The sequence below is a fragment of the Cornus florida genome, unplaced genomic scaffold (genome assembly GCF_030987335.1).
Source record: "Cornus florida cultivar Cherokee Brave unplaced genomic scaffold, ASM3098733v1 CherokeeBrave_3.0.0_Hap2_Chr11, whole genome shotgun sequence".
NCBI classification, from domain to species: Eukaryota; Viridiplantae; Streptophyta; class Magnoliopsida; order Cornales; family Cornaceae; genus Cornus; species Cornus florida.
In genome coordinates this window covers 87,985,639-88,129,817 of record NW_026775581.1, presented here as the reverse complement: position 1 = coordinate 88,129,817, position 144,179 = coordinate 87,985,639, and the positions used below count along the sequence as shown (strand labels likewise).

Here is a 144,179-nt window from a genome sequence, read left to right as displayed (position 1 = left end):
ATTATTGTAGGTTCATTCAAAGTTCTCGAAGATAGTGGGACCCACTCACTCACCTAACTAAGAAAAGGGTACGATTCGTGCGGGATGAACACTTCAGAAAGCTTTTGATGAGTTGAAAAGCAAGTTGACTTTTGTACCGGTTTTGTCTACTCCACAGTGCGGGATAGAGTATTTTGTCTACACAGATGCCTCTTCGTAAGGTCTTGGGTGTGTTTTGATGTAGGAGGAACGACCAATTTCGTATGGATCTTGTAAGCTTGAGCCTCACGAGCTTAATTATCCAACACATGCATTGGAGTTGGCAGCTGTGGTCTTTGCCTTATGCATTAGGAGGCAGTATCTGTTAGGAGAGTCCTTCAGATTGTTTAGTAATCACAAGAGTCTGCAGTATTTGTTCACTCAGCGGGAGCTGAATATGAGACAGCGCAGATGGTTAGAGTTTGAGAAAGACTATCATTTCTCTATACAGTATCATCCAGGGAAAGCAAATGTAATGGCAGATACACTCAGTCGCCGACCCTATGCGAGTCTTTCTGCTTTGTTCACTACTGAATGGAATGCTTTGAGGACAGTTGATGAGTTGTCTGATACTTTTATGGCTTGCATGGCAGTTACACCTTCTATCATTCACAAGGTCTTGAAGGCACAACTTACGGATCAGCAATATATTAACAAAGTTGCAGAGATAGCTTCTAGGGAGGTTCCATTTTACGATATATATTGGGACTGATGGAGGTTTAAGGTACAAAAGACGTTTAGTAGTACCTTCTGCTGACAATTTAAAGAAGGATATGATAACTGAGACTAGTCATTCTGAGTTCTCTGTTCATCTAGGAGGAGACAAGATGTATCAAGATATGAAGTAGTAGTTTTGGTAGGCAGGTATGAAAAAGGATGTTGCTATTTTTGTCTCTCGGTTTAGTACTTGTCAGATGGTCAAGATTGATCATCAGAGTCTGCCAGGAGCTTTACAGTCATTACCTATACCAGAGTGGAAGTGGGAGATCATTTCTATGGATTTTGTGGAGGGATTGCCTAATTCATTCAAGGATCACAATTCCATTTGGGTTATCATTGATAGGTTGACTAAATTAACTCATTTCTTGCTTATCTGCACTGACTTTACTATGGAATAATTGGCGCGACTTTACATTATAGAGATTGTAAAGTTACATGGCATTCCGTTATCTATTATATCGGACAGGGATTCGAGCTTTGTGTCAGGATTTTGGAAGAGTTTTCAACAGGTTTTGGGTACAGAGTTGCATCTTAGTACTGCTTATCATCCTTAGACTGATGGACAGACCGAGAGGGTTAATCAGATCATGAAGGATATGCTTCGTTCTTGTGTTCTTGACTTCAAAGGCCGTTGGGAAGACTATTTGCCACTTGTGGAGTTTGTGTATAATAATAGCTTCCAAAAGACTATTGGTATGGCACAATTTGAGACATTATATGGCCAACCATGTCGATCTCCTGTTTGTTGGATGGAGGTTAGAGAGAGCAGATTTTTGGGTCCTGAGTTCATTAAGGATACCTCCGAAAAGATTGCTCTTATTAGGGATCGCATGCGTATTGCCCAGAGTAGGCAGAAGAGTTATGCAGATCATTGTATTCGTGCATTGAAGTTTCAGGTTAGAGATCAGGTTTTACTCAAAGTGTCTCCTATAAAAGGAGTAATGCGCTTTGGGAAGAAAGGGAAGTTATCACCGCGATTTGTCAGTCCATTCATGATTACGGATCGAGTTGGAGTTGTTGCTTATAGGTTGGCACTCCCGAATCATTTGGATTGTGTGCACAATGTGTTTCGTAAATCTATGTTGCGGAAATTTTTGCGAGATGAGATCGGTATCAGTATATCGATGTTGGGGAGATTGAGTTGCAATCGGATGCAATATATTTAGAGCCACCGTGTCGTATTGTCGACTGTCGGGATCAGATTCTTCGCAACATGGTTATACCTTTGGTGCATGTTCAGTGGAGTCATCACAATGAGGTTGAGTCTACTTGGGAACGGGAGGATGTCATTCGTTCGCAGTTTCCTAAAATACTGGAAGAAGGTAAGAGCGAATTTCTAGGATGGAATTCTTTTTGTTAGGGGGGAATAATGTAATACCCCTAATTTTAAAAGGATAGCCTTGGTATTTTCTTTTATGATTTTATTGCAATTTTGCATTCTTTATGTGTTTATTTGGATATTTGCTTAATTGTTTTAATTGTTGTTATTTAATTGAGTTAATTGTCTTATTTATTTTATTTAATTGAATTATTTATTTTAATTGTTTGATGTTTTAAATTTGATTATTTTTTTTCTTTAATGTACGCTTATATGGAAATTTAATTAGTTGTTTTCATTAATAATAATATTAGGGTTTTGTAATTTTTTACGGGATAGCCGACTTGTTAATTCTATTAGTTTTCTTTTCTTTTCCTTCTCGTAGTATAATAAGAATTAGGTTAAAGTAATTTAGCCTATAAATATAACAGTATACGTCGGTCTAGGGTTGGAAAACCCAATTTACATACAGAAAGACTTGAGAGGAAAACAGAGAGAGACTTAAAAGGAAAACAGAGAGGACTAAGGAGGAAAGAAAAAGGTTGATTGTGGGTTAGAACCGGAGCAGTAGGAGGCTTGAAAGTAATCGGAACTCGCCGGAAAAATCTAGGAAGATGGCTTTGAGATTCTAATTCAAAATCTCATAAACAAGTTTTATATCTAACTCTCTCCCTTATGCTTCATGTTCTTTACATGCCTAAACAATTCTAGGAGTAATTGAATTTTTAAACCGACCTTTCATACCTGTTGAAATTGATTAAGACAATATGTATGTTAACGTTATTATAATTGCTTAATTTTAATTTTTCTTGCATGCATGCTTATTTTAATTAATGTTATCAAAGCATAAAGGGTTAAATATTTTCTAGAACACACTGGGACTTAATTAGTACTGACCAGTAAGAAACTTGGAATAGAGGAACGGAGGATTTGGAAGTCGCCGGAGGCGAAGCATGTGTGGGAAACAGGAGGAGTCGGCTCCCTTTTGAAGGGAGCAGGCTCCCCTAGGCAAAGAGGCAACTCCCCATGGTGGGGAGCCGGCTCTACACCATTGGGAGGCGGCTCCCTTGAGTAGGGAGCCGACTCCTTGTAGAAAAGAGGCAGCTCCTTTGTTTTTTTATTTTCTTTTTGGATTTCAGCGAGTATTTGGCTACTGTGCTTAGATTTTGAAATTCTAGGTTCAGTTAGAAGCTATACTGGGGGTTTTTAGTGATGTCTAAAGCTTTACTAAAACTCAAGAGGGCATGGTAATACATAATAAACCACAAGGAATTAGTATATGGAGCAATATGAAATTCTTAAGTAAATTTGTATATTGATCTTGGATGCGGATGATTCAATTTGCTTACATCTAAATTAGCAATTGATTTGTGTTTGGTATGGTTTAAGCATGTCATAGTGGTAGAAAATAAACATGTATATATATATATATATATATATATATATATTTCAATTATGCTTATTATGGTTTAATTGATGTTTACATATATCATCTGTAATGTCAATCATTAGATTCTGTGGAGTATCAAGTAAGCATATTAGTTTACAAAATTCTATCATGTTTTGTATAGAATAATTGATGTTTACATTTATTATTTAGATTATCAATTATTGAATTTATGGACTTATGCACCGGAATGGGACGGTGGCATACTAGGGATGGTTTAGCTTAAAACGTTAAGTCGTTCCTACTCTAGAATAAGAGAATGGATTATAAAATTAAATCCTACTTATATTTAAGTCAAATCAACTAAATAAGTTGAGTGACTAACTGGATTATTTGTTACTTGTATTTAAGTTAGATCAGCTGAACAAGTTGAATGATTAACTGAATTTTTTATGGATAGATAGGATAGGATTTTTATGTATATGATTATGGTACCACGATATGAGCTTGAGTCTCAGGATCGATGGTTAGGGAGCGTATATGTATTGGGATGCATAACTAGCTATGATAGGTAGCGGTGTACCCTGTTAGGCTTAGGTACACATGCCCACTTCGGGTGCGTTTGCATGTTGCCTCTATTCAGGTTGAGACCCCTTCATAATCCAGTGAGAGTCCCTTAGTATGGATATATATATGTACGGACTATATAACTATTGTTGAGTTATTTAGGATGTACATGCGTATCGGTTCTCTGTTTAGATTGTAGTAATATAAAACTTGCTCATGGGCCTGACCCACTATCATTTTTTAGGTGTTCGTCAGTTCCAGGAGTAGAGCTTGTTCGTGCTGAGCAAAGACTATCACTCACTCTTCCGACGACGTAGGATTTCTGTTCATGGTTTAGCTTTGGATTTCATTTTAGTTGTTTACATTTCAGTTTGGGATTTTATTGGGGTCCACTAGAGATAGATTTCCGAGTTATTTAAATGTTGGAGATTTTGGAAAGTTTAGGGATGTTATAAGTTTTATTTCGAGAATTTTATTAATTAGATTCTTTCAACTTTATTATTTAATTATTATTATTCTTTTGTATTTTGTATTCATTTAAATATTAATTGTTTGGTATCCCTCGGATCTGTACTCGAACTTGATCACCCGTGGCTCTAGAATCGAGAGGTATCACAAAAAGGATGTCATACGTTGATACTGTGTAAAATCTTGGCCAAGTATGGTGGTGAAATGGTTGAGGAATTCATTCTTCATATCATCCCTATGTAATTGAGTGCCACAAGAAATGAAAATTGATTGGACTTTCCTTCAGTTAGCTTTTGAACCAAAACTCCTCATGAAGAAAGAAGTGTTTTGGTCACCCTCCTTGAGCCAGTACACTTGTGCTTTTTGTTTATAAAATAATTTTTCTATAAGTGAGAGTTTAGTGAACTTGGAAGAGAGCTCTTTTTATTTAATCTAAGTAGGTCATCATTTGGGTTAAGGTCCAAGCTTCTTTGGCAGAGTGAAAGGTCCTCTCTGCAGGCTGCAACTCTTACTGAGATGTCACTGAAGGCTGTTCTATTTAATTGCTTAAGGGGCTGTTTAAGTGCTTTCAACTTCTGAACCAGTATAAACATTCTAGAACCATGAACCATTCTCTGCCATTCATGTGGGACAATGTGTAAAAATGAGGGGTCCAGGGTTCAAAAATTAAAAAACCTAAATGGGATGTTTCTTTTAAGAGTAAGCTCCCCAAACCTAATCACCATTGGAGAGTGGTCAGAGATGCCCTGTGGAAGAAATTCACATCCAGCTTATGGGAAAAGGGATATGAAGGTGTAATTAACCAGGACCCTATCCAGCTTTCTTGTAATATTAGCACAACCATAAATTCTATTTTACCAAGTATGAAACACCCCAATGAATCTCATGTCTTCAAGTCCATTTCTATCCAAACATTCCTTGAAGTCTTGCATTCTAGTTGTCTATCTAAGAGCTCCTCCAAAAGAGTTATTCGCATAGAGCAAGATATTGAAGTCTCCCATCAAAATCCATGGCTCACTTGAAAGATATAAATAATTGAGTGCTCTCCACAGAGCTTTCTTATTTGTTGAGGTATTAGCAACATATACAAATGAAGCCAATATTCTCTTATTAAGATCAATAAGCTCAATGTCATAATTAATTACCTGACCATGCTCCATTGTACTGATCATTGAGATTTGAGGATCTTATAAAACCCAAAAGCTTCCTAAAACTGAGGAAAGGTAATTGCATCTAATTTGCCACTGTGGGGCAATAAACTGATGGATGGACTGCATATTGGTACTACAAACTTTGGTTTCCAAGATTGCAATGAGACTAAGCTTTGATTCTCTAATGAGACATCTAACCTCTATTTATTTGAGGGTAGAGTTAAGCCCTCTTATGTTCCATGCTACCTAATTCATTTGGAGAAGGATGAGAGGTTACAAACACCTCTAAACCCCTTCAACGAAACACTGTTGGCCACTGGTTTTGTTGGGCCTTTTGTAATCTTGGAATGTTTGGCATGTGATAGTTTTCTAGGTTTCATCAATTTATCCATAATGGGGATATTTTCAGTGTCTTGGTGGTTCTGGGAAGAGATCTTATCTAAAGAGGAAGCTATGTCCTATGAGTAATCCTGTCCTTCATTGCAATCATCATGTGGAAAGGCAGCAAATGAATTGGTGACCATAATTCCTGAAGAGGGTGTAATTGCAAAACTGTGGGGTTTTGGATTATAAGGTGAGAGATCAATGACCAAGTTAATAGCTTTCATCATTCCACTCTGGGGTGAAGATGAGGGATTCACATATTGCTTAGGTGAGTTATGATGGACATCTAGCAACTATGCCTTAGAATTGTTTCAGCTACCAATGATGGGTTAGGGTTTGGCTCTAAAGCCAATTGAGGTATAATGCTTATGTTCTTTGGCCTTTGAGAATTCGGGTTATAAGGCAATTCTTGCGGAGGTACTATTGTGGAACCATTAATTGGAGTAGTGCTTCCATTTTGTACAACAAGAATAGGTTAAGGAGAGACGGGGAGAGTAAGGTTTGAAAGCAATGTCACAATTTGGGGGTTTGAAGTTGAGGCTTCCAATTGTTTGCTGTAGTTAGAATTTGGGAAAGGGTTAGGGATTGACAATGGCTTTTACCTCTCTTTCTTGTAAGCCATTCATGTGAGCTGGGAGGTATAGGATTACTTTGGACAGTGATGGGCTGAGAAACAGCAATTTCACTACATAGATCATTAGAGTGCCCAAAGGATAAGCAATGAGAACAGATAGCAGGAATCCATGGGTATTGGACTTTCATAGTGGTGGTATCCCCATATTTGAGGGTTACAGGGAAGGATTTAGGGAGTGAAGAGTGTGGAAAAATCTCAACACATACTCTAGCTAGCATAGTTAATTCTACTACTTTCTTGCATGGTGGAGTCAACAAGGATATGTTTCCTTACAGCACTAGCAAGATAACTGAGCCCCATAAGAGACTAGAGCTCAAAGGGGACATTAAACAACTTTATCCAAATTGAAAAGGATTTCATAGCATCCAAGTGAGGTTGTGAAGAAGGATTATGATTCTAAAGTCTAAGAAAGACAACCTTACCAGCAAGAAACCACTGCTCCCCAGAAAGAATTGAAATACAACTATTAATAGAATCAAATTTAAAATAGAAGGTTCATTTAGAATTGGTAACAACATTCCTTAAACCTCTGGAGTCCCAAAGCTTGTGAGCTTGATCTGAGATAATCTTGTAAGGCATTCTTCTCTTGAATGATCCCACCAAGCAAGATTCCTAATACTTAAAGCCATTGCTCCTAACCTCATCTGGTGGATTCACAACGAGTAAGTCGTTTTTGGTTGTTATGTCAAAAAATAAGATCATTTTGACTGAGAAATGGGACAGTGCACCATTAGAGCGTAATTGGTAAAATATAACATTTTGACACTATAACTCCCCTCAAAATATTACTTTACCAGGAAAAAATAGTATTTTACATTGGAGATGCCGAAGTCATTTCTTATGGATCCTGTTTAGAAATATAACAGAAACAAGACAATGGTGGATCCAACAATTTTGTTAAGGGGGCACCATTAAAGAATAATAAATTTTAAAAAGTTCAAAAATAATAATTATTATTATTATTATTTTTTTTTTTACAAAATAACAAATACAAAACTTTACTTTTAGATCATCTCTCCTCTCCAAGTTGGCTTGGTTGCAGGGAGCTCGAGCCACGCCTAGGACCGGACTAGTCTGCCGGTGGCTTTCGATTGTCACGTTTATAATTTTTTTCAATGAATTTTATATTAAGAGTAATATTTTCGTATAAAATTGAAGAAAAAAATTGTGCATATATAAGTAACACAGTTATGCAAAATAAAACAAATTCAAATGTGTGCATGTATTTTAATGTCTCGCAATGAATACTATTAAGAATTTTCTAATAAGTCAAACTAGTAGGACTCAACAAACCAAAAAAGTCCTTACTTTCAATAATTAACAAATAATGAATGAAAATTGTTTTTGTATCTAAAACTTGAACTATTTTCAATTAGGTTCTCTAAATCAAAACTTACTCGATAATTAGATTGAACCAAATAAATAAGTAAATTGTGCGCTTTACAATGAAAAATGTTTTACTTCATGAATTTAGATTTGTGATTTTATATCGAATTAGGTGGCTACTTATTTTTCAGATTATTTGGCTATTTTATGTGTTTAAAAATGTACAGCAGCGCTACACATCTCGAATTTTAATTCAAATTTAATCTTGAATCTGATCAACGTGACAATAACTAAAAAGACATTTGTGTCCTCCATTTTAATACATATTACATTTTATTCTTTTATGGATTTTTGTGTTTCATATTCTAAGCAAACTAAACTAATTGCAAATTGAAGGCAAATGTGAGAATGAACAATTACACTAAGTTTCTCTCTCTAATTTATTTTTCTCTACTAATATTTTTCATTTTATATATATATTCTCTTCTACGCTCTCTCAATTTCTCTATATTTTTGTTGGGTATCTCTTTAAAATTTAACCGTACTAAAAAAATACCAAATCAAAATACAATTATAAAAAGTTTTAAGTGAATTATGTAAATTAGGGTTCTTATTCACGAAAAAGAGGTCACTTATTCATTGTAAAAAAAAAAAAATTATAGCTTCTAGTTTTAATAATTTTAATATTTAATAGAAAGGGTTTCCCAAACGAAAATATATACCAAAGAATTGAATTCAAGTTATTGAGTTATATTAGGGTTTAGATTCCATAATGATAAGTTTTATTATTTTTTTCTTTCTTTCCTATATTAAGATCTTTCATATATTACAATAATAATAATAATAATAATAATAATAATAAATAAATAAATACTTTTAAAACACACAAAGCAGCCACCTAATTCGAGATAAAATCTCAAATCTAAATAAGTATAGCATAGCATTTTCTGTTTTAAAAGCAATTTCTTTTAAATAAGAAATTAATACTTTATTTTGACTTCCACTAAACCCATTCTTCGGCAGTTGAAAAGTGACTTTGAGTGTGAAAGAATTGGTCTAACATGTTTGCCAGAAAGAAAATACTAAGAGTGTCATTGAGTATACAATCAAATCTAATAGGAGGTTAAAATAATAAACACTAAACAATTTACTCATGTGTAATTTACCCAAATTACCTCAAAAGAGCCAAGTATAATTTACCATAACATGTACAAACTTAAAAAAAATTGAATAATACTATTATGAGAATCTTTTAAGTATGAATTTTCTTTATTTAATCACGAGTTTGAGACAAATTTTATTTTTTAAAATATATAAAATTAAATAAATTATTTAATACATCTTTCCATTCATTAATTATAACTATATGAGGGCTCTCAAGTGATCAAGTATCACTATGCTTCTACTACAAGAATTAAGCATGCTTCTTCAAGAATTAAGAATTGATGGTGCGTGGCTGACCATCAAAAACAAGAGGGCCCATGAAAGGAGTAGGCAATGATCAAAAAATTAAAAAAAGTGATAAACCTCTCCTCAAGAAAGCATTAAATCTTTTAAAGCTGCTTACAATCACATATGATCAATGCTTGCTTGAGGAGGGGTTTATCACTTTTTTTCACCAATAATCTTTCAAACATATTGCTTTGAAACAGAAGGAAAAATAAAAGTGGTACGGACATGCTTTTGATGTTTGAATGCCACAGGTCTCTCTATGGGAGTTCTCAATTTAGCATCAGTTATACCGCAGGTGAGATTTTGTCAGTAGTATATATATATATACTAGGAAAAGACACGTGCGATGTGTAATACCCCTAATTTAAAAGGGATAAAAATTGGAACTTAAATGTTATTTTATGTGCATTTTTATTTTGTGGCTAAGTGTTTATGTGTCAAATTATTTATTTGTGTTTATTATTTGATTTATTTGAATTATTTGCTTTAATTGAATTAATTGCATTATAGTGATTTAATTGAAATTGTTTGTTTGCATTTATTGACTTATTGGAATTCTTATGTGAATTAAACTACGTGAGTTTTTAAATATATTAAGTTATTTTTACTTACAAGTTTTGGGACGTCATCTGGTGTAGCCGACATAGAATTTAATCGTAGGCTTTATTATGGGCCGACTAGGATTAAGTTTAAGGTTTTGTCTCTATTATGACAAGGATTAGGGTTTTGGTATTAAGCCTATAAATATACCAATATGCTTTAAGCTTAGGGTTTATGATATATCACATAGCATACACGTAGAGTTGTTCTGTAAAAACAGAGGGTAGAGGAATAGAGCATTGTAAGGATTGTCAAGGAGGAAATCAGAGAGGACCAAGGGAGAGTTATGGTGGATTAAAACAAAACCATGGGAGGCTTGAAGGTGGTCAGTGTTTACAGGAAATTAGGAAGACGGCGACAAAGTTTTGAGACCAAAACTGCAGGCCAGTTCTTCTCTTTCTCCTTCCCTTTGGCTTGTGTTCTGTGCACCTAGATAGTCTCTAGGGTTTAATTGAACTTTAATTGGAAATTATATGTTTAGTACATGTTATATCAATGATCTGTAGGTGTTGATATCAATTTTGTAAAACAAAATTTATGCATGCTTTCGTTTCAGCATTCTGTTCTTAAAGTATGTTAAGTTAGTTGCAATTTTGGCCTCTATAATTGTTTCCAACTACTGTAGATAGGCCATTGGAATGATACTAGGTATTTATAAGACTAGTAAGTTCAGTATTTAAGAGAAACAGAGGAACTGGAATGACCGGAGGTGGAGCAGATAGGCTGAAACGGAGCAGAACGGGGACGGAGGCTCTCAAAGGAGGTAAGAGCCGGCTCCATGGATGTGGGAGCCGGCTCCCACACTTAAAGAGCCGGCTCTAAGACCTATAGAGCCGGCTCCAGGCTCAAAAGAGCCTGCTCTTTAAAACTTAGAGCAGGCTCTCTTTAATAGTGAATGTTCTGTAAACTTTTCTACGAACTGTTTGTTACTTTGGAGCATGGGAATGTTTCTGTTGATTCTGGGGTTTCACAGAAAGATTAGAAGGTTGATTTTGGGTGTTATTAAGACCTTGAATTAATTAAATTTGATAAGGCTCCTAAGTTCAGTAGAATTGTTGTTGAAAAATAGTTTTAGTTTTGTTCTTAACACATGTTAATTCGGTAGCAAATTTAATTTCTGTAGTTGATTTTAATTGTTGTTTTCAAATCATTGGGATGATCTTTGGTATTAATAAGACCTTTAGGATTAGTTTTTGAAATCAATTGAATGGTATAAAAAAGGCCGGAGAAGAAGCAGAACGGTCGAAAACGGAGAAGTAACTGAACTGAGGCTCATAGGGGAAGAGAGACGGCTCCATGGAGGGAGGAGCCGCCTCCCCTATGAGTAGAGCCTGCTCTAGAGGAAGTAGAGTAGGCTCTACCTTTAAAAGAGGCTGCTCTACCTCTAAAAGAGCCTGCTCTTTTAGGATTAGAGTAGGCTCCCTTCATTTTGCCTAATCAGTTAATATTTTTACGAACTTTTTGCTACTGTTTGGGTACTTGGGGTTCTTGAAAAATTCTAGAACTTTAATGGGGGATTAAATAATTAATTTAACATGTAATTAAGATCTTAAATTGTATAAACTATCCTCTTTGTAATAATGGAATTAACAGTGCGCTAATTAACAATTTTGCGTACGATTAACGGCTGGAAGGAAATAAATTGTTTAATTTTAATTTGACAATTTAAGGTGTTATATATGTTCTAAATTAAATTTTAGATGCATGAGGGAGTCTTTTAATTAATAAATTGGACTCGTAGTATAGTTTGTGGCTGGGTGCTTAAACAACAAAACAATATACAAGTATGCAACCTAGCTTGCTATTGACGGATAAAAGGAACTGAATTGCTAGAATTAATTTTTAGCAAATTCTTGGATAATATTATGATTTTAAATCTTATTTGAATGCATGATAGAATAGTTGATTTATTAAAACTAATTTATTCATGCTTTGGATGCTTGCTGATAAATCGTTAAATAATACATAGTTTAACTTTTGGATTTAAATTGCTGAAATAATAAATATTCTTCTGCAATTGTTTGGAATGATTTCGGATTGTAAATTACTAACATGTATTTATATGTTGTAATTTACATGATTTTGGATTTTAAATTGCTGAAACTTAAAGCACTTTTTTGCAAGGATATGGATATTTGGTTTTGGACTATAAATTACGTGCTTAGTATTTATATGTTGTAATTTATATGGATATGGAGGATTGTATGCACCGGTATGGGACGGTGGCATACTAGGTATGGTTTAACTCAAAACGCTAATTCCTACCTTATGGATTTTAATTGGTGAACATTTTTATCTGTTTTATCAATTATATGGATTTTGTGGATTGTATGCACCGGTATGGGACGGTGTCATACTAGGGACAGACTGATTCAAAATACTCAGTCCTACCTATTTTGGAATAAGGGTATGAATTATAAAAACATAATTCTCCTTATATTTAAGTCTGTGCAGTTGAATAAGCTGAACGACTTACTAGATCTCTTATATAAGTCTGTGCGGCTGAATAAGCTGAACGACTTATTGGATTTCTTATGGATGGATATGAACTGATTTTAAATATATGGTTATGGTACCATGAGATGACCTTGAGTCTCAGACTCGTCGGTTAGGGTGCGTATATGCAATGGATGCGTAGCCGGCTATAGTAGGTTAAGGTGTACCATGTTAGGTCTAGGTACTCATGCCCACCTTTGGGTGCGTTTTCGCATGTTACCTTCTATTTAGGTTGAAGCCCCTACTGTAGTTCAGTGAATGTCCCTTAGTGTGGATATATATATATATGTATGGACTAGATAGCTATTGTTGAGATATCTAGGGTGTATCTGCGTATCGGGTCACAGTTTGGATTGCAGTTAGAGAAGAATTTGCATGTGGGCCTGACCCACTCTTATTTTTACAGGTGTCCGTTAGTTCCAGCCTTAGAGCTGGATCGTGCTGAGCAAATACAGGCATTCACTCCACCAATGCTGTAGGATTTTGTTTCATGTTTTAGGCTTTGGTTTTTTTTTTTTTCAGTCATTTGAGTTCAGTGGGATATTTTAGGGGTCCACTAGATGGATTCCCGAGTTGAATAATTTGGAGAACGATTTGTATTCGTGAAGGATCAGTTGTAACAGTATAGTTTTATTTATCAATAAAATTTTATTCTGAGGTTTCAGTTTTTTGATTATCATTGTAGTTTCTTTTCCGCAATTTATTTATTCCTGTTTTTTTAATTGTATTCTGTGTTCGTTAACTGCTAATTGGTTTGACATCCTCGGGTAATCGGGCGTGGGACTGGACAACCCGCATCCGGAGATCCGGGGGGATCACACGATACACGTGATAAATATTTTATAACTTATAAAATTTTTATCTTCATATTGGTTAATAAAAATTTATTTTATATTAATAAATAAATACTGAAATATTTTGAAATTGGTGATATAGTTTAAGTTTCGTAAATTAATAAATTCTTTAATGTTTTTATATTAATACTGAAATATGTATATTTTATTTTTTATTAAATAATAATTTTTTATTTTAATAGTGAAATATTTGAGTTTTGCAAAGTAAGAAATTTTTTTAGGTAATTTGAATTTTATTAAGTAATTTGTAATTTGAATTTTATTAGATAATTTGAAATTTAGTATAATTTTTAATTTACAACAGAAATTCAATTATATTAATTTTTAATTAAATTTTAAAATAAAAATTCAATTATACTAATTATACATTAGATTGAAATTGATATAAAAATTTATTATATGGAGTTTGTGGTTTTTGGAAGACCCTAGGTTATATTTTATTTTCTTTAAATATGTAATTTGTGGTTGAATTTTATAGAAATTATTTTATTTTATTTAGATATATCTTTGTAAAATTAGATTTTCTTTTATTAAAAAACTCATAAAAAATAGATAAATACAAGGGTTATATACTTATATGTGATAGAGTTCTCCTTTTGTATTAATTAATAATTATTTTTTATATTAAAAAATAAATAATGAATGTTCAAATTCTTTAACATTTATATTTTATTTATATGTATTATTATATTATTATATATTTTCTTTAAATATATCCTTGTCTAATGTGATAAAGTTATAGAAATTGTTTTATTTTCTTTAAATATAACCTTATTTAATTAGATTTTTTATTTTATTAGAAAACACATAATAAATAGATAAATACAGGTTATATATGATAGAGTTTTAAAGAAAACAAAATACTTAATTTGTGGTAAAGTTTTGGTAATTTGTGTTAGAATTTTATGAAAACTATTTAAATATATTCTTATCTAATGTGGTAGAGTTTCATTACAAATAAAATAGGTAATTTGTGGTACAATTTTATATAAATTACTTATTTTCTTTAAATATATACATCCTTGTCTAATTAGATATTTTTTTATTAAAAAACTCATAATAAAAGATAATTAGTGGTAGAGTTTTAGAAAAATTATTTTATTTTTTATACCAATTATTAAATATTTTTTATATTAATAATTCTTGTCTAGTTATATTATATTTTATTAAAAAATTCATAATAAATACATAAATAAGTAATATTTATTAAAATTTTATATAAACTCTTTTAAAAATATATTTCATTTTCTTTAAATATATCATTGTCTAATTAGATTTCTTTCATAAAAAAACTCACAATAAATAGATAAAAACAAGTTATATGTGATAGAGTTTTAAAGAAAAAAAAAATAGATAACTTGTGGTAGAGTTTTATAGAAATTATTATATTTTCTGGAAATCTATTTATAATAAATAAATAAATTGGTAATTTGTATTACAGTTTAATAGAAATTCTTTAAAAAATACTTTTTATATCAATTAATAAATATTTTTTTATATTAATAATTCTTGGTTAATTAGATTTAATTTTATTAAAAAACTCATAATGAATAGATAAATAGGTAATTTGTGTTAGAGTTTTATAGAAACTCTTTTCAAAGTTCTTTTTATATTAATTAATAAATATTATTTTATCTTAATAATGCTTGTCTAATTAGATTTTCTTCTATTAAAAAAACTCGTAATAAATAGATAAATAGGTAATTTGTGATATAGTTTTATAAAAACTCTTTCCACATTTAATAAATATTTTTTAAATAAATAAATAAATACTGAAACTTTAGATTTACTTTTATTAAAAAATTCATAATAATAAATAGATAAATAGGTTAATTTGAATTTTATTAGGTAGATTTTAGAGTTTTATTAAGTTTTTTTTTTCTTTTATTTATTTTTTTTTATAAAAACTCTTTTCATATCAATTAATAAATATTTTTTATATAAATAAATAAATACTGAAATACTGAAATTCTTTGCACATTTAATATTTTATTTTCTTTAAATATATCCTTGTCTAATTAAATTTAATTTTTTTAAGAAACTCATAATAAAAGTTAATTTGTGGTAGAGTTTTAGAAAAATTATTTTATATTATATATCAGTTAATAAGTATTTTTTATATTAATAATTCTTGTCTAATTTAATTTACTTTTATTAAAAAAATTCATAATAATAAATAGATAAATAGGTTAATTTAAATTTTATTAAATAGATTTGGAGTTTGATAGAGTTTTTTTTTTTTTTTTTAAAAAAAAAAAAAATACTTCTCATATCAATTAATAATTTTATTTTTTTATAAATAGATACTTATATACTGAAACTCTTTGCACATTTAATACTAGTATAGATAAAATCTTTTTTATATTAATTAATAAATATTTTTTTTATATAATTAAATAAATACTTAAACACTTTGGTAGAACTTCTGTATTTTACTCTGAAAATTAGATTTTCTTTTAATAAAAAATTATAATTTTTAAACACTTCTTACATGTTTTTTATATAATTAATTCTTATATAAAAATTATTTTCTTTTATATATCAATTAATAAATATTTTTTATATTCATAATTCTTGTCTAATTAGATTTATTTTATTAAAAAATTGATAATAATAAATAGATAAATAGGTTAATTTAAAATTTATTATGTAGATTTTAGTGTTTTATCATTTTATTTAATAAATATTTTTTAAAAATAAATAAATAGATACTGAAACTTTTTACACATCTAATAATAGTATAGATAAAAATTTTTTTATATCAATTAATAAATATTTTTTTATATAAATAAATAAATATTGAAATACTCAAACTCTTTAACAGAGTTTCTGTATTTTACCCTGGAATTCAATTATTTTTATATCAATTAATAAATATTTTTTTATATAAATAAATAAATACTAAAACTCTTTGGCAGAACTTCTGTATTTTACTCTGAAATTCTAAATTTCTAAAATTCTCAATTTCTGTACCCCTTCCTCCTTCCTCCTTCCTCCATGCCTTTATTTATAAGTTTCTTGGATGAATAGGATAATGACATGTATCCTTTTCGGATAATGACATAATCATAACTGGGCCGGACCAGTTATATTGTGATAATTATCCATAAAAAATAACTAACAATAAGAGTTTTATATAGAATATGATTGATTTTATTAGGTAATTTTTAGATTTTTATAAAAACTATAATTATCCATAAAAAAAAATTAAAAATAAAAGTTTTATATATAATGTGATTGGTTTTATTAAGTAAATTAGATTTTCTTTTATTAAAAAACTTGTAATAAATAAATAAATAGGTAATTGTGTTAGAGTTTAATATAAACTCTTTTAAAAACTCTTTTTATATCAATTAATAAATATTTTTTATTTTAATAATTCTTGTCTAATTAGATTTATTTTTAGTAAAAAAAACTCAAAATAAATAGTTAAATAGGTAATTTGTGTTTTAAAAACTCTTTAAAAACCTCATTTTGTATCAGTTAATAAATAATTTTTTATATTAATAATACTTGTCTAATTAGGTTTCCTTTTATTAAAAAACTCATGATAAATTGGTAATTTGTGTTAGAGTTTTATACAAATTCTTTAAATATATCTTTGTTGATAGCATTTTATTGATAATAAAATAGGTAATTTGTAATAAAGTTTTATTGAAATTATTTTATTTTTAAAAAATATATACTTGTCTAATAAGTTTTAATTTTATTAAGATACTCATAATAAAAGCTAATTTGTGGTAGAGTTTTATAAAAATTATTTTATTTTATATATCAATTAATAAATATTTTATATATTAATAAATCTTGTCTAATTAGATTTTCATTTATTAAAAAACTTGTAATAAATAAATAAATAGGTAATTGTGTTAAAGTTTAATATAAACTCTTTTAAAAACTCTTTTTATATCAATTAATAAATATTTTTTATTTTAATAATTCTTGTCTAATTAGATTTTCTTTTAGTAAAAAAAATTCAAAATAAATAGTTAAATAGGTAATTTGTGTTTTAAAAACTCTTTAAAAACCTCCTTTTGTATCAGTTAATAAATAATTTTTTATATTAATAATACTTGTCTAATTAGGTTTCCTTTTATTAAAAAACTCATGATAAATTGGTAATTTGTGTTAGAGTTTTATACAAACTTTTTAAATATATCTTTGTTGATAGAGTTTTATTGATAATAAAATAGGTAATTTGTAATAGAGTTTTATTGAAATTATTTTATTTTCTTTAAATATATACTTGTCTAATAAGTTTTAATTTTATTAAGATACTCATAATAAAAGCTAATTTGTGGTAGAGTTTTATAAAAATTATTTTATTTTATATATCAATTAATAAATATTTTTTATATTAATAAATCTTGTCTAATTAGATTTTCTTTTATTAAAAATGGATAATAATAAATAGATAAATAGGTTAATTTAAATTTTATTATGTAGATTTTACTGTTTTATAGATTTTTGTTTTTGTTTTAGTAAAAACTCTTTTCATATCATTTAACAAATATTTTTTTTTATATAAATAAATAATGAAACTCTTTACACATCTAATAATAATATAGATAAAATTCTTTTTATATTAATTAATAAATATTTTTTTATATAAATAAATAAATACTGAAAACTCTTGACAGAGCTTTTGTATTTTACTCTGAAATTCAACTCAATTAATAAATAAATAAATACTGAAACTCTTTAGCAGAGCTTCTGTATTTTACTCTGAAATTCTGGATTTCTAGAATTATCAATTTCTGTACCCCTTCCTCCTTCCTCCTTCCTCCTTCCTCCATGTCTCTATTTATAGGCTTCTTAGATGAATAGGATGATGACACGTGTCCTTTTATGATAATGACATAATCATAATTGGGCCGGGCCGGGCCGGTTATATTGTGATAATTATCTATAAAAAATAACTAAAAATAAAAGTTTTATATAGAATGTGATTGATTTTATTAGGTAATTTTTAGAGTTTTATAGAAACTATAATTATCCATAAAAAATAACTAAAAATAAGAGTTTTATATAGAATGTGATTGATTTTATTAGGTAATTTTTAAAGTTTTATAGAAACTTCTTTTACAAAAACTATTTTTATATGCATTAATAAATATTTTTTTATATAAATAAATAAATACTGAAATACTGAAACACTGAAACACTTTGCACATTTAATAATAGTATAGATATAGATATACATGTAAGGCTGTCATATTGTCTAGCACCATAATCTGCAATATATACTTCGTTTTCTATATGTATATCTCATTCTTCTTGTATGGGTTTGATTGTATGAATTGCTTAACTTTTTTTAAAAAATAATAATAATAATTAAAAAAAATTATCATTGATTGGTATAATATGGGTTATTAGAGATGATTGCAATATAGACTAATATGGTTAGTTAAAATTTGTACACAGATGATTGTGCCGGTAACGAGTGGACCATGGGATGCCCTATATATTCGGAGGAGGCAATTTATCGGCAATTGTTGTTGGAGCCATTGCAGCCGCAGTAAGCGGTAAGCGTGCTTCCATCTCCGCCACCATCTTGATAATCTGTCAAGAAAAATATTTAATAGTCTGATTCGGTTGCTCTTTCACTTATGCTCAACTGCCAAATGTTTTCAAGAACTTCATTAAAATGCATGTTCGAGATGTGGAGTCTAGTTTCTGTCACGCCTCCTCTGATATCAAATCAGTCTAAAATCTACTAAGAAATTATTCAATAAACTAAGTGTGTTTGATAAATGCAATTTAATTAACACTTACACAAGCATATATATATATATATATATAGTTTAGAATTATAACTTAAAATTCAAGTATTGAAAAAATAAAATTTAACTCTTGAAATTGTTAGTATTTAATTTTTGCACTTAAATCGTCTTCATCCTCGATCACCACCACAAAGTTGACCATCGTGAATGGCATGACAAAAGAATGTGTATGTTAAGATATGTGATAAAGATAGGGGAATTTAGCAAAAAGAAAAAGATAGTGAAACCAAGGAATGAAAAAATAAAAAAATAAAAAATTGATTCTTTCCGTCTGACAATAATAGAATATTTCTCTTATTTTGCTTAAAATTCGGAAGTTTATAAATTCACACCTTCGAGTTTCACTAGTTATCCATGTCTATCTTCAAATCGTTGCTTTAAGTGTATATTTCTTCGCAATAGAACCCGTTCTAATTGGTACGTACGTTCTCATTTTACTCATCTTTTGATGAGAGACTTGAAATGTTTATTGGTTTTTTTATAGTGTTGCTAGAATAATATATATAGTCCACCATATGTAATGATTGTTAACATTTGCATGCACAAAGAGGATGAAAGTTTTGACCTTTTTTTTTTCTACCCTGTTCTTCTTGTTTTATTTATTATTTGACTCCTGTGATTGATTTGAAATTCGATTCAGTTCTACTAATATTTAACACAAAGTATTAGGAGTATTAATTACTTTTTTTTTACTTTTTATTAACATACTATCCAATAACATATTATACTAATTAATTAAATTAATGTATCATGCATGCACTTGATCTCCTACTATATATATAGGCCAGGATGAGGTTGAAGGTAGTTGCTGAAACAGGAGACATCAATGCCTTTTATTCTTTGTTTCGACAATGTAAAGATATCAATGCCTTGTATTCATCTCAAAAGTCCTCACAGTCAGACCACGACGACAAACAATTTCGACTTGCTGATACTCCTCTACACGTAGCTGCATCAATGGGGCATACGCATTTCGCAGTTGAAATGATTAGGTTGATGCCATCATTTGGTAGAAAGCTAAATCCAGATGGCTTCAGCCCTTTGCATCTAGCACTGCGAAATGGGCATGCCGAGACAGTGATAAGGCTCATAAATATTGACAGCGACCTCATCCGTGTCCAAGGCAAGGAGGGAATCACTCCTTTACATTACGTAGCCGAAAAAAACGATTTCAGTCTTTTGGCTGAATTTCTATGCGCTTGTCCAGCATCCGTTCAAGATTTGAATGTCCGAGGCGAGACCGCCGTGTTGCGGTCAGAAACCGCAGTTTGGAAGCTTTTCGAGTCCTTTTCAAATGGGCTAATAAGGTCGATGATGAACTGGTGCTAAAATGGAAGACGAGGATGGAAACACAGCGTTGCACGTTGCAGCGTACACTAACCAACTTGAGGCATGCATTCTAGCTAGCCCCCTCGATCCCTCTCTCTCTCAATTATATATAATTTGTAAAATGAAATTAACTAATTTATATTATATTTGATCAGGTTGTGAAAATGTTGCTCAACATTGTGGGTAGAGAAGTAAATGAGAAGAATATGCTTGGTTTGACGGCTCATGATTTAAGTAGCGATGGAGAGATCAGAAAAATGTTAGCGAGAGCTTCAAGGTCCTGCAATCCTAATTCAACTACTGATCTGGCAACATTTATAACAACCAAAGGGCTCCCTAATTTATGTAATATTAAAAGATTGAAGTCTAACGATATTCGAAACACTGTACTAGTGGTAGCTACTCTTGTTGCAACAGCCACCTACCAAGTTTCAGTGACACCCCCCACTGGAATATTCATGGCCGACGGCGGCAAGAAATTAACTGTGTCCGAAATTTATTACTATATAGTCTTTTGTTTATTAACTCCACAGCATTTGCAGCCTCAACTGAGCTTATTTTTCTCACCCTCGAAATTGGCCTACACTTTTTGGTGCTCCGACTATCCCTTTTTTCCCTTATCTTGAGCTATATACTCACTGTGCTCTCCACAACACCGAAAACTCCGGCTGCTTATGTTACAGTCCCGTTTCCATTCCTTGCATATATTGTGAGCACATATGTTAACTGTCGTGAGATGATCATCTTCACCAGGATGCCCATTGGCAGGTACAACCCTTCTCACTACTTCCAGCTGCGACACAAATTATTGGTGGCTGGGATGCCATATACTCACTCCGATGCTTTATCTTCCACCAAATCCTAAATTTTAATTTTCTTTCTGGTTAATTAATTAATTGTTGTAATTTTTTCTTTTTACTGGCTTGTTTTGTTTGAGAGTGGGTGTTAATTGTTGTAATTCGATCTCACTGTAGTCTTTGTCGGGGAAGATTCCAACTCTCCAACTTTTACTATAGAAACAGAGGAGATGGAAAAGCCTTGGTGGTGTGTTTATGTAATTGTTAATTTGCAATTAAACAATTTGTTAGTGTGCTTGATATATTCTAATTACAACTCGTGTGTGTGTATATACTTTTCTTTTCTTGCTTGAACTATATATATATATATATATATATATATATATATATATATATATATATCATGTATATACTCATTATCAAATTGCGGACGTCCAACTCAAATTAAGCGCAGCACAATTTATTCTTTTTGGTTGCCTCAACTAATTTGGGTAATTATGCTAATTTAAATCCTTGTTCTTTTCTTTTTCAGTTTTCCTATTTCGGGTAAATCAATATGAAATGACCATAGTATACGTGATTATTTAAGGTCCCGAACAATAAATGGAGACTTAGGTACAGTGATATGCGAATTTGAGATATGATAATATTGATGCATGTAAATGGAATTAAATCAATTATTAAATTGTAAGTTTAATCTTATAAATTGTTCACCACAGAAGACTAAAGGTTTAGTATAAAAGGAGATTGTAAGATCCTTTGAATTGCTGGAAAAATATATTATCAGCATGCTATGTTTCTGATTCTGATGAAATAAATGATTAAATTAAGGTTTTAAATAACTTATAAGTTATTCATGTGATTTAATAACATAAAATTATATGTTATTTGTTGTTATGATATGATATGATTTTAATCAATTGCATATATGTATTTTATGATCTTGAACATGATATATGTGTGTGTGTGTTTGGGTTATTTGAGAACCATTATTAGGGTGTGATTCTATGTCATGTCATTGTCAGGATATGGATGACATGTCATTGTTAGGATATGGCTATTATATATTTTATATATTTTTCCAACCTATTGTTAGGATATGGGTATGGTTACTGTTTGGATACTATTGTTAGAATATGATTAAATGTATCTTTAATGATATTATGTGTAATATGATACAAGCTTAAGGTCTTGTGATCAATGGTTAGGATAAAGGCGTATATTGCCAGTTCAGATAGGTAACTGGATTTAGGGATGTGTGTGCCCCGGTAGAAGGAGAACTCGTGACCACCTTTGTGTGCGATTTGCATGAGATACTCACTATAACACGGTTGAGTCTGCCTTAGTCCAGTGAGAGTCTTTAGTGTGTATACTTATATGTATGGACTATGTAGCTATTGCATGAGATAGCTATAAATGTGTAGTTTCTTTAGGTCTCCGTTTGGGTTGTCGTAGAAAGGAGTTGTTGTAGGTTTTGACCCACCATTGTTATATTTTTCAGGTCCTCGTCAGTAGCAGGATTATCAGTTGTTCGTGCAAACCAGAGACTTGGCATCATCACTTTTCCAGTGTCATCGACGTATGATTTTACCTTCTGAATACTATTTAAGTTTATTGGACATTTATTTATTATCAGTTATGGGATTTTATTAGGGGTCCATATTTAAAGATTCCCAAATTGTATTCTTTTGGAGAAATTATTCTATGGAGATTTTTTTTTTTTTTTTCTATCCTCGAGGATTAATGGATTTTATTTAGAGGAGATTATTTATTTATTTATTTATTGGTTTCCATTCAGCATTATTTTTTTCTTTATTTATTTATCTTTTTGTATTCTGCATTCGATTTAAAATATTAATTGTTTGATATCGCCCTCAGTCTCGTGCGCGGACTTAATCAACCTGTGTTCCGGAATCGAGGGGTATCACACACTATTCCTGACTTGAGAAATAATGTGGTGTGAAGGGGATGACTGGTTCTGAATGCCCTTGCATTCCTTTCCATCCAGATAAAATAGATAGCTGCTGACCATGGAAGTTTATGAACCAGAAAATCTGATAAACTCCAATGTATTGAACACCATTGAACCAAATCCGACCAACAATTAGGTAGTATGTAAAATCCAACCAACTCTTGGATAAACTTCCATATGTGAGCAATGAACTTACATTTAAAGAATAAATGGTCAATGGATTCCCAATCTAAGTGACAAAGATAAAAACAGCTAGTACAGTGCTTGTGAAACATTGGTTTGGCATCAAGAGTGTACAATCTACCCCTAACAGCTAACCATATGTGATACCCCTCGATTCTAAAGCCACGGGTGATCAAGTCCAAACACAGATCTGAGGGACATCAAACAATTAATATATAATTAAGCACGGAATACAAATCGAATTAATAAGAAATAAATAATAAAGCAGAAAAGAATTCAAATTAAAAATCCTCAAAATAAAACTGTTAAAATCCATTAATCCAAAACCTCCAAAGTAACTCCATTAATTAACAATTCGAGAATCCTTCAAGTGGACCCCTAATAAAATCCCAAACTAGAAAGGAAAAAACTGTAATCAAAATCCAAAGCTAAATAAATAAGTAGTCCTACGTAGTCGGAGGAATGAATGTCTGTATCTGCTCTGCACGACCAAGTTCTAACCCTGCATCTGACGAGCACCTGAAAATAAGAGAGTGGGTTAGGCCCACATGCAAGTCCTATCCTACTACGATCCATACAGAAACCTGATACGCAGATACATTTTAGATAACTCAACAATATTTAGAGTAGTCTATATATGTATATTTACACACTATAGGACGCTCACTAGTCCAATAAGTCTGTCTCAGCCTGAGTAGAGATACTATGCAAATCGCACATAATGTGGTCATGTGTACCTAGACCTACCAGGGAATAACACCTATGTCCAGTTATCCATCCCAGGTGATATACGCATCCTAACCATGGTCCTGAGACTCAAGCTCATACCATGGCACCATAATGATATATATATATAGAGTCCATATACTCCTAATACAAAATATCATCCATCTGGTATAGTGGCTTGATATATGTATAACAATCCATCTAGAAACCAAAGTAGGTCATTCAATTCTTTATTGATAGGACACAAATATGAGTAGGACTTAACCTTCGAGATTAATCCATACCTCACTCTAGATTAGGTAGGACTTAATGTTTGAATTAATCCTTACCTAGTATGCCACGGTCCCATACCGGTGCATACAATCCTCTAGCCAACATAGTTGACAAAACAGTAATAAACATTCATCAACCATACTCCAAAATAAGCATAAGTATAGTGTAATACCCCTAATTTTAAAAGGATAGTCTCGGCATTTATTTATTATTTTTATTGTATTTTTGCGTGATTATTTGGTTTAATTATTTTTATTTATTAATTTTATTTAATTGTTTACCTATGTGACATGTATTTAATTGGCATTTATTGTTTAAGTGTTTTAATTGTTTAATTATGAATTTTATTTTCATTAATTGTTTCTTATTTTCTTTAATTGGGTTGTGTATTTAATTATATGTGTATTTTCTGTAATTGGATTAGTTGGTCATTCTAATGTGTAAATTGGTTTATTTAAATATTTTAATTAAATTAAATTATAGATTAAATTAGTATCAGTTACTGTATTAAAATAAATTACTAACTGGTCTAATTTTAAACAGTAGGGTTCCCTAAGAGGTTACGCATATGTAGCCGAGTATCTTATAACCTAGATTGCTATATGGGCCGACTGACTAGAGTTTTACATTAGGGCTCTGGCTTTAATTAAATAAAGCTTAGGGTTTAGGATTTTTACGCCTATTTATACATAGTTGTATCTGTATTAAGGGTTGGAAAACCCCTACTCACGTAACATAGAGACAGAGAGTTACAGAGTGAGGCTTTGAGAGAGCAGAGTAAGTTTGTGAGGTTTCCAACCGAGGCTTCAAGATTTGGCTTAGGAAAAGGGAAGAACAGAAGTAATAGGAGGCTAGACAGCGTTGCAGTGGTTGCCGGAAGTTAGGACGACGGCGACAAGTTTTGAGTCTAAAACTACAGGCAAGTTCTTCCCTTCCTTCTTCCATCTGGCTTGTGTTCTGTGCACCTAGATAATCTCTAGGGTTTAATTAATTATTAAATCAGAACTTAAATGCTTACCATATAAAATATTGATGATCTCTACGTGTTAAAATAAATTCTGTTAAATGTTTGCAAGTCTTGTTTCAGTTCTCTGTTTAAGCATGTTTTGTTGTTAGCAATTTTAGTTTCTGTAATTATTTTTAACCTCTGTAAATAAATCATGGGAATGATTATGGGGTGTTATAGGACTCTAGAGATCAGTAGTGAAGAGGAACATAGGGGTTGGACTAGAATTGTTATTGCAAAATAGTTGCAGATTTGTTCCTAACGCGTGTTAGTTCCGTAGCCAATTTAACCTCTGTAATTGATTCTAATGGTTGTTATCAAACCTTTGGGATGCTCATGGGTGTTAATAAGATGCTTAAAATCTATTTTAGAAACCAACAGAGTGGTAGGAATTGATCAGAGAAGGAGCAGATGGACTGAAACGAAGCAGCGAGGACAGAGGCTATCAAAAGAGGTGAGAGCCGGCTCCATGGATGTGGGAGCCGGCTCCCACAACAAGTAGAGCCGGCTCTAAGGACTCCTAGAGCTGGCTCTAGGCTGAAAGAGCCTGCTCCCAAAATTTGGAGCAGGCTCCCTTTGCAATATACGATTAATTTTTATTTATTTTTTTAGTTTTTAAGGCACTGTTTGGTATTCTGGACACTGTTTGAGCCTTGGGATGATTCTAATGGATTGTGGGGACTTTTCAGAGGATTTAATTACTTTATTCTAAGTGTGATTAAACTAGTTGATGCATGGTTTAAGTCTCTAAGATAAAGGATAAAACAGTATAAAAGTGTATGACTTAGTGCACTGTTATCGGATGGGACGAAATAAATTGTTTAGGTTAATTTAGCAATTTGTTGGACTATAATGGGATTATAGAATTTGTTCTAAATGCATGATAGAGTCATTGATATATTGGATTGGGTCTATGCATGCTTTGGATGCTAGTTGTGTAAACTATTAAATTGTTTCTCGCAATTACATGGTTTAATTCTGGGATTTAAATTGCTGAAATCTTAAATACTTTTCTGCAATTATTTGGATGGTGGTTTTGGACTGTAAATTACTTGTTCATTATGTATACATTGTAATTTACCTGGATATGGAGGATTGTATGCACCGGTATGGGATGGTGACATACTGGTGACGGTTTAGCTCCAAACACCTAAACCTAACCTAACGAATTTAAGGAATGGATTTATAAATGTTGAATCCTAATTTTGGTTAAGACATGTCAATTACAACTAAGTTGAGTGGCTTCTTGGATTAATGGATGGAGGTTAAGTCACATCAACTGAATAAGTTGAGTGACTAACCAGTTGGTTTGTTGTATGTCAGTTTATTAAATATTTGAACTACATACCCTGGATTTGGATGGATGTTATATATATGTTTATGGTACCACGAGCTGAGCTTGAGTCTCAGACTCGTTGGTTAGGGTGCGTATATGCGGTGGATGCGTAGCTGGTTATAATAGGTTGAGGTGTACCCTGTTAGGTCTAGGTACTCATGCCCACCTTTGGGTGCGTATTCGCATGTTGCCTTCTATTCAGGTTGAGACCCCTATTATAGACTAGTGAATGTCCCTTAGTGTGGATATATTTATACGTATGGATTAGATAGATATTGTGAGGTGTCTACGGTGTATCTGCATATCGGGTCATTGTATGGATTGCAGTTAGATTAGAACTTGCTCGTGGGTCTGACTCACTCCTTTATTATTCTTTTCAGGTACAGGATGGTTCTAGCCTTAGAGCTTGATTGTGCTTGTCAAGGACAGTCTCACATTCATCTGATTACGTAGGATTTTCTCGATGTTTCTAGCATTTTCTATTTTAAATTTTCAGTTTCAGTTGAACTTTTGGTTAGGGGTCCACCAGTGGATTCCCAAGTTGTAACCTTGAAGTTTTGGGAGGATTGGAGTTTTATTATTTCAGTTATGCATGGAGGGTTTTGTAATTAATGTTTCTTTCAGTTTTGTTCCATTTTTATTATTTTATTTTGTCATCTGTGTTCGCTTTAAAATACTTTAATTGTTTGATATTCCCTCGGGTTTGGGCCTGGGCCTGATCAACCCTTGTCTCGGATCCGAGGGGTATCACATACAGTCTAACATGTGTATGACCAAATTATGCATCCAATATAGGATTTAGAAATCATATTCCAGTCCTTCAAATTGATAGAGTAAGGCTAAGAAATTAACTCCTCCAAACAGTACCATAACTGATGCAATATAGAATAGCTTTAAACATCAGTTAATCACATCTAAGCATACATATTTTTTTTTTAGATAAACAACTATATGCTTATAACACAACTGAGACATGATTAACAATTTTTAGATCATGCAGAGAAACCAAATTGCTAACACAGTAGGCAATATAAGTTAATTATCCAACCTTCCACATACAGGTTCATTGTTTAACCTTATGTTATTTCAGTCATCAATATCTTAATATAAACATGTTTCCCAGTAGTTTTTACATCTCTGTAACAGTTATATACTTCATCCACAGCCCCTGAAAGAAGCCCCTTACAGGCCAAACCGAACCCAAAACCACGAAAAACCAAAGACAGAAGAGGGAGCCGCCTCCCCTAAACAAGGGAGCCGGCTCTCCCCTTGGTGGAGCCGGCTCCACCCTTGTAGGAGCTAGCTCTACCCCTTGTAGAGCCAACTCCACCCTTGTGGTGAGCTGGCTCTCCTCCTCTGAGAGCCGTAACACCTAACTTGTTCATCTTCTTCGCCTCCTGCGAAGTTCAGAGCCTCTGTACTGTTTTTGTTACTTGTTCTAGGGTTCAATCTTAGTCCCAGATTAATCCTAAACCATTAATATACAACCATGGTATGAATTGAACACAACTTTTGAAAACAACGGTAGCAGGAATTTAATTAGAAAATTTAAGCAACTCATAACAGATTAATTCAGTGAAATTAAATACTATTTAAACATGCATAAAAGATATGTTTTAGCATTAGTTTAATCCCTGGAGCCTACCTAGGCATGCACAGATCACAAGTTTAAGGGAAAGAGTATAACAGAGACTTGCCTTCAGTTTCAGTTTTGAAACTCTAAACCACCGTCTTTAAGTTTTTCGTCAACGTCCTAGACTGCCGTTCTACACCTCCAGTGCTCTTGGTTCAACCCAGAAACAAACCCGTTCCTTCGTCCTTGAACCTCTTTGTTAATCTCTCAAGTTCACTCTCTGTTTCTCTCTGTCTCTCAATACGTGAATAGGGTTTATTTGTAACCCTATGTAGACGTATCATATTGTATTTATAGCCTTCACTTAAAACAAAACCTAATTCTAATTCTACTCCAACTATAAGTCGGCTACAACGTGAATCATAAAAGAAAAATAAAACCCTAATTTACAATTAACACTTTTAACTTATTCAAATAATTAAACAATTACAATAATTCAATTAAAGTCAAATAATGAAAAAAAAAAAAAATTAAAGTCAAATAATGAAAAAAAAAAAAATTAAAGTCAAATAATGAAAAAAAAAAAAAGAATTAAATTAATTAATTCAAATAACCAAGCAACAAAACAATTAAATAATAAAAAAAAATGCAACAAAATACTTAATTAAAATACTAGGACTATCCTTTTAAAATTAGGAGTATTACATTCTTCCCCCCTAACAAAAGGAATTCCGTCCTCGAAATTCGCTCTTACCTTCTTCTAATATTTCAGGAAATTGTGAGCGAATTACATCCTCCCATTCCCAAGTAGACTCAGCCTCATTGTGATGACTCTACTGAACATGTACCAAAGGAATAACCTTATTACAAATGATTTGATCCCGACGGTCGACAATACGACACGGTGGCTCCAAATAAGTTGCATCCGGCTGCAACTCAATCTCCCCAACATTGATATGCTGATACCGATCTTCATCTCGCAGAAATTTCTACAACATGGAAACATGAAACACGTTGTGTACGCGATCCAAATTATCTGGAAGTGCCAACCGATAAGCGACAGCTCCAACTCGATCCGTAATCATAAATGGACTGAAAAATCGTGGTGACAACTTCCCTTTTTGCCTAAAGCGTATTACTCCTTTCATAGGAGACACTTTGAGCAGAACCTGATCCCCAACCTGAAACTCCAAATCACGAATGCGAAGATCGGCATAACTCTTCTGCCTACTCTGGGCAATGCGCATGCAATCCCGAATAAGAGCAATTTTCTCAAAAGTATCCTTAATGAACTTTAGACCCAAGAACCTGCTCTCTCCAACCTCTATCCAACAAACAGGTGATCGACATGATCGACCATACAATGCCTCAAATGGTGCCATCCCAATTGTCTTTTGGAAACTATTGTTATATGCAAACTCCACAAGTGGTAAATAATCCTCCCAGTAGCCCTTAAAATCAAGAACACATGACTAAAACATATCCTCCATGATCTGATTAATCCTCTCAGTCTGTCCATCAGTCTGAGGATGATAAGCAGTGCTAAGATACAACTCTGTACCCAAAGCTTGCTGAAAACTCTTCCAGAATCCTGGCATAAAGCTCGAATCCCTATCCGATATAATAGACAACGGAATTCCATGCAGCTTTACAATCTCTGTAATGTAAAGTCTCACCAACTGCTCTGAAATGAAGTCAGTGCGAATAGGCAAGAAATGAGCTGATTTCGTCAATCTGTCCATGATGACCCAAATGGAATTGTGATCCTTGAAGGAATTAGGTAATCCCTCCATAAAATCCATAGAAATACTCTCCCATTTCCACTCCAGTATCGGTAGTAGCTGTAAAGCTCCTAGCGGCCGCTGATGATCAATCTTGACCATCTGAGAAATACTGCATCGAGAGACAAAAAGAGCAATGTCCTTTTTCATACCTACCCATCAAAACTGCCGCTTCATATCCTGATACATCTTATCCCCTCCTGGATGAACAGAAAACTCAGAATGGTGAGTCTCCGTCATCACATCATTCCTCAAATCATCAGCAGAAGGTACTACTACTATCTTTTGTACCCTAAACCTCCATCAACCCCAACATAGTAAAATGGAACCTCCCCAGAAGTTATCTCTGCAATTTTGTCAATGCACTGCTGATCCTTAAGTTGTGTCTATAAAACCTTGTGAATAATAGAGTGTGTAACAACTACCATGCAAGCCATAAAAGCATCCGACAATTCATCTACCGTCTTCAAAGCATTCCACTCAGTATTGAATAGAGCAAAAAGACTACCAATAGGTCGGCGACTGAGTGTATCGGCCACCATATTTACTTTCCCTGGATGGTACTGGATAGAGAATTGATAATCTTTCACAAACTCTAACCATCGGCGTTGTCTCATATTCAGCTCCCGCTGAGTGAACAAATACTCCAGACTCTTGTGATCGCTAAATAATCTGAAGGACTCACCCTACAGATAATGCCTCAAGATACGTAAGGCAAAGATCACAGCTGCCAACTCCAAATCATGTGTTGGATAATTAAGCTCAAGAGGCTTAAGCTTACGAGATCCATACAAAATCGGTCACTCCTCCTGTATCAAAACACATCCAAGACCCTACAAAGAAGCATCTATGTAGATAAGATACTCTATCCCGCTCTGTGGGGTAGACAAAACCGGTGCAGAAGTTAACTTAGTCTTCAGCTAATCAAAAGTTTTCTGACAATGTTCATCCCACACGAACCATACACCCTTTTTAGTCAGATGAGTGAGTGCTACAACTATCTTAGAGAACCCCTAGATGAACAGTCGATAATATCCTGCCAATCCGAGGAAACTCCGAATCTCGGTAGGTAAAGTAGGCTGTCCCCATTCAACCATTGCTGAAACCTTGGCTAGATTTATCGCTATTCCCCTTTCTGACACTACGTGACCCAGAAACTTCACTTCCCGTTGCCAAAAGTCATACTGTACACACAAATTTTGTAAGTCTGCAAATGGAAACAAAATGTGGAGCAAATATAATATTTTTATTAATTTGGAAAATTTGAGTACAATCTTCTGTAATAATATTCTTTACAAAGAAGACAGTCATCTGATTCGCTTTCCTTTTTTTTATGTTGGATCCAAGGCTGTTGGAGCTTGATCTTGAATCGTGTTGTTAACAATTTTCTTCAAGTATTTGTAGTTGAAGAAAATCACCGATAATTTCTGATCGAGGGCTGACGAAGCTTGATCTCGGACAGTGTCGTGTGGTGATTCATCAAACTTGTCGAATCATGGAGAAAGAATGGCACGATTTTGATGTGTTTATTGTCCTTTGTTGAATTTGAGGAAGAACGGCATGTATTAGGATATGTTTGCTGTTCTTCGTCTTCAGAGAGGAGAGAATTTGTTGAATTTGGTGAAGAACGGCACGACTTTGGATGTGCTTGGTATTCTTCACCTTCAAGTTTGCCCTCGGGATTTCTGGCCCTCTGGATTTCTGATTCTCTCAATTTCTGAACCTTCTGGATTTCTGGACTCTGAATTTCTGAATTTTTGTCCCCATTCTCCCCTCCTCCAGGCCTCTATTTATAGGCTTCTTGGGTTGACAGGATGATGACACGTGTCATCTCCTGATAAGGATAAAATTATAATTGGACCGGGTCGGTTATATTATGATAATTATCCTTAAAAATAATTATTCCAAATATATTTTATTAGGAATAATTATCTTTTTATTTAACCATCTGGGCTGGGCTAATTAAATAATTTAAGTGGACCAAACTTGGGCCAATTAAATAACTTAGTTAAAACATTAGGCCCATATTTAATGGGTCCATTTGTTAACACCAAAGCCCACTAAAATTTTAGTGTCTACACACACTTCTCGAACTTGGCATATTACTGGTGCTCAAGAAGCGTCTGCAAGACTATGCGAAGATGTCTAGCATAATCGTCCTCTAACTTAGAATAGATCAAGATATCATCAATGAAGACAATAACAAACTGATCTAAATAAGCCCTGAAGGCTCTGTTCATCAAGTCCATGAAAACTGCTGGTGCGTTCGTCAACCCAAATGGCATGACATGAAACTCATAAGGACCACATCTCGTGAGAAACACTATCCTTGGAACATCCTGCTCTCTAACCTGAAGTTGATGATAGCCAGACTGCAAATCAATCTTAGAGAAGTACGTAGCTCCCTTCAACTGATCAAAAAGATCATCAATCCTAGGTAACAGATACTTGTTACGAATCGTAACCTTGTTCAACTCCCTGTAATCTATACATAGCGGAAGTGATCCGTCCTTCTTATTTATAAACAGAACTGGTGCTCCCCAGGGTGAAGTACTCTTGCGAATAAAACCCTGGCTGAGTAATTGCTGAATCTGATCCCTCAGCTTTCGCATTTTCACTAGTGCCATCTTATACGGTGCCCTAGTAATAGACGTAGTGCCCAGAGCTAAGTCAATCACAAAATCTATCTCACCACTAGGCGGCAACCCTGGAATCTCCTGAAATACATCCGGAAAGTCCTGTACAATTGGTATGCTATCCAATCATACAGTAGTCTCCTCCTCCGTTTCCTCCTCCATATGGAACAAATAAGTACTAGTGCCCCCGTTTGGATGTGGCATAGCGACGACGTACATATCTGATAAGTACACAAAACCTATTATTTTATGCACCAAAATAAGGTTTTAATTAGACTTTTATATTATTTAAATATTCTTATATGTTTGCTTTATGTTTTGTAGGTATTAATGCATAAATGAGAAGAAAATAAACAAAAAAATGGAAAATAAATGAGGAGAGAGAAAGAAGAAGAGAGAAAGAAGAAAAGAAAAGAAGATAAGAAGAAAATAAAAACAAAAATGAAATGATGTGCACGTGAAGAAGAGAGAAATGAGGAGAGAGAGAGAGAAGAAAAGAAAAAGAAGAAAAGAAAATAAAGGAAAGAAAAGTCAACAAGAAAAGTGAAAGGTGAAGTAGATATAAAAGTGGTTGATGCATAATGGATTGATACAGAAGTGGGCAGTGGTCAGAGTAAGGTGTAGTTAGGTGGAGTGAAGGAAATGAAGAAGCAGTTTGGGCCATCATCACAGCCTACAAGTGGGTGTTTTCCTTTGCCTATAAAAGGCACACTTCGAAGGCAAATGAGAGTGGAGAATTAAAGATAGAAAATAGACAGTTAGAAATTGTTATAGTTTTTGAAAGTTTAATTTCTTGTGTAATTTTCTTTAAAGCTTTATTTAATTTAATGCAAGTTATTTCCACAAGTTTCATTCTCATTTAATTTCTCATTCAAGTGTTTAATGTTTTATAGTTGTAATTTCATTTCCATAGTTCGTGACAAATCTCAAAATCAATATTTTTAAATCTCTTGTTCGGAAATAGAAACTCACCTTGAATGCGTGGTTCGACCCTACTTGCCATTAGACATTTTTGGTTAAATGTTTGTAAGTATTTTATCTTGAAATGGAGTGTATTTGACAACGATAAGTCCATAAATACACGCCTATCAAATGGCGCCGTTGCTGCTTCAAATTTGAGTTTCTAGTTTTGGACCACCCTTTCTTCAATCCTTTATCTATTTTCTATTTCTATTTGATAATTTTTGTCATTTTATTTTTTTGTTTGATCCCACACAGTTTTAAAAAAAAAAAAAAATTAATAATAAAACAAAATTCCAGTACCAATTACAAAACAGTGTACCTGTTTTACTACTTTAATTTAAAAAAAAAAAAAAAAAAAAAAAAAAAAAAAAAAAACTGTTTGTGTGGTCCCTGCATTTTATTCTTCAAACCCAGTACATCAACATGCCCACTGTTTAGTTCAAGCATTTTTCAAACTGAGAGTCAATCTAGTGACGAGAAAAAAAAAAAAAAAAAAAAAAAAAAATCAAACCCAGTTTGAACAATAGAGAGCACCCATTTACAGTCTTCATCATCCACCTACAGCCAGTGGCGTAGCCACATAGGGACAAGTGGGGGCAGCTGCCCCTACTGAATTTTTAATTTTATATGAAAAGATTTTTATATTTTTATAATTGTCCCCACTAAAAATTGACATTGCACATATATATACTATATATATAACCAAATGACCATTCACGGTATTATAAAAAAAATAAATAAATAAAAAGGAATATAATCTTTCAAAAAAATATGATATTTTGTTTTCCACTTTCTCAAAATATTATATTCTTTCCCACTTTTCCCAAAAACACAAGATATTCTTTCACTCTTTTGACTTTATCACAAACAAATGTGTTATTAATTTCTATCACATTTTCAATCTTCAATATTTCTCTTTCAGCGATATTTCAAAAATTCACAAAATCCAAACAAATACTACAGTGTAGAGACAGGTAATCTGATATATATTTTTTTATCATCTAAATTTACTGTTATTATGCCATGAACATTTTGAAAACTCAACTGCGTGCTTTCAGAATATGAAAAATATTCTGAAATATTTAGTACTGTTTAATTTTTACATATAATATTTTGGTTCAAATAATATACATTTATTTATATATATATATATATATATATATATATATATATATTATTGCTGTTAAAAATTGGAAGAAAATTTCTGGCTACGCCACTGCCCACAACCAACCGTCTGCTTCCTCACCGTTCAGCCAAGTTGTCATCTCCGAATCGCCCGTCACCGCCGCTGTCAGTTAGCCGAGTCCAACGCCCGCTGTCCATCATTTTCGCCGCGAGCTCTCCACCACCGAGCTGAACCAGCCCACCGCCGGTCCTCTCCACCTTGCTCGCAAGCTTCCTCCAAGCCCACCAAGCACTATCGTCACCACACCTCCGGCCCAAGCGGCCATCACAGCCGCCAAAGGCCACCGTTCTTCTCCTTGCACGACAGTCCAGTCCAGTCCATCGCGCCATCCTCACCGCCGCAAGCTTCCAAGCTCACCGCCACGAGTTCAACCGAGTACAAAGTCGCCGCGCCGCTGTCCATCACGGCCGATTCCGCCGTCGCCATCTCTCCTCCGGCCAAGCTCGCTGTCGCCGGCTGCCCATCTCATCCTCGCTGAAACTCTTATGGGTTTGGGTTTGACAAGCTATATATATATATATATATATATATATATATATATATTATATTAAATAGCCCCTGTTTGGCTACAAATGTAGCACTGTCCTAGTTCAGGACTTGGACAAAAATCTAAACTGGTTCTGTTGTAAACCAGTTTCACAAAAAAAAAAAAAAAATCAAAAAAAAAAAAAAAATTTGCCGATTCGAATTGGGGACTAATTTTGGATCATAAAAAACTTGGATATTCTCATTAGAGCGTACGTGGAACAAACGACGAACGATAGCTTTGTCTTCCAAGTAAGTACCTCAATTTTTATTTTTATTTTTTTTTAGATGAGGAAAACTTAGTTTTTTTTAGGTGATTAACTTTTGCATACGAATTTTAGGATAGAATAACTTAGACGTAACCTTAGGTTCACAATTTCTTCTAATTTTTTTTTTTATTTCTTTATCTTAAAAATAATAATAATAAAATAAAATAAAAAATCACACTCTCACTCCCTTTATTTTTATTTTTATTTCATTCATTGTCTTATTTGTACATCTTTTAATTAGCATTTGCATAAGATACTTAAGGGCATAACCCAAACAAGATACGGTCGGGATTTCATCACCCATTTTCTGTGGCCCACAAATCATTAAATCCTTGCATTTGTCAAACCCGAGCCAAATTTAATTTAATTTTAAAATCAAATAGACATTGGCCATAGGGTTTTTCGCATAGCTCATAGGATATTCTTGGACATAATTAATTTTTGGTCACTCCAATTAGTACCTTCCAACTCGACAATGTCTAAGGAAAGTTTGTCTAAGGGTGTGGGCGTACCGTCATTAAGCAGGCCTCGTCCTCCCCACACTTCCTGGAAACTTCCCTGGTTGTCTTGTTGGCAGGCCTTAATTGGTAAGCCTTTAATTGTTCTAAAAGAGAGTAGGAGCTTTTTTCATAGGAGCTTTAATTACTTTAGAAAAAAAAAAAATTCATCATCCTTGAATTTAAGCTCAAGATTAAAAAGCCAAAAATATTTGTGTAGTTTGTGTGTGCACTCCAGTGTCTAGCCCATTTTTAGGATCTAATTCTCAAGGGCTTTCCCGTAAAAAAAATAAATAAATAAAAAATAAACGATTAATCCGTTATTCCAGTGATCCTTCAATCTTTGCTTTGGAGAAAGCATTCTTACTTTCTTCCAAATCCAATTATTCTCCAATGGATCCACTTGTTCAACCAGTTCCACCACTTATTCCACCAGCACAACCGGTTGTCCCACCTGCTCCTAGAACTTTGAATGACTATTTTGCCCCTATCACAGCCAATTCACCCAATTGTATTGTTCTTCCTCCAGTCGGACCTCAATTTGAGATTAGAGCCCATATCATCAATATGTTGCCTAAATTTCATGGAATTGAAAGTGAACAACCTTATGTCCATTTAGGGAAGTTCCTAACCATTTGCAGTACTTTCAAAAATCAGCATTTAGATGATGAAGGTATCAAATTGTGTCTGTTTCCCTTGTCCGTAGATGATAAAGCTTCCTCATGGTTCAACTCTCTTCCTCCAAACTCTATTAGATCATAAGATGAACTTGTTAAAAAATTCATGAACAAATTTTATCCAATGTAAAAAAACAGAGTTAATGAGAGATGCCATAAGCACTTTCAAAGGGAAAAATGAAGAACAATTCCATCAAACTTGGGAGCTTTTTCATGATTTGCTTCTCAAATGCCCACATCATGGTTTTGAGAAACCACAATTAGTTTATTCTTTCTATAAAGGGCTTTCTCCTACTAACCGAACCATGATTGAGTCAATGCACCAAGGAAACTTCAAATCCCAAACTCCTGAAAAAGCTTATGCTTTCTTAGAAGAACTTGCTGAGAATGCCCAAAGTTGGAATTGGAACCTTTGTGATGACGAATTCTCTAGGAATGATCCCACCAAAAGAACTTCCAATCCTTTTTGAGATCAAACCCGAGCCTGAATTCAAATCAGTGATGCAAAGTCTAGTGGAAGGAGTCAAAGATTTGAATAAAAAATTTGATGCCTTTGCTCTCATGTCAACAACTGCAAAATGTAATGTCTGTTCAAGTTCATCTCATCCCACTGAGGCTTGTCTGATCTACTGTACATCTGAACCTTCAGATGCACAAGTTTGTGCCTTTAATACCTATAGGAAACCGACGGCTAATTCCTTTAGTCAGACGTATCATCCCGATACAAGAAACCATCCAAATTTTTCGTGGCAACAAAATTTGCCTCCATAAAACTTAGGTGGGCCTCTAGGTTTCCAAGGTAATCCCAGTAGACCAGCACAACCTCAAGGTTCTCTTGTCCCTCCAAGATATTTTCCTAGGAACAATCAGTTCAATCAAAATAAAGAACTTGCAATTGATCCAATGAGTAATTATGTTGCTCCTGTCCCACAGTACCACCGTGCTACCAATTATGAGGACACTATGAAAATGGTTGCCCTTAATTTTGATCAATCAACAAGTAATCATATCAGAGAATTCAAAAGTTGGAGAGTCACTTTGACCTCTTAACTCAGAGTCAACTCCAATTTCAACAAACTATCCAAAGTCAGTTGACTCAACTTACTTCTGCACTCTCTGAAAGACAAAAGGGTACCCTACCTAGCCAACCTGAAATTAATCCAAGGGGCAAAGAAGTGAATCAAATTGGAACTTCTCCTCCCAATGACCAATCAAATAATCAAGTGAACTCCATCTTAACCCTTCGGTCAGGGAAGAAAGTCAATAATCAAGTTGAGCTACCCACCCAAGCTATAAGTGCACCAACCAAGTCTAGTGCATCAGACCCACCCAACACCAAAGAGGACCAAGGTTCTGAATCTGATCCAATCCATCTTAAGTCTTATGTTCCCCCTACCCCATTTCCTTCTCGACTAGTCAACAATAAGAAGGAGTCACAATACAGTGAGATCTTAGATATTTTTCAAAATCTTCAGATCAATATTCCATTTCTCACTGCTATTAAATAAGTTCCTTCTTATGTAAAGTTCATTAAAGATTTAGTCAAAAGGAAAACCAACATCCCAAAAGAAGCTTTCATAGCCCAAAATTGTTCTTTTTTCCTACAAAATCAAGCCGTGGTTAAACATAAAGACCCTGGGAGTCCAACTGTCATTTGTAGGATTGGAGAAAAGTTTGCTGACCATGCTTTGTTGGATCTCAGTGCTAATGTGAATTTGTTACCATATTCAGTTTATTTGGAGCTAGGCTTGAATAATTTGAAGAAAACTGATGTCAGGATCCAATTAGCGGATCGTTCTGTAAAAATTCTAAGGGGTATAATTGAATATGTGATAGTGAAAATAGCTAATTTCTATTACCCGGTTGATTTCATTGTTCTAGATACCCAACCTACCCAAGGTACACAAATTCCTATCATCTTAGGTCGACCATTCTTAGCGACCGCTAATGCTGTGATCAATTGTCAACATAGTAGTATGACTTTAACCTTTGGGAACATGAAATTAGAAGACAATGTGTTTAAATTAACCCCCTGACTCAGATTCCATTGAAGAAATTTATCTTATTGAGTCATTAGCCGATCACACCTTTGAGCACTCTTACCCTAAGGATCCACTCCAACAGTGTTTAGCATATTTTTATGATGAGTTTGATGTGGATAGTTATATTGGTGAGGTCAATGCTTTACTCGATTCCACTCCAATTTTTGAACCACCGAAGATTAGGTTTGAACCATTATTTGTTCCAGCTACCACTGCTCTCGAAAATAAGAAGAAGCCACCTAAAGTTGAACTAAAGCCTCTACCTAAGACTTTAAAGTACTCTTACCTAGGTGAGTTTGACACTTTTCCCGTGGTAATTGCTTCGAACTTGACTACCAATCAGGAAATCCAACTTCTTAAAGTTCTTAGAGAAAACCGTGCAGCCATAGGGTGGTCTATTAATGATATTCGCGGCATTAGTCCTTTAGTGGTTCAACATCGTATTCATTTAGATAACGATGCAAAAACCTATAGGCAGCCCCAAAGGAGACTTAACCCTAATTTAAAGGAAGTTATTCGTGCTGAAATTATCAAACTTCTTGATGCCGGTATCATCTATCCCATTTCTGATAGTCAGTGGGTAAGCCCCATTCATGTTGTCCCTAAAAAATCAGGCATCACCGTCGTATCTAATAGCCATAATGAATTGGTTCCTACTCGTGTCCAAACTGGATGACGAGTTTGCATTGATTATCGAAAGCTCAATACTGTCACTCAAAAGGATCATTTCCCTTTGCCTTTCATTGATTAAATGTTAGAAAGATTAACTGGTCAATCCTTCTATTGCTTCTTAGATGGTTATTCTGGGTATAATCAAATCCCTATCCATGTTGATGACCAAGATAAGGCCACTTTCACCTGTCCATTTGGCACATTTGCTTATCGTCGCATGCCTTTTGGTTTATGCAATGCACCTGCTACATTTTAGCAGTGTATGATGAGTATTTTCAGTGACATGGTTGAAAAGTTTTTTGAAATCTTCATGGATGACTTTTCTATCTTTGGTTCATCATTTGAGCAGTGTCTTCACCATCTTACTCTTGTTCTTCAGCGTTATCGTGACACTAACTTGGTTTTTAACTGAGAAAAGTGTCATTTCATGGTTAAAAAAGGAATTGTCCTCGGTCATAATATCTCCGCTGCAGGAATTGACGTAGATCAATCCAAAGTTGACCTTATCTCGAGTTTACCCATTCCCAAAACTGTTTGGGATATTAGAGCTTTCTTAGGTCGTGCTGGTTTTTACCGTCATTTCATTAAAGATTTCAGCAAGATAGCAAGAGCTCTCACCCATCTGTTAAGGAAGGACATACCATTTGAGTTTACCGATGCTTGTTGTGATACCCTTCGGATCCGAGACATGGGTTGATTAGGCCCAAGCCCAAACCAGAGGGATATCAGATAATTAATATTTAAACGAACACAGATGACTGAGGATACACTAAGTGATATGGGTTGGTTGTAGTTCGCTGGCATTGGATCGGGGCAAACAATTGAAGTACAGCCCATACAAAAGCACCACGGAATGGGCCGATCTTGGATCCACTGAAGAGGACTGAGCCCATTGGAAAGAAGGCCCAAAAGAGATAGACCAGTAGCACTGGTAGTTACCTATAAAAGGGCAGTGAAGATAATGAAAAGGGGATTGATTTTCTATTATTGAAAATGTGATAAGATTCTATAAAAAGAAAAGATAGAAAAATCTTTGCATCTTCAATTGGCGCCATCTGTGGGAATCGACAAAAAAGATCGATTCGAGCTTGATCAATACCATGTTAATTCAAGCGAATTCGTGAACTCAAAGTTTAATTTCTGGAAGCTGAGTCCAGATCAGTGAGATTATGGTTTGTTTAGAGAAGATTCTTGCTTGTTGTTGATTTTGAGGCATTTGCTTCGGAATTACGCAACTGTGATTTATTCAATTGCAGTTAGATCCGGTGAGTTCAAAGCTAGAAAAGCTCAGATCTAGCAAACGGTGACCATGATTCGGTAAAGTTGAGTCCGGATCTGGCGAAATTCGCATCGGTGATGCTCAGATCTGGTTAGGAATTCGTAATTCTTGCCTTTGCTTCGCTCCAGAATCATGATAGGGGGTGAGAACTCCAATACGGTAGAGAACATCTAGCAGATGAAACTTGATGAGTTGATGAGCATAATCGAAGCTCTCCGAAGAGAGAATGCAGATCTAAGGACTGAAATGCAACATCAAGAAGTTCCAGTGATTCTGCGACTGCTCCCGGTAGGAGAAGAAGTTACACATATCGATGTGGCACATCACGGCGAGAAGGTAGGGAACAATCAGATAAATCTTCACCGCGAGGAAGTCCGGCCAAATGATTTGCCGCCAAATCCTAGTTGCGTTGATGATCGTGAAGGATCAACTCATGTGGATCCACGGCGTGAACAGATCAGGCGAAATGAAGCCATGACTTTCGATCCACATCAAGAAACACCCAGCCGAAGAGAAGCAATGGAGTTTGATTGTCACAAAGCTATACCACCGTGGCACAAAGAGTTTGTTGAGGACAGATTATTCAATCCGACTTATCGGCCTTCCGTGGCGACGTTCCACTATCGCAGCTTAGAGAAGAGATCTGTAGATCAGAGAGCAATTGCAAGGTTCCAGAGGGAAAATGAAGCCCTCCGTTCAGCAGCTTGAACAGTTGATTCACCGTTCACCGATGAAATTTTGAATGCTCCGAGTCTGAGGAAATTTTCCATGCCCGTTTTCATCCTGTTCGACTAAACGACGGATCCGATCAATCATGTGTATCATATCCGGTTGAAAATGGCTCTGAACACTGAGAATGATTCATTGATGTGAAAGTGCTTCCCTACGAGTCTAGTTGGACTGGCACTCAATTGGTTCAAGAACCTGCCAAGGGGCTCAATGGATAGTTTCCGAAGCTTGTGCGATCGGTTCATAAGCCAATATTATGGAAATAAGCATCCAGCAAAGGACATTTCGAGCCTATTCACAATAAAGCAGCATGAGGATGAGCGTCTCCAAGCTTTCCTGACCAGGTTTAACCTTACTAAGAGTATAGTGATTGAATGTCATCCTTCTACGGTGGTTCAAGCATTTATACTGGCCATGACTCGTGGCACTCCATTCCACACAAGATTTGAAGTGAATACGCCGAAGACTATGGATGAACTTAATGAAAGAACTGATGAATTTGTGCGCTTGGAAAAAGAAGAGGTGGCTAACGCTCGGAAGACATCCGTCATATCAACAGAGAAAAAACCAAAGCAAAAATCAGACAAAAGCAGGTTCAGCCACAGTGTCAGCCCTCGTGAAAATCTGAGAAGAGGCCTAAGGAGGAAGAGTTGGTTACTCCATTGAAAGTTACCTTAGCAAGGCTGTACCAAGAAAATAAAGATAAGTTTCGATCTCCTTTACCAATTAGACAACCCTTCGAACAGAGGGATCAATCTAAGCATTGTGCATTTCATTTTGACTTTGGCCATCAGACTAATGAATGCAGGAACTTAAGGAGACAGGTAGAGATGCTGATAGCCAGAGGGGAGTTCGCAAGTTATATTCAAGGTCCGGCGGTCGAACAGAACCGACCAATGGAGCACGTGAAGAGGAGTCAGAAGTTGAACTCTTACAATACGCAACCAATTCGAGTAATCAATGTAATTCACGGCCAGCCTGAGCCTACCGAAGAGTCAGATGAGATGTTTCAAACACGCCTTCGCTAGGCACGGATGAAGAGGAGGATAGGCAGTGTAAACTTTTTGCACCAATAGAGCGTATTAACACAGATAATGTTTGACAGAACAGATTTATTACGTGTTCAGATCCCTCATGAGGACCCGTTGGTTGTCAGTTTGATGGTAGCCGAATGTTTGGTATGCAGAGTTCTGGTTGATCTTGGAAGTAGTGCGAACGTCATGCCGAGGGACACATTTGATTGGCTCGGGATCAAGCCAGATCGGCTCAAATCCACTAGGAATCCTTTGCTAGGATTTGATCGAAAACGAGTGGAGCCAATCGGTACGGTGGAGGTAGCAGTACACGCTGCAGAAATGGTTCTGATGGAGACCTTTGTGGTTGTCGAGATTCATCCCTCTTACAACCTTCTGATGGGCAGAGGGTGGATCCACAGAGTTCAAGGTGTTCCTTCCACTCTGCATCAAGTAATGAGATGCCTGGGGCCAGACGGAACCAAGGTGATTGACATTCATGGGGACCAGGTTGCAGCTAAAGAATGTTATTCAATAACGCTGAAGTATGTTGGAAAAGGGAAAGCTCCCGTCTGTTTAGCAAGCCCGAGATAGCAATTACAGGAGCCTCCCTCCAAGCAGAGTGGGGAGGAGGAGCCAGTGGACTCGACCGAAGAACCCCTGATTGATGTGCAGATCGATTGGTTCCGACCGGAACTAACAACCAAAGTGGGTGTACGACTCACCATGGAGGAGAAACAGGAGTTAGTTAATTTCTTGTCTTAAAACACCGATGTATTTGCATGGAGCCACCTAGACATACCTGGGATCGATCCTTCTGTATCTTGTCACTCCTTGAACGTTAATCCCAATGCAAGACCTGTAAAGCAGAGCAGCGACGGTTTACTCCAGAGCACAACCGGATCATTGCCGAGGAGGTTGATAGGCTGCTTGATGCGAGATTTGTGTGAGAAATGTATTATCCCGATTGGTTGTCAAACGTTGTTATCGTGCAGAAGAAGAATGGGAAATGGCGAGTATGCATTAATTTCACCAATTTGAACAAAGCCTGTCCGAAGGATAGCTTTCTGCTGCCGAAAATTGATCAAATGGCGGATGCTACTATTGGGTATGAGCGTTTAACCTTTTTAGATGTTTATTCAGTTACAATCAAATCCCTATGGATCATGCTAATGAAGAGAAAACTTCTTTCGTTACCGAACGCGGGACGTATTGCTACAAGGTCATGCCATTCGGACTGAAGAACGCTGAAGCAACTTACCAAAAGCTTATTAGCAAAATTTTCAAGGGCCAAATAAGGAAGACTGTGGAAGTTTACATTGATAACATAGTGGTAAAAACTAAGAAGAAAGTTAACCATCTAAAACATCTACGAGACGTATTTGATGTGTTGAGGCAATATGGAATGAAGCTCAATCTAACCAAGTGCTCATTCGGTGTAAGTTTCGGCCAATTTCTAGGACATGTGGTTAATCATAGAGGCATAGAGGTAAGCCCTGCCCAAGCAGAAGCTCTGACTAAGAATGCCGAGCCGACGACAGTCAAAGAAGTGCAAACGCTTACGGGACAGATTGCTGCACTGAGCCGGTTAATTTCCAAATTGTCGGATCGCTGTAAACCATTTTTTGACACAATACGAAGCCATAGAAGGCAAGTTTGGGGGGATGAACAACGCCTAGCATTGACTGCTCTGAAAGAGTATTTGCAAAACCTTCCGGTCCTGTCAGCTCCAGAACCGGGCGAAAAGCTATTTTTATATCTCGGGGTATCCAGCATCGCGACAAGTGGCGTTTTGATCCGCTGTGCAGAGGGGAAGCAATATCCAGTGTTCTATGTTAGCAAGACAATGACTAAGGCCGAACGACGTTATTCAAAGGCAGAGTGGGTGATACTCTCTCTAGTGCATGCGAAAAGAAAGCTCAGGCATTATTTTGAATACCATCATATCATCGTTCTAACTACTTTCCCTATCAGAGTAATCCTGCACAAACCAGACCTCTTAAGAAGGATGATGAAATGGGCCATAGAGTTAAGCTCATTTGATATCACATTCGAACCCAGAATGACAATCAAGGGGCAGGCGGTGGCAAATTTTTTACTAGAATGTGATTCAGAGGACATAAAGGAAGACCTTCGTGGTTGCTTGTGGAAACTCTTTGTCGATGGATCCTCAAATCAGATGGGTGCAGGCATTGGGGTCAATCTGCAAACGCCAGAAGGTACGTCCTTGAATCAAGCGCTCCGGCTTGAATTCAGAGCTACCAACAATGAAGCGGAGTATGAAGCACTACTAGCAGGACTTAAGCTTGCCAAGGAGCTGAAGGTCAGGAATTTGACAGTTTTTAGTGACTCGTAATTAATTGCTCGGCAGGTGAATGGCAAGTATGAAACCAAAGATGAAACAATGGAAGCATATCGTTCTGCTGTTATGCGGGAAGCCAAAAACTTTAAAAAAAATTGAATTCAATCAAATACCGAGAGATCATAACGGGGATGCCGACCGACTAGCATATAGTGCCTCGGGTTCTGGAGAAACATTGGCAAGGGTGATTCTAGTAGGAATATTAAACCAGCCATCTATTTTTGAAGAACCTTCGGGCTCGGATCATTGGCAAGTGAATGTTATTCCATATAAGCCAAGCTGGATTGATCCGATCATAACTTACATCCGGGATGGTACTCTGCCTGAGCAAAGAGATGAGGCTAGAAAAATCAAATCGAATGCTGCAAAGTACACCATAATGCATAACCAGTTGTACAGAAGATCTTTTTCCTGGTCGTACTTAAAGTACGTCACCCCCATAGAGGCTTGGCAGACACTGCAAGTTATTCATGAGGGTGTATGTGGAAACCATTCAGGAGAAAGGTCTTTAGTGCACAAAGCAATGATACAAGGGTACTTCTGGCCGAACATGTCGCGAGATGCGAAAGAATTATCCAGAAGGTGCGATACGTGCCAAAGGTTCAGACCACTGATCCACCAACCACCTGATGACTTACACGTAATGGCCACACCATGGCCTTTCACATAATGGGGGATGGATGTGGTTGGTCCTCTGCCAACTGCCAGAGCTCAGAACAAGTATGTGCTGCTAGCTACAGATTACTTTACTAAGTGGGTGGAAGCAGAGCCGTACCCGAGTGTGACTCAGACTCATGTGAGACGGTTCATTTGGAGTAATATTATTTGCCATTTTGGTGTTCCGAGGTCAATCGTCATGGATAATGGCACCAACCTTGACAGCAAGTAAGTAAGAGAGTTGTTGGAGGAATATGGAGTTAATCAAAAGTTGGCGGCAGTAAGTCATCCCCAGGCTAATGGACAAGCAGAAATCACGAATAGAACAATCTTTGCTTGCATCAAGAAGAAGCTTGAAGATAAGAAAGGAAAATGGTTAAACGAATTGCCGAACATCTTGTGGGCTTATAGAACGACCCCAAGGCGACCGACCGGAGAAAGCCCATTCGCCATGGCATATGGTACCGAGGCAGTTATACCAGTCAAACACCTGGTTCCAACTGTCCAAAGCTTGGCATGGAACCAAGAGTATAACGACAGTATGTTAAGGTTCAACCTTGATATGTTGGAGGAAAAGAGAGATGCAACAGCAGTAAAGCTTGCATCCTACCAACAGACACTTTTGAATAGCCATAATAAAAAGGTAAAACACTGAGACTTTGCACAGGGTGATCTGGTTCTGAAGAAGAAGGTAGGAATGGTTAAGAAAATGGTGGCACCTTGGGAAGGCCCATATAGGGTTGTAGAAGTCTTAGGGAAGGGAGCTTACACTTTAGAAACCATAGCCAGAAAGCTGGTCAACAAGCCATGGAATGCTACGTCTCTGAAAAGGTATTATCAATAGAAAATCGAGTTCCAGTTTTATCATTGATCATTCTGAAATTGTGTACGAACGAATGAATGAAATTTTGAAATCCATAAAGAGCTATCTTCTTATGAAAAAATTGAATGTTTAAAAATCAGCAAAGTAAGTGGCAGCTGGCACTATGAGCCGAAAGCCAAAAACTTGCCCAAAATATAAAAGAGTGAAAGTGGCAAGTGGCATTCTAGCCAAGCACCAACCACTCAGCAAAGTAAGTGGCAGCTGGCACTATAAGCCGAACGCCAAAAACTTGCCTAAAATATAAAAGAGTGAAAGTGGCAAGTGGTATTCTAGCCAAGCGCCAACCACTTAGCAAAGTAAATGGCAGCTGGCACTATGAGCCGAATGCCAAAAACTTACCTAAAATATAAAAGAGTGAAAGTGACAAGTGGCATTCTAGCCGAGTGCCAACCACTCAGCAAAGTAAGTGGCAGCTGGCACTATAAGCTGAACACCAAAAACTTGCCCAAAATATAAAAGAGTGAAAGTGGCAAATGGTATTCTAGCCGAGCGCCAACCACTCAGCAAAGTAATTGGCAGCTGGCACTATAAGCCGAATGCCAAAAACTTGCCAAGAAATAAAAGAATGAAAGTAGAAAGTGGCATTCTAGCCGATCAACGCCAGAAACTTGCATGAAAAAAAAAAAAGAAAAAAAAAAAACTTTTGCTGTGACACACTAGCTGAAAGCCAACCATTGACATACATAGAAGAACCAGATCAGATAGCGTTGAATCATTAAATCAAGGGATTTATGGTAAGAGTTCGATCAAAAGTCGTCCATCTCATTAATGATGAAGTTTAAGAGTTACAAAAAATGATGAGGTATACAGATGGCGAAAATACAAAAGAAGGAAGGTCAGCTTCTTGATGGTGCTGAACGGCCTCCTCATCATTGTTGGCGTTACCATCCTCACGGAGAGGAGAATCGAGCTGAATGACAGAATCATTCTGTTGAGTCCTATCCTCAATAGCATTGGAAGAATCATTCCGCCGAGGGTTATTTTTAACAGCAGTGACAGATGGAATCACGGTAGATAAAGGAAGAACGTCCAAAGTTAGAGCGGTAGAAGGAATAGGAGTGATCCGGGAAGAGGCAATCTCTTGGCACTCATTAAATATGCCCTCAGCAAGGGTGGAGTCTGGATCTGCATAAATACCTGGAGGATCAATCTCCAGCTCCCTGTCAATCTCATCAGGGGTAGAACCAGTCTGACCCTCACTCGGAACACGATCGGCATAACCCTCTCGGAACCTTTGAGCATATCTGAGGGCCCCAACTCTGGAAAATCGAGTGTGCAGAGCTAGCATACCACCATTTACCCTACTAATGGTGTCAAGTAAAGTATTGCGCTCGTCCAAAGCCCTTTTCTCAAAGGCCATTCGAGCGGACTGCTCATCGCTCAGAAGGCGTAGCGGTTCTTCCTTTTCAGTCTTAAGGGATTCTCGTTCGGTGTGCCAGATGCTCTTCTCGAGCTGCAAAGCATTCCTCTCATCCTAAAGAGAGTCTGTCTCCTTCCTCAGGGAGTCCCTCTCCTTTTCAACTTTACCGAGTTGGACCATCAACCTAGTCTTCTGAGCAGCCAAAGCATCATTCTCCTTGTTAGCTGCACCAAGGCTGTCAGAGAGCGTGTGAACCTTGGCATTCACTAGCTCAACCTGCTTTTGCAGAGCCATCATCCCGTACAGGGTTTGTAGAGATATACATGACAACTGGTTAAGCCGAGCAAATGGTAGAAGAAATCAAGTGTAAAGACTGTATAGAGATTCATTGACTAAGAGGCAGAAGTTACCTCTATGGCAGATAGGGGAAACCGGCTAAACACTTCTCTCTGAGATAGACCCTTGGCTACCTCAATGTCCTTAGGAGTCCACATGCTCCTGTAGTATGCCATAGCGGTCTGACCATCCTTGAACATGGTCTCATTCGGCTTTACGTACGATCCATCTGTTCGAATGAAGCGAGGGTTCCATGGTGCCGTTCCTGAGGCGGAGGCATGCCCAGAAGGGGTAGGGGGCCTGGTCAGAGGAGGCCTGGTAAGAGGATGCAAAGACACATTCGGCCCAGAAGGCCTAACCCTCTGTGACAAAGGAACGTCATCGAGGCTGAAGGCACTATCAGGCTGATGCCTTTTTTCCTCTTGTCTTTTCCCGTGCGGAAGCAGTAGTAGAACTGGGAAGGTTGCTGACGGAAGGGGTCACGTTCGGACTAGCGGTCATTGTGTTGGAGATCGGGTCAATAGCCATCACGATCGGATCGGTGGAAGGAGTGGTATCAGAAATGTTGGTAGAAGAAGTTACTGAAGCTGGAGAAGAAGTTGCTGCATGGGCAACAACGGGCCTGGGTGCAGTTTTCCTCCTGCCAAAGGAAGGGATCTAGAGTTGACTCATTGTCTTGCCGAGGGCTGAGAGTGCAAGGAGGTTGTCTGAAGTGAGGAGGTCCGAACAGGAGGGAATGTCGATCAGAACGTACTGCTTCAGGTAGTTATCCCTATCCCTGCACACACCGTAGCTCAAATCATCACAAGGAATGCTTCAGGAACGGTACAAGAAGGTACAAAAATGAGAAATGCAAATCTCGCAAGGACAGTTGATCGGTTGGTCAATCATACATCAACCTAGGCAATAGCACGAATCATTATAAAATAGGGCTATTGGTCGGGTAAGTCGAACCACTGGGACTGCGCTAGTCTAAGGCAACCTAAATGTCAAGAATCATTCTTAGAATGATAAGGGGGTTTATAAAGGTTTGTTTGTTTGTCACTAAACTAGGAATTCAAAGATACATTAACAATAAAATTGTAAGAAATTTAGAAAGAGAGATCTAGGTAGAGAAGACTAAGGAGATGAATTCACACTACACCCTAAGTACATGCTAGATTAAGTCTAAATTGGGGATGGACAATATATGCAATGGTCAAGAAATACATGTCAACACTTAGTTACCATATATTTGTTAAGAGATCCATTAAATTGGCACAAGAATGATCCTTCAAAAGCTAACACATTGAACTACCTAAACTAGGATGTAGAGTCAAATATATTATCTTAAGCTAAAGACCATCAAGCATTCAAGCAAATGACAAAGCACATGAAGTAGGAAACTAGCATAACCCATCAAAGGAAGTTCTTAAGCAATGGACTATCCATTTTTCTATCAACATGCCTTGAAAACATTTCATAGTTTTCTCCCCATTGTCACCATGAGAATACAAGCAATAAGATTAATGTAAGAATCATCAAGTCAAGCTAAATAACTTACATCAATCATTTAAACATAATAAAGTTTATTACAAGAATTAATATGCTCTAAACTATGAAAAGACCAAAATCTATACATTAAAATCCCCAAAATAGAACCTAATCTAGAACATGAACAATAAGGGGAGGCTTCATCACCTCCCTAGATAGAGTTTAGTTACCCATTGATGCACTAGAGGAAGGAGGAAGCTTGAAGAAAGACTCAATTTTTGTGCTCCTTCCTTTGCTTCAAGAACACACCTCTTTTGCTCTCTTCTCTCTCCTCCAATCTTGTAGAATGAAGGATAATGATATGTGTGGCCTCCCTCTCTTATCTTCTAGAGATAAGCCTCTAAAAACCCTCCACCAACCAACATCTCCAACCAACCATTAAAGAGGGAAATTAGAATTGAGGAACCCAAGATACAAGTGGCTGAAAATGGGCCATTTCTAGATGCAATTCTGCCCTAATTTTGAGCACTCAAAATAAGGGCTCGAGCACTCGAAATTGGAGCAGAATGCTCCATTCTTGCCTTGCTCTGCCCGGACCTACTTTGATAAAATGGCCATAACTTTGCGTTCTGAACTCTGAATGATGAAACGTTTAAAGATTTAGAAAGCTAATTCAGAGCTCTAAAAACTTTATGTTTTGGTGGAGATCCAATTCTCAAGTCTGGTTGGTCGAAATTGAAGAGCAAGGCAAAAATTCATTACTACCAGGCAGTTCTGAGCACCTATGATAAGAAGATCATAACTCTCTGCTCCAAACTCTGAATGATAAATCACTTAAAGATTTGGAAAGCTGATTCAGAGCTCTAAATATTTCATGTTATGATGGAAGTCCAGTTCTCAAGTTTTCAAGGTCAAAATGGCGAGCAAAGTTCAGGATCCACTATTGCCAGAAATTCAGCCTTGTGCCTTTTGATGGCCAAAACTCCACAAAGCCTTGATTTTGCTCCTTTTTTAGCAAATGGACCTGAAAATATATACATACACACAAATGAAGATAATCTACTTAAATAATCAAATGATGGACTTAACTAATGCAATTTAGGACGCTTGAATATACAATATTCGACGCTTATCACACCTCCAAACTTACATTTTGCTAGTCCCTTAGCAAAACCAAAATGGAAAACTCAATGGAATGACAACAAATCTCCTCTTTCGTGAGAGCAACGGTTGCATTTAGCATATGCAACAAGCCTTTTAAACCCCTAGGCATCCCTAGAGGACGAGTGAAGTCTCGTGAGGGTTTAACAGAAATGATACCCACAAACATCAAACATGGTGCATGAAGATGCACAAAGCTCATTTGAAAACTTAGAATATAGAGAACACTGGAGTTGGAATCATTATGAAGACTACCTTGTGTATATGAAGCATTGATAGAATAAAATGGTTATTCAAGTTTCAACTTTTATGCATTAGCATCATAGTCTATATAAATACTTCAATTGTCAGATCTATAATAGAAATCATCTCAAGCTTCAGTGAAAGTGGATTGGATTCTCAACATGCAGCTTTTACTTTCTTTTCCAATTCCAAGACACAAGTTTTCAAATCATTGAATTCCCTTTTAAATGAAGTCCCTAAGGCATGAATTTATTACAGAATAAAGCTGACAATTTATTGTAACTCAGAAGTGAAACATAAAATGGTTGTGCAGTGTTGAAATCCTTTAAGCTTTCTAACCAACCTATGTAGCGAGCGTTAGGCCAACAACTCCCAAACCAGACGACTTTAGGGTGCTAAGTGTAAAGACACTCCTAGGGCATAATAGCTCAAGTTGGAAAGGCTACGAATTCCAACAAACCATGTTTATTACACACTTTTTTTTTTTGAATGACCGTGCAATGTTTAAGTCCTTTAAGCTTTCTAACCAACCCATGTAGCAAGCGTTAGGCCAACAACTCCCAAACCAGACGGCTTTAGGGTGTTAAGTGTAGAGACACTCCATAGGGCTTAATAGCTCGAGTTGGAAAGGTTACGAACTTCAACTGGTATTATTTTCTTTCTTTCTCATCTTCATATTTTTTTTTACATCAAAATATATCATGCCAAAGATATTCATCCATTAGGTTCAACAAATCAGATTAACTAGGCCAAGATCAAGGTCAATCAAGTTGCATGCCTCACAGTTAAGTTTCCAATGTGCATCTGTGCATTGTGAAGCTTAGAAGAGAATGATACTTGAAGATAATCTAATTGAAGCATTTATACAAACCTTTTTGAATCCATATGTTCATTTCAGATTTTTCTCAATTCAAAACTATCATTTACCTCTATACACAAAGTATTCAACACATACTTTAATCTCCAACAAATTCCAAAATTCCAAAATCATTGCTTTCATTTTTTTTTTTTTTTTTAAATTTTCAGTTTTATACAAATCTATTTGAACAAAATAGCAAATGCAAATACTCTATAATATACAATGCCGTACACTATACCCCCAAGCTTGAATGTCTTATTGTCCTCAATGTGAGAAGACAAGTAAATGAAAATAAGAACAGAGAGGGTTAAAGAACAATAATACCAAGTGGAGTGACGAAGGCGAAGATGGTCAGCTATGTGAGTGCGCAACTGCGTCCCCCAAACTTGGATAGGAAAACCTAACAAAACACAACTAATGTACACAGGTAAAAGCATAGACTTTTAAGAAAAAACATAACAGAAAAAAAAAAAAAAAAAATACAAACATGAATGTTATTGAAAGAGAGAAATCTATACAAAAACACAAATTGGCACACATTAGGCAGAAGTTTAAAATGGAAAACAAAATAATGCCAAAAGCCGTGCATTTAGAGAGATGAACACAAAATAAACACAACAAAATGAGGAGATGGGTTGAGGATGGATGCCGAGAAGAGAAGAGTGGATGGGGGGGTGTGTGTGATGGTGTTGGGATGGTTGTAGGGTTACTTGGGTTGCATGGAAGGAAGTTGGATTTAGGATCATGAATGGGTAGTAGCCGAGATTGGGTGGTGTGGAAATGGAGCAGCTGCGAGCACTCGAAGCTTGGCTTCGAGTGCTCGAAAATTTTGCAGAGAAATGGTGTTAGGTTTGGTTAAGGTTGCATGGTGAAGTGGGTTGAAGGAGGGAGATAGGAGTGGATGCCGAGAGGGTAGGGTGTTGTGAGGTTGGTTGATGCTTGGTTTGCATGGTTGAGGTGGTTTATGATTGGTAGGTTAATGGAGCTTAAAGTTGCCGAGAAAGAGAGAGAGGTTTGGAGGTGGTTGAAGGTGTATGCAGGGTGTGGGTTTGCATGGTTTGAGGAGCTTGCTGCATGCATGGAGATCGTGGGTTTGCATGGTGGGATGAGAGGGAAGCCGAGAAAGTTAGGTGGGGTGGTGAAGCTTGCATGGAGGTCGTGGAGTTGGTTGCTGTGAGGATTGGGTTGGCACTCGGCATGGTGGGTTTGTGGGCTTGAAGGTGGGGTTGCTTGAGAGTGCTCGAGCACTCGGCAGTGAGTTGGTGGAGAGGGTTGGGTTTGGTTGTGTTAGTTTGTGGGGGCAAGCATGTTGAGGAAGGTTGGTTATTTTTTTTGAGAGAGAGATGGTTGTGTTGGTGGGGTTTGAAGTTGCCGAGAGAGTGAGGGAGAGGTTGGTTTGTGGTGTCGAGCAAGATGGTGGTTGGGTTAGAGGTTGGTTAAGGTTGAAGAGAGATATGCCGAGAGATGGGAGTTGGTTTGGATGTGGGAGCTTTGGTTGGTGAGATGCCGAGGGGTTGGTGTTGTGTGAGGTGGTTTAAGAAGGTTGGCATGCATAGTTGGATGGTGCCGATGGTGGTTGTTCTTGAGGATGGTTGATGCTTGGGTTGGATGGTGGGTGAGGGGGGGTATGGTGGTGGCATGATGGTTTGTGAGGTGAGGTTGGTTTGTTTTGAGAAGTGGGATTTAAGGAGGGTGGTGTATTGGGGATGCCGAGGTTGGTTTGTGTGAGTTAATGAAGTTTGGTTGATGGTGGTCTGTTGGTGCATGGTGTGCATGGTTGGTGAGTTGGTTGGTATTTCGAGCACTAGAAATGTGGCTTCGAGTGCTCCAAAAACAAGCAGATTTGAGCACTTGAAGTTTCGAGCATGCTAAATTTTTGGAGTGGAGGCTCGAGCACTCGAAATACATGGTTCTAGTGCTCGAGAAACAAACAGAGAAGTGCCCAAATTTGGATGAGGAAATTCGAAATGGCACATGAAATTTTAGAGCACTCTAAATGGAAGCTAGAGTGCTCGAAATGAAGGCAGTGTCCTCGGCAAGTTGGTGTGGTAATTTGGAGCAATCTAAATGGGATTTAGAGTGCTCCAAAAATTGGGCAGTGAGCTTGGGATGAGATTGGTTCACAATTGGAGCATTCTAAAATGGAATTAGAGTGCTCGAAATACAAGTAGTAGCCTCGGAATGATGGTGAGGAAGTTTTGGAACAATCTTAGGCAACATAGCAACATTGAAGTTGAATTTTTGGATGAATTCCCTGGGAAGAAATTGAAACTTGGCAACATGATTCCCAAACAATGCTTGGATGCAATTTGCATGCCATTCCCATGCATGGACAAATGCATGGATTGAAAATTTTTAAACTTAGCATGGATGGAAAAATTGCCAAGCTCTATGCTTCAATGCAATGCATGGAAAATTTTGAAAATTTTTCAGACTGAGCAATTTTTCTCCAATGCTTGGATGAATTTAGGAGAAAAAAAAATTGAAATTGCACATCATCTCAAATGCATGGAAAATTTTTTAAAACTTTGCAACTCCATTTTAATTCAATGCATGGAAAATTTTAAACTTTGCACTTCATCTCAAATGCATGGATGGAATTTGGTCTATTCAAATGCATGGATGAATGTAGGAAAATTTTTAAACCTTTGCAACATCACACAATGCATGAATTAAATTGCTGAAATTTTTTTTTTTTTTTTTTTTTAAACTTTGCAAATTCATTCCAATGTAATGCATGGATGGAAAATGTTGAAAACTTTTCAACTTCTTTCTAATGCATGGACAATTTTTAAACTTTTGAACTTCACTCCATTCTAATGCAAGGAGGGAAAAATTGTCAAACTCTACACTTCATTGCAATGCATGGAAAATTTAGAAAAATTTTCAAATTGTGCAAATTTTTTTTTTTTTTTTTTTTTTTTCAATGAGTGCATGGATGATTTCAAGAAGATTTCCCAACTTTTGAAACCTCACACAATGCATGGATGATTTTGAGAAAATTTTCAAGCTTTGGAACATCTCTTCAATGCATGAATGAGATTAAGAACATTTCAACAATGCATTGAAGATGAGAGGTTATGCATGTGAGTGCCATGTCGAAAGTTCGAGAAAATTGCCTGATAAAGGCAGAAACTTTCGGGAATGAAAACAAGAGTTGAGAAGGTCTAAGAAGCCAGTCTAAAATTGTGGAACACAACTGAAGAGCATTCCAAAAAAAATCAAATTTTTGGCTTTTCGAAACCATTTCCCAGAAAATTTCAAGGCTCAGGCAATTGAAAGGAGGGAAGCTTGGAAATTGAAATAATTGCTTCCCATGAGTGCTAAATTTAGCGTCGATAGCTAGACGCACCGAGATCAGGTTAGTCCTCATCACCCTATACCATATCTCTTAAGAGATTCAAGCTTCCCTAAATAAGAAAGTTCTTTTGAAAGCGGAAGAAAAAGAGCTTGAAGACAAAAGTTGGAAAGAGGTAATGGAAAGACCTCTATCCACTCTTCATCCTCAATGAAGAATTTTGGATTATGGGGCTGATTTGGATTATGGGAAGATGGATTAAGTGAGGGCACACCTAGCAAAGGTTTTTGAAAAATCATATTTAGCACGGGAATGCCTGGAGAATTGTCCTTCAAACTTTCAACATCCTCTCCACACTTATCCGGTGGTTCGGGCTCAACAATTTGAGATAACTCAAGTGAGGGAATAGGATGAGATGCAAGCTCCCAAGAAAGAGATACATTTGCTGTTGACAAATGAAGAGAATGAATAGGAGGAATATAAAGCAAAGAATTGACCTCGCAAACAGAATTGGCAACATCAAAATCCTCATAATTAAAATGAGCTAAGCATGTTTTTAGAGGATCCTCCATTAAAGGAGGTGCATCAAGCAAGGGATTATGTAGGGGCTGTGCTGGATTTTTATAGGATACAATCTCATCATCATTAATTTCCTCATTTTGAATCACAAATTCTTCAATTTTTTGTGTGGCGACAATTTGATCTTCACCCACTATTTCTTCATTTTCACATGCGGTAACCACTTGATCATTCTCGTAATGAAAATTACTAGAAGTAAACTCATCATTCATAGAATTCTCTTTTGGATTGACCACAAGTTCAATTGGAAATTCTTCTTCCTTTTCCTGATTTAGAACATCAACCATTTGTTGAATTTGGGCTATTTGGTCATCTAAATCAACTCTAGATTGGGAATGAGAATAGGCGGTGGATTGCATGCTAACAATGTCATCCAACATTTGCTTGTTGGACTCCATCATTTGCGTATGCATAGACTCTATCATTTGTTCGTTGGCAGCTATTAACTCATCCAATGGAGACAGTAGAAAAGGAGAAGAAGAGGGCTGGAAATAATGATCATTGGGTTGAAAATTGGAGTGACAATGTTGCCCAAGAGATTGTGGGGCTGAATTTCCTATGTCAAGCCACAAGAAGTTTTGATGATCTCCTGAACCCGAGTTATAACCATTGAAGTATGGATCACTACCCGGTTCAGAGAAATTTGCATTTGGTTGCTCTAGATAAAAATTCGAGAATTGTCTCGTTGGAAGACAATCTCTTGTATGATGTGTATTACTAGAGCAAAAAGCACAAAACGCATGTGGTGTGTAGAATTGAGTTGGGAGATAATTATTCTCCATCTAGGAGTTAAACATCAACAACACATAACATAATCAACACAACAATTCTTTATCATCAACTTCACATACAATGATATTCCCTTTCTCCTCAATTATCAAGACAAAAATTAAAATGGCCACGACAAGGACCGATGCTTGGAATTGAAAATACACAATTGAAATAGCCTCGACAAGGGCTTGCAATTTAACTACTTCTAAGCTTAACACATGCACAATATCCACAATTCGAAACTAGAAGTCACGAGACTTACATGGGGTCCTCTAGACTCACAATTTGCTAGCATTCCCACGGCGAGCTTCGAGTCCCTAGGATCTCACTTACAACACAAAGATGGTTAAAACACACAAGAAATATTCACAAAATACAGTATTAACAATCAAACTAAATTTAACCCTAGAAACTTCGGTTGCTAAACCGTTTGTAGTCCCCGGCAACGGCGCCAAAAATTGATTGGTTGGTCAATCATACATCAACCTTCGCAATAGCACGAATCATTGTAAAATAGGGCTATTGGTCGGGTAAGTCGAACCACTGGGATTGTGCTAGTCTAAGGCAACCTAAATGTCTAAAATCATTCTTAGAATGATAAGGGGGTTTATAAAGGTTTGTTTGTTTGTCACTAAACTAGGAATTCAAAGATATATTAACAATAAAATTGTAAGAAATTTAGAAAGAGAGATCTAGGTAGAGAAGACTAAGGAGATGAATTCACACTACACCCTAAGTACATGCTAGATTAAGTCTAAATTGGGGATGGACAATATATGCAATGGTCAAGAAATACATGTCAACACTTAGTTACCATATATTTGTTAAGAGATCCATTAAATTGGCACAAGAATGATCCTTCAAAAGCTAACACATTGAACTACCTAAACTAGGATGTAGAGTCAAATATATTATCTTAAGCTAAAGACCATCAAGCATTCAAGCAAATGACAAAGCACATGAAGTAGGAAACTAGCATAACCCATCAAAGGAAGTTCCTAAGCAATGGACTATCCATTTTTCTATCAACATGCCTTGAAAACATTTCATAGTTTTCTCCCCATTGTCACCATGAGAATATAAGCAATAAGATTAATGTAAGAATCATCAAGTCAAGCTAAATAACTTACATCAATCATTTAAACACAATAGAGTTCATTACAAGAAGTAATATGCTCTAAACTATGAAAAGACCAAAATCTATACATTAAAATCCCCAAAATAGAACCTAATCTAGAATATGAACAACAAGGGGAGGCTTCATCACCTCCCTAGATAGAGTTTAGTTACCCATTGATGCACTAGAGGAAGGAGGAAGCTTGAAGAAAGACTCCATTTTTGTGCTCCTTCCTTTGCTTCAAGAACACACCTCTTTTGCTCTCTTCTCTCTCCTCCAATCTTGTAGAATGAAGGATAATGATATGTGTGGCCCCCCTCTCTTATCTTCTAGAGATAAGCCTCTAAAAACCCCCCACCAACCAACATCTCCAACCAACCATTAAAGAGGGAAATTAGAATTGAGGAACCCAAGATGCAAGTGGCTAAAAATGGGCCATTTCCGGATGCAATTCTGCCCTAATTTCGAGCACTCGAAATAAGGGCTCGAGCACTCGAAATTGGAGCAGAATGCTCCATTCTTGCCTTGCTCTGCCCGGATCTACTTTGGTAAAATGGCCATAACTTTGCGTTCCAAACTCCGAATGATGAACCGTTTGAAGATTTCGAAAGCTAATTCAGAGATCTAAAAACTTTATGTTTTGGTGGAGATCCAATTCTCAAGTCTGGTTGGTCGAAATTGAAGAGCAAGGCAGAAATTCATTGCTACCAGGCAGTTCTGAGCACCTATGATAAGAAGATCATAACTCTCTGCTCCAAACTCTGAATGATGAACCACTTGAAGATTTGGAAAGCTGATTTAGAGCTCTAAATATTTCATGTTATGATAGAAGTCCAGTTCTCAAGTTTTCAAGGTCCAAATGGCAAGCAAAGTTTAGGATCCACTGCTGCCAGAAATTCAGCCTTGTGCCTTTTGATGGCCAAACTCCACAAAGCCTTGATTTTGCTCCTTTTTTGGCAAATGGACCTAAAAATATATACATACACACAAATGAAGATAATCTACTTAAATAATCAAACGATGGACTTAACTAATGCAATTTAGGGCGCTTGAATATACAATATTCGGCGCTTATCAACAGTCACTCTTATGGGTTTTGTATTTCTTATAAGAAGAGACAGAGCACTCTCCAAAAGCGCTCGGGATAGGGAAATCCTCTGCAGCTGGAGAAAACCAGGCTCCCCTAACCCCAATTATATTTTTCCTCCAACCCTTCTCAGTTTTGATCTTATCTTTGTAGATGGACCTCTTCTCAATGGGATAGAAGTGGTAAAACGGTTCATCAGTTCTGATTTTGCTAACCTTGTAACAAAGGAGAAGATCTACGAGGTCCAGATCTAGACCTCTGTCACGGATCAGAAGCAACATAACAGATAAAATCCTAAGGAAATTTGGGTTTACTTGCAAATGGGAGAGTTTCAGTTTATTAAAAGCGTAGCAAAAGAAGGGATGCAAAGGGAACCTAAGGAGGTTAAGATGAAGGTGTGAAAACAGAACCTCGCCGGGAAGAAGGCCAGCACTGGTTCTAATATTCACCTCTTTAGGGCAATTTCTAATTTGTATATCGTCAGGAAGGTGAAGTCTCATGCGAAGAACATCTAGATCTACAGTCATGGCGAGAATGAATGAAGATTTTAAGAAAAAAAAAAAAGAAATCTTCCGAAAGAAAACGGCAAATGAAACTGACCTCAGAAAGTGACAACGTCAAGGGGTACTGCAAGGTCACTGGAAAAATAAGCTTCTGTGAGAAATCGCCGGAAAAGATTCGAGTAACAAAAAAGTAAGATGGAGATGGTAAAGAGAATCGATGGAACATCTATGAGGCTTATAACGATAAGGTGGGCCCGAGGGCCGAGGAGTCAGGAAAGCGAGGAGTTTTTTGAATCTCGAAGCGCCGAACCCCCAAATCTAACCGTCCATTCTCCCATACGATCTTCTCGAGCCGTCAAGTCATGATTAGCAGCCTCTAATAATTACCCCCTAATTAATAGGGAGTAATTATGGGGGCAGTTGAGGAGACACTAAGTGATATGGATCGGTTATAGTTCGCTGGCATTGGATCGGGGCAAACAATTGAAGTATAGCCCATACAAAAGCACCACGGAATGGGACGATCTTGGATCCACTGAAGAGGACTGAGCCCATTGGAAAGAAGGCCCAAAAGAGATAGACCAGCAGCACTGGTAGTTGCCTATAAAAGGGCAGTGAAGAGAATGAAAAGGGGATTGATTTTTTATTATTAAAAATGTGATAAGATTCTGTAAAAAGAAAAGATAGAAAAATCTTTGCATCTTCAATGACAAAAATGAATTTAATAAATAAAAGTTTAAAAGCTGAAAAGAATACTAAAACATGATCCTTGAAATTTAATACTTAAAATCCCACATAATAAAGTTATAATAATCCAACTTAAAAACCTCCAAGGGTACAACTCGGGAATCCATCCAGTGGACCCCTAACAAGAAACCAAACTGAAATAAAACTAGAAGAAATCCATAATTAAATTATGGAGAGAGATCCTACGTCATTGGAAGAATGAGTGACCTTCTCTGCCCATCACGAACAAGCTCAAGCCTGGAACTGACGTACACCTGAAAAATAGGAGTGGATCAGGCCCACGAACAAGTTCTATCCTACTACAATCCAAGCAAAGACTTGATATGCATATACATTCTAACCAACTCAACAATAAGTAAATAGTCCGTAGATATATATATATATATATATATATATATATATATATATATTCACACTACAGGACTTTCACTAAACTACATGCCCGTCTCAACCTGACTAGTAGGTACCATGCAAAGCGCACCTGAGGTAGGCATAACTACCTAGACCTAACAAGGTACACATCAAACCATCGTAGCCAATTATGCATCCCCATACATATACGCTCCCTAACCAGCGACTCTGAGACTCAGGCTCATATCGTGGTACCATAAAAATATATTTAAAATCCGTTCCCATCCATCCGTAAGAAATCTAGTTTAGTCGTTCAGCGTAATCAGCCGCACAGACTAACATATAAGGAGGACTCTATTTATTAAAATCCGTACCTTTATTCCAAAATAGGTATGACTTAGTAATTTGAGCTAAACCAACCCTAGTATGTCACCGTCCCATACCGGTGCATACCATCCATCCATCCAGTAGTTGACATTACAGATAAGGAATGTAAACATCAAACTAATCCATAACTACAACAATTGATAATATAACTATGTAAATATAAATATCAATTGTTCCAAAAATACCTAGTCAATGCGTATAGCAAACTGAACCAAAAGAAGCATACATAGAAATATAAACTAACATGCTTACTCTAGTAACTGATTAATCTAAATAATGAGATACATCAATTAATTTCATGACAAGCATAATACAAATAGACAATCTATCATGCTCATACTATACTAACCCATTAATTGATGCTATAAATGATAAAAAGATACACATCAATTAATCCTCACTATACATGACAAAAATAAAGAATTTGACATGCATATTTTACATCATTGATACCTAATTAGAGACGAATGATCCCTGATAGAAAATTTATAAATTAAGTTCCAGCAATTTAAACATCCATAGTCAAATTCAGTATATGTAAGTTGTTAAGAAATTCCTGTTATTCAAATTTCTAACAATCTAGAACTGGGTACACCTTCTGTGTTTTAAACTACACTTCTAAACCATCCAAAACCTACCATCACAGTCTCTAACTTAACTCTGAAAACCCAAAAATCCATTCACAGTAGCCCAACCTCGTTGGAAATAGCAGAAAAACAAAAAAAAAATAAAGAAAACAAAGAAGCAGGCTAAATTCCCAACTGAGCAAGCTAAGTTCCCAACTTAGTCGGCTCGGTTGGTGATGTCGTCTTCTTCACTTTCCTTGAGTCCGATGTCTTCCCGATGAACTGTCTTCCTTACCTAGGGTTCCTAAGATCTAAGCTAGACTCCAAGGTGTTCCAGAAATAATTAAACCCTTTGTTTAATAATCGACAACAATTGCAACCCGAACTATGCAATAAGGATTTAAAACAAGCAACTTACAGTTCATCAACGTTTACTGTTTAAACAAATCAACCATGAAACCCAGACTTATTTTAATGTTTACCCAATGTGTTCCAGACTTAATTTAGTTCCTTATTCAATAATTCGTCATCAATTTAAATCATGAATTAAGCAAGAAAAATTCAAAACAACCAAGTTTACGCTACATGAAACACATATTGATTTAATTACCTCAGACATGCAAACCAGATTAATGTTTATATTTCTTTACCCCTGAAGTTGTGTTTAGAATGTAAAGAACACGAGCAAAGGGAAAGAGTTAGGATTAGAACTTGCCTGTAAGACTTTGGTTCAAAATCTTAATGTCATCTTCCTAAGGTTTCCGGCAATCCTTACTGTAATTCTCCTCTGTTCCTTCTCTGCCTCCACAGTCGGGAGTAGGGTTCTAAAAACCCTTGGCAGAACTTTATACGTATATTTATAGGCCAAACTAATCCTAGGTTCAATTAAACCCTAAACTGACTTACTCGGCCCATAGACCAACCCATGTTAGATATACGTCGGCTACATACGTGAATTCTAAAAATACAAAAAACCTAATTTAATAAATAGTACACAGTCAAATTTAAGAGGAGGTTAAAATAATAAACACTATTTACTCATGTGTAATTCATCCAAACCTTAAAAGAGTCAAGTACAAATTTACCATAACATGTACAAACTTAAAAATAATTGAATAATATTATTATGAGAATCCTCTCGTGATAAGAAGTATGAGTTTTTCTTATTTAACCATAAATTTGAGTCAAAATTTTTTTTTTTAAAATATGTAAAATTAAATAAATTATTTAATAAATTCTTCCATTCATTAGTTATAATATACTATGCTTCTACAAGAATTAAGCATTGCTGGCGCGTGGCAGCCCATAAAAAACAAGAGGGCCCATGCAACGGTAAAAAACAAAAAAAAAGGGACTTTTACAGTAAAGTGGTTTTAGTGTAAGTATATTACCCATAGCCAAATGTAGTTTGCATATTTACAAATACATGAACCAAGTTCTATTTTAGCCCTTTATTAAGCTGAATTTATATTTTCACCCCTAGGAGTTTATTTTATGCACAATTTACCCAAAGAATAACTTATTCAAGTATTAGAATTTTGTCAAACAGCACTCAGAAACTGTTACATAGCGCTAGAATTAGGAGACACAACACGTAGTCTACAAAGAAGAATTGAAGAACTTAGATCTAGAATTATATTAATACAAAATATTTTAGAAGCTAGACGTCAACGATTTTAGTTTATAAATAAACTTGACTTTAATAATTTAGATACTTCTATAAAACGATTAGGAGAAAATTTAGATTATATTAAAGAACAAGTAGTACAGAATTCTAGTCCAAATAATAATTTAGATAACAAGATAATATTAGCCGCAATTAAAGATATCAATAGTGATATTAAGAATATTGCTGAAAACCAGAAAATAATCCTAGACTCTTTAAAATCCCTTAAAACTGATATCCAAAAATTATTACAATAGTTTATGAGCACCAGTAGTCCTAACTATTTAACCGTGTTAGCTGAACTTTACAAAATTGATAAAGAACCTATAGGATTTACTAGCTTTAAAACAGACGTACAGTCAACTAATATACATATTAGACAAAATAACTTTTTAATTCAGTTATTACTCTAGTTATCTGATAAAATTAATAAACTTGAAGAGAAATTAGAAGCAATACAAGAAAGTATTCCCAGAGAATCTTCAAAAGAATTATTTGAATTATCCGATAAAATAAAAGAAATAAAATTGTCAGTCAATAACCAGTCCTCTCCTGCAACAGCTAAGCGTGTAAATTTATTACAACTTTAACCTCATAAGCAAATACCACAATGGCCATTATCCTTAGAAAAGCCAAAGAAATAATGCGAGTAGAAGATTTATATGATAATGAATATGATGCTAAAAAATATATAGAACAAGGAATGAAGAAGGTAAAAAATAAAATTAATCTTTATTCTAATAATTTATTAGATTTTCAGAGCAAGATATATAATCGTTTTAGCCAAAGAAAAATAAGTGCAGTTAACAATCAAGTAATTTTAGACCTTATAACACCCGAAGCATGCCAAGAACTAAATAATAATAATTTAGAACTTATGCATTTAGGCGTCATAATGATTGGATTAGTAGGATTAAACAAAGCAGAAATCGGAACTAGAGCACTTGCTTATATTTATGATGACCGATGGAATAACCATCAACAAGCACAAATAGCCAGCGCCGAAATAGACTTAGCCGACAATGCCGCAATAGTAGGATATATTCCCAATTATACGATGACTACTAGAGAATTCAGTAAACATATTAAGATAGCTATATCTACAAAAGGATATAATATGACCATACAATTTGAAAATCTATTAGTTAATACTTTATTTATGGGAAAGGCAGTTAATCAGTATAACTTAAAATTTAAAGCCCAATTTAGTAAAATAGTTAAACCTTTTAGTAGCAAATATGTCCAGATGATAGAAGCCAGAAAAGTAAGCAGTATTACCCATGAAGGAACAGAATGGAAATTACCTAAACTTACTACTACATCTAAAAAGATTCCCGAAAATAATATGATATATGTTTCAAATAGCGGAGATGCTAGCATAAGGTTTAATAATTATAAAAGACAAGACAATTTAGTTGATGATACTCAAAAAGACTTTTTAACTACACTAATACAGATCGAATCTCCAGACGAAATAAATGTCCTTTATGATAGATTAGAAGATGAAATTCTAGATAAAATAATGTACGATTTTGATAATTTAGAATTAGAAGCATTGCAAGACAAGTATCCAGAACCTAAATACCAACTTATCGAAAGTATTTATTTAGGACAAGGAAATAATGATGATATTAAGAAAATTATTCTAAGTGTCGGATTTGAATCCTTCTATACAGCATTAGAATTAAACACAATAAAAAAAGAATTAAATGTAATAGAGCATAAAGAAGGGAAAGCACCAGAAGGATCAGAATCTTATTCAATCGACCAAGAAATGAGTGACCAAAGAAAGACTAACACCTCAGGTAGTAATACCTTAAGTGATGACTTTACTACTAGACAACGATTAAATCCCTCACGAGAAACTTATGTAGAAAATAGAAATATACCAGACAAGTACACCTTAACACAATATCGTAGACAATATGAAAATATACTAGCGCAATCATCAGGAACAATATTAGACATAGCAAGGCACGATCCCTAAGACTGGGCAAAGGTAATCGAAAATTGGGAACAAGATTGTATTAGGCAATCTATTTTGACCAATTTTGATAATAGAACTCAAGCCTTAACCTATTGTGAAACCTTATTAAAAGGAACCATTCATGACTGGTGGCAGGCTTATAAAGTAATTTATCCAAATGATTATGCCATCTTACATGATAATTTTACCATTCAAGATTTTACAAGCCTCATTAAAAAAGTATTAATTGGTGAAGATAGATTATTAGATGACACCTTAATAAAACAAAACGAAGCTTTACGTAATTTAGAATTACTACAGATTTGTGATTTTAGATACATAAAAAAACTATACCAATAAGTTTTTAAAGTATTTTGCAGCCACTGGTAAAACAGGTGATAAAACATTACTTGATCGATGTCTTTAGAAGTTACCAGGAAGCGTAGGAACTAAAATATGGGAAAAATGGTTAGAAAACCCTATACGCGATACGCTAACCATAGGAGATAGAGTTAATCATGTGTATAACATGTTAAAAGTAGAATGCCGATAACGTAAAGAGTCTAAACAAATCAAAAAACAATTTTATTATACGTGTAGACAAATAGATTTTCTACCCCAGTATGGGTGTATGCCTTAGAAGAATTACAATTATAAGCATAATAAACCTAAAAAATATAATCTGCTAAAAAACAAGACCTACAAGTATTTTCGTCATAAAAAATCATATGTCAGAACTAACCCTAGGCAATTCAGAAAATGGCCTTGGTATAAAAAGCAAAAGATAAATAAAGATAAAAAAGACAACAAAGACAAGGATAATAAGGTAAACACTTTACCCATAAAAGAAAGACACTGCAAATATTTTATTTGTGGAGATCCAGGACACTTTAGACCAAATTGCCCTCAGAGATACAAACAGAATCCTATTAAAAGGATACAAGAAAAGATCAACATACTTGAAGATATTGAAGACCAGATAGAGGAATTATATGAAGTAGAAAGTATTTATGACTCTGACGATGATAATGAAAGTATATATAGTATCGAGAGCTTAGATAGCAACTTTGATAATGATGAAGACTTTGAACAAGGGCTTCATTCAATAGAAGAGTTCGTCCACACTATAAGTAATCCCTCGTGTCAGTATAACTTAGTTAGTTTTCAATTTTCTTCTTATAATTGTAAACAGTGCAATACATCTATTAAAAAAGGTCATTACTGTAAAAACCATTATAAAACTTTATTATGTCATAATTGCTATACAAAATTTGAAGATAAGCAAGAAAACATTTTAGTCGAATCTATAAATTCAATATATAAACCATCTAGTCTAATTTAATTCCCAGTAACATTAGAATTTAGAGAAAAATTAGTTCAAATCTCAGCTATGCTTGATACTAGAGCATCTAAAAGTATAATTCAAAAGCATTTAGTCCCAGACGAAGCCTTAGTAAAGTTAAATTATAATGTTAACATGAACCAGTATAATAATGAAAAACTTCCAATAACCCATTGTGTTCAAAACATTCCTATATTAATTAATAATGTAAAGTTTGTTTTACCCCAGACTTACGTAATTAATAATATTCCTAGCACCTATGATTTTATCTTAGGATTAAATTTTATAAACTCACTTACCGGAGGATTTATATATACTCCTATAGGTTTATAATTTTTTAAGAAAGGAACCTTTATTCCATCTAGAGATCTTTATATTCCTCAAAAAGATAAAGAAGCCATTACATATGTTAATACTTTACCTATGACAGAAGAAACGACAGAAAATTTATTTAACGTATCCGAATTTTTAGAAGACATTTCTAAAGCTTTGATATTTCTTAATCATCTTGATGAACCAAAGATTTTACTTAATAATAAAGCTATATTAAAAAAACCCCAAACTAAATATTGATAATCTTATAAGATTAGCAGAAACCACAAAAATCTTAGGTGAAGACCCTCAGAAACACTGGTATAAAAATAAAATTGAAGCAAAATTAAATATAATAAATCCTTTTATAATTATAGAGACACAAGATAATCCTCATACCTTAGACGATCAAGAGGAATTCCAAAGACAAATTAAGGAGCTGTTATTACTAAAAGTAATAAGAAAAAGTAATAGTAGACATAGGAGTCCAGCTTTTATGGTTCGAAATCATGCCGAAATAAAAAGAGGAAAGGCTCGTATGGTTATAAATTATAAATGATTAAATGATAATACTTATGATGATAGTTATAAAATTCCTAATAAAGATGTTTTAATAAATTGAATCCAAGATCGAAAATGGTTTTTTAAATTTGACTGTAAATTAGGATTTTGGCAAATCCGTATGGCTAACGAATCTATTGAATGGACAGCGTTCACATGTCCTGTAGGACATTATGAGTGGTTTGTTATGCCTTTTGGATTAAAAAATGCGCCACAAGAATTTCAGCATAAAATGGATACTATATTTAATAAACACTCAAAATTCTATTGTGTTTACATCGACGATATCTTAGTCTTCAGTCAAACTAAAGAAGAATATAGAAAACATCTTGAACTTATATTTAATGAGTTACTAACACAAGGACTCATTATAAGTAGTAAAAAGATGATATTAGAAAAACAAGATATTAAATTCTTAGGTTTATACATAAAAGATGGAAAAATATAATTACAATCCCATATTGTCAAAAATATTCTAGACTTTCCTGATAAATTAGAAGAAACCAAGTTGTTACAAGCATTTTTAGGATTATTAAACTATGGTCGCAATTTTATTCCAAAATTAGGACAACTAGTAGGACCTTTATATTCAAAACTCGGAAAACATGGTCAAAAATATTTCAATACCCAAGATATAGAGTTAGTTAAGAAAATTAAATCTTTAGTCTCTCAGTTAGAACCTTTACAACTCCCACTTGAAAACAGTTATAAAATTATTCAAACAGATGTATTAGCTCAAGGATGGGCAGGGTTACTTCTTTAAAAACCAACAAAGAATCCCCTCGAGATGAAAAACAAATTTTTCGCCATGCCAGTGGAACTTTTAATAAAGCACAATCTATTTTACCCTCAACAGATTTAGAAATTCTAGGGGTAACCAACTCTATTGAAAAATTTTAGATATTCCTTGATAAAGAATTTCTTATAAGAACAGATTCTGATAACATAGTAAAATTTGCAAATAAAGCAAAGTAACAACGGATGTCTGCAAAACGATGGATTTCCTTTATTGATTGTATTACTGGAAGAGGTTTTAAACCCATATTTGAACATGTTAAAGGAAAAGACAATTATTTAGCAGATATTCTGTCCCGTTTACTAATCGATTATTAAATTTTGCAAGAATGGAAATCAAGAGCAACAATAGTTATAGCCTTATACCAGGCACTTCTAATCCTCTTTTAATTATCCAAAACCCAGTTCAACAGTTCCGCGTTAGACATAATCCTTTTCCTGACCAAAAACTTATTTTAGATAATATTTAATTTTCTAGAAACATCCCTGATAGAACCCTCGTTAGAAATCTAAACACCTTAAGTGAATATTTCATATCATCTAATAAAGCGTATCAGAATTTACAACAAGAACATGAGACGCTTATATCTCATTATAAAAATTTAAATTTAGCTTATCAAAAGACGACAGTAAATCCCACAGAACTAACTATTTCTGAGCAATGGACTAATGAAGATGAAAATCTTCAGACGGCTCAACTTCTGCAGGTACAAACCAAGTATGCCAAGTTATTACCTATATTTTCTCCCATATACAGAGAAATCCTGAGACAACAAGTTCAGCTCTTTCCAGATGACATCAAAGAACTTATCCTTGAAGAAATTAAGTCAGATGGGCTCAAGGAATGGGTTGATATCCAAAATTACCTCAGAAACAATAGTCCATCTAAAGGAACCCGTTATAACTATACCTTTATATGATTAATACAAACAGGCACTGACATACCAATAGCCATTACTTGTTAGATATAGACCCTATTTTCTTTATTCCTTTTGAAATAATCAGAAAAACCCTTTTCTCTACCAAGACAACCATTTGTTATTTAAGCAAACTGTTAGAACTAGGATTGATCTATAGTGTCACCATACCCAAGGATACTCCCTTAGAATATCTAAATTCTTTATGTAATTTTTTCAACCGTTTAAACCAAGCCATTGCCTTCGAACAGAAACTAACTCAAAATTTTATGCCAGAAAGTCCAATTCTCCTTCAAATTCACAGTACTCCCCCAGAATGGGTAAAGGATGGAGATATAATTTTAGGACAGCATCAAATTTACATTCATTCTAATCCCACTGAAGTCAAAATTCTTACCCAACATGTTGATTTTGTAAATAACTTTCGCAATGAGATCGAACCAGCCACCTTCAACCATTTGGTGTACTATAAAGCCTATCGACAAATCAACCCAAGCTACAATCCTAGTTTCAGACTCTATGATCATAATATCAACATGGAAATTTTTGTTAAAGCAAGAATTCCTCATGTCATCAAGTCCCCTCCAGAGATTGAGATATCTCCAAAAGTTGAAGAAATAATAAATGAAGAAAAAATGTTATTAGAACAGTTTAATCTTGCCTACAGAAATGAAGAAACCAGCTCACCAGACAGTACTGATGAATACCTGGCCCGCAGGCATGCCAGAGCAAGAGTTGACAGTCCAAACAGATAGCACTACCGACGAAAATTTGTCTAAAATGCAAGAATTCTAGTAAAAAGCAATTTCTCTATAGTGAAAAGCAGTTTCAGTATTCAAGAAAAGTAGATTCCCAACAGTGTACAGTCAAAAGCAGATCCACCGAAAGCAGATTCTCAATAGCAAAAGTAAATATAATTCTCCAGAAAAAGACACCAACAATTCAGCAATAATTCATGTCATCTTATCTCTAAAAGCATCTTGAATCTCAACCATCCATGCAGCATCTTCAAGCTCAATCGTCGGTTCATCCCTCCCTTCTGCTACAAAAGGAGCCTCTCTGCTCAAGGACAGATTATCGAGTTTTAGAGAAAACAAGTCTCGAACCATCAAGCATCCTAGCCTTCAATTTCCAGTGTGTTTTCTTTTGTGACTTCTTTCAGTATATTTCCTTTGTAACATATAGTGTGAGAGTGTATCAATGTATAAACAGTGTGTATCTATGTATATATTTTCCATGAAATAAATCATCCAGTTTGCTCCTGTTCAATAAATTTCTTTTCCTTATTTCGTATTTTTAGTACTTTCAGACAAAAGACTTCTGTCGACAAATAGATCAAATATATAGATTTTATATAGCAAGGCAGTGTAGATCCTAGAATTTTCTTGAATCCAACCAATACAAGTAGCCTTAGTTTTAATTTATCAATTTCTTCTGTAAGTTGACTCAAACTGTTGGCTTGTTGGCCCATTCTTTGCCGATGTTCAGGCTTTTCTACAGGGCGTTATCAGAGCGCTATCAGGTTCGGCAGTTAATTCTGTGATTTAATTGTTAAATTGGTTCTATGTTATTTTGCATACTTCTATCCGATCGGATCTATCTCAATTTTGGTATCAGAGTTATACTGTTTCATTAAATTTAATTTATATATGCGATCTTTTGTCTAAAGAAGTCTATAAGTCTTTATTAAGCTACTGTATAATTTTAATTTACCGTGAAAAATTAAAAAGAAAATAATAAATATTTTGTTCAAAGATATTGCTGTAATTTTATGATCTAAGGCTTTTTGTTATATTAAAATATTACTTTGGGTCTTTTTAGTAATATAAGTTCTTTTGTAGTGTAAAGCATAAAGTGAAATCTATTTTAGAGAAATATTTTCTAGGTCAATCCTTTTAGGGAAAATCAAAACTTTGTTTCCATTTTAGAGTAACATTTGGGCCTTAAGCCCATGTATTAGTAATTATCCCAAAAAAAAAAAAAAAAATGATAAACCCCTCCTTAAGCAAGGATTATATCCTTAAGCAAGGATTATGGAAATAATCCTTGCTTAAGGAGGGGTTTATCACTTTTTTTTTTTTTTTTTTTTTTACACCAACAGTCTTGCAAACATATTGCTTTAGAAACAGAAGGATAAATAAGAGTGGTACGGAAGCTCAGCAATATTTTTGGTGTATCACATAATTCATTTGGACACATAAATATATTTGTTAACTAAATTTCTTGTGTAATATTTTAGTACAAAAGTAAACAGAGATGTTTGCAAGATTATTGGTGAAAAATATTTTATGTATATTAGAGTAACTATTCTAAAATACTTTTGTTGCAATTTTTCTTCTGCGATAGCAAAAATATGTGGAAACGACTTACGACTTTTTTTGTGTGCTTTTTTTCTTTATATGTTGTTCGTTTTTTTTTTTGAAGCCAAGGCGAAATTGTGCAAAACATAATGAACAATACAATGTATACAAAAAATCTATTACCAAATAGACCCTTATTTACTCGAACTAAGTTGTATAGATGTAGTATGAAAAATTACTTTTTTTTTTTAATTTTTTTTATTTTTCTAATTGGTACTCATACACACTTGTCTGTTCTGATACTTGAACCCCTGATCTCCCTTTGGGAGATAAGAAATTAACACCGCTAGGTCATTGGCCCGTTGGTAATAATAAAAAATAAATAAATAAATAAATAAAATTATTTAATTTTATTATCCATCCTATCACAAGACATGAAATAGAGTAAAATAAATAAAATAAAAAGTGGGAGAGTATATAATCACCACTTTTTCTTTTTCTTTTTTGGGTAAGTATATATAATCACCACATATTTTGGAGTAATGTTTGGTGAGCCTTATTGAATATCAAATCAGTCTAAAATCTACTAAGAAATTATTCAATAAACTAAGTGTGTTTGATACAAGTAATTTAATTAACACTTAAACAAGCATATATATATATATATATATACACATATATTTGTATATATAGTTTAGAATTATAACTTAAGATTCAACTGTTGAAAAATTGAAATTTAACTGTTGAAATTGTTAGTATTTAATTTTTGCACTTAAATTCTCATCATCCTTGTCAGACATTATTATCACCACCACAAAGTTGATCATCGTGAATGGCATGACAAAGAATGTGTATGTTAAGATATGGGAATTTAGCAAAAAGAAAAAGATATGGAAACTAAGGGATGAAAAAAAAAAAAAAAAGATTTGATTCCTTCCGTCTGACAATGATAGATTTATCTTATTTTGCTTAAAATTCAGAAGTTTATAAATTCACACCTTCGAGTTTCACTAGTTATCCATCTCTTTCTCCAAATCGTTGCTTTAAGTGTATATTTCTTCGCAATAGAACTCGTTCTAATTGGTACGTACGTTCTCATTTTACTCATCTTTTGATGAGAGACTTGAAATGTTTATTAGTTTGTTTATAATGTTGCTAGAATAATCCACCATATATAATGATTGTTAACATTTGCATGCACCTAGAGGATGAAAGTTCTGACCCTTTTTTTCTACCTTGTGTTTTTTTTTTTTTTTTTTTTTTTTTTGACTGCGGTGATTGATTTGAAATTCGATTCAGTTCTACTAATTTACACAAAGTATTAGGAGTATTAATTACTTTTTACTTTTTCTCAACATACTATCCAATAACATTTGATACTAATTAAATTAATGTATCATGCACTCGATCTCCAACTATATATAGGCCAGGATGGATTGCAGGTTGAAGGAAGTTGCTGAAAGAGGAGACATCAATGCCTTGTATTCGTTGTTTCGACAATGTAAAGATATCAATGCCTTGTATTCCTCTCAAAAGTCCTCACAAGCAGTCGACGAAGATGACAACGAACGATTTCGACTTGCTGATACTCCTCTACACGTAGCTGCATCAATGGGGCATACGCATTTCGCAGTTGAAATGATTAAATTGATGCCATCATTTGGTCGGAAGCTAAATCCAGATGGCTACAGCCCTTTGCATTTAATACTGCGAAATGGGCATGCCGAGACTGTGATAAGGCTCATAAATATTAACAGCGACCTCATCCGTGTCCAAGGCAAGGAGGGAATCACTCCTTTGCATTACGTAGCCGAAAAAAACGATGTCACTCTTTTGGCTGAATTTCTATGCGCTTGTCCAGCATCCGTCCAAGATTTGAATGTCCGAGGCGAGACCGCCGTGCATGTTGCGGTCAGAAACTGCAGTTTGGAAGCTTTTAAAGTCCATTTCAATTGGGCTAATAAGACCGATGTTGAACTGGTGCTAAAATTGAAGGACGAGGATGGCAACAAAGCGTTGCACGTTGCAGCGTACACTAACCAACGTGAGGCATGAATTCTAGCGCCCCCCTCCTCTCTCGCTCTCTCTCTCTCAATTATATATAATTTGTAAAATGAAATTAACTAATTTATATTATATTTGATCAGGTTGTGAAATTGTTGCTCAAAACAGTGGGTAGAGGAGTAATTGAGAAGAATATGCTTGGTTTGACGGCTCATGATTTAACTAGCGATGAAGAGATCAGAAAAATGTTTACGAGAGCTTCAAGGTCATGTACTAATTATAATAGTGCATGCATTCCTTATTCTACTGATCTGGCACACTTTATAAATACCAAAGGACTCCCTAATATGGGTAATATTAAAAGATTGAAGTCTAGCGATCTTCGAAACACTCTACTAGTGGTAGCTACTCTTGTCGCAACAGCCACCTACCAAGTTTCAGTGGCACCCCCCACTGGAATATTCGATGACGGCAAGAAATTAGCAGTGCCTGAATTTTATTACTATACTCTTTTGTTTATTAACTCCACAGCATTTGCAGCCTCAGTTATGCTTATTTTTATCACCCTCGAAATTGGCCGACACTTTTTGGTGCTCCGACTATCCCTTTTTTGCATAGTCTCCAGCTATATACTCAATGTGCTCTCCACAACACCGAAAACTCCGGCTGATTATGTTACAGTCCTGTTACCATTCCTTTCATATCTTGTCAGCATATATTTTTACTGTCGTGAGCGAATCATCTTCATCAAGATGCCCATTGGCAGGTACAACCCTTCTCACTACTTCCAGCTGCGAGACAAATTATTGGTGGCTGGGATGCCATATACTCAGTCGGATGATTTAGCTTCTGCCTAAATTTTTATTTTCATTCCGGTTAATTAATTAATTGTTGTAATTTTTTCCTTTAATTTACTGGCTGGTTTTGTTTGAGAGTGGGTGTTAATTGTTGTAATTCGATCTCACTGTAGTCTCTGTCGGGGAAGATTCCAACTCTCCAACTTTTACTTTAGAAGCAGTGGCGATGGAAAAGCCTTGGTGGTGGTGTGTTTATGTAATTGTTAATTTGCAATTAAACAATTTGTTAGTGTGCTTGATATATTCTAAGCACAACTTGTGTGTGTGTATACACTTTTCTTTTCTGGCTTGAACTATATATATATATATATATATCATGTATATACTCATTATCAAATTGCCGACGTCCAACTCAAATTAAGCGCAGCACAATTTATTCTTTTTGGTTACCTCAACTAATTTGGGTAATTATGCTAATTGAAACCTTTGTTCCTTTTCTTTTTCAGTTGTCTTATTTCGGGCCTAACTTAAAGTATTAAATAGATATGAAATGACCATAGTATCATTGTGTGACCTTAGGTTCAGGTAAGGACCCAGTTAACGACCTGACTGAATCTTCGGATTTGAGTCGTTACAGTGCTTAGGTGTTTATGGGACTTAGTAACATGCTTTAGGACATTTAACAATGGAGAACAGGGTTGAAAATTGGAGTTATCGAGCTGCTTCCCGAAATAGTGCTCGAGCACTATCTTTTGTGAATTAGTGCTCGAGCACTATAAGGACAGTGCTCGAGCACTGTCTTCTGAGCACTATATGAGGTTTTTGGGCAAACATGTCTCGTTTGACCCTGAATTGATTATTTAAGGTCCCGAATAATAAATAGGGACTTAGGTACAGTTATATGTGAATTTGAGGCATGATATTATCGATGTATGTAAATGGGATTAAATTAATTATTAAATTTTAAGTTTAATCTTATAAATTGTTTACTATAGAAGACTAAAGGTTTAGCATGAAAGGAGATAATAAAATCTTTTGAATTGCTGGAAAAATATATTATCAGCGTGCTATGTTTCTGATTATGATGAAATAAATGATTAAAGGTTTTAAATAATTTATCAGTTATATATGTGATTTAATAACATGAAATTATATGTTATTTATTATTATGATATAATATGATTTTAATCAATTGCATATCTGTATTTTATGATCTTGAACATGATATATACATGTTTTACTACAAGGAAAAATGCTTTTAACGACATGTCATCAACGTCATTAATCGGTTTTTTACGACATTCATGTGCATGCTCTAATTGAAGAAGCCTTGAAAAGTCTATTATTCATGACTAGCATTACAAGTCATTAATTGAAAAATGTGGTGTCGTTAAACAGATAAATGACCTTTGCTTTTAAACATTTACGACTCTACTCGTGCGCCATTAATACATAATATGTTTTATGACGCGCAGTGCAATTTGTTAATGCATGCCTTTAATGACTAGCACAACATATCTTATTTTTGTGCACCCTTTTAAAGACACGATTACCAAGTAAATATTAAATGATTAGTAGTATGTCATAACAACGAACAAACCGGTTGTTAATGGTCTTATTTTTGACATCATGCACTGCATGTCATCTGAATCATCATCTTTTATTTTTTATTTTTTGGAATTCGTTTTCATATAATGGAAGTAAGAATGTTTGTCGTGCACCTGTTTTTCAGTATCACAAATTATGCATGTCTCAAATGTGAAAAAATAATCGACATATCATGTTACACAACCATATATAAGTACAAACCTTATATATATTAAAGAGAATAACCAAAATTCATTACTTTTCATTAAACTAAAGACATCAAGTCTAGTACCATGTTTACAAAATATTTAAAGCCACTGTAAATGTCAAAAACGTTCCCATCCATCCAATATAATAAAGTGAACGGGAAATAAAAGACTAAGCCACTAAATTCAAAAGAAACAGTCATCTTTTGAAAAATACGAACATAACAATCAATTTTGAGAATATATTAGCCCCCACTCATCCATACAAAGTCTTGATGGAAAAAACCAATCCTCCAATCACACTGTCAAAAAACAAAAACAAAAATATTACATTTAATTGTATTACAGTAACGAAAAAATTAATCAGCCTTAAAGAAGTAGACGAAAAGGTAAAGCCAAAGGACAGGAAGCTGAAAAATGGTACAAAAGTTCAAAATCTTAAAAACAAAAAATATTTTTATATGAATTTATAAATGTGTCAATCAACATATCTATATTTAATATAAAACTATTACCTTTGAGACTAAGTTCTTCTCACAAACTTGGTAGGCCATGCAACCGTTTTAGTTGCGCTAGAAATACCCTTCACACATGCCTTTGGGTCCGTTGAATCAATATCTCCAATAAGAATAACTAAATTTGGTTCACTCACATTCCGATCCTTCTAAATTTTCAATTGGTTGAGTATTAGGAGTGACTTAAGGCGGAGCCCTTGCATTACCATACTATAAATTATGAAAACAAATGAGAGAACAATTTAAATTCATTACAAAATTACACAATTTGAATGATAAATTGACATAAAATTATATAAACCAAAATCTCAATGAACAATAATTGAAATTTTAAAATAATGGTGTACTATGAATTACTCTCTAGATATTCAAACTTTATTAGAACACCAATTCATACCAACTCAATGCACTCACTCACTTAACCACATATTATTGTAATGATAAATACCGACCTACCTCTCCCTCTAGTCACTCATCCTTATTCCCCCTCCTCTCACTTTCTATCTCCAAAGCATTGTAGGTTACTATTTGGTGGGTAAGTTAAGAGAGGAGAAAAGCAGTCCCAAATTCATCTTCCCCAAACTGAATCAGCAGAATGAGGGCCACATTGAAGGGAAACCATAACTAAAATAACAAAACAGAACCAGTAATCCCATGTAACATCCCAACAAAAATAGAACACTCAGCATTTAAACACTTAATACGCCTTAACATCGTGGAAATACAAAATCAACAAAGAAAAATGACTGCAGAATATATATTTGAGCAACAATCAAGCATTTTTAAAAATATTATCGCTGCCCCACTCTCTTTTTAACTATAAATTCATATAACAATTTTAAGAGAATAATCTTAGTAGAACCGGCTGTCAGTTCTGAGAGTATCCCAATCTCTGTACTTATTAAAGAACAATATTTAATTCAAAGGTGTTTGTATTACAATTTGGTATTGTAACATATAAGTTTTTATCTAAGATATCTTAAGTATGATAGAAAAAATTCTGGTGCAAGATCTTTAGAAAAAAAAATGACAATGAAGAATAAAGATTGCGTTTAACTAGGTTCCCGGAGAATAGTTGAGACCATTTTAAGAATTAGTTGAAGAAGGTTAAGGATAAAATTATAGGGACAACAATCTATTTGCACCAATCAGTTCATACAATGAAACCAAGTATTAGGAGAACATAAGAAATTACAAGTAAAAATTTAGAAATCCTATTTAGTCCATAAAAGAGAAATTATTACTTAAATGTGAAAATGTTAAGGAACATGAGCTCATAAAGAATGTTTAATCATAATATATGTTTCAAGAGGGCAGGTTAAGTACATTGGTGAAGGAACCAAACAATTACTAAAACTGGTAACTCTATAGAACATGAAATTCAATGCAATAATGGCCCTAGTTTGAAATTGTTTAAACAATTACGCCAGACTAGGAACATTAGTGGACTACAGAGCAAAGTTTGAAGCTTAAACTACAAAGTGTGGAAAGAGACCTTTGTTAAGGGTTCACTTAGATTCTGCTTTATAGGTACTGGAATATCAAGATGATGTTATTTCATTACCTTTGACAAGTACTTTTCAAACCCAAAAAACACTACATACATTACAAGATCAACCCCATCAAGACTTTACAACAAAAAGTACCTTAGTTGTCATATTAAAGCAAATGTTGGAGCTATTTTTTTACTTTACTTTTTCCCGAATGACAAAGCAAGCGTGCGCACACTCACAATATAGCCTTACCAGGGCTCAAACTCTCGACCTCCCCTTTAGGAAGTAGAGCTCATACCATTTGGCTAATGCTCATTGGTATGCTGGAACTGTTTCCTTGCACTGGTATTGCTAGTTTTATTCAAAACTTTGCATGCATCACACTCATTTTTTTCTTCAATACTCATCAAACTCATAACACAAGGTTTTTCTAAAGTAGCACTGATATCCATCATCTTCTAAAAAAATAATTAGTTTATAATTTAAATTACTTCTTGTTGAATGATATCCCAAATTGACGAAACCATTGCTAAATCCCTGCTTATTTCATTCAGTAAAAAGAGACCTCTCACCAGAAAACAGCAATGGAAAAGAAAAGGAAAAGGAAGAGATTTTCTTTCCATTTAATTTTATTTTCCTACAAATACCCTTTCCTAGGCATTTATCAAGGCAATTAAATGCTTAAATTAAAATATCTATCAGTTTTTTTTTTGCCAGATTCAAGCCCACAACCTCAGGCTTATGAATTCAAACTTTTTACTCTATTTATATATGTAAAAAAAATATACACAAGTCAAAAAGGTAGGCTTCTATAAATAAATGGACATACCAGAACATAAATACTCCAATGTTATATAAGATTGATATATCTTTTTGCCAAGTTTAGATTGACAAGGAAGAGAGAACAAGAGTTGTAGCCTAATGATGTTTTTATCTCTATTCTCTAATGGGTGGGTGTGTTATTTGGCAGGATTTAAAAAAAAAAAAAAAAAAAAAAAGAAAATCCATCTGAGAATCCTTGAAGGGTGTCTAGTTTTGAAAAAATGACATGAAAATACAATATATATATATATAAGAAGTCATTGACATAAAAGTTAAGTAATACCCGGTTGAGAAAAGTAACAAAACAGAGAAAAAAAATGCATATTTCTCTTCTACCGTTCACAAACCATAATTACATTACAACCCAAAAACCAAATTCAGCAGAAACAATATTAAATTGTAAATGAGAAAGGAACAACTACCATAACAACAATGTCAACTCAACAACACTTATGATCAAACATGAAACAGAGTGAAACCATACCTCCTACTCCCCCCCTTGCCGGCCGCCAAACCAAACCTCCAATCCCACTTTGCCGGCAACCTAACCACTTGAAACCACCCTTCCTTCCGGATCGAAGTACTAAACCCCCCCTCCATGCATCTCGCCCCAAATCATCCCACACCCCATCTAAACCACCGCTACCAACAAGACAACCTCCCAAACCACCATTACCAGCACACAAACCACCTCTACCATCCAAAAGAAATGCTAGCAATGATCCGAATCAGTTTCTCCCACATCCACCTTCAGTCACAGGGGCTACTAAAGAGAAGGTTAGGCTCGCTTTGCAGAATGACAGAATCCTGAACACATCGAGGCTTGAGATCAACGACGTCGTCCTTCTCCCAGAGGGCATTGACGCAGCTGTTATAGAGGCCTCCAAATTCGACCTTATCAATGAGGTGGCGTCACTGAGATCACAGCTTAAAGCTAAAGAAGAGGAATTAGGGGTGGCACTGGATCAGATTCAAAAACTCACAACAGCTCCTTCAGGTTCGGCGACGGGGACATCCAACTTCGTTCAGACGACCAACCACGTGGTAGATAACGCTGACCTCATCCTTCCATCAGCAAAGGTTAACCCTAAGTCAAATTCAAATTTGAAAAGGAAGGGAGTAGATGAAGACAAGATCTCAGTTCCTTTTCATGCACCAACCTTGCATGGCCAGTCAAGTCAAAGCACACAGGTTTTGTAAAATCCAAAACCAACTGAAACTTGCACTTTAAATCCTAACTATCCTAGTCACGAACCAACCAGCATGGACCAAAATATCAAGTTAGCCCAACCACATATCTCACCACCCTCGGATAACTCTCACCCAAATCTCTCTCACAGCTCGCCATCTAAACAGTTCCCACCACAATCCCATGACCATGCTAACCATTTTAACCTCCACACAAGCAACACAACCACCACAAGTAACAACAATGAAAAGAATCAATTAAGCTGGGCTGCAGTCGCACAATCTCCATCCTTAGATCGGAACCTCCAATACCATGAACCTATCTATAATGAGGACTCAGTGCTAGTTGAACCTTCAGAAGACACCTTGTTGGAAGGAGTTAAGTACTGCCAGAGCTGTATTATAGGTTCATTCCAGAGACAGTTACCTTTTAAGGTGGTCTCAAGCTCTGCTCACAAGCTGTGGGGCAACAGAGGACTCAAGAAAGTGGTGGCCAACTCTAAAGGTACTTTTTACTTCTAATTTGATAGCATTGAGAATTGCACAAGAATTGTTGCTAGGGTACTTGGCAGGAAACCAATTTGTCTTAAATTGTGGAAACAAGATTATAGTATCACAGCTGACTCTAATACCTCACCAAGCACTCTAGCAATTTGGGTCATGCTCTTCAATGTGCCCTTTGAATACTGGTCCCCAAAAGGCCTAAGTTACGTGGGTAGTGTAATTGGAAAAACCCTTTTATGCAGATGAGACCACCAGAGACAGGAGTAGGCTTGATTTTGCAAAGTTATGTGTGGAAATTACCCCTGCTTCCCCACTTCCAGCATCTTTTCAAGTGAGATTGGGGAACAGGATGGAAACCATTAGAGTCCATTATCCATGGATTCCCCAAAAGTGTAGCTCTTGCTCATCTTTTGGGCACAAGGATGATGATTGTAATGCTAAGCAGGTTGATAAGGGCAATCCGAAGAATGTGCACACTAAATCCAATGACTGGCAGATTGTAACCAAGAGTAATGGAAGGTCTGTTTGCAAGCCCATCCCCAACCACCATCTAGCCCTCAGAATATTGTTGGAGCTGCATCTACTTCTAGCTCAATTAACCGTTGTGTCCCAGTTGAGATGAACACAACCATCCCCACTTCTAGCTCAATTGACCATAGTGTCCCAACTGAGATGAACACAGTCATCCCCTATGACAAAACAATCCAATTACCTATAACCACTCTTCCCATTGCTATACCTTAACCAAATAGGCAGCATGCAGGTGCAACAACAGCAAACATAAAGGCCATTAACTTTGTAATTGATCTTACTCCCTCAAACCTTAGAACCACAAGAAAGAAGCCAGTCCCCAACTCCACAGTTGCAAACTCAAAACAATTTAAAGCACTCACTGAAGAGAATTTTCATGAAGATAACCAATACTCAGTAGAGCTTGCCTCCTCATCAGATAGTGACTCCCTATCAAGTTGTAATGATCCAGCATTCTCACCTACAGTGGAAAGATTAATGAAACCAAGGAAGCCTACTCACACAAAGCATTCCAGAATTGACAAAAGGGCAAAAGTGGCAAAGGGATTGACCACCCTCAAAGGGTTTAGAGGTATGTACAACCTGAAAACCTCATCTCAATGATTTGGGGAGCTTGGAACATAAAAGAGCTCAACTCTCCCCTCAAGCAAGAAGAGATTAGGTTCCTTATTAGAGACAAGGGCTTGTCTCTCATGGCAATTTTTGAAACCAAAGTTAATAGTGGGAATATTGCTTTTGTGCATAGAAATATTGCTCCCCAGTGGCAAATCAAATGCAATTACTCCTCATCTATTTTGGGAAGGGTTTGGATCCTATGGGACTCAAATAAATTAGAGTTTGTATCTTCCAATGAGTGCAGTCAAGTAATAACCTGTAATATCTTTCTTAAAGACCTGAAGCTGAAGTGTAAAGCCTCCTTCATCTATGCTACTAACACTGCTGTGGATTGAAGGGCACTGTGGAGAAATGTTATCATGATTGCACCCACTAATGATCCTTGGATTCTTCTTAGGGACTTCAATGTTCTTCTTCATGTTAATGACTCTTTTGGTGGAGCTCTAAGGCAGACTCCTGGAATGCTGGAATTCAAAGATTTTCTTAACTCTGATGGGCTTGAAGACTTAAGATTTAATGGTATCTTCCATACATAGTCCAATAGGAGTTTTGGATGTGCTAACATCTCAAGGAAGCTGGATAGAGTCCTCATCAATCAAGCTTGGATGACTTCCTTCCCACAAGCTGAATGCCAAATCCTACACCACGAAATCTCAGACCACTCACTTATGATTGTTACCTTTGGATCACTGGCTTCTAGAAGAAACATTCCCTTCAGATTTTTCAACTTCTGGGCTATCAATCCCCACTTCTTGACCATTGTTTCACAAGTTTGGTAAATGGAAGTCCATGGATTAAGGATGTTTAGGCTGGTGCAGAAAATGAGAACCCTCAAGCAACCGCTCAAGCAACTTAACAAGAGAGAATTCAGTGATATTTCAAAGAGGGTTGCAGCCTGTAGAGATGTTTTGCACTCTTGCCAGAGGGACTTGGACTGAAACCCATCACAGGACTTACTCAGACTCAGAGAAAAGGAACTTGCATAGCAACTATCAGAGCATATTTTGGCTGAAGAAATATTCTTCAAACAGAAATCTCAGGTTCACTAGCTTAGGGAGGGAGATCAGAACACCTCTTTCTTCATGAATAGCTTCAATTCCAACGCTAACAAGAGGAAGATCCTTTCAATCACTAATCCTAATGGTGTCCAACTTCAAGGCTAAGATCTCAAATCCAAGTTGCTCAATCACTTCCAGTCTATCCTTGGCCAAAACAACAGCAGCTACTAAGGTATTGACTCTAACTCATCAGTATTCGCAAGAAATATCATATCCCACTGTGATACCCCACGATTCTAGAGCCACGGGTAATCAAGTCCGAGCACAGACTCGAGGGATACTAAATAATTAATATGTAAACAAGCAAGAATACAAAAGAATTTAAAATAAAATAATAAGCTGAAAAGAATTCTAATATGAAAAATACTCAAAAGAATAAAAATATTAATATAACTTAATCATTCCAATCCGTACAACTCAGGAATCCATCAAGTGAACCCCTAATCCCCAACTGTAAATGAAATACAGAACCAAAATCCAAAACTAAGATAATAAAGGAACTCCTATGTAGTCGGAAGAGTGAGTGTCTGTATCTGTTTCATCACGATCAAGCTCTAAGCCTGGTACAGAAGAATACCTGAAAAATAAGAGTGGGTCAGGCTCACATGCAAATTCCATCCTATTACAATCCATACATAAACCCAATACGCAGATACATCCTAGATAGCTCGGCAATAGCTAAAATAGTCCATATAGATATAGATACACACTATAGGACACTCACTAACTTATAGTCATCACACCTGAGTAGAAGGTAACACACAAAACGCACGTAGCGAAGTCATGCACACCTAGACCTACCAGGGAACATCATTAGGTCAAGTTATCCATCCAAGGCGATATACGCACCCTAACCGTGATCAGGAGACTCAAACTCATATCACGGTACCATAATGATATATATTTAAAGTTCTCTCCTATCCATCCCTAAGAAAACCAGTTAGTCGTTCAGTTTATTCAACTGCACAGACTAAACATCCGTAAGAAATCCAGTTAGTCGTTCAGCTTGTTCAACTGCACAGACTAAAAATAAATAGGACTTTATATTCACAATCCATTTCCTTCCTAATACAGAAAAGTAAAACAACCACCCGTTATGTCGTTCAATTGTTTTAATTGACAGGACATGTATCCATGTAGGATTTAACTGTTTTAGTTAATCCATTCCGTATGTATGAAGAAGTAGGACTTAACTTTTTGATCTAATCCATCTCCAATATGTCACCGTCCCATACCGATGCATATAATGCAAATGATCCATAAATAATGCACACTCAATTGAACATCAAATACATCCCCAATATCCATATAATTGATAACGCCAGTATTTAATGGTTCATCAATTAAAATCCAGCACAATATCCATGTAATTGATAAACATATTTTAATAGTCCAGCAATTAAAGTCCAAATCAATAATCCAAGTAATTAAAGAATCAAGTTTAATATTTCAGTAATTAAATTCCAAAACTATAATCCATGTAATTGCAGATTAAAGTTTAATATCTCAGCAATTATAACCCAAAGTAAGTGTGACACTCCTTGAATCCAAGACATGACATAATGCTAATCAGAAATATAAACTAAGCACATTAATCTAATCCATGACGTACAAATATAAAACGGTACATCAAATAGTCCAGAATATCATGAATAATATCATATATTCAATTATTGCATTTAATCTAAACAATAAAACAATTCTAAGTAGTACGCATTTAATTACAGAATAAGAAATTAACATGCCTCTCAAATAAACTATAAAACACCCATAGCTTAATTAAACTATTTCAATTCAGTTGATTGATTTAAAATAGTTTAAAACAATATCCATAAATTAACAATTATGTTAATTTTATCCTAAACCTAGCATACTATTTTATATTATGCATTCCAGTTAATTATCAGGTCCCAGAAATTCATTAAAATTATTTAACCAGGCCCAACCATCCCTAAATACCAACTCCAGTGCCAAAATCCAACACTGGACAACCCATATGACGATTCCAGGAACCAATTGATGTAAAACCCCAAGTGTTGACTGGTTCGCCTAAATCGGTTGATGTAAAATGCTAGATATTGACTGGTTCGCCTAAATCGGTTGATGTAAAATCCCTAGATGTCAACTGGTTTGCAAAAATCCACTGAATCTAAAAGATGTCAACTGATTCAACATAGATGTTGACTGGTTTAATAACAAGTTGATGTTTTTCCCCAAGGTGTCAACCGGTCGACCAAATTACCAAGGTGTCGACCGGTTCATGCAAACCGGTCGACTTGTGCAGTAAACCGGTCGACTGAACTGTGACAGTTCGTCTTTCACGGCTCCGGCGACTACGTCTTCCTCCGTTAAGGTCCTAAGACTACTGTTTTAAGTCCAGAACAACCCTAAACATTATGTAAATCTCTTATGCATAATTTAAACAAGTTAAAATCACAACTTATGCGATAAACTTTAAACAAAATTCAAACATATACATATACAATTAACATACTGTAATTCAAGTTTTAGCATGCATATATGGTTCATTTTTAATAACTTAAAGTTCCTGGAGACTACCTAGGCATGCACAGAACACAGGTTTAAAGGAAGGAGATAGAAATAGAACTTGCCTTTAGGTTTCGGTTTAAAACCTTTCAACGTTGTCTCTAAGTTCTGGCAACCCCAAGTAATTCTCCTCCTCTGATCACTGTTTCATTCCTCTGTTACTTCTTGGTTCAACCCACCACATGCAAGTTCCATCCTACTACAATCTATACATAAACCCGATACGTAGATACATCTTAGATAGCTCGGCAATAGATAAAATAGTCCATATAGATATATATAGGACGCTCACTAACCTATAATCATCACACCTGAGTAGAAGGTAACACACAAAACACACGTAGCGAAGTCATGCACACCTAGACCTACCAGGAAATGTCATTAGGTCCAGTTATCCATCCAAGGCGATATACGCACCCTAACCGTGATCAGAAGACTCAAGTTCATATCACGGTACCATAATGATATATATTTAAAGTTCTCTCCTATCCATCCCTAAGAAAACCAGTTAGTCGTTCAGCTTATTCAACTGCACAGACTAAACATTCGTCAGAAATCTAGTTAGTCGTTCAGCTTGTTCAACTGCACAGACTAAAAATAAATAAGATTTTATATTCACAATCCATTTCCTTCCTAATACAGAAAAGTAAAACAACCATCTGTTATGTCGTTCAACTGTTTTAGTTGACAGGACATGTATCCATGTAGGATTTAACTGTTTTAGTTAATCCATTCCGTATGTATGAAGAAGTAGGACTTAGCTTTTTGATCTAATCCATCTCCAATATGCCACCGTCCCATACCGGTGTATATAATGCAAATGATCCATAAATGATGCACACTCAATTGAACATCAAATACATCCCCAATATCCATATAATTGATAACGCCAGTATTTAATGGTTCATCAATTAAAATCCAGCACAATATCCATGTAATATTTTAATAGTCCAGCAATTAAAGTCCAAATCAATAATCCAAGTAATTGTAGAATCAAGTTTAATATTTTAGTAATTAAATTCCAAAACCGTAATCCATGTAATTGCAGATTAAAGTTTAATATCTCAGCAATTATAACCCAAAGTAAGTATGACACTCTTCGAATCCGAGACGTGACATAATGCTAATTAGAAATATAAACTGAGCACATTAATCTAATCTATGACATACAAATATAAAACGGTACATCAAATAGTCCAGAATATAATGAATAAGATCATATATTCAATTATTGCATTTAATCTAAACAATAAAACAGTTCTAAGTAGTACGCATTTAATTACAGAATAAGAAATTAACATGCCTCTCAAATAGACTATAAAACATCCATAGCATGATTAAACTATTTCAATTCAGTTGATTGATTTAAAATAGTTTAAAACAATATCCATAAATTAACCATTATGTTAATTTTATCCCAAACCTAGCATACTATTTTATATTATGCATTCCAATTAATTATCGGGTCCTAGAAATTCATTAAAATTATTTAATCATCCCTAACCATCCCTAGATACCAACTCCCGTGCCAAAATTCAACACTGGACAACCCATATGACAATTCTAGGACCCAGTTGATGTAAAACCCTAAGTGTTGACTGGTTCGCCTAAACCGGTTGATGTAAAATTCTAGATGTTGACTGGTTCACCTAAATCGGTTGATGTAAAATCCATGGATGTCAACTGGTTTGCAAAAATCCACTGAATCTAAAAGATGTCAACTGATTCATCATAGATGTCGACTGGTTTAATAACCAGTTGATGTTTTTCCCCAAGGTGTCAACCGGTTTTAACCAACAGGTCGACCGAATTACCAAGGTGTCAACCGGTTCATGCAAACCGGTCGACATGTGCACTAAACCGGTTTACCGAACTGTGACAGTTCGTCTTCCACGGCTCCTGCGACTACGTCTTCCTCTGTTAAGGTCCTACGACTACTATTTTAAGTCCAGAACAAACCTAAACATTATGTAAACCACTTATACATAATTTAAACAACTTAAAATCACACCTTATGCGATAAACTTTAAACAAAATTCAAACGCATACACATACAATTAACATACTGTAATTCAAGTTTTAACATGCATATATGGTTAATTTTTAATAACTTAAAGTTCCTGAAGACTACCTAGGCATACACAGAACACAGGTTTAAGGGTAGGGATAGAAATAGAACTTGCCTTTACGTTTCGGTTTGAAACATTTCAACGTCTTCTCTAAGTTCTGGCAACCCCAAGTAATTCTCCTCCTCTGATCACTGTTCCATTCCTCTGTTAATTCTTGGTTCAACCCACCAGTAACTCCCTTCAATAATTCATTGAGCCTCTTTATGTTTCACTCAAGCCTCTCTCTGTTCTCTCTCAAGAACCCTTACATGAATAGGGTTTATTTTCCGACCCTAGCCGACGTATATCATTCGATATATATAGGCATTTACTTAAAACCTAATTTTAATTCCCAACCAAATTATAAGACGGCTAACCTAATTACATAAAATAAAACCCTAAACTATATATGACACCTACAAAATATAAACTAATTAAGTCACACAAGCCATTTAAATAAAACACGTCACTTAAACACCAATTAAATTAAACAATGAATTTAAACTAAATAAACAATTACAATTAAACATATAGCCAAATATTAAACATTTAAGTGCACATAAACCAAATAATCAAATAAAATGCACATAAAACAAATAATCAATTAAAATGCACATAGAACAGTAATTAAATTCCAATAATATCATTTTTGAGAAATAAGGGTATTACATTCTTCCCCCCTAACAAAAGGAATTCCGTCCTCAGAATTCACAAAATTCTGAATTCTTTTATTGTAGATTCATTTCCATTCCATTATGGACTTTGCCTCTTTTTATGGGCTCTACAAAATTCCAAATCCTCAATGAAAAGTTATGGTTTCGTTATTTAAGAAACACCAACAATTACCCATAGGTTGCATTGCACAACAATTTATCCATACCCAATCTCTATACCAGTGTACCAATCCATAGTCCTCCAAGTGCCATAGAAAATACGCACAAAATTCCTATACATGCAGCGCTGAACAAGTTGGTGACGCTAAAATTTAGGCTACTGCCTAAATTGATAAACAAAATCCGTGAAAAGTCAATTTAATACGTAAAACTGACCTTCCTCCAAAAAGCACATTGCTTTTTATTTGAAAGACATCCCAAACAACCCATTCCGGATAGAAACTCTAATGTACGAGTTCAATGATTTACAAAATCAGACTGCCGCCTCAAAACCGCACGTAATCCTTTACAAAAGAGAGTATTTCTCTCCGATGTATCTTTAAATAAATTCAAAGTCTTATGATGTAACCTCGCTTCCATGCCAGACTAACCAGTGAGAGATCTACATGCCGTTATAGCCAAAACCCCAAACGTTGTCACACTAACCTCCTTGTGCCAACACTAGCACCGATAATAACTAAAAAATGAAATAACACTTTCAATTACTCATGTGAACTTAGGATATATTGCCTAAGCATATCCTCTATGAGCAAGTATAATGTCTCGATCAAATCTCCCGTCTAGAGATGCGAAGCAAAGCTGTTGCTCGAACATCTTCAGAAAATTCCTGTGACATAACACCCTTTTATTTACTATATTAAATAACCACATGTTATAACTTCGTTATCAGTGCAATGTAGAACTGACATGAAATGCCAAAATAAACACTACCAAAAGTAATGTCCACAAGCAAACTTGCTTTATCCACCACTCTTAATCCATATAAAATTAAAATTTCAACTAATGTTGGTAATTTCTACCAACCATCCACTCCGGATTAGTCCAACTCCCATTTTGATATAGGAAGTGAAGATAAACTACTAATCCTCATTCAGTACCCTAAGCTCATCTGAGTAAGGTACTACCTCATCCAAAGTCAACTCCAACACTCTAAGTTGACCTTTTCAATTTCCTTAGTAATAACAAGTGTTATTTTTACACATGTTAAAACCCAACTAATTTCGCAATAATCACCGAAGGTTCATTTACCATCTCGGTTGATAAGATTATCCTCCTCCCAATAACTTCCACCAGACGAAACTTAATGCAAAGTATGAATCACCACATCCATCCATCTAAACCGTCTCGTGATTCGTGCTATTTGTATGAATTGATATCTTACCAGTTCTAAATAGACAAAAAGAAATTGATATAATTTTATCAATCAAGCAAAATCCCAACCAAAATCCTAACCCTTGTGTAAAATCAGCAATATCTCGACTAAATCCGTGGAAACTATTATGTCATTCCCACTCTAGTATAAGAAATACCTGTAAGGATCTAACAATCTCTAATGGTCCATCCGAATTATCTAATGGATAATAGACCTTGGGATCACTATGTCCCTCTTCCTGTCTGTCCTCAAAACATCTGTTTCATTCAGTGAAGCATCATATTCCTACCAGGATAAATAAAGAACTAAGAATTGTGAACCTCAGTCCTTACATCCTCCTCCTAACTTGACAACTTATCGATATAGAAAGTCAATCGATAATTCTATTTATCACAAGTCAACTAACTATAACTTTTCCACATACACCGTGCACCTCTTCTTTATTTAGGTGTTCAGTCTCACCTCTATGTCTTTAACATCCCACTTCTCTAACAATAACTATTTGTTGTGAACTATGACCTAAAAAAAAATTCATATTATTTGTGCAAATGAAGAGACTTCGTTTCCTCCTCGATATGCAACCCCAACAACTCCTCTGAATGACACGCCCTCTTGAATACAATTCTTGATTATGAATAGACTGATGAATAGTTAGTCCGTCTACTATCTTCAGTCTGTGTCATTCCGATAAGTTCCTAAACCAGTACTAGATCCTCCTGCTGACTTGGGAACAACTTTTGAAATTTCCAAGAAGATGTTCAGCAAAGTCAGTACCTCTGCTAAATCATCGTGGCGTTAAAGCACATCAAACCAATCGTATTAGATTATTTGACTCGTACTATTGGTTTAATTATCCCATCCTGAAAACATATCATAATTATGCATGTCTAAGTTCAATAGATTGGCTAGAATTTACCAAATCCTATAACCACATGCTCACAATCCTAGCGTAAATAACGTTATTCCTCCAAAACTGTAGTTTGCTGATCTCACCTCTGTCCCCAACTAAACCACGTTCCCAATCCTGAATATTTGACGAAAATAAAACACATAAGATATACACAATAAAGTAAACTACAATCCTACCTAAAATATCATTCTTTCCTGAAAGGAAGTCTCTTTTGGCTTCAACCTTACCAGACCGGTTCACAATTTCCTTTGCTAGTTTCGTAGGTACTCATCCAACCTCGAAACATAACCTTTAAACATAGCTTAAAACAAAATCCATTTGCCTAAGCAAATTCTAAAGACTTAACCCTCTTCCTCCTTATACACAGAATATACAACGTCTAACATAACTCTATAAAGCAACTTAGAACGTCACAACCTAATCCCCATACTCTCCAAAACGTGATATAAAATCATTGCTTCGTTCTGAAAAGAACTCCCTCCGATCCTAGACTCCTGAAGAGTACTTTCTATCTACCTCTTTTAAAGGTAGTACGCAAGTTTAACTATATGAAGATTGATCCACGCCAACTCTACTAGTAACATTCACTATACCACTAGTGAATAAGATCACCCTCGTGCGATCCTTCATCTTCAAGATTTAGTACCCTTTCTTGGATACATTACAACCCCTCCATTAAGATCCTCTTCAGATTCCCATACCTTGTTTGTCTCCTTTATAAGAACAACTAAAGTCGTGTTAGTCCAGTTATACGGTGACCCAAAACACACTTCTAAATCCTTCCTTGGCTTTTACTTTTAAAAGTAGTGCCCACCGGAACTAAACCTTCGATCCTAAGTTCTGTTTCTGACAAAGAACTCAATAACATACTCCTTTACTCCTTTGGGTTTGTAGCACTTTTGCCTTGGACCCCATCCTCCTCTTAGTGGCAACCATTCCATACTATGGAATGTACTTGACATCTGATCCTCCTAACAAACCGTAAAATAGTACAACGAATCCTAACATGGTTCTAAGTTTTAAGAGACGCAACGCGGAAGTCATATAACGAAAGACACTCCTAAGGACACTAGAACCTAGAGTGCTCTGATACCAACTGTGATACCCCTCAATTTTAGAGCCGCAGTTGATCAAGTCCGAGCACAGATTCGAAGGATACCAAACAATTAATATGTAAACAAGCAAGAATACAAAAGAATTTAAAATAAAATAATAAGCGGAAAAGAATTCTAATATGAAAAATCCTCAAAAGAATAAAAATATTAATATAACTTAATCTATCCAATCCGTACAACTCGGGAATCCATCAAGTGGACCCCTAATCCCCAACTGTAAATGAAATACAAAACCAAAATCCAAAACTAAAATAATAAAGGAACTCCTATGTAGTCGGAAGAGTAAGTGTCTGTATCTGCTTCATCACGATCAAGCTCTAAGCTTGGTACTGACAAAAACCTGAAAAGTAAGAGTGGGTCAGGCCCACATGCAAGTTCCATCGTACTACAATTCATACATAAACCCGATACGCAGATACATCCTAGATAGCTCGGGAATAGCTAAAATAGTCCATATAGATATAGATACACACTATAGGACGCTCACTAACCTATAGTCATCACACCTGAGTAGAAGGTAACACACAAAACGCACGTAGCGAAGTCATGCACACCTAGACCTACCAGGGAACATCATTAGGTCCAGTTATCCATCCAAGGCGATATACGCACCCTAACCGTGATCAGGAGACTCAAGCTCATATCACGGTACCATAATGATATATATTTAAAGTTCTCTCATATCCATCCCTAAGAAAACCAGTTAGTTGTTCAGCTTATTCAATTGCACAAACTAAACATCCGTAAGAAATCCAGTTAGTCGTTCAGCTTGTTCAACTGTACAAACTAAAAACAAATAGGATTTTATATTCACAATCCATTTCCTTCCTAATACCGAAAAGTAAAACAACCATCTGTTATGTCGTTCAACTGTTTTAGTTGACAAGACATGCATCCATGTAGGATTTAACTAGTTTAGTTAATTCATTCCGTATGTATGAAGAAGTAGGACTTAGCTTTTTGATCTAATCATCTCCAATATGCCACCGTCCCATACCGGTGCATATAATGCAAATGATCCATAAATGATGCACACTCAATTGAACATCAAATACATCCCCAATATCCATATAATTGATAACGCTAGTATTTAATGGTTCATCAATTAAAATCCAGCACAATATCCATTAAATTGACAGACATATTTTAATAGTCCAACAATTAAAGTCCAAATCAATAATCCAAATAATTGTAGAATCAAGTTTAATATTTCAGCAATTAAATTCCAAAACCGTAATCCATGTAATTGTATATTAAAGTTTAATACCTCAGTAATTATAACCTAAAGTAAGTGTGACACTCCTCAAATCCGAGACATGACATAATGCTAATCAGAAATATAAATTGAGCACATTAATCTAATCCATGACGTACAAATATAAAACAGTACATCAAATAGTCCAGAATATCATGAATAATATCATTTATTCAATTATTACATTTAATCTAAACAATAAAACAGTTCTAAGTAGTACGCATTTAATTACAGAATAAGAAATTAACATGCCTCTCAAATAGATTGTAAAACATCCACAGCATGATTAAACTATTTCAATTCAGTTGATTGATTTAAAATAGTTTAAAACAATATCCATAAATTAACCATTATGTTAATTTTATCCAAAACCTAGCATACTATTCTATATTATGCATTCCAACTAATTGTCGGCTCCTAGAAATTCATTAAAATTATTTAACCAGGCCCAACCATCCCTAGATACCAACTCCCGTGCCAAAATCCAACACTGGACAACCCATATGACGATTCCAGGAACCAGTTGATGTAAAACCCCAAGTGTTGACTGGTTCGCCTAAACCGGTTGATGTAAAATTTTAAATGTTGACTGGTTCGCCTAAACCGGTTGATGTAAAATCCCTAGATGTGCACTGGTTTGCAAAAATCCATTGAATCTAAAAGATGTCAACTGATTCATCATAGATGTCGACTGGTTTAATAACCAGCTGACGTTTTTCCCCAAGGTGTCAACTGGTTTCAACCAACCGGTCGACCGAATTACCAAGGTGTCGACCGGTTCATGCAAACCGATCGACGTGTGCACTAAACCGGTCGACCGAACTGTGACAGTTCGTCTTCCACGGCTCCGATGACTATGTCTTCCTCCGTTAAGGTCCTAAGACTACTGTTTTAAGTCTAGAACAACCCTAAACATTATATAAACCTCTTATGCATAATTTAAACAAGTTAAAATCACAACTTATGCGTTAAACTTTAAACAAAATTCAAACATATACACATACAATTAACATACTGTAATTCAAGTTTTAGCATGCATATATGGTTGATTTTTAATAACTTAAAGTTCCTAGAGACTACCTAGGCATGCACAGAACACAAGTTTAAGGGAAGGAGATAGAAATAGAACTTACCTTTAGGTTTCGATTTGAAACCTTTCAACTTCGTCTCTAAGTTCCGGCAACCCCAAGTAATTCTCCTCCTCTGATCACTGTTCCATTCCTCTGTTACTTCTTGGTTCAACCCACCAGTAACTCCCTTCAATAATTCCTTGAGCCTCTATATGTTTCACTCAAGCCTCTCTCTGTTCTCTCTATTCGCTCTTAAGAACCCTTATATGAATAGGGTTTATTTTCCAACCCTAGCCGACGTATACCATTCAATATATATAGGCATTTACTTAAAACCTAATTTTAATTCCCAACCTAATTATAAGACGGCTAACCAAATTACATAAAATAAAATCCTAAACTATATATAACACCTACAAAATATAAACTAACTAAGTCACACAAGCCATTTAAATAAAACATGTCACTTAAACACCAATTAAATTAAACAATGAATTTAAACTAAATAAACAATTATAATTAAACATATAGCCAGATATTAAACATTTAAATGCACATAAACCAAATAATCAAATAAAATGCACATAAAACAAATAATCAATTAAAATGCATATAGAACAATAATTAAATTCCAATAATATCCTTTTTGAGAAATAGGGGTATTACACCCACCTACTTCCCTCACTCACTACAATACCCACAGACACAGAAATCCAAAATTACATTTTCTCGTTCCACCACTATAAGAACCCAGGTCCAGATGGATATAACTCTTACTTCTTTAAGAAATCTTGGTCAATAGTAGGTCAGGATGTTGTGGCAGCTGTTAAAGATTTTTTCCTTTCAGGCAGAATGCTATCAGAAATTAATAGCACTTACATTGCCTTGGTGCCCTAAAACCCAAACCCAACCTCAGCCAATGATTTTAGACCTATTTTTTGCTGTAATTTAATCTATAAAACCATTTCCAAACTTATCTCTATCAAATTAGGCCTTGTACTTCCCATCCTAATCAGCCCAAATCTCTGATAATATCATCCTGGCTCATGAGTTATTGAATGGTTATCATAGAAGAAACCACTCTTCCAACTGTGCCCTTAAGATTGATCTTAGGAAAGCTTTTGACTCCATTCACTGGCAATTTATACTGGATACATTACTTCATTTTGGATTTCCCCTTCTTTTCATTAATTGGATTACTCAATGTATTACTACCCCATCTTTTTCAATTTCACTCAATGGGGAACTATTTGGCTACTTCAAAGGAAGAAGGAGTATACGGCAAGGAGATCCCTTGTCTCTTATGTTATTTGTCTTAGCAATGGAGGTGCTTTCACTGTATGTTAATAATCAAATTAAGAGTAATGCTGGTTTCACCTTCTACTGGAGATGCAAGAAACTTTCAATCACTTACTTAACCTTTGCAGATGATATTTTGATGTTTTTTTATGCTAACTTGGCCTTAGTCCAGGTGCTTTTGGAAGCACTAAACCAATTCTGTAACTTATCTGGTATGCAAATCAATAAAGCAAAATCCAAAGTGTTTTTCTCAGGTATGGACAATGGCTTGAAGTCTTCAATCTTATCACTACTCCAGTTTGAAGAAGGGGCACTACCTGCAATGTACTTGGGCCTCCCATTATACTTTTCTTCAATCAATGCTAGAGATTGTCAGACTCTCATTGAAAGAATTACTGCTAGAATGGGTTGTTAGACAGCTAGGTTCCTGTCATATGCAGGAAGGGCAGTGTTGGTCAAGGTTGTTCTTTCTTTCATCCAAGCTTACTTGTCACGATCATTCATCTTTCCTAAAAAAAGTACTAGATCAGATCAATCAATTGCTCAGGAGTTTCTTCTAGACTGGGTTGAACTCAAAAAAAGTGGAGTTAAGGCTGTTTGGCATGCTGTTTGCAGGCCCAAAGCTAATGGAGGACTGCGTTTTCAAGATTTGGAGTTGGCCAATAGAGTAACCAACTTGAAGCATATTTGGAAAATTTGTAAATAGAAAGAGAGCCTGTGGGTGGAATGGTTCAAAGTTTATCTTTTAAAGTCAAAGAGCTTTTGGGCAGTTAAACCAACAAGCTTGAGCTCAGGTTTCTGGAGGAAGATCTTGGGACTAAGGTCAATGGCTAGGGGTCTTAAAAGGCACAAGGTAGGGGAAGGGAAAGATACAAGACTTTAGTTGGATTACTGGCTTCCAAATGGCCCAATTTCACTACAGCTAGGGCTCAATGAATTGGAAATTCTTCAACTTCATAATAACATGCTAGTTGATAGCCTAATTTCTAACAATCATTGGGTCAACCCTAACTCCATACAGCTGCACCAGTTCTTTCAAACCAAAAGCTTCTTATCACAACTACAAGAACTACCTCTCCCTACCTCAACTCCAGATGTTATTGAATGGCTACTTTGTCCCACAAAGGAGTTTTCTATGTCACACACTTACAAATACTTCACTCCACCCTCCCCAGTTTTCCATTGGCACAAACTAATTTGATTCAAGCACCATATACCTAAGCATAGTCTTATGCTATGGATGGTAGTAAGAGGAAGATTAAACACTCTTGATGCTAAACCTGTCCTCCATAAACACTACACTAATAGATGTTATCTTTGCAATTCTGCTTGGGAGTCCATTGACCATCTCTTCTTCAAGTGTGCCTACACTTCTCGCATTTGGAAGTTTGTTCAGGAAGTTGCAGGATTCTACATCAAGCCTGACAATTGGACACAGCTACTGCAATGGTGTACTGCCCACTGGAACTCCTCACATTCCTTAGTACACATATTACTTTAGGCTGCGGATGTTTATTTTATCTGGATGGAGAGGAATGCTAGAGCTATAAACAACTTATCAACCTCATTCGCTACCATCATAGCTCAGGTGAAGAGTTGTGGTAGGGCCAGACTTGCAACAACCAAGCTCACAACCAGCTCTGATTTGAACAAAATTCACTTTATCCAAGAAATGCAGTCATTGTTCCAGCAAAGGTGTGCCTCCTTTGGTCGTTAACTCCTGCGATCACCTTGACTCATGGTACTGAGCATGCTGATTTTGGAATAATCATACTACTACTTTGATGGAGAGTTATCCTGTTGATCTTAAATGAGTTTGTCCTTTTAATATCTCATAGTTGGAGTACTGTATTTTGGAATGTTTGTTGTTCATGTTTGTTCTTTGTTTGTTGTTTCCCCTAAATGGGGCATCACGTACATTCTTCAATCTTATATACAAGCTTACCATTTACCCAAAAAAAATATTAAATTGTAAATGTGTCAAATTGTGGTGATTGATATCAAATAATAATGAAAACAATGAATTCAAACCCAAATTCAACACAACCCAAATAATGCCTCAATCTCACCATCAGATTTTTATTCCCAAAAATCTAACTCACAACATTAGAATTAAAAATAATGTAGAAAGTCAAAATAAAACTCATAATTAGTTGAAGACCTCCTGTTACTCATCGATAGGTTGTTACATATTCGTCGAAAGATCTCTATTTTGCCTGGCAGCATTCTATGACTGTGTATATTAGGGATGAAATAGATTAGGGAAGTCTGGTTTGCGAGTTGTATATGACTATCTCTAATTTTGTGTCTCTATGCTGCTGCTTTGCTTATCGCTGAAACTTTGGGTTTATAATGGGGAGAAAAACGATGTAAGTGTGGCCACAGACTCGTGTATAAGTGGGCTTAATGGCATGGGATTTTTTTTTCATAGGTCGAAGGCGAGGGAATTAGTGTTTTAAACAATTTTTGACCCACTATTTACGATATAAAAAATAAGTCGTAATAATAAAGAATGCAGGTTTCAAAAAAAAAAAAAAAAAAAATTGAATGGACATATAGGTATAAGCCATAAATATAACTGCATTTTAATATTTAACGACATGCTTTAAACATAAGTCTTAAATTAGTACTTAACAAGACTTGTTTTTCTTGTATGTCGTTAATTACAAGTGGTAAAAAAATCAATTCTAATGTAGTGTTTGGATTATTTGAGAACCATTGTCAGGATGTGATTCTATGTCATTGTCAGGATATGTATGGCATGTCATTGTTAGGATATATATGGCTATTATATACTTTATATATTTTTTCAACCTATTCTTAGAATATGGTTATGGTTACAATTTGGATACCATTGTCAGGATATGGTTAGTTATGTCTTTAATGATATTATGTGTACCATAATACAAGCTTGAGGTCTTATGATTAATGGTTAGGATGGGGAGTATATTGCCAGTTAAGATGGGTAACTAGATTTAGGGATGTGTGTGCCCTGGTAGAAAGAGAGCTAGTGACCACCTTTGTGTGCGATTTACATGAGATACTCACTACATGGTTGAGTTTGCCTTAGTCTAGTGAGAGTCTTTAGTGTGCATACTTATATGTGTCGACTATGTAGCTATTGCATGAATTAGCTATAAATGTGTAGTTTTTTCAGGTCTCTGTTTGGGTTGTCGTAAAAAAGACTTGTTATGGGTTTTGACCCACCATTGTTATATTTTTCAGGTTCTCGTCAGTAACATGATTAGCAGTTGTTCGTGCAGATCAGAGACTTGGCATCATCACTCTTCTGGTGTCATCGACGTATGATTCTACCTTCTTAATATTATTTAAGTTTATTAGACATTTATTTATTATCAGTTATGGGATTTTATTAGGGGTCCATGTTTGAAGATTCTTGAGTTATATTCTTTTGGAGAAATTATTCTATGGAGATTTTTTTTCTATCCTTGAGGATTAATGGATTTTATTTAAAGGAGATTATTTACTCAATAATTTGATTGAACTAAATAAATAAGTGAATTGCATGCTTTACAATGAAAAATGCTATACTTCACGAATTTAGATTTGTGATTTTATATTGAATTAGTTAGCTACTTATTTGTCAGATTATTTGGTTGCTTTGTGTGTTTTAAAAGAGTATCACTACACATCTCGAATTTTAATTCGGGATGTGATCTTGAATTTGATCGATGTGACGATAACTAAAAAGACATCTTTGTCCTCCATTTTAATACATATTACGTTTTATTCTTTTATGTATTTGTGTTTCATATTGTAGCAAACTAAATGAGTTGACAATTGAAGGAAAATGTGATAATGAACAATTACACTATGTTTCTCTCTCTCTCTCTTTCATTTACTTTTCTCTACTAATACTTTTCATTTTATATATATATATTTATTCTCTCCGGTATATTTTTGTTGGGTATCTCTTTAAAATTTAACCATAATAAAAATTTTAAAAAAATACCAAATCAAAATACAATTATAAAAAGTTTTAAGTGAATTATGTAAATTAGGGTTCTTATTCACGACAAAGAGGTTACTTATTCATCGTAAAAAATTATAACTTCTAATTTTAATTATTTGAATATTTAATAAAAAGGGTTTCCAATAGAAGATATATGCCCAAAGAATTAAATTCAAGTTATTGAGTTATACTAGGGTTTAGATTCTATAATGATAAGTTTTATTATTTTCTCTCTCTTTCCTATATTAAGATCTTTCATATATTACCAAAAAAAAAAAAAAACACACACACACACACAAAGCAGCCAAATAAGCAGCCACCTAATTCAAGATAAAATTACAAATCTAAATTGGTAAAGTATAGCATTTTTGGTTTTAAAATCATTTTTTTTTTAAATAGGAAATATCTTATTTTGACTTCTCCTAAACCCATTCTTCGACAACTGAAAAGTGACTTTGAATGTGAAAAGTCAATAATGCACTTATTTTATATTGCTTTTTACAGAAGAGAATGGTAATTAAAATTGTCATTTTAAAAAAATTAGTTAAGATGTTTGTTGGAAAGAAAATGCTAAGAGTGTCATTGATCGAGTACACGATCAAATCTAAGAGGAGGTTAAAATAATAAACACTGAATAATTTATTCATGTGTAATTTACCCAAACCTCAAAAGAGCCGATTATAATTTATCATAACATGTACAAACTTAAAAATAATTGAGTAATGATATCATGAAAATTCTCTCATGACAAGAAATGTGAACTTTCCTTATTTAACCACGAGTTTGAAACAATTTTTTTTAAAAATATATAAAATTAAATAAATTATTTAGTAAATCTTTGCATTCATTAGTTATAACTATAATGCTGCGTTTGGTGTGCAGTAATAGAATGGAATGCAAGTAAGAATGGAATGAGAATAGGAATGGAATGGAATGGCAATTCTCATTCTATTGTTTGGTTATAAATATGAAATGTGTAAGAATATGAAATGATAATAACCATTCTAGTGTTTGGTTTGATCAATTTAAAATTTAGAATGGAATAAATTTCAAATTGAATTCTCTAAAATATCCCTCTTAGTAATAAATAAATTAAATTAACAAAATAATATTCTTCTATAATTTTTTTTAAAAATAAATGGTGGCAATGGCGGTAGTGGATGGTGATGGAGGTGGAAAATGGTAGTGGTGTAGGTGGTGGTGTTGGAAGGCGACGGTGGTGGTAATGGTAGAAAGTGGCGGCGATGGTGGTGGTGGAAGGTGGCAGTGGAAGGTGGCAGTGGTGGTGGTGGTGGTGGAAAGCAGTGGTTGTAGTGTGGTGGTGGTTGTGGAAGGTGATAGTGGTGTAGGTGACGATGGTGGAAGCTAATGAAGGTAACTTTGGTAGTGGTGGTGGTGGTGGTGGAAGGCAATGACGGTGGTGGAAGTGGTGGCGGTGGCAGCGACGATGGTGGTGAAAGACGATGGCGGCGACGGTGGTGGTGGAAGGCAGCAACGGAAGGTGGTGGCAACGGCGGTAGTGATGGTAATGGTGGAAGGCGGTGACATTGGTAGTGGTGGTGGAAAGCGATGGCGGTGGAAGGTAGTGGCAGTGGAAGGCAATGGTAGTGGTGAAAGGTGGTGGTGGTGATGGAAGGTGATACTGGTGGAATGCAGTGGCGGTGGTGAAAGGTGGTGGTGGTGGTGGTGGTGGTGGAAGATGGTAGCAGTGGAATACAGTAACGGTGGTGAAAAGGGGTGGGGCTAGAAAGTGGTGGCAGTAGTGGTGGTGGTTGTGGTGAAAGGGGGTCGTGGAAGGTGGTGGCGGTGGTAGTGGTGGTGGAAAGAGGTAGGTGGTGGTAAAAGTCGATGGCAACGGTGGTGGTAGAAAGCGGTGGTAGTGGTGGAAGTCGGTGGTGGTGGTGGTGGTGAAAGACGAAGGTGGTTGTGATGGAAAATAGTGATGGTTTTTGGACTTGGAATATGATGGTTTTTTGGGAAATTGAAAAAAAAATAAAATAAAATAAAATTATTTGGGAATGGAATGACCATTTTATAGGTTTAGTTGTGGAATGAATTTTCATTCCAATGGAATAACCATTATCAGTATAAATTACATGCCAAACAAATGAATGATTTAAAATGGACATTACATTCCATTTTATTTCTGCACACCAAACACAGTATAAGAGGGCTCTTAAGCATCACTATGCCTTCTACAAGAATTAAGCATTGCTTAAAATTCAAAAAAATAATAATAATAATAATAAAGTATTGCTGGCACTGGCAGCCCATCAAAAACAAGGGGGCCAACGAAAGGAGTCGACAACGGTCAAAAAAAAAAAAAAAAAGTGATAAACCCCTCCTCAAGCAAGCATTGAATCTTCGCATATGATCAAAGTAGTTACAGTGTTAAGCGTCCGTATCACTTTTATTTTGCCTTTCCTGTTTCTAAGCTGTATTTTTGTTGTATCATAAGTCATTTGGAAACATATATAAACATATTTGTTAACTAAATTTCTTGTGAAATATTTTAGTACAAAAGTGAACAGAGATGTTTGCAATATTATTGGTGAAAAATATTATATTTATCTTTTACCTAAAAAAATAAAAATATTATATTTATATTAGAGTAACTATTCTAAAATACTTTTGTTGCAATTTTTCTTCTGCGATAGCAAAAATATGTGGAAACGAATTTTTTTGTGCGCTTTTTTTCTTTATATGTTGTTCTTCTATTTTAAGCCAATGCGATATTCTGCAAAACATAATGAACAATCCAATGTACACAAAACAAATATATTACCAAACAGACCCTTATTTACTCTAAGTGTTTTTTTTTTTTTTAATGGGTACTCTAACTAAGTTGTATAGATGTAATATAAAAAATTACTTAATTTTATTATCCATCCTATCATAAGACATGAAATAGAGTAATAATAAATAAAAAGTGGGAGAGTATATAATCACCACTTTTTCTTTTTTTTTTTTCACTAAGTATATATATAATCACCACATATTTTGGAGTAATGTTATCAGTCTAAAATCTAATAAGAAATTTTTCAATAAACGAAGTGTGTGTAATAAATGCAATTTAATTAACACTTAAACAAGTATATATATATATATATAGTTTAGAATTATAACTTAAAATTCAACTATTGAAAAATTAAAATTTAACTCTTGAAATTGTTAGTATTTAATTTTTGCACTTAAATCGTCATCTTCCTCGTCAGACACTATTATCACCACCACAAAGTTGATCATCGTGAATGGCATGACAAATAATGTGTATGTTAAGATGTGTGATAAAGATATGGGAATTTAGCAAAAAGAAAAAGATATGGAAACTAAGGGATGAAAAAAAGAAAAAAATTGATTCTTTCTGTCTGACAATGATTTATTTCTCTTATTTTGTTTAAAATTCATAAATTTATAAATTCACACCTTCGAGTTTCACTAGTTATCCATCTCTATCTTGAAATCGTTGCTTTAAGTGTATATTTCTTCGCAATAGAACTTGTTCTAATTGGTACGTACGCTCTCATTTTACTCATCTTCTGATGAGAGACTTGAAAAGTTTATTGGTTTTTTTATAATGTTGCTAGAATAATATATATTCCACCATATGTAATGATTGTTAACATTTGCATGCACCTAGAGGATGAAAGTTTTGACCTTTTTTTTCTACCCTGTTCTTCTTGTTTTATTTATTATTTGACTCTGGTGATTGATTTGAAATTCGATTCACTTGTACTAATTAACACAAGGTATTCGGAGTCTTAATTACTTTTTACTTTTTCTCAACGTACTATCCAATAACCTATTATACTAATTAAATTAATGTATCATGCACTCGATCTCCTACTATATATAGGCCAGGATGGATCAGAGGTTGAAGGTAGTTGCTGAAACAGGAGACATCAATGCCTTGTATTCGTTGTTTCGACAATGTAAAGATATCAAAGCCTTGTATTCATCTCAAAAGTCCTCACAAGCAGTCGACGACGACGGCAACGAACGATTTCGACTTGCTGATACTCCTCTACACATAGCTGCATCAATGGGGCATACGCATTTCGCAGTTGAAATGATTAGGTTGATGCCATCATTTGGTCGGAAGCTAAATCCAGATGGCTTCAGCCCTTTGCATCTAGCACTGCGAAATGGGCATGCCGAGACTGTGATGAGGCTCATAAATATTGACAGCGACCTCATCCGTGTCCAAGGCAAGGAGGGAATCACTCCTTTGCATTATGTTGCCGAAAAAAACGATTTCAGTCTTTTGGCTGAATTTCTATGCGCTTGTCCAGCATCCGTTCAAGATTTGACTGTCCGAGGCGAGACCGCCGTGCATGTTGCGGTCAGAAACTGCAGTTACGACGCTTTTAAAGTCCTTTTCAAATGGGCTGATAAGACCGATAATGAAGTGGTGCTAAAATGGAAGGACGAGGATGGCAATACAGCGTTGCACGTTGCAGCGTACACTAACCAACGTGAGGCATGCATTCTAGCCCCCCTCCCTCTCTCAATTATATATACATATATATAATTTGTAAAATAAAATTAACTAATTTATATTATATTTGATCAGGTTGTGAAATTGTTGCTCAAAACTGTGGGTAGAGGAGTAATTGAGAAGAATATGCTTGGTTTGACGGCTCATGATTTAACTAGCGATGGAGAGATCAGGAAAATGTTAGCTTCAAGGTCATGTACTAATAGTGCATGCATTCCTTATTCTACTGATCTGGCAGACTTTATAAAAACCGAAGGACTCCCTAATTTATGTAATATTAAAAGATTGAAGTCTAACGATCTTCGAAACACTGTACTAGTGGTAGCTACTCTTGTTGCAACAGCCACCTACCAAGTTTCAGGGACACCCCCCACTGGAATATTCAAGGACGACGACGGTGGCAAGAACTTAACAGTGTCTGAATTTTATTACTATACTCTTTTGTTTATTAACTCCACAGCATTTGCAGCCTCAGTTGAGCTTATTTTTCTCACCATCGAAATTGGCCTACACTTTTTGGTGCTCCGAATATCCCTTTTTTGCCTCGTCTTCAGCTATATACTCAATGTGCTCTCCACAACACCGAAAACTCCGGCTGCTTATGTTACAGTCCTGTTACCATTCCTTTCATATCTTGTGAGCACATATTTTTACTGTCGTGAGCGAATCATCTTCTTCAAGATGCCCATTGGCAGGTACAACCCTTTTCACTACTTCCAGCTGCGAGACAAATTATTGGTGGCTGGGATGCCATATACTCAGTCGGATGATTTAGCTTCTGCCTAAATTTTTATTTTCATTCCGGTTAATTAATTAATTGTTGTAATTTTTTCCTTTTACTGGCTTGTTTTGTTTGAGAGTGGGTGTCAATTGTTGTAATTCGATCTCACTGTAGCCTTTGTCGGGGAAGATTCCAACTCTCCAACTTTTACTTTAGAAGCAGAGGAGATGGAAAAGCCTTGGTGGTGTGTTTATGTAATTGTTAATTTGCTATTAAACAATTTGCTCGTGTGCTTGGTATATTCTAAGTACAACTTGTGTGTGTATATATACTTTTCTTTTCTTGCTTGAACTATATATATACTCATTATCAAATTGCGGACGTCCAACTCAAATTAAGCGCAGCACAATTTATTATTTTTGGTTACCTCAGCTAATTTGGGTAATTATGCTAATTGAAATCTTCGTTCATTTTCTTTTTCAGTTTTCCAATTTCGGGCCTAACTGAGTGTTTGGCCTTGGATTCCAAGGGCCCAAAATTTCTTTATTTGGTGGTTTTGGTCTTGGACCGAAAGTGGCTTAGGCCCAATCAGGTAAAATATTCGTACCTCATATATATATAATTTGCTTTGGGAAAAAAAAATGAAAGTGAACAAAAAAAAATTATTACAATCTAAAAGAACTTGTTATATATTGGATCGGTAAACAGGATGAACTTTGAACGGGATATGTATTAAATATATGTGTGTGTTCAAAATAGAGGAACTACTATATCATATAAAGAGCATAGAAAAGTTCACCACAATTTGTTTTCGATCTCTCAACTTAATTGGTACTTGCATTTTTATATGCATATTTCTTAAAAATCATAAAGAGTTCCATAAAAATATTGAAAGTTCCCCTTGAAAAAAAATTAACTTTAGATTACTACACAAGTACATTGTGCTCCCCTTATATGAAATCATGACTCCATCCCTACATGTCATGTCATTGTTGAGGTTGTGGAGACTAAATTACAAGTTTTGATGATTCTGATCGTAGTTTGTGAATGCTCTGATTGATCGAATCTAGTAAATAATTCAATGGACGAAAGTTGTGTAAAATTTGATCAAACTCCAATCGAAGTAGTATAGATCAAAATTGATGAATTGTCGGATCTCAGTAAATTATGTAATTGTTGATCGAACTCCGATCGAAATGATATAGATCGAACCAGATTAATAGTTCAATCAACGAAAATAAGAAACTGTGAATTTTTTTAACTAAAGTGAGTTTTTGCTTTCCAAAATGTTATAAACATGTAAGCAAGTTGTTGTTGTTGTTGTTATTTATTTTTTATTATTATTATTTTTTTTTAATATTGAGTTTTGTACAAACCTTGGGATAGAAAAGATTGTGAGATTAATGTTGTGTGAGTGCGATAGATTGATCGTGAGAGAGAAAGAGCAGATTGAATAGAACTCTTCTTATAAATATTCATCATTATTGTTAATAGTAAATTTTCGGCGCGCTCCATAGACGTAGATAAAACGATTTTACTCAATTACAAAAATCGTAGTGTTCTTAATTGTGTGATTGTTTTTCTTCTCTATTGCTAGTTTGCGAGCATGTATTCTTAACATTCATTAGTATGTTTGACCAAAGAAAAGAAATTGAGCCCACTATATAATAAGGACAATAAGAGTGGCTCTTCAAAACCTAATTTGTTAAATTTTAATGAACCAACCATCCTAATAAAATTATATGCTCGACTCACTATACACCTGCTCTAGTAAGGATGGATAACTAAGCTAGCCTATTCCCAATAATTCAACCAAGAAGAAGAAATTAAATAAATATGTTTGTATGCATGTGATTTTGAATTAAAATAATAAAAATACTACAAGTTTTTTCATGAATTATCGAGAACAGGTAAAAAATAATCTCCCGTACTCACTCATATTATGAAATTTACCTCTATGAATCACCCCGGGGTAATACAGATACAAATTTTTACATTTTACCATGATGATATTTCCTAACACGTTGCTGCGGATTACCAGTCACTCTCAATGCACGCGATTTTGGTCAGTTTTTGTATTCCCTAGTTTCATATTGTCACATGTCATTGGCGGAAGAGGAAAGTGGTGTAAACCCAATTGATAACAGTGACTGAAAACCAACGGCCAGCATTGAGTGTCATGCAATAAATAAAGGGTAATAAAAACATAGTCTACCACGTCATTTTTATTTTTGTACTTTCTTTCTTTCTTTCGTACTAGTCATCAAGCTAGCAATTAAAAAAACCCTATCCACGTCAGGAATCAGGATAGCTCAAACCCACCAGAATGCTCTGAGTTTCTCTGATTCCAGTACCCACCGAAACAACAACAATGTCCATGGCTTTGTTCTCATCTCCTCCAACCCATCTCCCAACTCTCTCTCCATACTCTTCTTCTGCAAAAACCCACCTCACACACAAGCCTTATCTCCATATCAGACCTAAAAAGCACCTTCTTTTGGTGTCCACGAGGGTTACTGAGAATGGGTCTGGAGTGGTGGGCTCTGCTGCCATGGTAGAGGACCAGAAGATTGAACAGAACGTTCCTGAAGCCCCTGTGAAGGATTCCGAGCCGAAATTGGAGTCCGGTGAGGGTCTTTTGGGGCCTAATGGTTCAGCCGTGAAGGGGGTATGTAAATTTGAGGACTCTAGATGGGTGGGAGGCACTTGGGATTTGAAGCAGTTTGAGAAAGATGGAAAGCCCAATTGGGATTCTGTAATTGATGCTGGTGAGGTTTTCTTTTGTTAGTTTGTATGTGTTTGCTTTCAATTTAATTTCAGCTAGTAACAAAATGACTGATTTGTGCAAGATTGTTAATTACCTTACATGTATGGAACCATTAGTTCTATTTAATTGACTAAATGAGGGATGGAGTGGAGGAAATGACCATTCGAAATGTAGGGTTATTTTCTAAGTATTGTGAATGTAAACTATGACGATTAGGTGAAAAAATGGATATTGACAAAAATATGAGTACTTTGATCCAACGTTACATGTGAGAATGCCTATTACAGAGAGGAGTACAATTAGGGCAGAACTCTAAAACTGCTTTCAGCTGATTTTTTTGTTGAGGATGCTTTTAGTGACTACATGTTTCTTTGCTTTGACATGTATTCTGTTTTCATTAATTAGACCAGACTGACTATGCATGTTGATTGAGATGCTTTTATAGGTATCTTCTGTATTGCAAAATATAATCAATTTGCAATTTGCACTTAGGTGTCTAATTGTTCTTTGAATTTATTGCTGTGAATCACTTAATGTGGGGATAACTAAGGTTGTGGTTTTCTTCTATGACATAATTTGGGACAAAAGAACAAATTTGTGAGATTCATTGGTGAATCTCTGTAGTCTTTTGTAGAAATGTGAATTGAGAAGAGCCCAGTACTAATTTAACCTGTGACAAATAGGGGTGTAAACAAGCTGAGCTGAGAAGGGATTTGTTCGAGCTTGGCTCGATCATGTAGCCAGAATGTTCAAGCTCCTACATGAGCATCCGAACTCAGTTCGTTCATGATCGAAGACGAATCTCAGCTTAGTAGCTCGATTAGATAAACAAGAAATCACCACTAAACTCAATCCAAATTCAGATTTTCACTTGTATAAATAAACTCTGTGCAACTCAAGATGGCTGATTCTCTATCTAAAAAGTGCATAATTTTGCTTCCTTGCAAAGGGCATTGTTTTGTTGTTTTGGGGTGGGGGCACCGTTATGAGTGAATGAGAAAGTTGGACTTGCTATGGAGGATGACTGATTTTGTTATTCTTTCTTATCCTCCTATAATTCCAATTATGGTGTTGTTAATTATACACATTGAATAACTAATTTCTAGTTTAGATGCTATTGTGTGTTCAGTCAGTCAATTTGCATTTTGAAATTATATTTTGTTCAAAATCTTAGGTCAAGTGCTTGCTTAATTTTGATTGAGTGCTTAGATCAATATATACTTCTTTAACCTTTAATTTAAATTTGTATTATCAACATAAATAGGAAAAAGGAAGGCACAAAAGGTCATTCCTGGAGACGTTTTAGAGGACGCTTGGTATCTTATGATTTAATATTTCATAATATTTTTCATTGTTAGCTACAAGAATTGAACCTTAACTTCACCCCTTTTTAGAATATCATGCCAATACTTTTCCATTGTAACAAGGGTTTTTGGCAATTCAGTATCACGTAATATTAGCAAAATGTGATATGTGGTATTGCATATGAAGATAAATTGGGTTCAGCCCTTGCTTGATATCTCCCAGTTGGCCTGCTATGTTACGCATTCCTATGCTTAAATTGAGTCTTGGCTAAGGATATCAATAACAGCCCTTAGATTAATAATAATAACAAATTATTTATTTTGACATGGATTTTGAGAGGAACTGTTTTCCAGAGTCAGTGATCCTGTAGTTTTGTTTAGTGAGATATCTCTATTGATCAAGAATAGCTATATTTTCTTAGTTTGGAACTTTCTGGTGACCATTACTTTTTGGCTATTTCACATCATTAGAGCTGCTATTCGTCAGTTTGTCTATTAGAGGAGGGTGCTGCTATTGTTGATGTATGAACTATTTCACATCATTATAACCCACATTTTACTTTCTTTAGCTTGTCTTGTTTTGTAATATTTTTAAAGGTGTTATGGCCAGACCCACCTAAATACCTGATTAGACCCTGAGCTCTTAAAACTGTCACTCTTGAATAAAGTTTTTATAAAAATGGTTATCTTCATGTCTCATGGTTACTAACTGCTGAGATTACACCTTAGTATCTTTTCGCTCTCTTCCACTTTTCCCTAGCTATTACTGATCTTTACTGTAACACTACAAAGGCTTTTTCTTCTCCATTTAAAGTGATCTTTACCATAGTATTACACGCACATATTGTTGTCATCACTTGGCAGAATGACAAATTGTACATTAAACTGCTGAATGAAATTATAGATTTTTTGGACCTTATTTTATTCTCATTTTGGACACTTGAAGCAGTGGTGTTTCATTTTCTTCATTGTTTCTATTTTGAACAAGCTATGGCTCGATTGGTTTATATTACACCTCTTTAGCTGATTTTTGGTCAGCAAAGAAAAATTCAGATATTATATATTTTCTGAAATTAACTTCTTATTCTTGTTGATACTTTAAGGGTTGCTTTCTAATGTACCTCCTTGGCTAATCCTTTTCAGAGGTTAAAAGGAGGAAATGGCTTGAAGATAATCCGGAGACATCTAGTAATGACGACCCTGTAGTTTTTGACACTGCCATTATTCCTTGGTGGGCATGGGTGAAGAGGTTCCATCTTCCTGAAGCTGAACTACTCAATGGTTAGCTGACTTCTCTTTGTTCTAAAATTCAGGTTGGATCACGTAGTTCTTTCCTGGTTTATGCTGACCAGTTTATGGCATATTGTGATTTTTCCAGGTCGAGCTGCAATGATAGGCTTCTTTATGGCTTACCTGGTGGATAGCTTGACTGGGGTAGGTCTTGTTGACCAAATGGGCAACTTCTTCTGCAAAACACTGTTATTTGTAGCTGTAGTTGGAGTGCTTCTGATCCGGAAGAATGAGGATATAGAAAACATAAAAAAGCTTCTGGAAGAAACGACTTTCTACGACAAGCAATGGCAAGCAACTTGGCAGGATGACACTTCTAGCAGTTCCAAGGACTAGTCAATGGCCATTTATAAGTTTGTATTTTAACCTCTTGTTATTGTCTTCTCTTTTGAATCATATTTCTGTAATTTTTATGGTAATGAAGAGCTATGGTTCGAGTTCTATCCTTCACTTTGCTCTGAATCCTCTAGGGCATATTTATGTACTATTTGCTGCTTTTCTAATATTATGTGATATTAATAATGTTTTCTTTATTAATTAATATTATTGACGCCTTCGGCTAACTCACATCTTGCATGAGAGTTTTTCACCTACTCCAGTGTGTATATTCTTAGCCATTTGTCTCAAGTTCTTGCATCTATTAGTTTCTCATTTTGTCGAGAGATTTTCCAGATCAGTTGTTGGTTTTACTGGGTACTAAAGAATACCTCCTTGTCTACCAAGAATCTAGGACATGTGATCCTATGTAGATTCCCTGATGAGTAGCTGAACACTTCTGAAAAAGATGGATCTTTGAGGATTCACAATGTTTATTTATTTATTTATTTTTTTTATTTTTATTTTTTTTCTGTCGAACTTGGGCCTTTGACCACAAGGTGCACATGCCCTACAGGATTCACAATGTTTGTCGGGGATGTAAGGAGTAAAAATGGGACAATCTCTGGCTATGCCATCAGGATTGATTAGGGAAGCTAGGAATGTTGCTTTAAGAGTTTAGAGTTTAATACCCTTGATTAGGAAAACATTGTGACTACAATGGTACAAGTGATATTAGTGTATGTTCTCACCAAAATTTTCTTCTACAAATTTTTTTTAAAAAATTCCGAACAGTCTGATTTTCAAATTAAGTTTGCACAACTTGATACATTGTGTCTTGATAGTTTACACATTAGTCATAAATATATTAAATAGTGAACGAACCTCGAAATAAGGTCATTATATAGTATTAATCTTACCTATTTGGAAATATAGGGAAGGGTGAGCTAAATGCAGTTCTAGCCTCCTTTATTGTTATATAATGAATTTATGTTATTTTACAAACTCCAGAGTTGTTTAAAAATTATTTCAGTAAATCTTCCTACTTGTTCATTCTTGAGTATGATGGGGAAAAATTCAACATAGTGACTTTTTAGTGTACTGTCATGTAGTTAATTCAACATCATGGATATAGAGTTCTTGACCAAATTAATGGCAAGACTTGGTTTAAATGGAATTTTAATATTGCTTAGAGCTTTTGTTGAATTGGAGTATTTCTCTTTCACCTAGAGCCGAAGTTTGACATATATTTATTTTCTTCTTTTCCCTCATTGACTTTGATATGATTCATATAGAATTGACAACCTATTGCTAGTAGGTGGATATCCATAGAATTTTATTTTGTTTTATTTATTTATTATTATTTTTTGATATTGTCAAGAAACGCATGTTTACTTTATCTCTTTGAAGAGTCGAACTCTCACCATCCATTTTGAAAAATAGAGAAAATACCACTAAACTACAATGTCTTAATAATATCTATAGAATTGGGTGACTTGGAATTTTAAAGTCACTGGGGAAATTTTTTGTGCCAAAATTGTCATAAACAATGAACCATTGTCTTTATAGAAGTTGTGGGCCTTGTGGCATGGGTTGCAGGCCTAAAAGGCGGCCCAACTTATAAGACTACAAAAATGGTAATGCTGGTGAACCCATAAGACTTGTCTCCAAATATCTATAGTGCCGGAGGTAACTTATGTGAAAGTAAAAGCCGACTGATTAATGTTCAATGCTCGATTTTTTTGGCGACTTCAATAAAGAGTGTTTAGCAAAGTCTCTCACACAGTATCAATAGTCTCTTTTATTTTAAAATGTTTAGTTCAAAGATTAACACGCGAGTCAAATTTTAAAATTGATTGAGACTTCTTAAAAAATCGATCAGTACTTCTATCATTTTTCATATGTTACATGCCTCCTCTCCAAAAAATTATAAACATATAATTTCCAAATGGTTGCATAAATTTCGAAGAAAGTATGATTATCACAAAATAGTACGGGATGAAACCCTAAAATTTCCCTTATAAAAGAAGGCCTTAGGTTCAAACCTTGTAGAATAAAATTAACTGGATCTGGGATATTTCTATCATTTATTTAAAAAATAAAAAATTAATTTCCTGATATCTTGGAAGCAAAAAGCAAATGTCGTGTACCCCAGCAAGATAGAGACATTGGAAATGCCATTTACAAAATGGAAGCCGAGAAGAAGAAGAGAGATGTAGTAGGCAGTAGTTCCCTCTCAAAATTTGGTAGCACTACTTCCTGAGTATGATATATTTTTTTCTTTCAAGTAAAAAAGGCCCACCTAGCTCATACATAGCTTGGGTACAAAGGAAATTGAATCTTAGGACATGAATTAATATATAAAGCTCCTAAATTTTAAAGAAATTGGGTCATGGTGTTTTCAATAAACCATTGAAAACAGGTACACCATAGTGTTCAAAAGTTTTTTTTTCGTATGCACATATCATGATCAGGACTCTTAAATGAGTTTGCATACTCAATGTTAGATCAGAAGCTCTTACGTGACGCATTCTGAATCCTACGGCTGAAAGTATAAGCTCACGATTAGAGCTAAACTCCGGAGTAGAGTTAGAAAGACAATCAAGGATGATTTTGACAAAAAGATGCTGATAATTAATAAAATATAGCATATTAGTTAGGAATAGAAGTGGATTTGGTCGGTATATACATCATAATGCTAAGTCCTTGTTTGTACTATAATCCTCTTTTTTAATGTGGGATTCATTGTTTAATGTATACGTGTTTTAAAATCACTGATTGGATTCCATTTTTGGATTTATAAACACATTATCAATAAGTTCGGCTCGATTTAATCAATGAATTTATGTTGTCATTTTCTTCTGGCCTGCATTTTCTCATATGTACACACCTTAAAACACCCCCCACCCTCTCTCTCTCACTCTCTCTCTCTTCATGCCAACAAGAATGGTAAGCAACATTACTCTCTCTCTCTCTCTCTCTCTCTCTCTCTCTCTCTGTGACTAATTTGATGACTGTCTGTTAATTTAACTTGGATTCTAGACCAAATACTGCAAGGAGAAGGCAGTGTTAGTGGCTGTATATGTGGAGGGGCCAAGAAGGAGAAGGTTGACATCAAACAACCACCACCACCATCACCACCACCACCACCACCACCACCTTTATGTTCAACAATCCAAACATGGCACTGCCAATGGTAAAGGGCACAATAGGAGGGCTGAGCTTCTGGACTACTCACGCCGCCTTCGTGAGTCAGCTAGATCAGGAGGAGCAACCTCCACCACTCATCCAAAGCCACCCAACAACCAACAACCTATTACCAAGGTGGTACCATTTCCATTCTTACCTTCTCTATGTGTTTGTGTGTGTGGTTGGAATTTAGTTCATCTCAATCTATAATAATAGCATTAATTACACAATCATACATAAAATGTATCATTTTAACAATATTAATATAGTACATTGTTTCAATCAAAAGGCTAGCTAATTCTATTAGCATAATCTGCCTCTATCCTAGCTAAGTTGTTGGCTAGGCTAATTCAATTTACTATTTTTCCAATTATTACTATACTCCTTTATTATTATTATTATTATTATTTTGAAAAAAACAAGTTGTATATAAACTGTGAATTTATACATGTTTTGATAGATCTTTACAGTTGAAAGCAAGCCAAAGCATGGAAGAGGTCCAACATGTCTCGGCGACTGGAAGATCTTGATTCCTAGCTTTCTCAGGCCTTTGACAGTGTCCCAAGCTAAGAAAGATGGGAGGAAGAAAAAGAAGAAGAGCAACAGTGAATCCATAGCCACTAAGATTAAAGCTTTCGTGAAAAGCTTCCAGGTGAGACCAATAATGTGTATATAGGATATATATATATATATATATATACATAGTAGTGTAAATTGCACAATCTTTTGTTCTCCTAGGTACTTTCTAATATGAGATTAATAAAGGTTGCTAAATCTTTCAGGTGCAAAAGAAGGGGGGATTTATTCCAAAAATGTGTGCAACAATACAAAAACATAGGTAAAGCTTCATCTAGCTCATATTTAATTACATCAGTTAAGTTGTTTAATTTTTGTAATTTAATTCAGAAATCCAAAACAAATAAAAAGGGCTTCTCAGATTGGAGGCTGCTTATGTACACCAATCTATGTATTTTTTTAGGAACTTTCAATGTAAAATTAAATGCGCACACTTGTCTGAGATGAATTATTTATATTTGTATACCAGACTTGGATTAAGCTCTTCCAGGTGAATGATTCTCATTTTTGTTCTGTATATAACATAATCCATTGAACATAAATTAATGATCTTTCAAGATGACACAAAAGTTCTGTAATAAGAAGTTTTTCTTGAAACTCACTTCAAATTAAAATAAATAGATGTCACATTGAACACTAAAGGCTTAAACCAATATATATTATAAGATGAGAAAGTTTTAGCTAAGAGCATATATTGGAAAAATTCAAGATCCTAAAGAGCTACCAACATAAACAGCTATAGGAACTCTAACCACATGATTTTGACTTCCCTGCAACAACATTTCACCAAATGTATAAGCTTTTGTTGCCTCAGTTGCATCTAAAACAAGCCTAATAAGCCTTGAAGCCATGGTACTAATCCTAAAAACTTTTGGTGATACACTAATTTTCACACCTAACGGCTCCCTTATACTCACCTTGTATGTCTCATTCCCACCACCCACATTTATTACCTTTCTAGTCACCATCCTTGAGCCAACCAAATTCGAAACAGTCACACTGGCCGTGTTCAAATCCGAGCACCAGGCCTTTCTCTTCTTTGGGCACCCAACACCCACTGCTCGTCTCACAGACATATCGTCAACACCTGGGATGGCACATAAAAATTCTACATAGTCGTTGAATTTGGTGTTGAACACGAGTCCTGGATCAATGGCTCGAGAGACATTGATGAATCCGGCCCCAAAATCAAATGGAGTTGCAGGAGCTAGTTGTTTAGTATGGCGGGCTAGAATTGGAACCCCAGTTCTGTCAGTTATATCAGCCGTTGTCATCATCGCTGAAGTGATCATGGCAGGACTCCAGTTGGGGTGTTTTTGCTTGATCAAAGCAGCAGCACCAGCTATGTGTGGAGTAGCCATGCTTGTTCCAGACGCTAGTGCAAAATGGTGCCCTGGATATATGCAAAACCACACAATTCTCACACAATTCATCCACAAGACCATGGTACGTACTAATAAATAGATAAAGGAGTACTAATCAATCTTTTTGCCTAAAAAGTATGAATAATGAGTGAATGCTAATATTTTGCTCAACATTTCTGCCTATGAGATGGTTAAGATACTTCATTGTCTTAAATTATAAGGTCATGGACAGTAATGTTTATTATACATTAAATTAGCAACATTGAAGTCGGTCATACCTTTGCTGTCTTGATCTCCTTCACTGTTAGGGCTCCAAGCAGCCCAAATTGAAGAGCCTGGAGCCATGATGTTCGGTTTAAGAACATCAACAGTTTTTAAAAGAGTGTTGATCACATCAGGACCTCTTGATGAGTATGAGGCCACAACCGGTGCCTGTCCATTATAAATTGCTTGCCTTCCACCCAAAATTCTTGCTGTTGCAGTAAAACTCATTGCGTGTCTGCTGCTTCTCCTAGTTGTATATGAATTATAATACTCCCATAGTGCCTGCATAGAATAGTGGATAATGCCTTGAATCATACACATGCTAATGCTTATCTTGTTGCCTAGGAGTTTATATTGACATAATGGCATTGAAAACTATGCAAGTTGAAATACTTAAGAAATGCCATTGAGTCTGGAAGAATACAAAAAGTAGGATTTTGAAAGGAAAAGAAAACAAACAAAATGTAAGGAGAGTCCATATATGTTGCAAGAATTTTAGAGATTAACACAAAAAATCAGGTTTTAATAAACAAAGATAATGAATATTATGAGGAAAACAAAAGCAATGTCTATTAACTATAACCAGATGATTGCTATACCGACGAAGAATGCATATTATTTAGGATAATGCCAGGCACTTGAAAGGTGGCTGTGGTGCCCTTGATCTGTTCTGAACCAACATCAGGGGTCGTTGTGAGTATGAACCCTGCAGCACCAACTTTTTGTATTGTATCTGCTACTGTGGCAATGCTTGCATCCTCAAACTCGAAATCAAAGGTATATGTGCAGATTATTATCTTTCCTCGAACTAAAGACAGTATGAATGGCTCAGTATTTTGACAGCTCTCAATTGTTACAAGACCGGTGGTTATATTCCTTTTACAGACATCAATTGCAGCAACTATTGGGAAAAGCACTTCTCCTGCTGTTGGAGCTGCAAAATTGGTTGCAGAGTAGAATCTGTTCAATTTACTAGAATTCCTTTTTGGATAAGAAAAATGTTATGTTCATAGAATGAAAATAGGTGAAATTTTAAGCAATGGAAGAAAAAATAGTAAAATTGTGTATGAAATGAGAGAGAGAGAGAACAATTAGACGAGTGATTATAATTACGCGCAAGGCCAGTGCCAATAATGCTGTGTCCATTGCCTAACTTGATTGAATTAATGTATTTCCGGTCAGTATTAGAGGCAGCGACACTCGTGATCCATGGACTAAAAGAAAGGATTGAACTGGAAGAAGGACCTCCATTGCCAGCAGCTTGAGCAACCAGCACTCCGGCTTTTGTAGCTAACAGTAGCTCTATTTCTAGCACATTTAGGAAAGCAGCAGGACCAGAGGGGACCCTAGATGGCCCTATGGAAAGGCTTAGTATGTCAACTCCATCTTCCACTGCCTGAAGTAAGCAAAATGATCACCAAATGAGTCGAGGATCGCTTAAGTTTATATAGTACTTTAGGCATTTGGGCATGTCAACAATATCTTTAGACATTCACCAATTTTCTCAAACCTGATCAACTGCTGCCACAACATCTGACATGTAACCTCCAAAAGAATAGAGAGCTTTGTACACTGCAATCCTATAAAACAAAGAAATTGTACATAGAAGATTTAACATATGTAATTAAACAAGAAAAGTACTCTGTAACTGTATCTTTAGTACATAGTTTACGTACTTAAAACGCCGGTAGTTTGAAAAATATTCTTCATACGATAAAATGCACATTCTGGATTAGTACTATAGGTCATCAGAACAAGAATGAAACTACAAATCGTAAATTTTTATTACCTAGCTCCTGGAGCCATGCCACTTGCATATCCATAGTTGAAGTTGCTGGCAATTACTGGAATTCGGTGGTTTCCAGCAGCTGTTGAGGCCGTATGGCTGTCAATTTGCATCATTTTTGGCGTATCATATATAAGAAATGAGTCTGATTTGATAACAAGCATAAGGAAGATGTGCTAAACATCAATCTATATCAGTCATGAAGATAATGATGTAACGATAAAATGGATATATCTACTACAATTTTGCTCAACACTACTTGCCTTCCATGACCATCAGCATCAAAGGGGGACATATAATCCCGCGTGGCATTGAATTTCCCGGCAGCAATGGCAGCACGTGCAAAATATTTTGCGCCAATTATCTTTCCATTGCATGCTGTTGAAGGAAACAAATCCCCAGTCACACATTTCCCTTTGAATTTACCACTTCTAGTTAGAAAACTTGTGTTGGCGCCAGAAGATGACCGGCTTGTAAAACTTGGATGGTAAGGATTGATTCCGGTGTCAATCAAACCTATCACCACTCCCTCACCAGAGCTCATAGGTCCTCCTAAAGTTGGCCAAACACCAGTAGGAATGCCAAGAAATTCAGGTGTGTGTGTTGTAAGCTTCTTCATTTTAATATCTTCATGGATCGCACTAACTCCCTTCACATTCTGCAGAGTTTTTAGGACCTGCAAAATGATCCATTTCATATCACTCCATTTTATGTTTTGTTTTGCAGTAATTCCGACTCATAACAAAATTTACAGAACTTAATATGCCATTTTTACATACCACAATTTTAGTTACCCTAGTTATGCATATTTGTTCATCAGAATTAACTATACAAATAGCAACCGCTAAGGTGGGATTAAATACTTGTAAGATCATGGGTCCTAATGTTAAACAAAAGAGGAGGCATGTATTGGCCAAATGATTTATGTACCGGTGGTATATAAATTCAGTTGTGGTTAAATTGGAGTATTTGTGAATAACTATGATTGCTTATTGTTTGGATTCTAGACTATGCAATATGATTTTTCACACATATGGAATACCTTTTCAGATGTTACATGGACTGCAAATCCATTGAGCAAATGAGTGTAGCTATAGAGTTTTGTATATGATCCTCTTTGCAGGAGAGATTCTAAAAAAATGTCATGCCCACTACTCAACCTCGCTTTGTAAATCATAGCATCATCATGACTCCTACACATAGAAGATACAATGCAAAATACAAACGATGGTAAGATAATAGAAGGGGAAAAAAAAAAAACGCAAACGTAATTTGGTAGTCCTCGATCAAAGATCCCCAAATCATTTTATTGGACATTAGTCCATATGGTATGATCTCTCGTTGTCAAAGAGTAGATTAGTGTTCGAGCTCTGTTAGGGGCAATATGTGAGTGTGCGCATGTTTGCTTGAACTTTTGGGGAAAAAGAATAATAATCAAAGTCACAAGAGCAAGTAAATCAGACCTGGGGTTGGCTTGTTTGGATTTATAAGACACAACAGGGTCTTCCTCCATTAGAACCATGAAGACCTTGGCTTCTGACAAGTGAGAGATGAGGAGAATCAGGAGGAAGATGAATTCCATTGATAATTAAGTGATGGATACTGTAAAAAAGCAGTGTTCTTGACGGTTAAACAAGTGTTGATTTCTCAAGTGATGAATTCCATTGACCTTTGCGCTTCATAATTGATTAGGTAAAGGTGCTGAAGCATGCAGCTAGCTCAGCAGCAAATTTCATGCAACACAACCATGAGTGTTTTTCTTATTTCCAAACCACTCTGATTCATGTGGGTGGCCTCCCTCTCTCATATATGATGCATGAAAGTTTGAAAGATGGGGTAGAATGACATGTTTCTAAAAAAATTAAAATGCTAAATTAGTGATAGAAAAGAGACAGCATAAGCAAGTTCTTGATTAGATACAAGCCATATGAGGAAAATGATACCTCTAACCTCTTTGAAGAAATAATAATCATAATTTTCTTCTAGTCTAACCTAATGACACTAACCATGACAAACTGATTGGTACCTACCAATTTTGATATGATTCCTAAGCATTAGGTCCCCTAAAACATCCGAACTCAATTTTAACGTAGATCACAAGCCTAATTTCCTAAGCGTTCATGAGTTAGCTCAACGAGTGTATACAAGTCTATATTTACAAACATATACAAATTTATTCGAGTTTATGTTCACCGAGTCTAAATGAGTAAAGCGCAATACTATTCAAATTCGGCTCGTTTACTAAACGAGCCTAGTATTTGAACTCAAATTTAACTCTTTTACTCAACCAACGAGCCGAGTCGAGCTATTATTTGCAACCCTAGCATCAATGAGCTCACCAAAGAGTGAACAAACAATGTACAGTGAATTACATTATCTGTTACATCACTCTAGTATATTGCTTGATATTAGAGCCTCTGCTTGGGGTTTGGATAGGGTTAAACCATCCTAGAGTCAGGGACTGGGCGGGATAGGGTACCTTGCCCCTTGTCAATTGTAATGCCTAATTCCACCATTATATTTCGATAGACCGAGGAGAAAGAAAGGGAATCTAGTATTTGCACTTTTACAGTGACAATTCCTCCTATAAAGGACTGTGGAATCAATTGTTACATTTGTGTACTTAGACTTTTGAAGGAAAATGAATATAAATTTACCCCCAAAAAAATGAGTATAAATGCTTGGGAATTATACCATGTTATTTTGTATTATCACCAATCAATTCACTTTTGTAACATAAATAAATCAGGACGCACCCAATAAATATTTATTTACATGACATTTTTTTTTTTTTTTTTTGATAGGCAATTTGCATGACATTTGATACTAATATATATGTATTTAGGTGGCATAATTTTTTTTAATTAATTGGTGATACCTAATTAAATAACGTAATACCATTGATAGGTTCAAGCTTTTTGGTTGTGAATCACTATTTTCTTTTTTGTCTTTCTTTTTATTTTCCTAGGCTTAGTTTGGTCAGATAAAAATAGCAAAATAGAAAAGGAAATGAAAAATATTTTAACTTTTGAAGGGTTTACAGAGCAGAAAAGAAAAAATTTGTGGGAAAGTTACTTTTCATAACTACCTAATTTTTCCTCAAAAATTTCAAAAAATTTTGTTTTCTTGAAAGGGTTATGTGAACTTACATTCATGTCACTTTTTATCTCTCAAAAACAAAATGTCTTTATCCATAATTTTTAATAATAATAATGATATAATAATCTGTATCTCTCTCTAAATGTCCTAATTTAGATTCTTATACTATTTTATTTATAAAAAATAAAAAAAAAATCAATATTTAACTTGTTGAAATTGGCCCTCCATCAATTTCCTCTTGCGCTCCACCTTTAATTTTTTTAATAAATAAAATAAAATTACATAAGAGCCCATATACCACACAATATTTAATTCTTATATTTTTTGTATCATAATTGCAATACACAAAATGCAAATAGATCGAGGTTAATTGCCATACATAAAAGAGGCAATGATTTTGTGACTAAATTGATTCATTTTTATATGTAGTTGGGTAGCATAGGAGCAATATGACTTTGTGATATTTTGCATGAATGCTAATTAGAAGACTATTTTAACATTTGACAATATGCATGAGTTCAGTATTGATAGAAGATATGATCAGTATTGATAGATGATATGATGACACTTAATTGTAAGATGATGTTTAGAAGTTTAAAATTTGAGATGTTGGAGAAAATTAAAATGTAAATATGTCAAATGTTCTCAATAGTTCCAGAACTTTCAATAAAGTTTTTAGCAGACATGATTAACAAAATTGCAATGGAGTTCATTTAGGAATTGGAAAACTTAGACAATGAGATCTAAACTACATTCAACACCACCATTAAAAAAAATAATCATGGTAGAATGTTTTTTAAAAAATATTGAGAGTGTAACGTAAATTGTGTCAACATTATAATTTTATATTTTAAAAATATATATGAAATTGTAATATTCAATACAATATTTATGAAGTGTTTTTTTTATATATATAATTTATAAATTTAAGTAAATTATTACATTGTCTTTTAAAAAACTTTCATAATGTCCAAATTATATAATATAGTACACGTTTAAAAAATTATTATTATTATTTTTTTTTGAGATAATTTCACTTACCTCCCTTGAAGTTAGGCATAATTACAGACGGTACCCCCAAGGTTTAAAAAATTACACCGTCCTCCCTCAAGGTTAGCTCTGGCGTAACACTTTACCCCTTCCGGTGAAAGTCAATGCCGGTCAATTATAGTTTTTGATGACATCAGCTATTTTTTAACTTGAAATACCACTTTTGCCCTTTGTGTAGTTTTAAGACATTTCTATCCTTACTTTTATTTTAAAATTACCTATATACCTCCAATAAAAAGACAAAAAACTCTTATATGTCATATTCATAAACTCACCATCTCTACAGAATACTACTACATATACTCTCTCTCTCTCAAATTTCTCTATGTAGGAACCTAATAGAAATATTGGAAAATGGGTCTTGTCATAAACCCACCATGTCTACAGAATATTACATATATACTTTCTCTCTCTAAATATTCTCTCTTAAAATTTCTCAATGTAAGAACCTAATAACTGAAAAATGGATCAACACCCGTTTTTTAAGGGTTAATTGAATTAGAACCCATCCAAATCCTTCCATTAGTTTGATGATTGAGTTTTCGATTTCTCGATCTCGATCTATTGATTAAGTTTCTGTTCATTGTTCTTCTTCATTTTTGGTTTGAACTCGCTATTTCTGGTTTAAACTGTTTCTCTCTCTAAATTCTATCACTTTATCTTTTTAAAATTATATTACTCTATTGGAATTTGTTGTTGTTGTTCATCTCCATGAGCTTTCGATTCCAAAAAGCTATGTTATTTACAAATACACCATTCCACTGATCAAACCAGTGGATTCCCTTCTAAGATCACTAATTGCATCCTTTGCAAATTTATATTTATATTTACAACACTAAAAACAAATCCTAAAAATTCACAAGGGGAGAGAGTCAAGAGAAAAAGGCGATTGTGGAAGAACGTAAGAGTTCCTCTCTCGGATTTCGGCCACCTGAGAACTCATCACCACACTCTAGCAAACCACCAGCCGTGCAACTTGAAACTTCAGCTCCGTCAACATCACCCACATCCCGGGGATCAACACCATCTCTATTAGCTCCCTTGCCACCTACTCCCCCATAACGTAAACATCTTCTTCTTCGCGAAAGCCCTCATCAATGGCCACAACTTCAACTTTTCCGTATTGATACTGGCAGCTTCGACTGTAAGGAATTCAATGCCCTGATTTGCTATGTTTGTCCCCACTGACAACGTGTTCACAGATCTTCAGACGACTGCCAACTTCAACGTTGCCGCATCTATTAGGTTGGTGGCGATCGACACCAGGATCATTGGCGATGGAATCATGGAGACAATGTTTAATCAAAACCCAGTTGCAATTTTCGGGGTTTCAAGGGTTTTGTTGCCGAGCGATCTTTGGGAAGATCCCAATACTGTCCACGAAGAATAAGGTAGGTCAAATTGAAGAAGTGTGGAAAAGAGTTTAGGACGAGGAGGCCAGGTGAGGGGAGGAGACGTAGGTCAGATTGGCGGCAAAGAGAACAGAATATCAAAGTCTTTAACAGAAGAAGTGTACCGATGCTTACTTGTTGAACGATTATGTGTTATATATGTAACAGCTAGCAAAGAGAACATAAAATCAAAGTCTTTACAAATCTAAGGTAAAGGCAACACATCAAACTCTTCTCCATCTCTCCCTTTTGTTTCTCTCTCTAACCAGCTGTAAGATATGTGTAAAGGAAATGAAAGGAAAAGAAATGGTAGCAGATGATACCATTAGGGACAATATGGTAATCTCAAAAAAAATTATTCTTTATGTGATATTAATAAAATATTAAAAGGTGTTTTAGTCATTTAACGTTAGGGGTGGCAATTCGTGTTCGCAGGTTGTAATCATGTCGTGTCAATTTAAGGGTATTATATTAAACAGCTCGACCCGAACACGACCCATTTAATAATCATGTCAAAAACTCTCAACACTAACATGACCTGTTTATTAAACGGGTTACACGTGTAACCTTTTTAATGACATATTTACAATATATATATATATATATATATATATATATATATTATTTAAATTATTAATAATATTTAATAATATAATAAATATTTAAAAAAATATAAGTTTTAATCAACCAAATTACTAAATAGTTTATAGTTTACAAAAGATTAAATTATAAGACACAAATTTATATAGTTATTTTAGAACTTAAACAGAAATTTATTTACGACATATATAGTTAAACGTGTATAAACGAGTTACACGGGTTGAACCCCTCAACCCAAACACGACACGATTAATTAAACGAGTTAATCGTGTCAACCCGTTTATTACCCGAACCCGTTTAAGGTCAACCCAAACCCATTTAACTCTAGTCGTGTTGGTGGGTCGTGTCAACATTTGCCATCCTTATTTAATGTGGTCAATGGCCGAAATAAAATGTCGATCAGTTTGGAAGGAGATCAGTGTCATTTGTGAAACGTAAGAATTATTGCATGTAATTATGCCTAACATGAGGGAAGTGAAATTATCCCTTTTTTTTGTCAAAAAATTATTATTATTATTATTATTTTCACTTCAACTTTCCTTTCACTTCTCACTATTTTCACTTCTATTTCTCCCACTTTTTCATCAGAGACAAACGCACACTTACGTAACGGACAATTGAACTGCCCCTTTTCCATCCTCACTTGTGTTTGCATCGCACGACGGATCGAGATATTGAGTGACCAGATGAAAGGGGAACGAACTCAATTTCCTAAATTTGATACCATCACCGGCTAAAAATCATCGTATCATTCAAAGATCTCAAGGTAGATTACTAAACCCGTTTCATTTACTTGTATTTTGATGCTACTATGGTATCTCTTTGTGTTTGTGTTTGTGTTTGTGTGAGAGAGTGAGAAAGAGGGAGAGGGAGGCAATGCCGTGAAAGAATATACAGAGATTGATAGAAGTCTTTCTTTGGCAAGAGTAAAGAAAGAAAATGAGATGGCTTTGGCTTATAAATAGAATGGGGAGAGAGAAGAAGAAAAAGAAAAAAGTGGTGTTAGGTCTGGTTGTGAAGAAAGCAAATCTAAAGAGAGTAAGTGGTTTACTGGTTGATTTGAGTGGTGGTCATATAGTGAGTTAGGCAAGTTTATGGTGGGTTATAGAGTGAAAAAAACAAAGCTATATTTGTAGCAGAGGTCTTATTTATGGTGTGTAAAAACTAAAAAGTAGGAGATTTAGGGAGAAAAAGAGTAGTCGGAGAATAATCTTGTCTGTCAATGAGGTTGCAGAGAGACGAATTTGATGGAGGTTCGGAGAGATAGATGAAGGTGCTGGTGGTGGTTGTGGCGGCACGAAGGGTTGATATATGTTAGTTATCATATTTTTGAGTTTCATTTGGATTCAGGGATTTAGTATGAGTGCATCTAGGTAGTATAATTTTTGAAGAAGTAAAATTTTGATCTCATAGCTTAGATTTAGGTTACAACAAGATTTATAGATTGATTTCAGAGCTTTACATGAGTGGATTTCGAAGATCCATGCTGACAATGATTTTGGTTGCACATGATCCTACCTCTACCATAACATTCTCTTGAGCCTTTCGGTCCAGCTTTAACAGTCAATATTTTGTTTGAAACTCAATTAATTTTCAAACCATTCCTCCATCCAATTGTACTATCAAGGTAAAATGAGGTGGTTTTACATTTGTCTTGACGACAAATGTATAAAAATGCTTTGCAGTTAACACCTTCCATTTTAGTTAATGGAGAGGGAATTCAACTGTAATTACCCAATTTAGAAGGATAATGTCCCTTAGTTTGAAATACCTTAGGTGGGATTGGAGTAATTTTTCATCATTTCATTTATTTATTTGTCTTGGTTTGATAGCTTACAATTTACATGAAAGCTTCTAAGTGGGTTATTGATTTAAGATAGGATGTAATAACTGAAGGGGTTGGCTTATAATTTTTTAATGGACCTCCATAAAAAATGAAAATTTCATAGTGCACAAGGTTCTCTTATTTAGCAGGGTCTGGGATATGTGTGTTCAAGCATACCTTTTGGATCTTATCAATTTCTCTTTCTCCACAAGCATTGTCTTCTCTATAGTCATACAAATTAACATTCTTGCAAGGATAAGTAACAGAAGAGACAATTACCTGAAGACTGAGGCAACATCTCCAGACCCTTTGAGCAGGGATCAAAGCCCAACCCTAACTCCAAAATACAGATAATTGGTGTTGGGAACAACCTAGGAAAGTGTTTCACTATTTTGTGCTATTCCAATGACAAAATAAAGAGAATTGACTGGGTTGAGATTGTAAATACAAAAGAAAGTGGAGTGGTACTTGGTTCTTGATTGCATATATATACTAACTTACGCATATATACACTAACTTACGCATATATACACATATATTATAATTTATATAAATGTTGAAGCTTTGACTAGTCGTTGGATTGTAATAATTAGATTAAAAAAAAAAAGTTATATTCAAAATATTACAATCCAACATCCATTCAAAGCTTGAGCATTTATATATATATGAGTTAATACTACCCATCAACCATTCAACACATTTTATAATCAAAATATTACAATCTTTCCAGATCCTTTGTGCTGCGTAGTGGACGGTCTGAATCACTCATACTAATGGTAATGGCCGTTCATGTGGCAAAAAACGAAAAAGAAAAATAGGCGTGACAATTGATGATGGGAATTGTCACTCAACTAGACTACATCTCATAAGATGTCTTATGTTAAATGCTTCCATGAGAAATGTGTTTCTTAATCCATATCATAAACTCTTTCAGGTTGTGACAAAGTAGCGTTCAAAAAATCAACACCGAAGCATAAATCATGAAGAAGTAGGTACGGGATGTGTGTCGAATACATTTGGTTGGACATGCACCTAAAAACATATTTAATTTTGTTAAACTTTTTCCTCAAAGTGAGTGAAATTTCTATGTTGAATGGTATGTTATGTTAAAACATTGTTTTAATCTAGACAATAAAGAAAATAATTAATTAATATGAATATTTATTTGTGTACATGTGTTCATCTGTGTGGGGATTTGATACAATATAATGCTTGGACACATACCCGCACCACACACATTTTTGAGTCCATGTAACATAGTCCTTGAGATTTCTCCTCTCTCTCTCTCTCTCTCTTACAAGTTAGCTTTGACTTTTACCTAGCCCAATCCACTTGAGACCACCCCCGTGGCCCTATATCACATGTTGTGCCTTGGCCTCCATATCTTACTCCGCCAAACTATAGTATACATGGGTAAAAGATGTTGTATGACCCCATGTTATATGTAGCAACTTAGACAACTTAGTGTGGCACCAATGTGGTGATACATGTGAGCTTGGCATCCTAACTTTGAGCTACATGGATATGGTATGCTTGGTGTTCTGTGGCTATCGTAATATCTCACCTTGAGATCTTCTGGCATAGCACAATCCACTGCGATCTGCTACTCCTCTATGTTACCTAGATTTGAGTACATGTGTCAAGTGCTGGTGTTCATTGGAAATTTACATAATGTTGTATGGTTTCTAAATCTGTTAAGTTTGGACATGGAAGTCTTATCGTTCGGCTGTAATTTAATACACTTGGTTTTGGTTAGAAATTGGTCACATCTGAAATCTTCCGTTGTGGGTTCATTGTTATGTTATTTGGTTGATGGTTTGCGGATGTCATATCTTTCAGAATCTTGGTCTTGACCTTTTTTTTTTTAATCACATGCTCCAAATTGTGGATTTTCAACCAGGTGAATTTCTTAATGTGAAGGTATTCTTTTCTTTTTTGGTGAATGGAACAATTATTAATAACTCAAATGTCTTCATTTGTAAAACTTTTACTTAACATTAAATTTTGGTTGCATTTGAGTCGACTCAGTTCTGGGCAGGATATTGAAGTCTATGGAATATTAGACCAAATTAACAGGTCACATGAGACTTGATTTTAATTCGTTTCAAGGCAAATTTGGAACAATGTTTTGCTAGCGTATTTGTCACTAATTTTTCCACAAATATTATTAGGAACTATGTTTGAGTTTTTGTTTAATTAATTCTCCTTGTTTGTTATCCTGGTTCTGAAAATTATTTTGGTTTTGGCATTGTGGGGTGCTGTTTCTCTAAATAATAAGATGGTTGTAGGTGTCCTTTTGTGGAGAAGTAATAAAAGATATTAGATGAGAGATATCACACACATGGTGAGGGACCCAGAATGCTGATTTGGAAGCAGGAGAAGAAGACGACAAACCAACCAAAGGGATTAATGGTGAAGGTAGAAATGTTTTTATGCTTGTGACAGAGTATAAATGAGCTTCAGTTATGGAGGTTTGTGGTTGTTGATGCTCTGTCCCTTTAGTGCTCATTTGCCTTTGTATTTTTAACACGAGGCTTCTTGTGTGTAATATCTGAGGGATCGAGACCCCGCTGGGTATTACCTGGAGTCATAAGGCTTTTGGGCCATAGTTGTTAAAGGCGCGCCTAGGCTCCAAAAAAGCCCCAGGCTCGTCAAGGCTCAATTAGAGCGCCTCGACCTACTACAGGCTAGGCCCCTTCCATCAAGCTCACATAAAGCCCTCAGGCTAATGCTTTTTAGTAGGCTCCATGCTCAAAAAAGGCTTGCCTTGTATTTTTTAATCATTTATTCATATCATTTTCATCATTTATTCATATCGTTTTCTTTTTTACTTAATGACTACTAAATTAAAAGGATCTATATCATATATCGTATTGTTTAACCTTATGAAATATTTGACAAAATTCATAAATTTATGGTTCACTGCTAACATTAACTGCAATTACTGCTTGATTATGAATATCTAAATAATATATGTTTAAATATGCATTATTATATACACGCGCCTTACTTTGACCAGGCTCGCGCCTTATTCTGCGCTTTGCGCGTAGGCTTCAGAAGGCCTTTGGCGCCTTGAGCCTTTAACAACTATGTTTTGGGCCCGATTAGCCGAATTATTAAATCAAATCACCATTCTTTCCGTCAATGTTAACTGTGGCGCATTAAGTGCACATTAAATGAATTCACCTAGTCTTTAAAGGTGGTAGTTGAGCATTAAATGATTGGCTCGTAGCATTAAATGTATTCAGCATGATGGTGGTGAGTTTCTTTGTCATAACACTTGATCACCATCCCTTTGGTCAAGCCCAGTACTCGAATACTTTGGTGGACTCTGGCTTCTTACACACTAATCCAAATTCCTTCTAAGTGTTCCGTGACATGACTATAGGGACAGGACAGGTCCTACATTTGTCCTTTTGTCTCAGCTAGCCGTGTGTCCCCAAGGACCGCTCCTAGAGTTTCGGGTTTCTGCGCCCAAGAATTGTTCCTCGGTATTTCAGGGCTCTCACACTTGAGGGTTGTTGCTCGGGATCTATTTGTATCCAAGGTTTGCTCTATATCTTAGATGGGCTTGAGTGTTGGAGTTTTGTACTCGAGAGTCGCTCGAAGCTCTAGGTGAAACTGAGTGTCAGGGTTATGTACTTGAGAGTCGCTCGAAGCTCTAGGTGAAACTGAGTGTCAGGGTTTTGTACTCGAGAATCACTCGAAGCTCTAGGTGGACCTAAGTTTGGCAACACATGCATAGAAATACGCCACTGAAGTGAGTAAAGCCAGAGCAACAGTAGTATTTATATCATTTGTGGGTGCAGCTAACTTTTCACGGGCTAACTTTATGATTTTCCAACACTTGTTCGATACTATACTTTGATTCTGCCCTTATAAAAGGAACATCGGCCCTAACAATTCCGTCTTCGTCTAACAAAACGTCTGAAAATGTTTCAAAAAAGGCAGGCATACATCAATACTAAGGAAAGGACAGTTTCAATATTGCCCATACACAATCCTTTGTATAGACGTTGAGGCGGTTGGACGCTAAGATGGAATAGACCCCGCTAATATGCCCAGTGTCCCTGTTGCAGGGTTTTGTACTCAGGGGCTGCTAGAAGTTTTTTAGATGGACATGATGTCAGGGTTTTGTACTTGAGTGTTGATTGAGGTATTTTTGATGGACCTGAATGTCAGGGTTCTGTACTCCAGTGTTGCTCGAGGTTTTAGATGGACCTAAGTGTCAAGAGTTCTCTACTCGAGGGTTGCTCGAGGTTTAGATCGACCTAAGTGTCAAGATTTCTATACTCGAGGGTTGCTCGAGGTTTTAGCAGGACCTAAGTGTTAGGGTTTGCGCTCAAGGTTTTCTCTTCAACCTTTTTTGGTGGACCTGAGAATTTCTCAGGGTTTCCTACTCTGAGGATTGCTCCTCGAGCTTTTTGATGGACCTGGGACGCCTCAGAGTTTTTGGACTCTGAAATTTTGGCTTAGCCATGTAGATTGTAGGCAGTGCGTGCTTGGTGTTATGCAGTCTTTGTTTTTGGCCACTTAGATAGCTGTTGACACCTACAATGGTTTCAGCTTGTTTCTTTGGCAAGAGATCCATTTGCAATCAGCTTGTTGCTTTTAGAGGGAACTGAGTGTTTATCTCGTAGTTGATAGCTGGGAAGAGTTTCATTTAATGGTCAAGAGACTCAAGACTGCATGAGAATTTAGTTTTTATACTGCCAGTTTCATTAGGGCTTCTGAAATAGATGGAACAACTTCTTGATTTCATTGTTCATTTGCCTGTTTAGATCATCAGGCTGGGGCATCATCTCTGTAATTTTGGTTGACAATTGTATTATGGACTCTCAAGTGTTTTAGATTGTTCCAAACACCAAAAGCAAAAAAAAAAATAATAATAATAATAATAATCATAACCCCTCAGAAACTAGGATAACCTAATATCTCTTTCAGATTCAAAAGGCTGTAGATTCCAGTGATGCCATTGTTGATATAATTTCTTTGATGACTATGTCTTTTACAGAATTCCCCCACCCCAACAAAAAATAACTAAATAATAAAATAAAAAATTCCAAATATTAGTAATTTATTCCCGAATTCAGATCAGGAAAATGTATTGAGCATACATCTTGAGATAGTTTGCAATCCCCCATGATTTTGCTGAAGTTTGTCTTTCACTTGAAATGTGTATATTATGTAGATGAGTCCTATTTATGCAGGTATGTAGACGTAACATTCAAGTATATGTATAATTTGGTGTTGCCTTGGTATGTGACACTGAATGTATAATTTGGTGTTGCCTTAGTATGTGACACCATTGCCAAATTCCGTGTCTGAGGTTGTCTGTTGCCTTGCCTCTTGAGGTTGTGCCATGATATGTGGCAACCATTAATGATAAACCATGTAAGTGGTCCAGAATTTGAATAGGAGTGCTAGGAAAATTACAAATAGGACACTTCAGAAGTGGATTTTATCATCACTATGCTTTGTATTGGAGTACCAAGTCTATGTGGTTGTGAGTTTGAATCTTTAATTTGTACTTTCATCGGCATAATGCCTGGAGTATGATGCCAAGTGTGCGTTTGTCGGTACTTCATGATTGGCAGGCTTGAAACCCTTATTTTGTAAGTTGGTGGTTGGTAATAGCATGCATGACTTCAGAATTTTGTTGGTACACAGAATGTTTTTAGTATCCTTATACTTCCAGTGATTATTGTTCTATGACCGGATTCTCCACCCAAATGTTGTTTTATACATTGTTTTCACATAAATTGATATTTTAGAATGTTACAACTGCCACACTGATGATGGTGAAATATGTAATCCAGTCTTGGGCAGGCTCGTCCAAGGAAGAAGTGGAGTATAATTTTCATATATTTATGAGCTGTTTGTGTGAAATGTTCCTGCAGTGGTTATTTGCTCATCTCTAATACTTATGTGACACATGCTTTGGGGGATATTGTGGGAAAAAATCAATCAAGAGGCTTTGAATAATTTTGTTTGGACCTTTAACCCAGCACAGATAATAGATGGATGATCTTACATGTTTTATTGGCTTTGTTTTGCACCGTCTTTTTTCCATTTTGAGAGAAGGGTTCCTCTTTTATCTTCTCTTTTTGCAGTGCATTCTTTTTGCTTCTCGTAATTTTATCATTGACAAACTTTTCCGTAAGGTTCTCACAGCATTTTCTCTTGCTTAATAGTTACCCAGATCAGAGTGATGATGGCATTTGTATGGCACCAGTTTCAGCTCAATGGTAAGTGATGAATTCATGACTCTCAAGTCTCATCTTCCTTCTATGTGGTGAAAATTGAAATTGAGTAGACACTAATATATTCTGTTACCTCCCCAGGTATGCTGCATTTCGTATAACCTGGACAAGATATCTGCTTTACAAAGATGTTAATAGGAATCCAGAGTGACCGCATTGAACCGCCTTTAATTTAATAAATTTTAATGATATGATTCCGCCGGTGATTATGTTGAAGCAAATTACAAATTTCTGTGGGCTGTACACATTAACAGAATTAAAATAGTGATTAGTTAATACAGTATTGATTAGTTATGCTAATACAGAAAAGTTTTGCTGAAGGAATGTTGTACATTTTAATTGTTTAAACTTCAGAGAGATAATTAAAGGTTTACATACCTTTCAAAAAAAAAAAAAAATTTAAAGGTTTACATGAATAACATGTTCAACAGATGATTGATGCATTAAATTTCCAAAAGTTGAAGTCACAGTGATGAGTTTATGTAAAAATATCTATTAGATGACAAAAACTTTAAAAGTCATAAAATTCTCAATTTATCTAATGTTTCAACTGCTAATTTCTTTAGGTTTCAATTAACTTATTGAGAAATGCAGTTTTGATATTCATTTAGAGAAGTACAAGTTAAGCTTAAAATAGCTTGATCTACTAGGTTTATAGAAAGAAGAACTCTTTAAGTGTATTTTTATTTTATTTTTTGAAACAATGTACAGGTTGGGTTTCTTGATTCTTGTTTATGCTCTTGTTCAAGTGGTTTTGACTGCAGTTCCTTGAACACTTTAAAATTCTTGTTCCAAATCAATTTCTTATTTTAAGCAACAGCATTTCTTATTGTGGGAACATGTTCATTTTTAGTTGAAATGGCCAGTGTTCTATTTTCATCTACTCCACATTATTTAAGAGGGGAAAAATTATTTATTTATTTATTAATCTTTTTTTTTCCTAAATATTTATTTGTTAATCTTAATGTAATCTATTAGAGGATATATATAATCTTGTGATCAATAATGTCTCTCAACAGCAGTTAATGGAAAATTTGCACTAACAAAATAATGATGGCACTTGCTACTTCCATTATGGTTTCATTCATGTGCCCTACTTTTGAGACATTGGATCATAATTTGTATATTTAAGTTCTCATTAAAAATTCAATGAATTGATACTATAAATCATCACACAAAAATTTTAAAAAAAATCCTATAGATCACATTTTCTGCTATCATTAGTATGTCTGCCCATAACACACACATATATGAACTATGTTAGATTTGACAACATCCGAGACTACTGAATCAGATATATCTTGATCGTGTCCGTGACTCTAAAAACACTCAACACCACCCGATTACAAATTTAGGCACATCTTGATCCACGACTCTCAATTATTAGAGGTCTTCCACAATTGTATATAAATGCTCATGTGAAATTGTGAATGGTCTCAAAGAATATAGGAATCCCTTTAACACAAATATTTCTACTAAGTTATCATTATATTAATTAATTGTCATAACCATCATGATCAATGGTGTACCAACTTTCTAAAGCCAACACCCTGCAGCCCAACAATATCATGAGGGGATTGAATGTATGGTTGGGAGGAGGAGGGTTCCACGTGGCACCCTTTAAACCGACCACCTAGGATTGCATCAATGGAATCCCCCACAAATAAATGGGGGCAAAAAGGGAGGCACCACAACCGACCAATTCCTTCACCACTCCTTTCCTTTCCTTTCCCCTCTAATTTTCCATGATCCATCTTCCATATCAGCCTTTCCAAAATGGGAATATTGTGATAAACATCATCTAATTGGATTTTATCTTTCCTTCTCTAAATGTAATGCAAAACCACTTTCTCTAAAGTAATCATTAGTGGCATGAATATGTCACTAATTCCTTTCCATGCTTCTTCTTGGCCTTCAAATTCTCTAAAGCTTATCTTTCAAAATGCTTCTTTTTGGTCATGAAATTCCCTTACAATGACTTCCTTTCTTTTACTAAGATGTTCTTAATTTGAACTAAAATTGAGATTTGCAATTTTTTTAATAAATTAATTATTGGGTTTAGCATAGATAGAACAAAGAGGTCATGTTTACATAAACACGAGTGTGTGAGCAACCAATGAATATATTTGTTAGGATGTCAAGATATAAAGTGATGGAAGGGAATGAAGTAAAGTCAGTTATTAGTATATCATGTGGTCTCCTTGAAATGTGCCATTTGTTTGGTTAAGCAACAATTAATGTTCATTTATCATAGTCGGTAAAGGGGTGCGCATTTGGTAGTGGAATTAGTATTTTTTACACTAAGAAATTTCAAAATTCAGAGAGAGAGAGAGAGAGCGCGAGAGGGAGAGAGAGATATTAGGTGAGAAATAAGGAGGGAAATAATGGTTTGCAATCGCGGTATTGTTTGTGATGTAAAATATTTGAATGAATATCAGTATAAATCAATTGAACCAATAAATTCATGGAGGTGTGTAACGATATCAAATTTATGAAAAAATGTTACAAACCTGCCGATACGTCGCATATTGACCGAATTATGAGAGAAATATGATTAAATAGAAGATCTTTGTGAAAGAGATTAAAGAAGATACGCTAGTTGGTAATTTGTGCCCTTGTCCGCAAAACCTTATTTACAAGGTAAAATTATTTTGTTTAGATAAAAAGAAATTGAAATGAAGAAGATGATGATATACTGTTAATTAATATCAAGTCATTTCAGAATTGTTATTTTTCTAGAATTGTCATTCCAAACATTTTCTTACTTTTGCATCATTAAGTTATTTCGAAATTAGGGATTGGATCCGAATTTCCTACAAAATAGGAGATCTTTGTTAAACAGACTAAAGAGGATTTGTTAGTTCGCAATGAAAAATGATTCTTGCACCGAAATCTCAAACCTATTTGTCTAACTCGAGGTTTTTCTTTGATGTTGTGAATGGAACCCATGTTTAAGCTTATCCACACTATCAAATGAATAGGAACCCTAAAAAAATATGTTAAAATAGTCGGTGTAACTATCATTACTTTGTGCCCTTCTCCGCAATACCTTATTTATAAGGTAAAATGATTTTGTTAGATAAAAAGAAATTAAAATGAAGAAGATGATATATTGTAAATAATATCAAGCCATTTTGGGACTGTAATTCCAAACATCTTTCACAAAATTATCATTCCAAACATCTTTTACTTTCACGATTCATTTCGGAATTTTATCGATAATAAGCTATTTTAAAATTATATAAGGTAGTTTAATGTTATGTTTGGAAGTACCGAATTGGTGCTTTGAATTTAAAATTGGAGGAAGTTTAGTTTAAAATTTATATTAACTTTTCTCCAATCCCAAATTCGAGGTGCCAATTCTGTGCTGTCAAACATAGCATAAGTGTATTATTTACAAGAAAAATAATTTTAATTAGATAAAAAAAAAAAAAAAAAATTCTCGAAATGTTGTTTAATATATGGGATTGAATCCGGATCTCTAGTGCATTGGATGGTTCATTACACTTTAAATCGATGATGCTATACACTACGTCGGAAATATGACATTCATGCAACATCTATATATATAAACACATTTACTTTACGGATGTAGTATTTATGCAAAATATTATACCGAATTGCAATATTGCAACACCATTGAATTGAAAATGCGTTTTTGCATTTTCATTATTGTTTCATATCCGACTTAATTACAAACCCATTTCATTACATGACATGTTATTGCACTTTGGCCCAATTTGGTTGGAGGCTGATGGAAGAGAGAGAAATGAAAGGAAAGGTAATAGAAGGAAATGAAATATCATGTTTGATGCAGGGGTGTTCAAAAAATCCGGGAAACCGAAAAATTGGACTGGATCAGATCGAATTGGGCTAGTTGGATAGCGGTTTGGTCCGCTCCTGGGTCCAAAATTATGGAACCGTAATTTTTTGGGCCGGTCCTGGTTTAAGGTCGTGTTGGACCGAACCAGCCCGGACTGAACCGTTACTATGTTATAATATATATATATATGTATATCATATTCTAAACCTAAATCAAGTAAAGTTTTGACGTGCTCTCTTTCTTTCTTTTGTTTTTTAAATTTCTTTTAAAAAAAGTCAAATTTCTTTTTTCAAATATATCTCAATTTTCTTTTCTTTATTTCTTCTTAAAATTGATTTTTTTTTTTTTTTTTTAACTTTGCCCCCTCTAAATTAAAATAAAATAAAAAGGAAATCAATTGAAACCGACAAACCGAACCAAACCAAACCGGTTTTTCGCGGTTTGGTTTGGTTTGGTTCCATAGACATTATGGTTCGGTCTGGTTTCAAAAATAGTAAAATCGTTATTAATGATTTGGTCCCAAAATACTCTCAATTCGGTCCAAATCGGACCGTGTGCATCCATTTTGAAATACATTATTAAAGGAAAAGGATGGATGGATTTGAAAGGATACAATTTAGGCAACAAGTGATAGTTTTGTTATCCTCCCAAAAGTGAGAGGAAATGGAAGGAAAGGAAATAAAAAGAAAGACAATCATTTTTAATGAAACCTTGTTAATACTAATTTTGTCTTTACTTTTATAAAAGACAAAATCTATAAAAATAGGTATGATAGTAAATTCATTAAAATAATTTTATTTTCTTTCTTTTCCTTTGAAGCTCCATGTTTCTCAAAGTAGAAAATTTTGTGAACCAAAAGTCGAAAATGGAAAGAAGGGAGGCATAATGGGCCTAGTGGGCAACTGGAGAACATAATGGTCATTTAGACCCTTTAGTTTGGTGGCCATCAAGGCCACAAATAAGGGTCCTCCATTGCTGATAGTGGCCATCAAGGCCCTTTATTGTATCCATGATGTTTCTACTCCTTTTGGTTCGGTTCTTTTTAAGTAGAACTTTGTGCAAGTAATTCAATACTCAAAACTATATCTAGTTTTGAATACTAGACTAATTTATTGCTTTATATATATATATATATATATATGCTTATATATGTATCTTCATTATTTCAATTGATATCTTCTATTCCATTAATCCTCATATATAATTTCACATAATAAGCTAGACTCGGATCATTGACCAATTGTAATTTAACTAAAAGAATCTTTGAAACTATTCCTATTAGAAAATGAATCATTAATTTTCGGCCTTATAATTAAAAAGTTTTCCTTTTTCTAAATGGACTAATGAATAGTGAATAACAGTGTAAAGTACACACAAAGGAACCAAAGAGATCAAATATTTTCTTGTTAAAATAGTACTACTGCTCTAAAATTCCATAAGTTGACTTAAAACTCTTATGACTTGACAAATTGCTTTTTGTTGTTCTTTCTTTTTCTTTTTCTTTTTCTTTTTTCTTTTGGAAAGGCAATCAGAGCCTCACCTTCCACTTTAAAAGATAAAGAAAATACCACTAAATTATAATTCTTGTTGATTATTTTGTCTGTTTTGTCGATATACTTGAAAATCTTGTGATAGAATTTGGAAAGGTTGAGACTTTGTGCCGTTTCAGGTCATATACCGGATGAAAGATAAATATGGGTAGGTTGAGACTTCTATTAAAATAAACCGGATGAAAGATAAACATGGGAAGGTTGAGACTTCTATTAAAATAAATAAATTTTTTTTTTTTTCTTGACAAACGGACACACTGCTCTGGGAGTAGGGTGCTCAGCCAACCGAACCACTGGGTAATTCCCTAGACTTTCATTACATAAAGCTACCATTTGTTGCTACTTTTTATTTATAACTACTTGGAGTAAGATGATAGTACTTGTATTCCTTTTTTGCTTTGTTTTCCTCCAAGCTTGTCTAGTTACTGGGATATTTCTTTTCTGCCCAATCTGTCACTTCAATTGAGATTATGAACCGCCAACTAAACTCAGTGAGTCACACGTACACTTTTCTGGTCCAACTCTTATCACAGTACGTTATCATATCAATATTTGCTTTGGGACCATCTAGTTCCATTCTGAAACCAATATATTCAATTTCAGTTGAAAAGTGGTCTCTACCTTTAGAACATTTAGTTGATATAAGTTTTGAGAATGTTAAAATATCAATTCTTGACAGCTGCATTTCACTGAAGAGATTCCTGAAACATCAATTAGGTTTTAAGGTAAAAGTTGCCATAACAGATTTACAAAAAGATGGTTGAATACATACATTTATAAAAGGATATATCATCCATCAAAAGGACAATGCTATAATGCTCTTTTGATGAAAATCTAAGCTTTTTACTGAGGAAAGAGATAATGATTGGCGGCGAGAATATTTGGACACCACATGGAAAATAAAAACACTCCCAAGTTGGTTCTCAGATGCACTTTAGAGAACTTGATCTTATTGGTATATATTGATCATGTGAATGCATATGGAGAAAAAGTCCAGGAAAGTTGTGTCCATTAGTTAAAGTGGATATCTCAGTGATAGATACAAAAGTAAACTTCATTCATGGTGGATTGATGCCGAAAGAACTCTCATTCCCTCCTTTTTTTTTTTTTGATGAATATAGAAAAGAACTCTTTCTTGATGCTGACTAATTATGATATTCTATGGCATTGTGATTTCCAACACCTAATTTTGATTTTCTTATTAAGCTTGCCAAAAGCATTTCTTGGTTTTTTTGATCCTTCTGGCTTTTGAATCTTTAACAAACTGGTCGGCTGAAATCTTCTAAAGGCCTCAAAGGAAGAAGATTGTTGGCTAAACCAGTGTAGGAAACACCCAAATCCATTTCTTTAAGTATAAATTTTTCAGACACAAAATGCAAATAGATCGCTTTTCATTGGGTAGAGATTACTAGATTTAGGAATGTGGGACATGGCAATACTATTTTACCAAATTTTTCTTCTTTTGTTTGTTGAAATGATAAGTTAATTTTCATTAATGGCAGACCATCTTAGTTGATTAGAGTGAATTTGTTTTTCTCAATTTTTTTACCTCGTGATGATTTCAAAAGCAATTCATATAAGGCCAAAGGCCAAACTCCACTCTATTTGGCAAGTTCTCTTTTTGTCTAGTGTGATAATTAGGGCTTATATTTATCATGGAACTACTTCTCCATGTCACTTTTCTTTGATTTCATATGTTATTGGTACTGTCTAAAGTACCTAACATTCATATATTTATGCGTAACCTAATTTCTTACACTCTTCTTTGATGTGGTGGGTGCACTTCAATTTGTGTATTTGAAAATTGTGCTAGGAAACATGATCACAGAGTCAATGGCAACATTAAAATTAAGTAAACGAACCCAAGAAAACTGGGCAGTCTTGTTCTTTAGCAAGAATGGCTAGATAGCTTCCATTAGGTCTATAAACAGATTTTTTTTTTTCTTTTTTGGAAGTTAAAGCATTATCCACATATTCTTAGTGGGACTCGAATTCTCAACCACCCCCTTTAGGGAGAAGAGATTATACCATTGGGCTAGATGCCTTAGAAACTGAATTTTGCTCCTTTTTTTATCTGAAAAACCACACTAACACCATAGAAACCATATAGTTTTTACAGGACAATGGTTCATGTTATGATTTTGGCAATTTTGGGGGAAAAGAAGCTCTAATAAACACCACTTTCTGACAGTTGGGGGCACAGTAATTTGGGATAAAATTTGAACCACAAAAAATAGAAAAGGGACCTACTTTCTTAATGCCTAATGCCCCTTGTGTTATATAATATGTATTAGTCCATGATCTTCATACTGATTGAAATCATTGTATCTATTTTATAAAGAAGAAAAAGGAGTGATTTTGAGGAATGGGTTTTGTGAGGCCTGCAGTTTTCTACTTTTCATCCATTAATCCCACCCATGAATAATGGCTTTTGCTTTTAATATATGATGGCTAATGAAGTTATAATAATTTCCTAACAAATGCAGTCATTTCTCTTCATTTTTATATACATATTCTAACATGAGTGTCATGTGAGGGGTGTCTTATTACACCCAACAACTCTTGAGGGCTGGAAGCCAAAATGGTTTTGGCTTGAATGCATATGGGCCCTAGAAAGATCTCTCTGTGTATAGTGTTGAAAAGGAGGATCTTTTTCTCTCTTGGAGGGGATACCTAGCTAGATCAAGGAATTAAAAGTTCTATTCTTTGTTAATGATCTTAGATAATGATTTGATGGAATGTGCAAATGAGAGGGGTTGCCATGATGCTTCCATGTCAGTCACTCAGTGAGTGGGGCTTTGCATGGATTGCTTGCACAATCCACTTTATAGAATAAAGGAGAACCTGCAGCTTCTAAGTTCAATGTAAGGACAGGTTGTTAACCACAATCAAGAATCATGGTTAATTTGTTAGGGGAAGGGGCAACATTTGATTAATTAGCTTCATTCTGTCCTCAAACAAATTTACCCACAATCCGTCTTTTAATCTTAAACCAACACACACACAAACACATAGAGCAAGTTTGATTTGCTCTATTAATTTTACTAATAAAATGGAAGAGGATGGAATCATCTCCTTCTTACTTGTACACATGGAGGGGAAAAACACAGTCTAGATCGAATTCTTACCGGATGGGAATTGTCAGGTAAAATTGATGCAATACATTATATCTTAGGACATATTACAGTTTAAAATGTAGTCATCAATGCTACACATGGCCTGCATATACTGCAAATGTAACCATAATGGACTGAATGAATTGTTATTGTTCCCAAGAACAGAAAATAATTAGTATAAACTTATTAATGAAAATAATTCTATTATATTTCCTCACTGTTATAGGGTGGACTATTTACTCTAGGGCAAGCCTAAAGTACAGTTTATATATGACATAATTTGGTTATTCAAATAAGAAAATTCAACTGGTTGACAATGCTGGCCTGATTAATGAAATATTAAGTAAACACTACAAATCTAGTGAAGATTTGTTTATAGTAAATTAACTTATGGAAAAAATAAAATGTTTGATAATTTATGATCTATATATATTCATGAAAAACTAAACTGATCCTACTCACTGAAGGAAAAGTCCAAAAGGGACTTTGTAATTAAGGATTATCCTTGTTGATTCCTCCCCTGAAAAAAAGGGCATTTTGTTCCTCCACAGGTGACTCTGTTCCTATTCCTTTTCCCACCTTTTCATTACTATATTGTCTCATCTCACAAACAAAACAAAACACTTTTCACATTTGAAATGACATTTATATATGGAGGTAGTACTTCCCTTTAGCATAAGAAACATCTATTAATGCATCAACAGATACTTTTGCAACAGTCACTAATGAGGAGAGGTGAGCATGAGGTCAATGGAAATTTTGGGTGCCCCACTTGAGAAAATCAAAAGCAAAAGGCTACCAGTGCTTCCTACTGCCCCTCCTCAGTGCAACTTAACTACTAATCACATTGTAAAGCTTAAAAATATTTCCACTCTCCTTATGCTTTCCTTATTATACTTGGTGAATATGCTTACTACTGTATTAAATGTTTTAATAATCCAACCCTAATGGCACAAAATGTGACCAGTCTCAATCATCTCATTCTGTACCTTATATATGCAGTATAGGACTTTAAATGCTTTACTTTAAAGCTAATTGGTATGCTGAAATTTGGACTTTTTGAAAATTTGGAATTTGTAGGGGCCATGCTGATGACCCTCTAAGGTCAGTAAGAGAGACATAGAGTTGTCATAAATCATATCAAGGTGCAAAAATTATTGTATGTCTAGTCTGCAAATGCTTATCATGCTTATAGTTGGTGTCATCAAAGAAATATATATAAATATATATATATATAATGCTTTTCCTTTTTATTATTTTTCCTTCTATTGCTTCAACCTATTTTGAAGCCATCCATGACATCAGAAGCACATATATAATAGACAGTTTAACTAAACTATGAGCATAATCATAGTTGTATCTTAGTTTTCTGCAATTGTAAAGCAATATATATATACTTGTTAACACAGAATAATTATAATAATTCTAGTGGTAGTTACTCATTACAAGTCATTTATTTTGAAATGCCTATATATGCTTAAGCTCAAGGCTTTGAACCAATTACAAGGAGATAAATACAGAAATACTACTAGATAAGGATTGACTTTGAACATTATAGGAGACAATTTTATTTGGCATTTTGGTTGGCTTTAATTCTTCTCTTTATTCATTTGAAAGGATAGGACACAACACAAAGTTTGTATTGTGACTCAGACAATTTTTTTTTTTTTGTCATTTTGGTTGGCTTTAATTCTTCTCTTTATTCATGTGAAAGGATAGGACACAACACAAAGTTTGTATTGTGACTCATGATTTCAATAGAACCATGATTAGCATTATAGATACCCCAATATTAATTCAAGCATGACCACAACAGACTTTTTTCACGTGATCATCCTAATTATAGAACCTTTCATCCACTTAGTAATCCAAATAGATATTGACAGAAAAAAGTGGCCAAAAAAAATGTCTCCCACCAGTATGCTTGGAGAAGCAAATTGACGAAGAATATCATTACTACTGATGAATTGAGTTGGATGATAGAGTAGCGAATAATCTGATTTAAGTAAACACGTACACAAGATCACAAAGGCCTATCTTCTTCTTCATCTTATATGGCTGCCAAAATCTATTGGATTTGATTCGCACCAAGAAACGAGTGCCTTTTGACTTTGTACCATATTAATGGTAAGAATGAAAAATGGAGAAAAAGAGCGACAAAGGATAAGCGCGCATGGTGATGATATTGTGCCACCATCTCTCCCACTTGTGTTTTTAAAAACAAACTTTTCATTCATCATCTAACTGTTAACTGCCCACAAGTTCCACAACTGATTCCTGTCCAGTTCATTTCTTTATAAGAAGTTACATATACAAAGTTGTTTTGATCTTCTTGTAAAGTACCTTGAAACCTATTCTATTGGATGTAGTGACCTAAATTTCCACTACTAGTTAATAACTATTGCTTCATTGAAACGCTTATTGACTTAATTCACCAAAGTGGGATTGCCTAAATCCATTGGATTTACCGAATTATGTCAAGTATGCAAATTAAGGAAATAAAATACTGAGGTGTATGCCCTATAGAGCTATAATTACTAGAATGAAAAAGGGTACATTCTAGTAGATCAAAGCTAGCTAGATAAGAATATTAAGAACACAAACTTGATTAGATCTTGAATAATATAAATTCGATATGCTTAAAGTATTTAACTGCCAATTGAATATGCAATGATGATATGATTCTGGATTGATTTGTGGAAATTTTCTTTTACCAAGCTTAGAATAACTTATCTTGGACATTACTATATTTGAAGTAATCAAACATTGATAACTAATATTGCTACAAGGTAATGTGACATGATAACAAGCTGATGTATGAAATGGAAGTGATGGGACTCAACTCATCCTAGCTTCATACCTAATTGAATACATACATAATTAATCATGAAATGCTAGAAAGTACATACTAATGAACTCCTCCTCAAGTTAAATTCCTGGAAATTAATGAACTTTTTTCTTCCTCTCTCTTACATTTGTGTTGGTCAAACTGGTTGTGGAAATTTATTTCTAAATCAACATTATCTTCTTTTGGTTTCTAGGTAAATATTGGTGGTACATTAGGAGATTAATTCGTCTACTTTTTTTTTTTTTCTACACTACCAATATGTATCAGCTTCATACTCACGAAAATCTCCTCTCTTTTATTTTATTTTATTTTATTTTATTTTTAAGGATAAGCCTTCAACACATTTACCATCAAAAATGTATTAAATGAATTAGTACTATTGGGACCAATCTTGATGAAGTCATCCTTCAAAGGAAAGAGAAAGGCTATGTTATGCATAAAAGCTGAAGCATGAGATAGTTTACACAGGGAATATAAAATAGGAACATATATATATATATATATATATATATATATATATATATATATAGCAAAAGTGAAGAATAGAAAAACAAATTTTTAGGTGATATAGAAGAGGTCAATGCCTTGCTAGCGTTTGGACTGAAGGCTAAATAGAGGGACTGACATGTTTACCAGTATAGTTTGACAAACCTGTTTTGACTCACAAAAAGACTCATTTTCTATCGAAATTGGTCTAACAACCAATACTCACCAGTTTTGCTTGTGACATACATCACTTTTCGGCCAAATTCATCGTTTAAGACTCCATTTTTGCATCTTCTATGGTAATAGTATTTTTCAAGAGGCTTGTTAGTGGTTGATCGAATATAGATTTGGCTGACTTTTTATAGTTATCTTATTTTATTGATTAGTTTTTATTTCTATTTTTTGATGATTTTAAGAGAGTACCAAATATAGGCCAATTTAGGATTTCTCTACTAGTATATAGATTTATTGCAGAGCAGATTTTTACACTTGCAATAATATTCTAGTTTTCTCTATAACTTGTGATTGTCAATTGTTGCTTCCGTTTCATCCTAAGGTAAAGGAGATCCTTTGATTGATTGAGATTTTCACGAAGAATCAATTCATCTGCTAGTCACATTAGACTCTTGGATAGTTTACAAACTCCAAGTGCACGCCATTGCCTGCAAATCCAGTACGTGCATCATTCAAGACTAAGAGGTTGATTAGTCCAATAATGCAAAATCACTATATAGGACACTGTGCGCCAAACGAAAGTTTCTACGAAATTCAAGGACATTGTTGTAGAAACTTCAAGAGGAAAAATAAAATTCAAGTTGCATTCCCCAAATACTTGTAGAATGGATAAAGAAACCCATGGGACAAAAATTTAGGTTCGTCTGACTGCTTAAAAAAGCAATGCAGTTTTACATTTTGTATTCAACATATATGTTATTTATGTTTAAAATAGGATGATATTCTATATTATACTTCTTAATTGGGAGTATTCACACCAAAAGAAACTTGGGAATACCCCAGATTGACTTCTTCCACAGGATAAGTATGACCAAACAAAGATCACTCTATCTTAGTACATTACAAGTAACATTAATAACTATGATCATAATGTGTTCAAGGATCAATTAAGTGCAATTATTCTCAAGACTTAATGAAGAAATCTTTAGTTGCTTTAACAAAGTGTGAGATGCTTG

At 34.9% G+C, this 144,179-nt stretch overlaps 6 protein-coding genes and 1 long non-coding RNA gene across 7 annotated transcripts; 6 read left to right on the top strand and 1 right to left on the bottom strand.

Moving 5' to 3' along the window:
• Positions 1 to 19,947: 19,947 nt before the first annotated feature.
• On the top strand, positions 19,948 to 22,882 carry LOC132281491 (ankyrin repeat-containing protein At5g02620-like). Its single transcript, XM_059783192.1, has 4 exons — positions 19,948 to 20,424; positions 20,643 to 20,958; positions 21,021 to 21,255; positions 22,786 to 22,882. The coding sequence occupies exons 1-4, from the start codon at positions 19,948 to 19,950 to the stop codon at positions 22,880 to 22,882; spliced, it is 1,125 nt and encodes a 374-aa protein (XP_059639175.1).
• A 49,770-nt stretch (positions 22,883 to 72,652) lies between these two features.
• LOC132281490 (ankyrin repeat-containing protein BDA1-like) lies at positions 72,653 to 74,082 on the top strand. The gene is made up of 2 exons (XM_059783191.1): positions 72,653 to 73,270; positions 73,369 to 74,082. The coding sequence occupies exons 1-2, from the start codon at positions 72,653 to 72,655 to the stop codon at positions 74,080 to 74,082; spliced, it is 1,332 nt and encodes a 443-aa protein (XP_059639174.1).
• A 28,229-nt stretch (positions 74,083 to 102,311) lies between these two features.
• Positions 102,312 to 104,382, top strand: LOC132283388 (ankyrin repeat-containing protein BDA1-like). Its single transcript, XM_059785329.1, has 3 exons — positions 102,312 to 102,375; positions 102,721 to 103,344; positions 103,438 to 104,382. Exons 2-3 carry the CDS (start codon positions 102,727 to 102,729, stop codon positions 104,146 to 104,148), a joined length of 1,329 nt encoding a protein of 442 aa, XP_059641312.1. The 5' UTR covers positions 102,312 to 102,375; positions 102,721 to 102,726; the 3' UTR covers positions 104,149 to 104,382.
• A 1,947-nt stretch (positions 104,383 to 106,329) lies between these two features.
• Positions 106,330 to 110,007, top strand: LOC132283898 (light-harvesting complex-like protein 3 isotype 1, chloroplastic). Its single transcript, XM_059785935.1, has 3 exons — positions 106,330 to 106,851; positions 109,298 to 109,435; positions 109,533 to 110,007. The coding sequence occupies exons 1-3, from the start codon at positions 106,455 to 106,457 to the stop codon at positions 109,778 to 109,780; spliced, it is 783 nt and encodes a 260-aa protein (XP_059641918.1). The 5' UTR covers positions 106,330 to 106,454; the 3' UTR covers positions 109,781 to 110,007.
• A 2,164-nt stretch (positions 110,008 to 112,171) lies between these two features.
• LOC132284482 (uncharacterized) lies at positions 112,172 to 114,007 on the top strand. The gene is made up of 4 exons (XM_059786593.1): positions 112,172 to 112,708; positions 112,802 to 113,083; positions 113,409 to 113,600; positions 113,731 to 114,007. Exons 1-4 carry the CDS (start codon positions 112,694 to 112,696, stop codon positions 113,788 to 113,790), a joined length of 549 nt encoding a protein of 182 aa, XP_059642576.1. The 5' UTR covers positions 112,172 to 112,693; the 3' UTR covers positions 113,791 to 114,007.
• A 221-nt stretch (positions 114,008 to 114,228) lies between these two features.
• LOC132281489 (subtilisin-like protease SBT2.5) lies at positions 114,229 to 118,520 on the bottom strand. Its single transcript, XM_059783190.1, has 9 exons — positions 118,402 to 118,520; positions 117,981 to 118,128; positions 117,202 to 117,614; positions 116,942 to 117,037; positions 116,663 to 116,732; positions 116,266 to 116,548; positions 115,752 to 116,086; positions 115,167 to 115,434; positions 114,229 to 114,917 (listed from the first exon to the last, which is right to left on the bottom strand). The coding sequence occupies exons 1-9, from the start codon at positions 118,518 to 118,520 to the stop codon at positions 114,229 to 114,231; spliced, it is 2,421 nt and encodes an 806-aa protein (XP_059639173.1).
• A 5,125-nt stretch (positions 118,521 to 123,645) lies between these two features.
• LOC132285446 (uncharacterized) lies at positions 123,646 to 131,466 on the top strand. The gene is made up of 3 exons (XR_009472543.1): positions 123,646 to 123,844; positions 131,098 to 131,151; positions 131,248 to 131,466. It is a non-coding gene; the product is annotated as an uncharacterized LOC132285446 (long non-coding RNA).
• Positions 131,467 to 144,179: the final 12,713 nt, after the last annotated feature.

Excerpts from the sequence above, each read along its gene's own strand:
- LOC132281491 (XM_059783192.1), top strand. The coding sequence starts at position 19,948 with ATGAGGTTGAAGGTAGTTGCTGAAACAGGAGACATCAATGCCTTTTAT. Across the intron at positions 20,425-20,642 it reads TGTTGCGGTCAGAAACCGCA|GTTGTGAAAATGTTGCTCAA; the intron begins GTTTGGAAGCTT and ends ATATTTGATCAG. Across the intron at positions 21,256-22,785 it reads ACCAGGATGCCCATTGGCAG|GTCCTCGTCAGTAGCAGGAT; the intron begins GTACAACCCTTC and ends TATATTTTTCAG.
- LOC132281490 (XM_059783191.1), top strand. The coding sequence starts at position 72,653 with ATGGATTGCAGGTTGAAGGAAGTTGCTGAAAGAGGAGACATCAATGCC. Across the intron at positions 73,271-73,368 it reads CGTACACTAACCAACGTGAG|GTTGTGAAATTGTTGCTCAA; the intron begins GCATGAATTCTA and ends ATATTTGATCAG.
- LOC132284482 (XM_059786593.1), top strand. Across the intron at positions 113,084-113,408 it reads ACCAACAACCTATTACCAAG|ATCTTTACAGTTGAAAGCAA; the intron begins GTGGTACCATTT and ends ATGTTTTGATAG. Across the intron at positions 113,601-113,730 it reads CTTTCGTGAAAAGCTTCCAG|GTGCAAAAGAAGGGGGGATT; the intron begins GTGAGACCAATA and ends TAAATCTTTCAG.
- LOC132283388 (XM_059785329.1), top strand. The coding sequence starts at position 102,727 with ATGGATCAGAGGTTGAAGGTAGTTGCTGAAACAGGAGACATCAATGCC. Across the intron at positions 103,345-103,437 it reads CGTACACTAACCAACGTGAG|GTTGTGAAATTGTTGCTCAA; the intron begins GCATGCATTCTA and ends ATATTTGATCAG.
- LOC132283898 (XM_059785935.1), top strand. The coding sequence starts at position 106,455 with ATGTCCATGGCTTTGTTCTCATCTCCTCCAACCCATCTCCCAACTCTC. Across the intron at positions 106,852-109,297 it reads GGATTCTGTAATTGATGCTG|AGGTTAAAAGGAGGAAATGG; the intron begins GTGAGGTTTTCT and ends AATCCTTTTCAG. Across the intron at positions 109,436-109,532 it reads TGAAGCTGAACTACTCAATG|GTCGAGCTGCAATGATAGGC; the intron begins GTTAGCTGACTT and ends TGATTTTTCCAG.
- LOC132281489 (XM_059783190.1), bottom strand. The coding sequence starts at position 118,520 with ATGGAATTCATCTTCCTCCTGATTCTCCTCATCTCTCACTTGTCAGAA. Across the intron at positions 116,087-116,265 it reads TATTGGCACTGGCCTTGCGC|CTCCAACAGCAGGAGAAGTG; the intron begins GTAATTATAATC and ends CCAATTTTGCAG. Across the intron at positions 114,918-115,166 it reads AGGAGATCAAGACAGCAAAG|GGCACCATTTTGCACTAGCG; the intron begins GTATGACCGACT and ends GCATATATCCAG.